This window comes from Pseudophryne corroboree, chromosome 2 (assembly GCF_028390025.1).
Source record: "Pseudophryne corroboree isolate aPseCor3 chromosome 2, aPseCor3.hap2, whole genome shotgun sequence".
Classification (NCBI taxonomy): Eukaryota; Metazoa; Chordata; class Amphibia; order Anura; family Myobatrachidae; genus Pseudophryne; species Pseudophryne corroboree.
In genome coordinates, this window is record NC_086445.1 from 185,590,436 (window position 1) to 185,714,003 (window position 123,568).

At 47.7% G+C, this 123,568-nt stretch overlaps 1 protein-coding gene across 1 annotated transcript; it reads left to right on the forward strand.

Annotated features, from left to right (window-relative positions):
* The first annotated feature begins 60,987 nt into the window (after positions 1 to 60,987).
* SP1 (Sp1 transcription factor) lies at positions 60,988 to 121,305 on the forward strand. The gene is made up of 6 exons (XM_063952117.1): positions 60,988 to 61,202; positions 61,680 to 61,762; positions 85,250 to 86,666; positions 97,680 to 97,848; positions 98,355 to 98,554; positions 116,018 to 121,305. The coding sequence occupies exons 1-6, from the start codon at positions 61,196 to 61,198 to the stop codon at positions 116,332 to 116,334; spliced, it is 2,193 nt and encodes a 730-aa protein (XP_063808187.1). The 5' UTR covers positions 60,988 to 61,195; the 3' UTR covers positions 116,335 to 121,305.
* The last annotated feature ends 2,263 nt before the right edge of the window (positions 121,306 to 123,568 follow it).

Sequence of the window (123,568 nt, forward strand, 5' to 3'; positions counted from 1 at the left end):
GCCCGCCGGTAATTAGTATGTATTCCACATTGTCTATAGCAGGATGGTATCAAATATGGAGGAGGCTACATACAACATATCTCCCAACTTCTATAGAGGGGAACTTGGGATACCCAAGCACGGCGAAGCTGTGCCCGGATGAAAAGGGGCGCGGTTTATGGAAAATGGGATGTGACTTCACTGGAGTACTGCGATCGCGAGCCATGCACCCACATTTCGTCACTGTAAGGGCATGGCCAGCACTCTGTGAGCTGCTGGCATGCCCCCAGTCCCTCTCATCTCCGTGAATAGACACTATGCGCACAGGGACTATTTACAGCTGCTCTGCTATGCAGGGCAGCGAGTGACAGGAGCCTCCCAATGCCCCCCACCGCGGAACACTGCTGCGCGTGGTTAGGACAGCGAAAAATCGGGAGTTGGGAGGTATGCATACAGTACATGTGTGAACCTGCCTGCATGCAGCAGCAGATGCTGCATTCTCTGCCTGAGCAGGGAAATGAGGACTGGCAGCCATGGATTTTGTCCTCAGTCAGCCCCCAGACAGGGACGTTAATATGTTGCAGGACAACCCCCCTTGGGTGAGTGGTGGGCAGGAGAAGGGGGGAAGATGGCACCAGGAGAGTGCTGTGTTTCTACTACTCCCTTCCCCCCCACACAATAACACACACACTACACAAACAGTCACACACACACAAACACCCTGTTTCCCCCCTCTCCTGCTTACAGTTACCTCAAAAGCAGCAGAGTACTTAATTCTGTCCCGTCCATCTCAAGTTGGAGCCCTGTTCTGTGTAGCTCCTACCCCTCATCGCTGTAAAGCTCCACCCCTTTTCTGACAAACACAGCGGTTGTCAAGCGAGGGAGGAGGACTGGAGGTCAGATTGAAGCTGCCAGCACCTGTCACACAGGCGCAGAAGCCGGCAGCAGCAGCAGGAGGCCCAGGTGCAGCAGCGGGGATGCAGGGCAGGGAGAGCGTCTCTCTAGCCCTGGCGCCTCCCTGCACTGCATCCCTTTGCTGAGCGGTAAGCGCCGGGCCTGAGTGCACCCATTCTCCTCTGGGCACAGAATCTAACTGAGGTCTGGAGGATGGGCATAGAGGGAGGAGCCAGTGCACACCCATACTAAAAGTTCCTTATAGTGCCCATGTCTCCTGCGGAGCCCGTCTATACCCCATGGTCCTTACGGAGTCCCCAGCATCCTCTACGGACTAGGAGAAAAAGATTTACCGGTAGGTTTAAAATCTTATTTTCTGGTGCTATATTTGTGGTTATAGTGTGGCAAACTGTGGCTGGAGTTCATAGCAAACTGAAGACTGAAGAAAAACAACAAGGAAACCACTGCAAACAGGAACCAAGAGAACTTGTACACCGAATGTGACTCGTAGGAAAGCTGGAGTGGATGCTGGTACTTGTAGTTCCACAGAAACACTGGAACAGGGAAACAACTTGGAGATGCCAGAAATAGGAGATCGCTGGAAACGGGATTGCAGACTGGAACTGGAAACGGAACTAGAATGGAAACAGGGGATTGCAGACTGGAACTGGAAACGGAACTAGCTGGAAACAGGGGATTGCAGACTGGAACTGGAAACGGAACTAGCTGGAAACAGGGGATTGCAGACTGGAACTGGAAACGGAACTAGAATGGAACTGCTGGAACCTGTAGTTCCACAGGTCCAATACACTGGGGAATCTCTGCAGACAGAGGACTGAAGACAGGAGACGCCTGTTCAAAGGATGTGACGCGTTGTCCAAGGCCATGAGACTGAGCCAGGAACTGGAGTTTATACCCCTTGGTCTGTGATGATTGGATGTTGCATCTCTATGAGAACACACCCTGCTGGATTGGGTGTTCAGATCAGCTGTGAGTTAGCTGAAGCTAATGATTCATCAGTAGAGTGATTCTGCAATGCACTGCCGATTGCTGGCTGGGCTCAGCAGTGCACCGGGAGTAAATGCTGTTAATTAGAAGCACTGTGTACTCGAGGCTGCAGTAGACTGAAAACTGGAACTGAACTGCTGGAACCTGTAGTTCCACAGTAAGTGATGCGATGGAGAATGCAGATTCCTGACAACCCCACAGTCTTTTGAGCTCCCATCAGCGCTAATCCCCAGTATAGGGAAAAGTTGATAATGCGGCTGCAGTGGGATAGCTCGTAAGCACCAGAATAAGGAAGTTGAGGTGTGTACACACGGTGAGATAAAGCTGTAAGATTTTACCTATATAGTCAAAATTTTAAGGAAAGTTAGTGCACATCTCAAGGTGTTAGGCAGCTTGCGATACCAATTCGATCCCGATGTGCGCTCCTGTGGGGTCGGTAGCGCAAGGCTAGATAGACTATGCAGGCAAGTCAATCTAGACTATCTAGTATACGATCTAGTACAAAGTATATTCAAAATCATACATAGACAAAATTACAGATAGTCAAATCTGTGCTATCTGGGCTCTGTGGGAGTTCAAGGGAAATCGCATAGTCAAAATCGGGCATAGCAAGGATCTCACCATGGGGGTAATTCCAAGTTGATCGCAGCAGGAAATTTTTTAGCAGTTGGGCAAACCATGTGCACTGCAAGGGGGGCAGATATAACATTTGCAGAGAGAGTTAGATTTGGGTGGGTTATAGTGTTTCTGTGCAGGGTAAATACTGGCTGCTTTATTGTTACACTGCAAATTAGATTGCAGATTGAACACACCACACCCAAATCTAACTCTCTCTGCACATGTTAAATCTGCCTCCCCTGCAGTGCACATAGGGGGTCATTCCGAGTTGTTCGCTCGGTAAAAATCTTCGCATCGCAGCGATTTTCCGCTTAATGCGCATGCGCAATGTCCGCACTGCGACTGCGCCAAGTAAATTTGCTATGCAGTTAGGATTTTTACTCACGGCTTTTTCATCGTTCTGGCGATCGTAATGTGATTGACAGGAAATGGGTGTTACTGGGCGGAAACAGGCCGTTTTATGGGAGTGTGTGAAAAAACGCTACCGTTTCCGGAAAAAACGCAGGAGTGGCCGGAGAAACGGGGGAGTGTCTGGGCGAACGCTGGGTGTGTTTGTGACGTCAAACCAGGAACGACAAGCACTGAAATGATCGCAGATGCCGAGTAAGGTTGAAGCTACTCAGAAACTGCTACGAGGTGTGTAATCGCAATATTGCGAATACATCGTTCGCAATTTTAAGATGCTAAGATTCACTCCCAGTAGGCGGCGGCTTAGCATGAGCAAATCTGCTAAAATCTGCTTGCGAGCGAACAACTCGGAATGACCCCCATGGTTTTGCCCAACTGCTAAAAAATTTCCTGCTGCGATCAACTTGGAATTACCCCCCATGTATACACACCTTAACACTCACAGACCTGCGTACTCTTACCAACAATATATTTAGTTATAAGTGGACTTTTCACTGAGCTGATGATCTTTAGTTTGATGACGCTTAATCTGAAAAAGAAAAAAAAACAGTAACGGCGGTCCGACCTCCAGTCTACTGTTCAAATTGGACAAAGGTAACTCCGCCATCTTTGCATAGGATAGGTGATGTATTTGACTGAACTCACACTCAAGCATCATCAATGATTAAATCTTCAGTGAACCATGCATAGAACAGTCTAGCTTTTTTATGTTTCTGCATGTTTAGTAAACAAACAGCTTGATCTGTAGGTGTAGTATTTATTTCAATATGGTTCCTGCTTCTCTTACATGTTTCACCACAGCCCCAAGCCTTTGAAACATGCAAATAAACTTACAAAGGGAGTGAGTGAGTGGGGGGGGGGGGGGAAGGGGGTTAATCCTCCTTTTATTTTGTACTTATTTATTGGACACAGATTGGTTGGATGAAAAATACTTAAAAAATAAGAATTTACTCACCGGTAATTCTATTTCTCGTAGTCCGTAGTGGATGCTGGGAACTCCGTAAGGACCATGGGGAATAGACGGGCTCCGCAGGAGACTGGGCACTCTAAAGAAAAGATTAGGTACTATCTGGTGTGCACTGGCTCCTCCCTCTATGCCCCTCCTCCAGACCTCAGTTAGGGAAACTGTGCCCGGAAGAGCTGACATTACAAGGAAAGGATTTTTGGAATCCAGGGTAAGACTCATACCAGCCACACCAATCACACCGTACAACTTGTGATAACCTTACCCAGTTAACAGTATGAACAACAACTGAGCCTCACTCAACGGATGGCTCATAACAATAACCCTTATTTAAGCAATAACTATATACACGTATTGCAGAAAGTCCGCACTTGGGACGGGCGCCCAGCATCCACTACGGACTACGAGAAATAGAATTACCGGTGAGTAAATTCTTATTTTCTCTGACGTCCTAGTGGATGCTGGGAACTCCGTAAGGACCATGGGGATTATACCAAAGCTCCCAAACGGGCGGGAGAGTGCGGATGACTCTGCAGCACCGAATGAGCAAACACAAGGTCCTCCTCAGCCAGGGTATCAAACTTGTAGAACTTTGCAAAGGTGTTTGAACCCGACAAGTAGCCGCTCGGCAAAGCTGTAAAGCCGAGACCCCTCGGGCAGCCGCCCAAGAAGAGCCCACCTTCCTTGTGGAATGGGCTTTTACTGATTTTGGATGCGGCAATCCAGCCGCAGAATGAGCCAGCTGAATCGTGCTACAGATCCAGCGAGCAATAGTTTGCTTTGAAGCAGGAGCACCCAGCTTGTTGGGTGCATGCAGGATAAACAGCGAGTCAGTCTTCCTGACTCCAGCCGTTCTGGAAACATATATTTTCAAAGCCCTGACTACGTCCAGCAACTTGGAGTCCTCCAAGTCCCGAGTAGCCGCAGGCACCACAATAGGTTGGTTCAAATGAAACGATGATACCACCTTTGGGAGAAATTGGGGACGAGTCCTCAATTCTGCCCTGTCCATATGGAAGATTAGATATGGGCTTTTACATGACAAAGCCGCCAATTCCGACACACGCCTAGCCGATGCTAAGGCCAACAGCATGACCACTTTCCACGTGAGATACTTTAGTTCAACGGTCCTAAGTGGCTCAAACCAGTGGGATTTCAGGAAATTCAACACAACGTTAAGATCCCAGGGTGCCACTGGTGGCACAAAAGGGGGCTGAATATGCAGCACTCCCTTAACAAACGTCTGAACCTCAGGCAGTGAAGCCAGTTCTTTTTGAAAGAAAATGGATAGGGCCGAAATCTGGACCTTTATGGACCCCAATTTTAGGCCCATAGTCACCCCTGACTGTAGGAAGTGCAGGAATCGACCCTGCTGGAATTCCTCTGTAGGGGCCGTCCTGGCCTCACATCAAGCAACATATTTTCGCCATATACGGTGATAATGCTTTGCTGTCACGTCCTTCCTAGCCTTTATCAGCGTAGGAATAACTTCATCCGGAATGCCTTTTTCCGCTAGGATCCGGCGTTCAACCGCCATGCCGTCAAACGCAGCCGCGGTAAGTCTTGGAACAGACAGGGCCCTTGTTGCAGCAGGTCCTGTCTGAGAGGCAGAGGCCATGGGTCCTCTGTGCGCATTTCTTGCAGTTCCCGGTACCAAGTCCTCCTTGGCCAATCCGGAACAATGAGTATTGTTCTTATTCCTCTCTTTCTTACTATTCTTAGTACCTTGGGTATGAGAGGAAGAGGAGGAAACACATATACCGACTGGTACACCCACGGTGTCACTAGGGCGTCCACAGCTATCGCCTGAAGGTCCCGTGACCTGGCGCAATATCTTTTTAGCTTTTTGTTGAGGCGGGACGCCATCATGTCCACCTGTGGCAGTTCCCATCGCTTTGCAATCTGTGTGAAGACTTCTTGATGAAGTCCCCACTCTCCCGGGTGGAGGTCGTGTCTGCTGAGTAAGTCTGCTTCCCAGTTGTCCACTCCCGGAATGAACACTGCTGACAGTGCTTGCACGTGATTCTCCGCCCACCGAAGAATCTTTGTGGCTACCGCCATTGCCATCCTGCTTCTTGTGCCGCCCTGGCGGTTTACATGGGCGACCGCCGTGATGTTGTCTGACTGAATCAGCACTGGCCGGTTTCGAAGCAGGGGCTCTGCTTGACTCAGGGCGTTGTAAATGGCCCTTAGTTCCAGTATATTTATGTGTAGAGAAGTCTCCAGACTTGACCACAGCCCTTGGAAGTTTCTTCCCTGAGTGACTGCCCCCCATCCTCGGAGGCTTGCATCCGTGGTCACCAGGACCCAGTCCTGTATGCCGAACCTGCGGCCCTCGAGAAGGTGAGCACTCTGCAGCCACCACAGAAGAGATACCCTGGCCCTTGGGGACAGGGTGATCAGCCGATGCATCTGGAGATGCGATCTGGACCACTTGTCCAACAGATCCCACTGAAAGATCCTTGCATGGAACCTGCCGAAGGGAATGGCTTCGTATGAAGCCACCATCTTTCCCAGGACTCGCGTGCAGTGATGCACCGATACCTGTTTTGGTTTCAGGAGGTCCCTGACCAGAGATGCTAATTCCTGGGCCTTCTCCACCGGGAGAAACACCTTCTGTTCTGTGTCCAGAATCATGCCCAAGAAAAGCAGATGCGTCGTAGGAATCAGCTGCGACTTTGGAACATTCAGAATCCAGCCGTGCTGTTGCAACACTTCCTGAGAGAGTGCTACGCTGATCAACAACTGCTCTCTGGACCTCGCCTTTATGAGGAGATCGTCCAAGTACGGGATAACTATAACTCCCTTCTTCCGAAGGAGTATCATCATTTCGGCCATTACCTTGGTAAATATCCTCGGTGTCGTGGACAGGCCAAACGGCAACGTCTGGAACTGGTAATGACAGTCCTGTACCACAAACCTGAGGTACTCCTGGTGAAGTGGGTAAATGGGGACATGCAAGTAAGCATCCTTGATGTCCAGCGACACCATAAAATCCCCCTCTTCCAGGCTTGCAATAACCGCTCTGAGCGATTCCATTTTGAACTTGAATTTCTTTATATAAGTGTTCAAGGATTTTAAATTCAGAATGGGTCTCACCGAACCGTCCGGTTTCGGTACCACAAACATTGTGGAATAGTAACCCCTTCCCTGTTGAAGGAGGGGGACCCTGATAATCACTTGCTGGAGGTACAGCTTGTGAATTGCCGCCAGTACTACCTCCCTTTCCATGGGGGAAGCTGGCAAGGCTGATTTGAGGTAACGGCGGGGGGATACAATTTGTACAGCCCAGAGATCCACCTGTGAGCGAACCCACTGGTTGCTGAAGTTTCGGAGACGCGCCCCCACCGCACCTGGCTCCGCGGTGGACTTAGTGGAAGCAGGGGAGGACTTAGTGGAAGCAGGGGTGGACTTAGTGGAAGCAGGGGAGGACTTTTGTTCCTGGGAACTGGCTGCATGGTGCAGCTTCTTACCTCTACCCCTGCCTCTGGCAAGAAAGGATGCGCCCCTGACCCTCTTGCCTTTCTGAGAACGAAAGGACTGCATTTGATAATACGGTGCTTTCTTAGGCTGTGAGGAAACCTGAGGCAAGAAAGTCGACTTTCCAGCTGTCGATGTGGACACGAGGTCCGATAGACCTTCCCCAAACAATTCCTCACCCTTATAAGGAAAAACCTCCATGTGTTTTTTAGAATCAGCATCTCCTGTCCATTGCCGAGTCCATAAGACCCTCCTGGCAGAAATGGACATAGCATTAATTCTAGAGCCCAGCAGGCAAATGTCCCTCTGAGAATCCCGCATATATAAGACGACGTCTTTTATATGGCCCAGGGTTAGAAAAACAGTATCCCTGTCGAGGGAATCTATGTCGTCTGACAGAGTATCTGTCCATGCTGCTACAGCACTACACATCCAGGCTGAACCAATAGCAGGTCTCAGTAGAGTACCAGAGTGTGTATACACTGACTTCAGGATAGCTTCCTGCTTTCTATCCGCAGGCTCCTTTAGGGCGGCCGTATCCTGAGACGGCAGGGCCACCTTTTTAGAAAAGCGTGTCAGCGCCTTGTCCACCCTAGGGGATGTTTCCCAACGTAACCTGTCCGTTGGCGGGAAAGGGTACGCCATCAGTAACCTCTTAGAAATCACTAGTTTCTTATCAGGGGAACTCCACGCTTCTTCACATAATTCATTTAATTCATCAGATGGGGGAAAAGTCACTGGCTGCTTTTTCTCCCCAAACATATAAACCCTTTTGGTATTAACAGGGTTAATCTCAGAAATGTGTAATACATCTTTCAATGCAATAATCATGTATCGGATGGCCTTGGTCATTTTAGACTGTAAATGTGCCTCATCATCGTCGACACTTGAGTCGGACTCCGTGTCGACATCTGTGTCAACCATCTGAGATAGAGGGCGTTTATGAGCCCCTGACGGTTTCTGAGTCGCCTGGGCAGGCGCGGGCTGAGACCCCGGCTGTCCCAAGGCTGCAGCGTCATCAAACCTTTTATGTAAGGAGCTTACATTGTCGTTTAAGACCTTCCACATATCCATCCAATCAGGTGTCGGCCCCGACGGGGGCGACACCACACTTATCTGCCCTTGCTCCGCCTCCACGTAACCCTCATCAAACATGTCGACACAGCCGTACCGACACACCGCACACACACAGGGAATGCTCAGACTGAGGACAGGACCCCACAAAGTCCTTTGGGGAGACAGAGAGAGAGTATGTCAGCACACACCACAGCGCTATATAACACAGGGATTTTCACTTATAATAAGTGATTACCCAATAGCTGCCTTATATGTTTTATTTGCGCCTAAATTTATGTGCCCCCCCTCTCTTTTTTACACTTCTTGTACCTGGATACTGCAGGGGAGAGCCTGGGGAGCTGCTTCCAGCGGATCTGTGAAGAGAAAATGGCGCTGGTGTGCTGAGGAAGAAGGCCCCGCCCCCTCAGTGGCAGGCTTCTGTCCCGCTTTCTGTGTAAAAAAATGGTGGGGGTTTTTACATATATACAGTGCCAGACTGTATATATGTATTTTTATTGCCAAAAGGTACTTCAATTACTGCCCAGGGCGCCCCCCCCCCCAGCGCCCTGCACCCTACAGTGACCGGAGTGTGTAAGTGTGCTGGGAGCAATGGCGCACAGCTGCGGTGCTGTGCGCTACCTTATATGAAGACAGGAGTCTTCTGCCGCCGATTTCGTCGTCTTCCAGCTTCTGTTCTTCTGGCTCTGCGAGGGGGACGGCGGCGCAGCTCCGGGAACGGACGATCGAGGACAGGTGCCTGTGTTCGAACCCTCTGGAGCTAATGGTGTCCAGTAGCCTAAGAAGCACAAGCTAGCTGCAAGCAGGTAGGTTTGCTTCTCTCCCCTTAGTCCCACGTAGCAGTGAGTCTGTTGCCAGCAGAAGCTCACTGAAAATAAAAAACCTAATAAATACTTTCTTTACTAGTAAGCTCAGGAGAGCCCACTAGGAGCACCCAGCTCTGGCTGGGCACAGATTCTAACTGAGGTCTGGAGGAGGGGCATAGAGGGAGGAGCCAGTGCACACCAGATAGTACCTAATCTTTTCTTTAGAGTGCCCAGTCTCCTGTGGAGCCCGTCTATTCCCCATGGTCCTTACGGAGTTCCCAGCATCCACTAGGACGTCAGAGAAAATAAGAATTTACTTACCGATAATTCTATTTCTCGTAGTCCGTAGTGGATGCTGGGGACTCCGTAAGGACCATGGGGAATAGCGGCTCCGCAGGAGACAGGGCACAAAAGTAAAAGCTTTAGGATCAGGTGGTGTGCACTGGCTCCTCCCCCTATGACCCTCCTCCAAGCCTCAGTTAGGATACTGTGCCCGGACGAGCGTACACAATAAGGAAGGATTTTGAATCCCGGGTAAGACTCATACCAGCCACACCAATCACACTGTACAACCTGTGATCTGAACCCAGTTAACAGCATGATAACAGCGGAGCCTCTGAAAAGATGGCTCACAACAATAATAACCCGATTTTTGTAACAATAACTATGTACAAGTATTGCAGACAATCCGCACTTGGGATGGGCGCCCAGCATCCACTACGGACTACGAGAAATAGAATTATCGGTTAGTAAATTCTTATTTTCTCTGACGTCCTAAGTGGATGCTGGGGACTCCGTAAGGACCATGGGGATTATACCAAAGCTCCCAAACGGGCGGGAGAGTGCGGATGACTCTGCAGCACCGAATGAGAGAACTCCAGGTCCTCCTCAGCCAGGGTATCAAATTTGTAGAATTTTGCAAACGTGTTTGCCCCTGACCAAGTAGCAGCCCGGCAAAGTTGTAAAGCCGAGACCCCTCGGGCAGCCGCCCAAGATGAGCCCACCTTCCTTGTGGAATGGGCATTTACATATTTTGGCTGTGGCAGGCCTGTCACAGAATGTGCAAGCTGAATTGTACTACACATCCAACTAGCAATCGTCTGCTTAGAAGCAAGAGCACCCAGTTTGTTGGGTGCATACAGGATAACAGCAAGTCAGTTTTCCTGACTCCAGCCGTCCTGGAAACCTATATTTTCAGGGCCCTGACAACATCTAGCAACTTGGAGTCCTCCAAGTCCCTAGTAGCCGCAGGTACCACAATAAGCTGGTTCAGTTGAAACGCTGACACCACCTTAGGGAGAAACTGGGGACGAGTCCGCAGCTCTGCCCTGTCCGAATGGACAATCAGATATGGGCTTTTGTGAGACAAAGCCGCCAATTCTGACACTCGCCTGGCCGAGGCCAGGGCCAACAGCATGGTCACTTTCCATGTGAGATATTTCAAATCCACAGATTTGAGCGGTTTAAACCAATGTGATTTGAGGAATCCCAGAACTACGTTGAGATCCCACAGTGCCACTGGAGGCACAAAAGGGGGTTGTATATGCAGTACTCCCTTGACAAACTTCTGGACTTCAGGAACTGAAGCCAATTCTTTCTGGAAGAAAATCGACAGGGCCGAAATTTGAACCTTAATGGACCCCAATTTGAGGCCCATAGACACTCCTGTTTGTAGGAAATGCAGGAATCGACCGAGTTGAAATTCCTCCGTGGGGGCCTTCTTGGCCTCACACCATGCAACATATTTTCGCCAAATGCGGTGATAATGTTGTGCGGTCACCTCCTTCCTGGCTCTGACCAGGGTAGGGATGACCTCTTCCGGAATGCCTTTTTCCCTTAGGATCCGGCGTTCAACCGCCATGCCGTCAAACGCAGCCGCGGTAAGTCTTGGAACAGACATGATCCTTGCTGAAGCAAGTCCCTTCTTAGTATCTCTTGAAGTTCCGGGTACCACGTCCTTCTTGGTCAATCCGGAGCCACGAGTATAGTTCTTACTCCTCTCCGTCTTATAATTCTCAGTACCTTGGGTATGAGAGGCAGAGGAGGGAACACATACACCGACTGGTACACCCACGGTGTTACCAGAGCGTCCCAGCTATTGCCTGAGGTTCTCTTGACCTGGCGCAATACCTGTCCAGTTTTTTGTTCAGACGGGACGCCATCATGTCCACCTTTGGTCTTTCCCAACGGTTCACAATCATGTGGAAGACTTCCAGATGAAGTCCCCACTCTCCCGGGTGGAGGTCGTGCCTGCTGAGGAAGTCTGCTTCCCAGTTGTCCACTGTTTACGTGGGCGACTGCCGTGATGTTGTCCGACTGGATCAGCACCGGTTGACTTTGAAGCAGAGGTCTTCCTAGGCTCAGAGCATTGTAAATTGCCCTTAGCTCCAGTATATTTATGTGGAGAGAAGTCTCCAGACTTGACCACACTCCTTGGAAATTTCTTCCCTGTGTGACTGCTCCCCAGCCTCTCAGGCTGGCATCCGTGGTCACCAGGACCCAGTCCTGAATGCCGAATCTGCTGCCCTCTAGTAGATGAGCACTCTGCAGCCACCACAGAAGAGACACCCTTGTCCTTGGAGACAGGATTATCCGCTGATGCATCTGAAGATGCGATCCGGACCATTCGTCCAGCAGATCCCACTGAAAAATTCTTGCGTGAAATCTGCCGAATGGAATCGCTTCGTAAGAAGCCACCATTTTTCCCAGGACTCTTGTGCATTGATGCACTGACACTTGGCCTGGTTTTAGGAGGTTTCTGACTAGCTCGGATAACTCCCTGGCTTTCTCCTCCGGGAGAAACACCTTTTTCTGGACTGTGTCCAGAATCATCCCTAGGAACAGCAGACGTGTCGTCGGAATCAGCTGCGATTTTGGAATATTTAGAATCCACCCGTGCTGTCGTAGAACTACTTGAGATAGTGCTACTCCGACCTCCAACTGTTCTCTGGACCTTGCCCTTATCAGGAGATCGTCCAAGTAAGGGATAATTAAGACGCCTTTTCTTTGAAGAAGAATCATCATTTCGGCCATTACCTTGGTAAAGACCCGGGGTGCCGTGGACAATCCAAACGGCAGCGTCTGAAACTGATAGTGACAGTTCTGTACCACGAACCTGAGGTACCCTTGGTGAGAAGGGCAAATTGGGACATGGAGGTAAACATCCTTGATGTCCAGGGACACCATATAGTCCCCTTCTTCCTGGTTCGCTATCACTGCTCTGAGTGACTCCATCTTGATTTGAACCTTTGTATGTAAGTGTTCAAAGATTTCAGATTTAGAATAGGTCTCACCGAGCCGTCTGGCTTCAGTACCACAAATAGTGTGGAATAATACCCCTTTCCTTGTTGTAGGAGGGGTACTTTGATTATCACCTGCTGGGAATACAGCTTGTGAATTGTTTCCAATACTGCCTCCCTGTCGGAGGGAGACGTTGGTAAAGCAGACTTCAGGAATCTGCGAGGGGGAGACGTCTCGAATTTCCAATCTGTACCCCTGGGATACTACTTGTAGGATCCAGGGGTCCACTTGCGAGTGAGCCCACTGCGTGCTGAAACTCTTGAGACGACCCCCCACCGCACCTGAGTCCGCTTGTACGGCCCCAGCGTCATGCTGAGGACTTGGCAGAAGCGGTGGAGGGCTTCTGTTCCTGGGAAGGGGCTGCCTGCTGCAGTCTTCTTCCCTTTCCTCTACCCCTGGGCAGATATGACTGGCCTTTGCCCGCTTGCCCTTATGGGGACGAAAGGACTGAGGCTGAAAAGACGGTGTCTTTTTCTGCTGAGATGTGACTTGGGGTAAAAAAGGTGGATTTTCCAGCTGTTGCCGTGGCCACCAGGTCCGATGGACCGACCCCAAATAACTCCTCCCCTTTATACGGCAATACTTCCATGTGCCGTTTGGAATCTGCATCACCTGACCACTGTCGTGTCCATAAACATCTTCTGGCAGACATGGACATCGCACTTACTCTTGATGCCAGAGTGCAAATATCCCTCTGTGCATCTCGCATATATAGAAATGCATCCTTTAAATGCTCTATAGTCAATAAAATACTGTCCCTGTCAAGGGTATCAATATTTTCAGTCAGGGAATCCGACCAAGCCACCCCAGCGCTGCACATCCAGGCTGAGGCGATCGCTGGTCGCAGTATAACACCAGTATGTGTGTATATACTTTTTAGGATATTTTCCAGCCTCCTATCAGCTGGCTCCTTGAGGGCGGCCGTATCTGGAGACGGTAACGCCACTTGTTTTGATAAGCGTGTGAGCGCCTTATCCACCCTAGGGGGTGTTTCCCAACGCGCCCTAACTTCTGGCGGGAAAGGGTATAACGCCAATAATTTTCTATCGGGGGAAACCCACGCATCATCACACACTTCATTTAATTTATCTGATTCAGGAAAAACTACAGGTAGTTTTTTCACACCCCACATAATACCCTTTTTTGTGGTACTTGTAGTATCAGAAATATGTAACACCTCCTTCATTGCCCTTAACATGTAACGTGTGGCCCTAATGGAAAATACGTTTGTTTCTTCACCGTCGACACTGGAGTCAGTGTCCGTGTCTGTGTCTTTGTCGACCGACTGAGGTAATGAGCGTTTTAAAGCCCCTGACGGTGTTTGAGACGCCTGGACAGGTACTAATTGGTTTGCCGGCCGTCTCATGTCGTCAACCGACCTTGCAGCGTGTTGACATTATCACGTAATTCCCTAAATAAGCCATCCATTCCGGTGTCGACTCCCTAGAGAGTGACATCACCATTATAGGCAATTGCTCCGCCTCCTCACCAACATCGTCCTCATACATGTCGACACACACGTACCGACACACAGCACACACACAGGGAATGCTCTGATAGAGGACAGGACCCCACTAGCCCTTTGGGGAGACAGAGGGAGAGTTTGCCAGCACACACCAAAACGCTATAATCATACAGGGACAACCTTATATAAGTGTTTTCCCTTATAGCATCTTAATATATAATAATATCGCCACATAAAATGCCCCCCCCCCCTCTCTGTTTTAACCCTGTTTCTGTAGTGCAGTGCAGGGGAGAGCCTGGGAGCCTTCCTAGCAGCGGAGCTGTGTAGGAAAATGGCGCTGTGTGCTGAGGAGAATAGGCCCCGCCCCCTTTTCGGCGGGCTTCTTCTCCCGTTTTTCTGACAACCTGGCAGGGGTTAAATACATCCATATAGCCCCAGAGGCTATATGTGATGTATTTTTAGCCAGCATAGGTACTTTCATTGCTGCCCAGGGCGCCCCCCCCCAGCGCCCTGCACCCTCAGTGACCGTTGGTGTGAAGTGTGCTGAGAGCAATGGCGCACAGCTGCAGTGCTGTGCGCTACCTCATGAAGACTGAGAAGTCTTCAGCCGCCGGTTTCTGGACCTCTTCTCTCTTCGGCATCTGCAAGGGGGTCGGCGGCGCGGCTCCGGTGACCCATCCAGGCTGTACCTGTGATCGTCCCTCTGGAGCTAGTGTCCAGTAGCCTAAGAAGCCAATCCATCCTGCACGCAGGTGAGTTCACTTCTTCTCCCCTAAGTCCCTCGTTGCAGTGAGCCTGTTGCCAGCAGGACTCACTGAAAATAAAAAACCTAACAAAACTTTTACTCTAAGCAGCTCTTTAGGAGAGCCACCTAGATTGCACCCTTCTCGGCCGGGCACAAAAACCTAACTGAGGCTTGGAGGAGGGTCATAGGGGGAGGAGCCAGTGCACACCACCTGATCCTAAAGCTTTTACTTTTGTGCCCTGTCTCCTGCGGAGCCGCTATTCCCCATGGTCCTTACGGAGTCCCCAGCATCCACTTAGGACGTCAGAGAAATGATGGTTATGGAAGGGTTCTGCTTCTAGCTTTTGTACATCTTTGCTGGGTTTTCACAATTTATTCAGCTTCAGTTGCAGTTTTGCTATTTTAGCAAAGCTGCAACTGCATACAATTGCATGTTGGGAGCCGCCCAGCATGCTAAGTGCCGCCCAGCGCTGCGATCACAATCTACTTGTGATCGCATAGCAATGTGATCACAGCAACTAGGGCCGACCCCTGCCTGCGCAGCCTGGATGTGAAGGCAGGCACATCACCACCATGTTTTGCAGCGACCGCGTGTGATGTTATGCAGCTGCCTGGAAAAAAACAGCCCAGACCCGCCTGCGTATTTGTCACCATGGGGGTCATTCAGAGTTGTTAGCTCGTTGCCGATTTTCGCTATGGAGCGATTAAGGCAAAAATGCGCATGCGCATGGTTCGCAGTGCGCATGCGGTTAGTATTTTTACTCAAAACTTAGTAGATTTACTCACGGCCGAACGAAGAATTTTCATCGTTGAAGTGATCGGAGTGTGATTGAAAGGAAGTGGGTGTTTCTGGGCGGAAACTGGCCATTTTCAGGGAAAAACGCGGGAGTGTCTGGAGAAACGGGGGAGTGGCTGGGCGTGTGTGTGACGTCAAACCAGGAACGAAACTGACTGAACTGATCGCTATTTGTGAGTAAGTCTCGAGCTACTCAGAAACCGCTAAGAAATTTCTATTCGCTATTCTGCTAATCTTTCGTTCGCTATTCTGCTAAACTAAGATACACTCCCAAAGGGCGGCGGCCTAGCGTGTGCAATGCTGCTAAAATCTGCTAGCGAGCGAACAACTCGGAATGAGGGCCCATACTCCCTTCCCACTGAACTTGGTTGTACAGCCGCAAGGAAGTGGTTGTGCAATACTGTGCAGCAAATATTCTAATCTGTAGGCGGTGTCTGTAGGAAATAAGATTCCTCCTACCAGTATCTGCAATCCGAGTGCTGCATCTGTAGACCAGCTTGATCAGTGACCAGAAGAACACCTCTACCAGGTATAGCCAGTCTGTGCCTGAAGACACAGCCCGAGCTCAGTATGCCTACAAAATGGGGGCAGCAACACCTCAACTCCCCCGTCAGTACGCCTACAAAATAGGGGCAGCAACACCTTCCCATCCCCCCTCAGTACGCCTACAAAATGGGGGCAGCAACACCTCCCCTCCCCCCTCAGTACGCCTACAAAATGGGGGCAACACCCCCCCCCCCTCAGTATGCCTACAAAATGGGGGCAGCAACCCCCCCCCCCCCCCCCACACCGTTTTATAGAACGGTGACGGTCGTTTCCACTCAAGCACTGCAGTATATCGGTCATGTAGTGGCTAAAGGGGGACTGCAAGCAATCATGTAGGTCTCGTTCTGCGCATGCGCAGACCCCCAAATGGGAGGTGAGAGATGGGACGAAGAGGTAGCTGAGGGGGAAGAGGGGAGGAACATATGAAGTGGGAGGTGTGAGCAGGGATGGTCCAGACTGTAGGGGCTGGAGCTGGATACAGGGGGAGGGAGTAGGACCCTGGAGGTGGGCAGAGAAGGGCTGTGGGGAGGGAGGAAGTGGGGCAGCCAGAAAGGGTCATATTTTCATCCTGGCACTGTTTGTGGTAAGCCTAGATGGTGGGTACACTGCACCCTGTAACACAGTACATTGACTGACGCAGGGGTTAACGTGAGCCGGAATGGGGCGGAACTGCGTTCTGTCAGTTCCACTTGGAGACAGAACGCAGTTCCGCCTTCTCCGGCTCACATAACCCGATGTGTCCCCAGCGCCGCACAGGGAGATGACGGGCACCCGCTGTGATTGTGTTACCAGCAGCGCCCGTCTCCCTCTCTACACCGAAAGCCAGAGGCAGCCCGGCTTCTGGCGCTGTCACTGTGTGGCGTGCGCTATGGTAGAGACGTCAGTCATGACATCTCTCCCATAGTGCTGAGGAGCGGACGCCAAAAGAGGAGGACTGCAGCGGTCTGGAAGCGGGAGCGGGGCTCGGTGAGTATGGTGTGTTTTTTGTTTTCTTCCTTAGTGCAGCGGCGCATCTACTGGGGAGACATTACTACTGGGGGAGCATCTACAAGTGGCATTACTACTGGGGGGGGGGGGCATTACTACTGGGGGCAAACTACTGGGGGACATCTACTGGGGGACATTATTACTGGGGGCCAACTACAGAGGGGCAAGCTACTGTGGGCAAACTACAAAGGGGCTAACTACAGGAGGGCATTACTACTGGTGGTGTAACTACAGGGGCATTACTACTTGGGGGCTAAACTACAAGGGGGGCATAACTACAGGGGCTAAACTACTGGAGGCATAACTACAGGGGCTAAACTACAAGGGGGCAAACTACAGGGGGGCATTACTACTGGTGGCTAAACTACAAGCAGGCAAACTACTGGGGGCATTACCACTGGGAGGCTAAACTAAAGGGGGGGTAAACTACTGGGGTCATAACTGCAGGGGCATTACCAGTGGGGGCATAACTACTAGGGCTAAACGACTGGGGGCATTACTAAAGGCAACATTACTACTGGGGGCAATACTACACACGGGTATTACTACTGGGGGCCCTACTAATGAGGGCATTGTAATGGGGGCACTTCATAAGGGGCATCACTCCTAGGGACATAAGGGGCACTACTATTGCGGGCATTGCATAAGGGGCACCACTACTATGGGGTCTACATAAGGGGCGCTACCACTGTGGGCACTCACTACGAGTACAGTGGACAGTGCATAAAGAGCACTACTAGGGGCGCCACTACTATTGTATAAGAAGCGCTACTATGGTGGGCATTATGTGTATTACGGGGTGCTACTACTGTGGGCATTATTACTATTGTGACCACGCCCCTTTATTTTGGAGACTACGCCCTTTTTTGCGGCAATACCTTTATTACTTGGGCGCCGTGGGGAGGGGGGGTGAGTTCCACCACCTCTCTAGGACCACTTTAAACACAGGACTGACGCCTCTCACATGCCCTCCAACTGTACCTTTTTAACAGGTACAGTACCTTTTTTATGTGGTCTGTACCGAATTTTGGCTCTCCAAACTTCCATTGAAAGTATAGGAAAAGGTGTGTGGCCACGCCCCTTTACCCATGGCCACGCCCCTTTTCGAATTTGTACCGATTTTTATGTGTAAAATGTTGGAGGGTATGCTCTCAGATATTTGGGGAGATGAACCGCCCATATGACCATCACCATTCTGACACCTATGCCACACGGGTAGTTAAGATTTTGGATGCAAGCCAACAAAAATAGAGGGTCATCGCAAAGTAACGAGCTTGGATACGTGGCTTTTGCCTCCACCAAACCATGTTTAAAGGTGTCCCAGATTAATGGGATGTTATGGCAAGATAGGCTCAAGTTCAGAACATGGGACCCCTGCGCTAGCATAACCAAACTGCCTCAGAGCAGTATCCACATGGATATCTATTGGGAATAGTAACCTGTGGCGAGCAAGCTTGTGACGGTACAAGTCTAAAGTGCTGAACGAAATAACAGAATTTAAATACCTACCGGTAAATCCTTTTCTCCTAGTCCGTAGAGGATGCTGGGGTCAACTTCAGTACCATGGGGTGTAGACGGTTCCGCAGGAGCCATGGGCACTTTAAGACTTTTCCAGAGTGTGAACTGGCTCCTCCCCCTATGCCCCTCCTCCAGACCTCAGTATAGGAAATGTGCCCAGGGAGACGGACATTTCGAGAAAAGGATTTACTTTTAAGTTAACGGTGAGATTCATACCAGCTCACACTCAACCATGCCGCACACATGGCATTCAACAAAACACATGCCAACGGGCATGAACATTACAGCAACCGTGCTGAACACATTTTTAACAAAATAACAACTGCAGGTAAAGTACGCACTGGGTCGGGTGCCCAGCATCGTCTACGGACTAGGAGAAAAGGATTTACCGGTAGGTATTAAAATCCTATTTTCTCATACGTCCTAGAGGATGCTGGGGTCCACTTCAGTACCATGGGGTTATACCAAAGCTCCAGTACGGGCGTGAGAATGCGGATGACCCTGCAGCACCGATTCACCAAACTGTAGGTCCTCATCGGCCAAGGTGTCAAACTTGTAAAACTTAGCAACCCCTAACCAAGTAGCTGCTCGGCAAAGCTGCAATGCCGAGACCCCCCCCCCCCCCCGGGCAGCCGCCCAGGATGAGCCCACCTTCCTAATAGAATGGGCAGTCACCGAATTTGGTACCGGCAATCCTGCCGTAGAATGAGCGTGCTGAATCGTACCTCTGATCCAGCAGGACACCCAATCTTGTTGGGAGCATACAAGACAAACAGAGCCTCTGTTTTCCGTATCCAAGCTGTTCTTGCGACATAGATTCTCAAAGCCCTGACCATATCCAGAGACTTTGAAGCAGCGAAGGTGTCAGTAGCCACTGGCACCACAATAGGTTGGTTTATACAGAAAGAAGAAACCACCTTTGGAAAAAATTGCTGACGAGTTCTTAATGCCCTATCTTCATGGAAAACCAAGTAAGGGGCCTTGTGCGACAAGGCCCTCAACTCAGACACCCGCCTTGCGGATACCAAGGCCAACAGCATGACCACTTTCCAAGTGAGAAACTTCAACTCTATCTCCTGTAGATGTTCAAACCAATCCGATTGAAGGAACTGCAACACCACGTTAAGATCCCATGGTGCCACAGGAGGCACAAATAGAGGTTGGATGTGCAGAACCCCTTTCACGAATTTCTGAACTTCTGGAAGGGAGGCCAATTGTTTCTGAAAGAAAATGGACAAGGCCGAAATCTGGACCTTGATTGAACCCAATCGTAGGCCCGCATCCACACCCGCCTGGAGAAAATGGAGAAAATGTCCTAACTGAAACTCTTCCTTTGGAGCCTTCTTGGTTTCACACCAAGATACATATTTTCTCCAAATACGGTGGCAATGTTTAGACGTTACTCCCTTCCTGGCCTGAATAAGAGTGGGAATGACATCTTTGGGAATACCCTTTCGAGCTAGGATCCGGCACTCAACAGCCATGCCGTCAAACGTAGCCGCGGTAAGTCTTGATACACGCACAGCCCCTGCTGCAACAGGTCCTCGCGAACAGGAAGAGGCCGAGGATCTTCTATGAGTAACTCCTGAAGATCTGGATACCAAGCCCTCCTTGGCCAGTCTGGGACAATGAGGATCGCTCGAACGCCTGTTCTTCTTATGAGCTTGAGAACTTTCGGAATGAGTGGAAGTGGAGGGAAGACATATACCGACCGAAACACCCACTGGGTCACTAGTGCATCCACTGCTATTGCTTGAGGCTCTCTCGACCTGGAACAATATCTCTGAAGCTTCTTGTTGAGACGAAATGCCATCATGTCTACTTGAGTAACTCCCCCAAAGACCTGTCACCTCTGCAAAGACTTCTTGGTGGAGACCCCATTCTCCTGGATGGAGATCGTGTCTGCTGAGGAAGTCTGCTTCCCAGTTGTCCACTCCCGGAATGAAAATTGCCGACAGAGCTCTCTGCCCAGAGGAGGATCTTTGACACCTCTGCCATTGCCGCTCTGCTTTTCGTTCCGCCCTGACGGTTTATGTACGCGACTGCTGTTACATTGTCCGACTGGATCTGTATGGGTTGATCTTGAAGAAGATGGACCGCTTGTAGGCCGTTGTAATTGGCTCTCAATTCCAGAACGTTTATGTGGAGACAAGCTTCTTGACTTGACCACCTTCCTTGGAAGCTTTCCCCTGTGTGACTGCTCCCCAGCCTCGGAGACTTGCATCCGTGGTCACCAGGATCCAGTCTTGAATCCCGAACCTGCGTCCCTCTAGGAGGTGAGAACTGTGTAGCCAACACAGGAGCGAAATTCTGCCTTTGGATGACAGGATTATCCTCTGATGCATGTGTAGATGGGATCCGAACCACTTGTCCAATAGGTCCCACTGGAATACTCTGGCATGGAATCGGCCAAACTGTATGGCCTCGTAGGCCGCAACCATCTTTCCCAACAACCGAATGCATTGATGAATCGACACTCTTGTTGGTTTCAGAATTTGTTTGACCATTCTCTGGATTTCCAGAGCCTTTTCTACTGGAAGAAATACCCTCTGTACTTCTGTGTCCAGTATCATCCCCAGAAAGGACAATCTTGTCGTCGGTTCCAATTGTGACTTTGGAAAATGTATGATCCAACCGTGATGTTGAAGTACTGTCAGGGAGAGTGCAATGTTCTGCACCAATCTTTCCCTGGACCTTGCCTTTATCAGGAGATCGTCCAGGTAAGGAATTATATTGACTCCTTGCTGTTGAAGGAGGACCATCATCTCCGCCATCACCTTGGTGAACACCCTCGGTGCCGTGGAGAGTCCGAACGGCAACGTCTGAAATTGGTAATGACAATCCTGTACTGCGAATCCCAGATAAGCTTGATGCGGAGGATAAATGGGAACATGTAAGTAGGCATCTTTTATGTCCACTGACACCATGAATTCCCCCTCCTCCAGACTGGAAATCACTGCCCTCAGAGATTCCATCTTGAAGTTGAACCTTTGCAGGTAGAGATTCAGATTTTTCAGGTTTAGAATCGGTCTGACCGAGCCGTCCGGCTTCGGAACTACAAATAGGCTTGAATAAAACCCTTCTCCTTGTTGTAACAAGGGAACCAGGACAATGACTTGATCCTGACACAATTTATGCATTGCTGCTGCAACCACTTCCCTGTCCGAGATAGAAGCTGGTATGGACGATTTGAAAAATCGGCATGGGGGAATGTCTTGAAACTCCAGTTTGTACCCTTGGGACACTATTTGTACGACCCACGGGTCCAGGCCAGATTGAACCCAGAAGTGACTGAAGAGTTTCAGACGTGCCCCACCTGAGCGGACTCCCGCAAGGGAGCCCCAGCGTCATGTTGAAGCTTTGGCAGGAACAGAGGTTGATTTCTGCTCCTGTGATCCTGGAGACACTGTGGATTTTTTTCCTTTTCCCCTTCCTCTACCCGCAAAGAAAGGGGAACCTTTACCCTTTTTGTATTTATTGGGCCGAAAGGACTGCATCTGAGAGTGATGTGTCTTTTTTCGCTGGTGCAGGAGCATAAGGCAAGAATGTCGACTTACCTGCGGTAGCCGCAGAAACTAAAGCATCCAACCCATCTCCAAACAAGGCCTCACCTTTGTACGGGAGAGCCTCCATATTCCTTTTGGAATCTGCGTCAGCATTCCATTGGTGAATCCACAACGCCCTCCGTGCTGAGATTGCCATGGTAGTGGCTTTTGATCCCAAGAGACCAATCTCTCTCATGGCTTCTAGCATATACGCAGCAGCGTCTTTGATATGACCTAATGATAGGAGTATCTCGTCTCTATCTATTATGTCAATGTCTGATGACAAGTTTTCTGACAACTTTTCAATAGCACTACTCACCCACGCACAGGCAATGGTAGGTCTGAGTAGTGTCCCATTGGCCACATAAATAGATTTCAACGTAGTCTCCAACTTGCGGTCTGCCGGCTCCTTAAGTGAAGCCGTCCCAGGCGCAGGGAGAATCACCTTATTTGTTAAACGTGACAGGGCATTGTCCAAAACGGGGGGTGACTCCCACCTTTTCCTGTCCTCTGCAGGGAAAGGATAAGCTACCTGAATTCTTTTGGGAATCTGGAATTTCTTTTCGGGATTTTCCCAGACACCCTCAAAGAGACTGTTCAGCTCAAGAGAAGGAGGAAAAGTTATATGAATCTTCTTTTCTTTATAAAAGTAAGCCTTCTCCTGTGGTAAAGGAGGGGGCTCTGTAACTTCTAACACCTCCTTTATAGCAATAATCATGTATTGTATGTTTTTTGCTAACTTTGGATCTATTCCCCTGGAATCACTAGTGTCGACACAGGAGTCAGAGTCCGTGTCGGTATCAGTTTGTACTACTTGTGCAAATTACCTTTTATGTGACCCAGAGGGGTCCCCTGTGGATGAAAAAGCAGAACTCTGAAAAAATTACATCTTCGACAGACTTTCTCCAACTTTCTGCATGAGACTCAGACTTATCCAATTTCTTACTGATATGATTCACACTATCACGTAATTCTTTCACCCATTCAGGCTCCTGGTGTGCCGGCAACGCCACCACATTACAACTCTGTGTCCCTAAAATGGCTCCCTCAGGGGAAGAGCTCCCTGCCTCAGACATGTCACACACGTGTACAATCACACCACAGACACTCTAGGGCTTATAGGGGACAGACTGAATAACCCCTTGCGCTATTTAATTTAGAGGCAACATGACATGAATCCACACAAGAAGATAATGATAAGATATTTTTAATGTCTATAAAATCAATCATGTATAGGTTAACTAGACATAATCATAAAACATTAATTAATTAGTATGCGCATACACATAAAAAAGCTAAATGCTAAACCTACTAACTGAGCATAAGAGGTGGATCATATAACTACCTGTGACCACATGTGGTTGATTCAATAATCATAGGTTGACAGTGTCCTTATTTTTGTTCTTAGAATAAGACAGTCCCATTAGATGTGCTCATAAAAATGTATTTAGGTATTGTGACAGGACGGTACCGTACGAAAGCACTCGCCGCTTTCGCGTCCCGTTGACTGCGCACAGACTGGAAGGTCACGCCGCACGAGGCCTGACCACATAGGGGATTCCCGCTTACCGTCAGTAACCGCCTGTTACTGACTCCACCCACTGCGCTGTGGGCGGGTTCTCGCTGCCACCACCAAACTCCAAACCTGCCGTGGCGTTTGGAACCACGGTTCTGCTCTGTATGTGCCGACGCACTGCCTTACCACAGCTGTGTGGTGTTGACGAATCCCCACTAGCCACTTGCTAGGCCTCTACCGGTAGCTGGCGGAAGGCGGAGCTTGGAGACGCTAGGTACTTCCCTGGACAGCCGGAGGACGGGGCTAGGTTTGGCCTAACCCTGTTGGTCACAAGATGAAGCAGTCTTCTTGAGGCAAGGATGTTTATTGCTCAATAACCTTTAAAAAGGCTCCTCCCTATTGCTAGGGGCAACAGCATACAATCAGATGTTTTCAGCAGAATAAGATGTTACAACTACTCTGGAGGCACGCAGGTCTCCTTTTTATGTCAATTTTCCACACAGTATCACAGGGGGGTAAGCCCTCCCTGTCTTCTCCAACCAATCAGGTTATCTTACAAAATACCAATAAATCACATTTTACAAGGATATAAGTGCAATAAAACAATATCCTCCATCCTGTCACCCAGACAACGTTTGGTATCAGATTAACATTCACTATTGATAAATTTATCACATAGCTTCAAAATACAATGTTTCTGTCTCAGTCACATCTCCAGGCAAACCCAGTGTGTGAGATTACAACAGGAAGGCTACAATACAAACAAACAGTCTTCCTTCCTGCATAGGTCGTTCGTATGTCAATTAAATCAGGTACATGAAACAAGTTCCAAGCCCATAGATCCAGTGATTAGCATCTCTCTCTAAGGAACTTACACATCAAAAGGTATTGTCCTTCACACCTCTCTGATAGGAAGTGGCATGATAAGGGCCCTGTCCTATTCCCAGAGGATAAGATTCAGACATCTATAAGAGTAAGTGCATTTTCCTCTTTAAATATACAGATGACCACATCTTGAATATAAAATAAATACAGTTAAACATGCATTCCTGCAATTGTGCATAGAGCACTACATATGACATGTTAAATCACATCATTAAACAAACTTTTAAACAGTCCGTGCCCAGCGCCGTAAGTACGTTTAACAGTGACGCCCAGCGCCCATTGTCTCTTAATATGGCGCCGGGCACGAGGGTGAACACCTTCAGTGCCGCAGCCGCCATTACACGTGTGGCTGGTTGGTCTCTCCGGCCACACTCCTCCCCCCCCATTCAAGCGGGTCAACCAGGGACCCATGTCCCAACGATTTGGGTCCTGGTCCCGCAGTCCGTTGGGGTGAAGGGGACGCTACCTAGGATGTGTAGGCTCTGGCCTAGACAGTTCATCCATAGTGTAGTGGGCCTCTCTTCGTGGGTGCACAATGTTCAAATAGGCCACCTGAAGTCCAAGTTCAAGGCTCCACCACAAAAGTCTGTCAAATTTCCCCAAGGTAGGTTGCAGCCACCTAACAGGTGGGTGGTAAGTCACCACGGCGGGGGGCTGGTTACAAACAAGTGCCACCCAAGGTGTCCCAATTGTGGCATACCCCACCTCCCACCATAGCAGTTTCCTGCTCAAACAGGCCACAGGGTGCTCCTGCCCATATGGCTCTTTCCGTCTCGGTACTGCTCCCAGTCCGTGCAGTGGCGCAATAGTTTGTAACACACAGTCCTGGTCAAGAATGTGCGCCATCAGCACTGGAGCGGGTACCCGAGTCTTCTTCAATGACTGGAATGCCAACTCGCAAGCGGGTGCAAAGTCCACTGACTTGGGAATGCCCTTCCTAGCCATCTCTGTCAAGGGGTTCACTACAGGACTAGTCAATGACAACATGTCCGTAGGGCCTTACAGGTTCTAAGGTCAGTACCTGTCTGGGTGATGTGGGTCGGGGACAGCCTCTGGTTGCCTCCACCCCCTCTGGGTTGGGCCTACCCCTGTCTCCTCCCACATTGTGCCCCAGGCACTGCACCTCCGTCATACCTATCTGGCAACTGTCTGCCCTAACTGTCAGACCTGCCCTCCAATCCTCCTCCGTCGACCTATGACTCGGGAAACCTACCCTGTCACCTAGGCCTACTCCTTCCTCCTCGTCCGCTACCTGTGCCACAGTGATGGCGGCCAGACCACCAGCCTCTGGATCCTGTGTGGCATCCACTACAGGGAGGCTGCATGTCTTCACCGATCTACTGTGCACAGGCAGGGGACCTGCTATGTCCACAGCAACTTGCTGCAAGGGTTCTCCTATGGGCAGAGGCCCAGAGACAACACAACCGCTGGAGTGCCCCGGCTGCCAATGCATGGCACCAGCCTTACATTTGGTCTGGGCGTCATCCGACATTCCAGACCAGGGTAAGCTCTGTGTCAGGCACTTCAGGGTACGGTCTGTCTCCGGGTTGCTGTCCAAAGGGGTTTCGCTGGCAACCGACACCGGTTGCGCAGGAACGTTCCCTGAGGGGACCAGTTGGACATATTCCCTATCTGGTCTATCCCCTCCCACTTTCCTGGCTACCCTGTACCTTAACCCTTCCCGCCAGGTCAAACTTCCTGCCCCAACCCTGTCAAGGCCGCTGCCAGAGTGGCGCCTCATGCCTTTCGGGGATGGGTCAGAGAGTTGAACCTCCCTAAACTCCTGCCTGTGGCCCTCAATCTCTCCTAAATTGAGACACTCTACAGGGGGATCTAGGTGGGGACTACTAGGGTCAGTCTGGTAGGGGTCAGTCATGGAAAAGTCAGTGTGGTTTCTCATACTCACCGCCGGAGTTGGCAAACCACTTGGGTCAGGAGCATCATTGGGCACCCCCACAGGATCAAACGAGCCGGAACCAACATCCTCTGCGTTGCTAGTGGACGTGGGCATACCAGAGGCAAAAGGCATGCGGGGTCGATGTGCTGATCTAGCCGCTCTAATCTTTTCCTCTGGGCGGGTTGATGCTGTGGTTGGCTGTGCTGGCAGTTGTCTAGCAGCTGTAGTCTTTTCCTCTGGGCTGGGCTGTGCTGGAGTAGCTGATGTCAACGGTGGGTTTGGAACTTGACTCCGGGGAATGGCGCCAACAAACGTAGTGACGATCCCACCACCCAGGTCATTTCCTAGGACCACATCAGTTGGGAGACCATCCATGACGGCAACTTCTCGCAACTCTGGTCCAGCTCCCCAGTCCAGGTAGACTCTTGCCATGGGAACCGCTTTTTCTGTTCCTTCTGCCAGGGTGACCGTGGCAGTGCGACCCTGCAATACTGCAGCAGGATCTATAAGGTGGGGGCTCACCACAGTGATTGAGGCCCCAGAGTCTCTTAGGCCTTCTCCCTGCAGGGGTCCCACGTGGACTGGCTGCAGGTGCCTCCACATGTTTTGTAGGGGCTGTTTGGCCATGCAGGTGACTCTCTCCGCAGAGTGCACCTGTCTCTCGCCACACTCCATCGGACTGACTGGAGGGGGAACAGTCTCTGTAGGCTCATCTCCTCTCGTCAAACAAGCGATCCGGGCTCCAGCACTCGGATTTGGGGCACGAGTCTGGGGTGCTTGGGATGCAGGACAGTTCATCCTCAGATGTCCGATTTTCCCACAGCCGTAGCACTTCTTCTCCAGTCGTGGCACCGATGATCTCTGATCAGTTGCAGGGACTCTGCGGTGCGGTTGCTGGCTAAGAGCACCCGGGTTGGAAGATGCTTGTCTTTGGGGGTGATGAGCTGAAGAGGGGGGTCCCCTTGGTGGTACAGTCTGTTGGAGCTGGCTGCTGGCGGGGCGCTTCTGCCCCCGTGGCCGAATTGCCACATATTTGTCGGCTAATTGGGCAGCCATTTTTAAGCTGGGTGGCTCCCGATCTAGCACCCACTCCTTCACTTCTTGGGCGCACCTGCGGTAGAACTGCTCCCTGCAGATCAGGTCGATCAGTGCGTCCCATGTAGTGGCTTCCGAATCCTTCACCCACTTCACCACGTACTGCCGCAGCTGGTTGGCGAACTGCTCATGGGTGCTGCTAGGATTCTTGGGCAAGTCTCTGAACTTCTTCCTGTAAGACTCTGGAGTGATGAAGAATCGCTGGAGGAGGGCCTTCGTCGTAGTTCCCACAGTCCTCCATCGCCACTCCTCGATAGGCCTCCAAGGCCTCTCCATGCAGAGTGGGCACAAGGTGTCTCACCCACTCTGACTTGGGTAGATCATGTAATTTGCAAGTCCTTTCAAAAACTTGTAAATGTCCATCAATGTCCCCATCACTGTCTGCAAACTTGGCAAACTGAATACGTCCTGAACTGTGTACAACAGCTGACAACGGCTCCCGGGGTACCACGGCCTGTGATGCCCGCTCCGCATGCCACATCCGAATGACAAGCATGCGTTCTTGCTCCGTTGCCCTTTCCCCCAATTCCGCTAGCCGATCTGCTAGGGTATCCGGGCCGCCCCCCTGGGACGTTGGGATCCTGGCCATGCTAGGGATTGCTGGGAAACATTGCTGCGGTGAGAGAGGGCGGGGCTTGTGGTTCTCACCGGTTCCTTACGAAGGTCCACTGTTGGGCCGTCCTCTGCGATGCTGACGCCGTCAGTGCTTTCCACCTCCGCCCGATGAGACTCCTCCACGCTCCTGAGCGCCGCCTTCATGACGCTTCTGGACGCGTTGGAAGGGATATCCACACCCTTCCCCTGGCATACGATCTCCAGATCCTCCTTGGACATTCCGCTGAATTCCGCCATCTTGTGCGTTCTCCTGCGCTGCAGTTACTCCTCTCCTGAGTAACTCGGCTTCTCCAATCGGGTGATGAAAAGCCGCCTGGGAATATCCCACCGCTGCCACCAATTTCTGTGACAGGACGGTACCGTACGAAAGCACTCGCCGCTTTCGCGTCCCGTTGACTGCGCACAGACTGGAAGGTCACGCCGCACGAGGCCTGACCACATAGGGGATTCCCGCTTACCGTCAGTAACCGCCTGTTACTGACTCCACCCACTGCGCTGTGGGCGGGTTCTCGCTGCCACCACCAAACTCCTAACCTGCCGTGGCGTTTGGAACCACGGTTCTGCTCTGTATGTGCCGACGCACTGCCTTACCACAGCTGTGTGGTGTTGACGAATCCCCACTAGCCACTTGCTAGGCCTCTACCGGTAGCTGGCGGAAGGCGGAGCATGGAGACGCTAGGTACTTCCCTGGACAGCCGGAGGACGGGGCTAGGTTTGGCCTAACCCTGTTGGTCACAAGATGAAGCAGTCTTCTTGAGGCAAGGATGTTTATTGCTCAATAACCTTTAAAAAGGCTCCTCCCTATTGCTAGGGCCAACAGCATACAATCAGATGTTTTCAGCAGAATAAGATGTTACAACTACTCTGGAGGCACGCAGGTCTCCTTTTTATGTCAATTTTCCACACAGTATCACAGGGGGGTAAGCCCTCCCTGTCTTCTCCAACCAATCAGGTTATCTTACAAAATACCAATAAATCACATTTTACAAGGATATAAGTGCAATAAAACAATATCCTCCTTCCTGTCACCCAGACAACGTTTGGTATCAGATTAACATTCACTATTGATAAATTTATCACATAGCTTTAAAATACAATGTTTCTGTCTCAGTCACATCTCCAGGCAAACCCAGTGTGTGAGAGTACAACAGGAAGGCTACAATACAAACAAACAGTCTTCCTTCCTGCATAGGTCGTTCGTATGTCAATTAAATCAGGTACATGAAACAAGTTCCAAGCCCATAGATCCAGTGATTAGCATCTCTCTCTAAGGAACTTACACATCAAAAGGTATTGCCCTTCACACCTCTCTGATAGGAAGTGGCATGATAAGGGCCCTGTCCTATTCCCAGAGGATAAGATTCAGACATCTATAAGAGTAAGTGCATTTTCCTCTTTAAATATACAGATGACCACATCTTGAATATAAAATAAATACAGTTAAACATGCATTCCTGCAATTGTGCATAGAGCACTACATATGACATGTTAAATCACATCATTAAACAAACTTTTAAACAGTCCGTGCCCAGCGCCGTAAGTACGTTTAACAGTGACGCCCAGCGCCCATTGTCCCTTAATATGGCGCCGGGCACGAGGGTTAACACCTTCAGTGCCGCAGCCGCCATTACACGTGTGGCTGGTTGGTCTCTCCGGCCACAGGTATATACCAAAAAAAAGGGTTAATTGAACCGATTAATCATAAATATGAATGGTTCTTTCACATGTGGAAAAGTTATCCAGATAACATGGAGGAAATTTGTATATCACCCGGGGCTTGGTGCACAGCAAGCACCTGTAGAAGAAAGCTCCCGTCTGCCACAGTCCGTAAGTGGCGTACTACGTCTCCCACTGTATCTGGCTCTCGTGCACACACCTTGGATCGCTTGGAGAGAGAGAGGTTGGTCCGGCTCCCGGAGCTCTGCGTGCTGCCGGCGATGATAGATTGGTTTTGCTCCCGTCTTCAAGCCGCCGCATATAGCGTCCTCCCGTCTCCCATTTGTCAATCTCGAGCAGCGTTGCACATCAATGTGGAACTGAATGTAATGTCCACTGGGTCACATAGGGCACCTTCTCTGACGCGTTTCGCTTCTAATAGAAGCTTCCTCATAGAGTCTATGAGGAAGCTTCAATTAGAAGCGAAACGCGTCAGAGAAGGTGCCCTATGTGACCCAGTGGACATTACATTCAGTTCCACATTGATGTGCAACGCTGCTCGAGATTGACAAATGGGAGACGGGAGGACGCTATATGCGGCGGCTTGAAGACGGGAGCAAAACCAATCTATCATCGCCGGCAGCACGCAGAGCTCCGGGAGCCGGACCAACCTCTCTCTCTCCAAGCGATCCAAGGTGTGTGCACGAGAGCCAGATACAGTGGGAGACGTAGTACGCCACTTACGGACTGTGGCAGACGGGAGCTTTCTTCTACAGGTGCTTGCTGTGCACCAAGCCCCGGGTGATATACAAATTTCCTCCATGTTATCTGGATAACTTTTCCACATGTGAAAGAACCATTCATATTTATGATTAACCGGTTCAATTAACCCTTTTTTTTGGTATATACCTAAATACATTTTTATGAGCACATCTAATGGGACTGTCTTATTCTAAGAACAAAAATAAGGACACTGTCAACCTATGATTACTGAATCAACCACATGTGGTCACAGGTAGTTATATGATCCACCTCTTATGCTCAGTTAGTAGGTTTAGCATTTAGCTTTTTTATGTGTATGCGCATACTAATTAATTCATGTTTTATGATTATGTCTAGTTAACCTATACATGATTGATTTTATAGACATTAAAAATATCTTATCATTATCTTCTTGTGTGGATTCATGTCATGTTGCCTCTAAATTAAATAGCGCAAGGGGTTATTCAGTTTGTTTTTGGTACACCTGGTTTTAATCAGGTGAGATTGTGTTGGTCATATCCACAGGCCAATATACCCTGTTTGTGGCTATCTAGATTATTTAAATTACGAGATTAAGTTCAGATATCTGTGTGGATTGGGTGTGAGTATAGATATAGACATCCATCCGCAATCGTTGTAATTTAACTATTATTAGTAGCGCCTGACACTAGTAATTAGTACTTATAGGGGACAGACCCACAGTTAAATCTGTCAGAAGGACACAGAAGGGACTTGCCAGTTCACAACTCAGCGCCAGTGTAAAAAATCGCTGTGTATCTACAGACCTTTAGCGCTTTTATATGCCAATTTAAGCACCACTTTTCACTCTGCCCCCCTTAATATACACCCTGATACTTGATTCAGATGTGGAGGAGGGCCAGCGTGTCTTCCCCTGCAGCTTGCCTGGAGAAAATGGCACTGAGCAGCGCTGGCTGACTGAGGAGGAAGCCCCGCCCCCTGCAATGGCGCGTTTCCCCTCAGAAAACATGAGGTAATATTTATACTGGCGGGGGTGTAGGATTGAGCCACGGCCCAATATGCTACCTTTTTGCCAGTAAGAGTAGGTTTTCACGCTGCATAGCCTTCCCCCTCCCTGGGCCCTGTGCGCTGTGTATGGATAGCATGTCCGCGCAGCGTTCCCGCTCGCTGCGCGATACCTTGAGCCGTCACGATGACCGGAGGCAGGGCCGGCCTTAGGCATAGGCAAACTAGGCAATTGCCTAGGGCATCTGATATGCCTATGGGTACATGCAGTTTCTGCTGATTAAAATGATATGCAGCATGCCTATATTCTGTGTGTAGCATTTCATATGCGGATACAGCCACAATCGCACACAGTATATAGGCATGCTGCATATCATTTTAATCAGCATAAGCTGCTTGTGCATCCTAGCCACATAGCAATGCAAATAAGATGCATTTTCATAAAAAAATAGGCACCCGACGTTAGCAGAGCTGCCAGTTGACTCACGTCAGGAACTATATGTGTCATTATTTGTATAGGGGCATTAATAATGTGTAACATATGTGTAAGGGGCACTATGTGTGTCATGTGTATAAGGGCACTAATAATGTGCGGCATATGTGTAAGGGACATTATGTGTATAAGGGCATTAATAAGGGTTGGCATAATGTGGAAGGCGCATTATGTTTATAAGGACATTAAAAATGTGTGTAATATGTGTAAGGGGCATTACTGTGTGGTATTATGTGTATAAATGCATTACCAATGTGTGGCATTATGTGTATAAGGTGCTCTACTATAATAATACTATAACTGTAATAATAATAATAATACTGTGTGGCGTAACGTATAGAAAGGGCACTACTGTGAATAAAGAGCAATATGGTGTGGTGTAATGTGAATAAGGAGCAATATGGTGTGGTGTAATGTGAATAAGGAGCAATTCAGTATGATGTTATGTGAATGAGGGGCACTACTGTGAGAAGTAACATATATAAGGTAAATTGGTACTACTGTGTGATATAATGTGAATAAGGGACATTATCGTATGATAAATTGTGACTAAAGTTGCACTACTGTGAGGCATAATTTGAATTGGGGGTACTATTGTGTGGGCTGTGCGCCGAATGTGCACACTGTTCTTATGTAAATTACAGGGGGTAGGAAAACAAAAAAAAAGGACTGCTATGGGTGGGGGGTGATGGTGCTGGGAAAGGGGTGCAGGGTCAGAGGCGGAACTAGAGGTGGTGCTAGGGGGCATCAGCCAAAATCTTGCCTAGGGCATCATATTGGTTAGGGCCAGCTCTGACCGAAGGTCCCTCTTGCAGATCTCCGGTAATAATACTCACGCGTCTTCCGACTTCTGGCTCTGTTAGGGTGGTGACGGCGTGCTGTGGGAGTGAGCGCATAGCCGCAGCTAGTGTTCAGTACCCTTCAGGAGCTAATGGTGTCCTGTCAGCAAGAAGCAGAGCCATGAAACTATTTAGGAAGTTGGTTCCTACTTCTTCCCCCTAAGTCCCACGAAGCAGGGAGACTGTTGCCAGCAGTCTCCCTGAAAATAAAAAACCTAACATAAAGTCTTTTAGTGAAACTCAGTAGAGCTCCACTAGAGTGCGACCAGTCTGCCTGGGCACATTTTCTAAACTGAGGTCTGGAGGAGGGGCATAGAGGGAGGAGCCAGTTCACACTCTGGAAAAGTCTTAAAGTGCCCATGACTCCTGCGGATCTATACCCCATGGTACCGAAGTGGACCCCAGCATCCTCCAGGAAGTATGAGAAATAATATTCTGAAACAGTTTAGTTACACTAACCCAGGGGCTTCCATGTTGTGAACTTAAACTTTATATATATATATATATATATATATATATATATATATATATAATATAATAAGATTTTACTCACCGGTAAATCTATTTCTCGTAGTCCGTAGTGGATGCTGGGGACTCCGTAAGGACCATGGGGAATAGACGAGCTCCGCAGGAGACTGGGCACTCTAAGAAAGATTTAGTACTACTGGTGTGCACTGGCTCCTCCCTCTATGCCCCTCCTCCAGACCTCAGTTAAGGAAACTGTGCCCGGAAGAGCTGACATTACAAGGAAAGGATTTTGGAATCCAGGGTAAGACTCATACCAGCCACACCAATCACACCGTATAACTTGTGATAAACTTACCCAGTCAACAGTATGAACAACAACAGAGCATCCAACAATGGATGCCAACATAACATAACCCTTTATTAAGCAATAACTATATACACGTATTGCAGAAAGTCCGCACTTGGGACGGGCGCCCAGCATCCACTACGGACTACGAGAAATAGATTTACCGGTGAGTAAAATCTTATTTTCTCTAATGTCCTAGTGGATGCTGGGGACTCCGTAAGGACCATGGGGATTATACCAAAGCTCCCAAACGGGCGGGAGAGTGCGGAAGACTCTGCAGCACCGAATGGGCAAACACAAGGTCCTCCTCAGCCAGGGTATCAAACTTGTAGAACTTAGCAAATGTGTTTGAACCCGACCAAGTAGCTGCTCGGCAAAGCTGTAATGCCGAGACCCCTCGGGCAGCCGCCCAAGAAGAGCCCACTTTCCTTGTGGAATGGGCTTTCACAGATTTTGGATGCGGCAATCCAGCCGCAGAATGAGCCTGCTGAATCGTGCTACAGATCCAGCGAGCAATGGTTTGCTTTGAAGCAGGAGCACCCAGCTTGTTGGATGCATACAGGATAAACAGCGAGTCAGTCTTCCTGACTCCAGCCGTCCTGGCTACATAGATCTTCAAAGCCCTGACTACATCAAGCAACTTGGAAACCTCCAAGTCACGAGTAGCCGCAGGCACCACAATAGGTTGGTTCAAATGAAAAGATGACACCACCTTCGGCAGAAATTGCGGACGAGTCCGTAATTCTGCCCTGTCCATATGGAAAACCAGATAGGGGCTTTTACATGACAAAGCTGCTAATTCTGACACACGCCTAGCCGAAGCTAAGGCCAATAGCATGACCACCTTCCACGTGAGATACTTTAGCTCCACGGTCTTAAGTGGCTCAAACCAGTGGGATTTCAGGAAATCCAACACCACGTTGAGATCCCAAGGTGCCACTGGTGGCACAAAAGGGGGCTGAATATGCAGCACTCCCTTAACAAACGTCTGAACTGCAGGAAGAGAAGCCAGTTCCTTTTGAAAGAAAATGGATAGGGCCGAAATCTGGACCTTTATGGACCCCAACTTCAAGCCCATAGTCACTCCAGACTGTAGGAAGTGCAGGAACCGGCCCAGCTGGAATTCCTCTGTAGGGGCCTTCCTGGCCTCACACCAGGCAACATATTTTCGCCATATACGGTGATAGTGTTTTGCTGTCACGTCCTTCCTAGCCTTTATCAGCGTAGGAATAACTTCATCCGGAATGTCTTTTTCCGCTAGGATCCTGCGTTCAACCGCCATGCCGTCAAACGCAGCCGCGGTAAGTCTTGGAACAGACAGGGCCCCTGTTGCAACAGGTCCTGTCTGAGAGGCAGAGGCCATGGGTCCTCTGTGAGCATTTCTTGCAGTTCCGGGTACCAAGTCCTTCTTGGCCAATCCGGAACAATGAGTATTGTTCTCACTCCTCTTTTTCTTACGATTCTCAGCACCTTGGGTATGAGAGGAAGAGGAGGAAACACATAGACCGACTGGAACACCCACGGTGTTACTAGTGCGTCCACAGCTATCGCCTGAGGGTCTCTTGACCTGGCGCAATACCTTTGTAGATTTTTGTTGAGACGGGACGCCATCATGTCCACCTGTGGCAGTTCCCATCGATTTGTAATCTGAGTGAAGACTTCGTGATGAAGTCCCCACTCTCCCGGGTGGAGGTCGTGGCTGCTGAGGAAGTCTGCTTCCCAGTTGTCCACTCCCGGAATGAACACTGCTGACAGTGCTTGCACGTGATTCTCCGCCCAACGAAGAATCCTGGTGGCTTCCGCCATCGCCACTCTGCTTCTTGTGCCGCCCTGGCGGTTTACATGAGCCACTGCGGTGATGTTGTCTGACTGAATCAGCACCGGTTGGTTGCGAAGCAGAGGCTCCGCTTGACTCAGGGCATTGTATATGGCCCTTAGTTCCAGGATATTTATGTGCAGACAAGCCTCCTGACTTGACCACAACCCTTGGAAGTTTCTTCCCTGAGTGACTGCCCCCCATCCTCAGAGGCTCGCATCCGTGGTCACCAGGACCCAGTCCTGTATGCCGAACCTGCGGCCCTCGAGAAGGTGAGCACTCTGCAGCCACCACAGAAGAGACACCCTGGCCCTCGGGGACAGGGTGATCAGCCGATACATCTGAAGATGCGATCTGGACCACTTGTCCAACAGATCCCACTGAAAGATCCTTGCATGGAACCTGCCGAAAGGGAATGGCTTCGTACGATGCCACCATCTTTCCCAGGACTTGCGTGCAGTGATGCACCGACACCTGTTTCGGTTTTATGAGGTCTCTGACTAGAGTCACGAGCTCCTGAGCCTTCTCCGCCGGGAGAAACACCTTCTTCTGGTCTGTGTCCAGAATCATGCCCAGAAAGGGCAGATGCGTCGTAGGAATCAGCTGCGACTTTGGGATATTCAGAATCCGGCCATGCTGCTGCAACACTTCCTGAGAGTGTGCTACGCTGATCAGCAACTGCTCTCTGGACCTCGCCTTTATGAGGAGATCGTCCAAGTATGGGATAACTGTGACTCCTTGCTTTCTCAGGATCACCATCATTTCCGCCATTACCTTGGTAAATATTCTCGGTGCCGTGGAGAGCCCAAACGGCAACGTCTGGAATTGGTAATGACAGTCCTGTACCACAAATCTGAGGTACTCCTGATGAGGTGGATAAATGGGGACATGCAAGTAAGCATCCTTGATGTCCAGAGACCCCATAAAATCCCCCTCTTCCAGGCTTGCAATGACCGCTCTGAGCGATTCCATTTTGAACTTGAATCTTTTCAGATAAATGTTCAAGGACTTTAAATTCAATATGGGACTGACCGAACCGTCCGGTTTCGGTACCACAAACATTGTGGAATAGTATCCCCTTCCCTGTTGAAGGAGGGGAACCTTTACCACCACTTGCTGGAGATATAACTTGTGAATTGCTGCTAACACTACTTCCCGTTCCATGGGGGAAGCTGGCAGGGCCGATTTGAGGTAACGGTGAGGGGGCATCACTTCGAATTCCAGCTTGTATCCCTGAGACACAATTGTATAGCCCAGGGATCCACCTGTGAGCGAAGCCACTGGTGGCTGAAATTTCGGAGACGTGCCCCCACCGCTCCTGGCTCCACCTGTGGAGCCCCAGCGTCATGCGGTGGATTTAGTGGAAGCCGGGGAGGACTTCTGTTCCTGGGAACTAGCTGTATGATGCAGCTTCTTTCCTCTACCCCTGCCTCTGGCAAGAAAGGACGCACCTCTGACCTTCTTGCTTCTTTGTGATTGAAAGGACTGCATTTGGTAATACGGTGCTTTCTTAGGCTGTGAGGGAATATATGGCAAAAAATTTTACTTCCCAGCCGTAGCTGTGGAAACTAGGTCCGAGAGACCGTCCCCAAACAATTCCTCACCCTTGTAAGGTAAAACCTCCATGTGCTTTTTGGAGTCGGCATCACCTGTCCATTGCCGAGTCCACAGGACCCTTCTGGCAGAAATTGACATTGCATTTATTCTAGAGCCCAGTAGGCAAATGTCCCTCTGGGCATCCCTCATATATAGGACAGCGTCTTTTATATGCCCCAGGGTCAGTAAAATGGTATCCTTGTCTAAGGTATCCAGTTCCTCAGACAAATTATCTGTCCATGGTGCTACAGCACTACACATCCAGGCCGACGCAAATGCCGGCCTCAGTAGAGTACCTGAATGTGTATAAACAGACTTCAGGATACTTTTCTGCTTCCTATCGGCAGGATCCTTTAGGGCGGCCGTATCCTGTGACGGCAGGGCCACTGTCACGATCCGGGTATCTGGACGCCATTTCTTACCCATCAGATGCCTCCTAAGGCTGGCTCAGCGCTCCAGGACCGGATCCCATCTGTTATCCTGATGTGTACATTCCTGTATCCTCTCCTGTCACTCTGGGACGCTGTCACAGTAAACGCCATATTACACCTGGCATGGCGTCTCCCGCGGCCTCCGCCGCCGTCCCTGAACTTCTGCATGCAGAGTGTCTGAGTGGCGATTACGTCAGCCGCGGCCTCCGCTGTGTCCGCGTGGTTGGATGTGCATTTGTCAGCCTGGCGCCTCCTGTCTCCGGTGGCCGGCGCCGCCATTACTGTTTTCATTACCACATGGATTACAAACCAAACTTCCCTCCAAGTGTCTGCATGGGCGCAGCCATCTTGGATTCTGTCAGCTGATCATTTCCACCAATCTGTTCTCAGTATTGATAATCTGCATAATTGCCTAGCCAATCCCTTCCTTGCTGCAGGTATAAATACACTGTGCCTGAGCAAGGAAGGCGTCAGTGCTTTGGTTGTCAAACCTAGTTCCTGTTTGTTTCTCTCCTGTGATTGTCTTCCAGGTTCCAGCTCCTGTCTCAAGACTTCCACCATAGAGACCCGCACCAGCATTCTACCTGCGGTGTAGCCGGACTCTCCAATCCATTGTGGATTCATCTGTTTCCAGCTACAACTTTACCTGCTTCCAGCTCAGCTTCCAGCAGAGTACAGCTTCCCTTAAAGGGCCGGTGTCCTTTCTACACTTTACCACTCTCCACCGGTATTATTATTTCTCCGCTCTCAAGTTCTACATTTCAGTTCATATTTCATCGCTCCCAAGTTCATTTATTATTTAACTGGTTCCAGCCAGTATCCACTCCGTGCTAACAACAGTCTGGTTCCAGCCAGTATCCACAGCAGCTGTTTTATCTTCAGCAACCCAGCTTTTCCTGGAACACCAGCTGGCACAATCCTGGGTTATCTCCATTGCTACAGTCGGGCCTGGTAAGGACTTTCCATCTAGAAGATCATAAGAACTATCTCACACTACCAGTGCCCTGTGGCTCCTGCCATCCTGTAGTACCCAGGAACTGTATTTATTCTTTGCTGACTTTTACGTTTTCTTTTACTGCTGCTGTGTTGCGGAGTTGTCATAATAAACATCATTGACTTTTATCCAAGTTGTCGTGGTCACGCCTTCGGGCAGTTATTATTCATGTTACTTACATGTCCAGGGGTCTGATACAACCTCCCAGGTTCCGGTACATCTCAGCCCCTACAACTGAGGCTGCCTCCCGTCAGCTCAGGCCCTCAGTTGTGACAGCCACCTTCTTAGATAAGCATGTCAGAGCTTAGTCTACCCTAGGGGAGGATTCCCAGCGCATCCTGTCCGTTGGCGGGAAAGGGTACGCCTGAGTTAACTCATGTGAAGGGGGAAAAGTCACCTCTTGCTTTTTCTCCCCATACATATAAACCCTCTTGTCAGGGACAGGGTTTACCTCTGATATGTGCAATACATCCTTCATTGCTATAATCATGTAGCGGATGGCTTTAGCCATTTTAGGCTGCAATTTTGCATCATCGTCATCGACACTGGAGTCAGAATCCGTGTCGATATCTGTGTCAATAATTTTAGATAGTGGGCGCTTCCGAGACCCTGACGGCCTCTGCGCTGTAGGATCAGGCATGGGCTGAGACCCCGACTGTCCCAAGGCATCAGCTTTATCCAACCTTTTATGCAAGGAGTTTACATTATCATTTAACACCTTCCACATATCCATCCAATCAGGTGTCAGCGCCGTCGGCGGAGACACGTCATGCATCTGCACTTGCTCTGCCTCCACATAGCCCTCCTCGTCAAACATGTCGACACACGCGTACCGACACACCACACACACAGGGGATGCTCTATATGAGGACAGGACCCCCACAAGGCCTTTTGGAGAGACAGAGAGAGAGTATGCCAGCACACACCCCAGCGCTATATGACCCAGGAATCACACAGTAACTTAGTGTTTACCCAGTAGCTGCTGTATATATGATTAATGCGCTAAATTTATGTGCCCCCCAGAGCCGGCCATAGGCATAGGCAAACTAGGCAATTGCCTAGGGCATTTGATATGCCTAGGGGCATCAGCAGCTTCTGCTGATTAAAATGATATGTGGCATGCCTATATTCTGTATGTAGCATTTCATATGCAGATACAGCCACAGTCTCACACAGTATATAGGCATGCTGCATATCAATTTAATCAGCAGAAGCTGCTTGTGCATCCTAGCCACATAGCAATGCAAATAAGATGCATTTTCATTAAAAAAAAGTGCCCGACATTCGCATTGATGCAAGATTTGTGAGGACACATCTGTATCCAAGCAGAGGCAGAGGTCACAGTGTTAGTGGAAGTGTGAGTGCTGTGTGCATGTGAGTGGGTTGGTTGTGCAGTAGTGTTCGGAATATGTGTAAGGAGCATTATGTGTGTCATGTAAAAATGCATTAATAATGTGCAACATATGTGTAAAGGGCCACTATGTGTGTCATTATGTGTATAAGGGGATTAATAATGTGCGGCATATGTGTAACAGGGTACTACTGTATGTGTGTCATTATGTGTATAGGGGCACTAATAATGTGCAGCAAATGTGTAGGGGGCACTATGTGTGTCATTATGTGTATAAGGGCATTATTAATGTGCGGCATATGTGTAAGGGACATTATGTGTAAAAGGGCATTAATAAAGATTGTCATAATGTGTAAGGTGCATTGTGTTTATAAAGACATTAATGTGTCTCATATGTGTAAGGGGCATTACTGTGTGGAATTGTGTATAAATGCATTACTAATGTGTGGCATTATGTGTATAAGGTGCTCTACTATTGTGGCGTTGCATATAGAAAGGACAATACTGTGTTGTCTAATGTGAATAAAGAGCAATAAGGTGTGGTGTAATGTGAATAAGGAGTAATTCAGTGTGATGTAATGTGAATAAGGGGCTCTACTGTGAGGAGTAACGTTTATAAGGTAAAGTGATACTACTGTGGGATGTAATATGAATTATGGACACTATTGCAAGGTAAAATGTGAATAAAGTTGCAGTACTGTGTGGCGTAATTGGAATTGGGCTTACTATTGTGTGGCCATACCCCTTCCCAGCAAGAAGATGCCCCTTTTTGGGCTGTGCGTCAAATGTGCGAACTGTTCCTATTTAACATATAGGGGATTCGAGGACTGCTATGGGTGAGGGATGATGGTGCTGGGAAAGAGGTGCAAGGTCAGAGGCAGAACCAGCGGTGGTGCTAGGGGGCACCAGCCAAAATCTTGCCTAGGGCATCATATTGGTTAGGGCCAGCTCTGGTGCCCCCCCTCTCTTTTTACCCTCTTTCTACCGTGAGTCTGCAGGGGAGAGCCTGGGGAGCTTCCTCTCAGCGGAGCTGTGGAGAGAAAATGGCGCTGGTGAGTGCTGAGGAAGAAGGCCCCACCGCCTTAGCGGCAGCCTTCTGTCCCGCGATTTTGTGTAAAATTAATGGCGGGGGCTCATGCATATTACAGTGCCCAGCTGTATATATGCTGCTTTTGCCAGGAGGTAATCAATTGCTGCCCAGGCCCCCCCCCCCCTGCGCCCTGCACCCTACAGTGACCGGAGTGTGTGGGTTAGTGTGGACGCAATGGCGCACAGCTGCAGTGCTGTGCGCTACCTCATATGAAGACAGGAGTCTTCTGCCGCCGATTTTGACGTCTTCTTACTTCAACCCGCCGGCTTCTGTCTTCTGGCTCTGCGAGGGGGACGGCGGCGCGGCTCCGGGAACGGACGACCAAGGTTAGGTTCCTGTGTTCGATCCCTCTGGAGCTAATGGTGTCCAGTAGCCTAAGAAGCGCAACCTAGCCGCAGTTAGTAGGTTTGCTTCTCTCCCCTCAGTCCCACGTAGCAGAGAGTCTGTTGCCAGCAGAAGCTCTCTGAAAATAAAAAACCTAACTAAAATACTTTCCTATTAGCAAGCTCAGGAGAGCTCACTAAAATGCACCCAGCTCTGTCCGGGCACAGATTCTAATACCCCTTTCACATCGCACTAAAAACCTGGTATCGACTAGTGATGTGCACCGGAAATTTTTCGGGTTTTGTGTTTTGGTTTTGGGTTCGGTTCCGCGGCCGTGTTTTGGGTTCGAACGCGTTTTGGCAAAACCTCACCAAATTTTTTTTGTCGGATTCGGTTGTGTTTTGGATTCGGGTGTTTTTTTCAAAAAAAACTAAAAAACAGCTTAAATCATAGAATTTGGGGGTCATTTTGATCCCATAGTATTATTAACCTCAATAACCATAATTTACACTCATTTCCAGTCTATTCTGAACACCTCACAATATTATTTTTAGTCCTAAAATTTGCACCGAGGTCGCTGGATGGCTAAGCTAAGCGACACTAGTGGCCGACACAAACACCTGGCCCATCTAGGAGTGGCACTGCAGTGTCACGCAGGATGGCCCTTCAAAAAAATACTCCCCAAACAGCACATGACGCAAAGAAAAAAAGAGGCGCAATGAGGTAGCTGTGTGACTAAGCTAAGCGACCCTAGTGGCCGACACAAACACCTGGCCCATCTAGGAGTGGCACTGCAGTGTCACGCAGGATGGCCCTTCAAAAAAATACTCCTCAAACAGCACATGACGCAAAGAAAAAAAGAGGCGCAATGAGGTAGCTGTGTGACTAAGCTAAGCGACCCTAGTGGCTGACACAAACACCTGGCCCATCTAGGAGTGGCACTGCAGTGTCACGCAGGATGGCCCTTCAAAAAAATACTCCCCAAACAGCACATGACGCAAAGAAAAAAAGAGGCGCAATGAGGTAGCTGTGTGACTAAGCTAAGCGACCCAAGTGGCCGACACAAACACCTGGCCCATCTAGGAGTGGCACTGCAGTGTCACGCAGGATGGCCCTTCAAAAAAATACACCCCAAACAGCACATGACGCAAAGAAAAAAAAGAGGCGCAATGAGGTAGCTGTGTGACTAAGCTCAGCGACCCAAGTGGCCGACACAAACACCTGGCCCATCTAGGAGTGTCACTGCAGTGTCACGCAGGATGGCCCTTCAAAAAAATACTCCCCAAACAGCACATGACGCAAAGAAAAAAAGAGGTGCAATGAGGTAGCTGTGTGACTAAGCTAAGCGACCCTAGTGGCCGACACAAACACCTGGCCCATCTAGGAGTGGCACTGCAGTGTCACGCAGGATGGCCCTTCAAAAAAATACTCCCCAAACAGCACATGACGCAAAGAAAAAAAGAGGCGCAATGAGGTAGCTGTGTGACTAAGCTAAGCGACCCAAGTGGCCGACACAAACACCTGGCCCATCTAGGAGTGGCACTGCAGTGTCACGCAGGATGGCCCTTCAAAAAAATACTCCCCAAACAGCACATGACGCAAAGAAAAAAAGAGGCGCAATGAGGTAGCTGTGTGACTAAGCTAAGCGACCCTAGTGGCCGACACAAACACCTGGCCCATCTAGGAGTGTCACTGCAGTGTCACGCAGGATGGCCCTTCAAAAAAATACTCCCCAAACAGCACATGACGCAAAGAAAAATGAAAGAAAAAAGAGGTGCAAGATGGAATTGTCCTTGGGCCCTCCCACCCACCCTTATGTTGTAAAAACAGGACATGCACACTTTAACGAACCCATCATTTCAGCGACAGGGTCTGCCACACGACTGTGACTGAAATGACTGGTTGGTTTGGGCCCCCACCAAAAAAGAAGCAATCAATCTCTCCTTGCACAAACTGGCTCTACGGAGGCAAGATGTCCACCTCATCATCATCGTCCGATTCATCACCCCTTTCACTGTGTACATCCCCCTCCTCACAGATTATTAATTCGTCCCCACTGGAATCCACCATCTCAGGTCCCCGTGTACTTTCTGGAGGCAATTGCTGCTGGTGAATGTCTCCATGGAGGAATTGATTATAATTAATTTTAATGAACATCATCTTCTCCACATTTTCTGGAAGTAACCTCGTACGCCGATTGCTGACAAGGTGAGCGGCGGCACTAAACACTCTTTCGGAGTACACACTGGAGGGAGGGCAACTTAGGTAGAATAAAGCCAGTTTGTGCAAGGGCCTCCAAATTGCCTCTTTTTCCTGCCAGTATACGTACGGACTGTCTGACGTGCCTACTTGGATGCGGTCACTCATATAATCCTCCACCATTCTTTCAATGGTGAGAGAATCATATGCAGTGACAGTAGACGACATGTCAGTAATCGTTGGCAGGTCCTTCAGTCCGGACCAGATGTCAGCATCAGCAGTCGCTCCAGACTGCCCTGCATTACCGCCAGCGGGTGGGCTCGGAATTCGTAGCCTTTTCCTCGCACCCCCAGTTGCGGGAGAATGTGAAGGAGATGTTGACGGGTCGCGTTCCGCTTGACTTGACAATTTTCTCACCAGCAGGTCTTTGAACCTCTGCAGACTTGTGTCTGCCGGAAAGAGAGATCCAACGTAGGTTTTAAATCTAGGATCGAGCACCAAAATGTAGTGCTCTGATTTCAACAGATTGACCACACGTGAATCCTGGTTAAGCGAATGAAGGGCTCCATCCACAAGTCCCACATGCCTAGCGGAATCGCTCTGTTTTAGCTCCTCCTTCAATGCCTCCAGCTTCTTCTGCAAAAGCCTGATGAGGGGAATGACCTGACTCAGGCTGTCAGTGTCTGAACTGACTTCACGTGTGGCAAGTTCAAAAGGTTGCAGAACCTTGCACAACGTTGAAATCATTCTCCACTGCGCTTGAGACAGGTGCATTCCACCTCCTTTGCCTATATCGTGGTCAGATGTATAGGCTTGAATGGCCTTTTGCTGCTCCTCCTTCCTCTGAAGCATATAGAGGGTTGAATTCCACCTCGTTACCACCTCTTGCTTCAGATGATGGCAGGGCAGGTTCAGGCGTTTTTGGTGGTGCTCCAGTCTTCTGTACGCGGTGCCTGTACGCCGAAAGTGGCCCGCAATTCTTCTGGCCACCGACAGCATCTCTTGCACGCCCCTGTCGTTTTTTAAATAATTCTGCACCACCAAATTCAAGGTATGTGCAAAACATGGGACGTGCTGGAATTTGCCCAGATGTAATGCACGCACAATATTGCTGGCGTTGTCCGATGCCACAAATCCCCAGGAGAGTCCAATTGGGGTAAGCCATTCTGCGATGATCTTCCTCAGTTGCCGTAAGAGGTTTTCAGCTGTGTGCATATTCTGGAAAGCGGTGATACAAAGCGTAGCCTGCCTAGGAACGAGTTGGCGTTTGCGAGATGCTGCTACTGGTGCCGCCGCTGCTGTTCTTGCTGCGGGAGGCAATACATCTACCCAGTGGGCTGTCACAGTCATGTAGTCCTGAGTCTGCCCTGCTCCACTTGTCCACATGTCCGTGGTTAAGTGGACATTGGGTACAACTGCATTTTTTAGGACACTGGTGAGTCTTTTTCTGACGTCCGTGTACATTCTCGGTATCGCCTGCCTAGAGAAGTGGAACCTAGATGGTATTTGGTAACGGGGGCACACTACCTGAAGCAATTGTCTAGTTCCCCGTGAACTAACGGCGGATACCGGACGCACATCTAACACCAACATAGTTGTCAAGGCCTCAGTTATCCGCTTTGCAACAGGATGACTGCTGTGATATTTCATCTACCTCGCAAAGGACTGTTGGACAGTCAATTGCTTACTGGAAGTAGTACAAATGGTTTTCCGACTTCCCCTCTGGGATGCCGATCGACTCCCAGCAGCAACAACAGCAGCGCCAGCAGCAGTAGGCGTTACACTCAAGGATGCATCGGAGGAATCCCAGGCAGGAGAGGACTCGTCAGACTTGCCAGTGACATCGCCTGCAGGACTATTGGCTTTCCTGGGTAAGGAGGAAATTGACACTGAGGGAGTTGGTGGTGTGGTTTGCGCGAGCTTGGTTACAAGAGGAAGGGATTTACTGGTCAGTGGACTGCTTCCGCTGTCGCCCAAAGTTTTTGAACTTGTCACTGACTTATTATGAATGCGCTGCAGGTGACGTATAAGGGAGGATGTTCCGAGGTGGTTAACGTCCTTACCCCTACTTATTACAGCTTGACAAAGGCAACACACGGGTTGACACCAGTTGTCCGCATTTCTGTTGAAATAATTCCACACTGAAGAGCTGATTTTTTTGGTATTTTGACCAGGCATGTCAATGGCCATATTCCTCCCACGGACAACAGGTGTCTCCCCGGGTGCCTGACTTAAACAAACCACCTCACCATCAGAATCCTCCTTGTCAATTTCCTCCCCAGCGCCAGCAACACCCATATCCTCATCCTGGTGTACTTCAACACTGACATCTTCAATTTGACTATCAGGAACTGGACTGCGGGTGCTCCTTCCAGCACTTGCAGGGGGCGTGCAAATGGTAGAAGGCGCAAGCTCTTCCCGTCCAGTGTTGGGAAGGTCAGGCATCGCAACCGACACAATTGGACTCTCCTTTGGGATTTGTGATTTCGAAGAACGCACAGTTCTTTGCTGTGCTTTTGCCAGCCTAAGTCTTTTTTTTTTTCTAGCGAGAGGATGAGTGCTTCCATCCTCATGTGAAGCTGAACCACTAGCCATGAACATAGGCCAGGGCCTCAGCCGTTCCTTGCCACTCCGTGTCGTAAATGGCATATTGGCAAGTTTACGCTTCTCCTCAGACGCTTTTAATTTTGATTTTTGGGTCATTTTACTGATCTTTTGTGTTTTGGATTTTACATGCTCTGTACTATGACATTGGGCATCGGCCTTGGCAGACGACGTTGATGGCATTTCATCGTCTCGGCCATGACTAGTGGCAGCAGCTTCAGCACGAGGTGGAAGTGGATCTTGATCTTTCCCTATTTTTTTAACCTCCACATTTTTGTTCTCCATATTTTAATGCGCACAACTAAAAGCCACCACAGGTATACAATGTAGATGGATGGATACTATAGATTTATATTACTTATGGACGACGAGTGCACTGACGACACAGAGGTAGGTACAGCCGTGGCCTACCGTACTGCTTATATATATAATATACTGTATAACGGACCTGGTGGACACTGTCAGCAGACTGCTAAACTAGTATGAAGAAAAAAAAAGCCACCACAGGTATACAATGTAGATGGATGGATAGTATAGTATTACTTATGGACGACGAGTGCACTGACGACACAGAGGTAGGTACAGCCGTGGCCTACCGTACTGCTTATATATATATATAATATACTGTATATAACGGACCTGGTGGACACTGTCAGCAGACTGCTAAACTAGTATGAAGAAGAAAAAAGCCACCACAGGTATACAATGTAGATGGATGGATAGTATAGTATTATATTACTTATGGACGACGAGTGCACTGACGACACAGAGGTAGGTACAGCCGTGGCCTACCGTACTGCTTATATATATAATATACTGTATAACGGACCTGGTGGACACTGTCAGCAGACTGCTAAACTAGTATGAAGAAAAAAAAACCCACCACAGGTATACAATGTAGATGGATGGATAGTATAGTATTATATTACTTATGGACGACGAGTGCACTGACGACACAGAGGTAGGTACAGCCGTGGCCTACCGTACTGCTTATATATATAATATACTGTATATAACGGACCTGGTGGACACTGTCAGCAGACTGCTAAACTAGTATGAAGGAAAAAAAAGCCACCACAGGTATACAATGTAGATGGATGGATAGTATAGTATTATATTACTTATGGACGACGAGTGCACTGACGACACAGAGGAAGGTACAGCCGTGGCCTACCGTACTGCTTATATATATAATATACTGTATAACGGACCTGGTGGACACTGTCAGCAGACTGCTAAACTAGTATGAAGAAAAAAAAAACCACCACAGGTATACAATGTAGATGGATGGATAGTATAGTATTATATTACTTATGGACGACTAGTGCACTGACGACACAGAGGTAGGTACAGCCGTGGCCTACCGTACTGCTTATATATATAATATACTGTATATAACGGACCTGGTGGACACTGTCAGCAGACTGCTAAACTAGTATGAAGAAAAAAAAAACCACCACAGGTATACAATGTAGATGGATGGATAGTATAGTATTATATTACTTATGGACGACGAGTGCACTGACGACACAGAGGTAGGTACAGCCGTGGCCTACCGTACTGCTTATATATATAATATACTGTATATAACGGACCTGGTGGACACTGTCAGCAGACTGCTAAACTAGTATGAAGAAAAAAAAAACCACCACAGGTATACAATGTAGATGGATGGATAGTATAGTATTATATTACTTATGGACGACGAGTGCACTGACGACACAGAGGTAGGTACAGCCGTGGCCTACCATACTGCTATATATATATATATATATATATATATATATATATAAAATATACTGTATAATAATAACGGACCTGGTGGACACTGTCAGCAGACTGCTAAACTAGTATGAAGAAAATAAGAATTTACTTACCGATAATTCTATTTCTCGGAGTCCGTAGTGGATGCTGGGGTTCCTGAAAGGACCATGGGGAATAGCGGCTCCGCAGGAGACAGGGCACAAAAAAGTAAAGCTTTACTAGGTCAGGTGGTGTGCACTGGCTCCTCCCCCTATGACCCTCCTCCAGACTCCAGTTAGGTACTGTGCCCGGACGAGCATACACAATAAGGGAGGCATTTTGAATCCCGGGTAAGACTCATACCAGCCACACCAATCACACCGTACAACTTGTGATCTAAACCCAGTTAACAGTATGATAACAGAAAGGGCCTCTTAAAGATGGCTCCTTAACAATAACCCGAATTAGTTAACAATAACTATGTACAAGTATTGCAGATAATCCGCACTTGGGATGGGCGCCCAGCATCCACTACGGACTCCGAGAAATAGAATTATCGGTAAGTAAATTCTTATTTTCTCTATCGTCCTAAGTGGATGCTGGGGTTCCTGAAAGGACCATGGGGATTATACCAAAGCTCCCAAACGGGCGGGAGAGTGCGGATGACTCTGCAGCACCGAATGAGAGAACTCCAGGTCCTCCTTTGCCAGGGTATCAAATTTGTAAAATTTTACAAACGTGTTCTCCCCCGACCACGTAGCTGCTCGGCAGAGTTGTAATGCCGAGACCCCTCGGGCAGCCGCCCAAGATGAGCCCACCTTCCTTGTGGAGTGGGCTTTTACAGTTTTAGGCTGTGGCAGGCCTGCCACAGAATGTGCAAGTTGAATTGTGTTACAAATCCAACGAGCAATCGACTGCTTAGAAGCAGGTACGCCCAACTTGTTGGGTGCATACAATATAAACAGCGAGTCAGATTTTCTGACTCCAGCCGTCCTTGAAATGTATATTTTTAAGGCTCTGACAACGTCCAACAACTTGGAGTCCTCCAAGTCGCTAGTGGCCGCAGGCACCACAATAGGTTGGTTCAGATGAAATGCTGATACCACTTTAGGGAGAAAATGCGGACGAGTCCGCAGTTCTGCCCTATCCGAATGGAAGATTAGATAAGGACTTTTATAAGATAAAGCCGCCAATTCAGATACTCTCCTGGCAGAGGCCAGGGCTAGTAACATAGTCACTTTCAATGTGAGATATTTCAAATCCACCTTTTTCAATGGTTCAAACCAATGGGATTTGAGGAAATCTAAAACTACATTTAGATCCCACGGTGCCACCGGAGGCACCACAGGAGGCTGTATATGCAGTACTCCCTTGACAAAAGTCTGGACCTCAGGGACAGAGGCCAATTCTTTTTGGAAGAATATTGACAGGGCCGAAATTTGAACCTTAATGGATCCCAATTTGAGACCCATAGATAATCCTGATTGCAGGAAATGTAGGAAACGACCCAGTTGGAATTCCTCCGTCGGAACCCTCCGATCCTCGCACCACGCTACATATTTTCGCCAAATGCGGTGATAATGTTTCACGGTGACTTCCTTCCGTGCCTTAATCAAGGTAGGAATGACTTCTTCTGGAATGCCTTTCCCTTTTAGGATCTGGCGTTCAACCGCCATGCCGTCAAACGCAGCCGCGGTAAGTCTTGAAAAAGACAGGGACCCTGCTGTAGCAGGTCCCTTCTCAGAGGTAGAGGCCACGGTTCGTCCGTGAGCATCTCTTGAAGTTCCGGATACCAAGTCCTTCTCGGCCAATCCGGAACCACTAGTATTGTTCTTACTCTTCTTTGCCGTATGATCTTCAATACCTTTGGTATGAGCGGCAGAGGAGGAAACACATACACTGACTGGTACACCCAAGGAGTTACCAGTGCGTCCACAGCTATCGCCTGTGGATCTCTTGACCTGGCGCAATATTTGTCCAGTTTCTTGTTGAGGCGAGACGCCATCATGTCTACAATTTGTCTTTCCCAACGGTCTATTAACATGTTGAAGACTTCTGGATGTAGACCCCACTCTCCCGGATGAAGATCGTGTCTGCTGAGGAAGTCTGCTTCCCAGTTGTCCACGCCCGGGATGAACACTGCTGACAGTGCTATCACGTGATTCTCCGCCCAGCGAAGAATCTTGGCAGCTTCTGCCATTGCACTCCTGCTTCTTGTGCCGCCCTGCCTGTTTACATGGGCGACCGCCGTGATGTTGTCCGACTGAATCAACACCGGCTTTCCTTGCAGGAGAAGTTCCGCCTGGCTTAGAGCATTGTAGATTGCTCTTAGTTCCAGAATGTTTATGTGAAGAGACTTTTCCAGACTCGTCCATACTCCCTGGAAGTTTCTTCCTTGTGTGACTGCTCCCCAGCCTCTCAGGCTGGCGTCCGTGGTCACCAGGATCCAATCCTGAATGCCGAATCTGCGGCCTTCTAATAGGTGAGCCTTCTGCAACCACCACAGAAGTGACACCCTTGTCTTTGGTGACAGGGTTATTCGCAGGTGCATCTGCAGATGCGACCCTGACCATTTGTCCAACAGATCCCTTTGGAATATTCTTGCATGGAATCTGCCGAATGGAATTGCTTCGTAAGAAGCCACCATTTTTCCCAGGACTCTTGTGCATTGATGTACTGACACTTTTCCTGGTTTTAGGAGGTTCCTGACCAGATCGGATAACTCCTTGGCCTTTTCCTCTGGAAGGAAAACCTTTTTCTGAACCGTGTCCAGAATCATTCCTAGGAACAGCAGACGAGTTGTCGGGATTAAATGGGATTTTGGAATATTCAGAATCCACCCGTGTTGTCTTAGCACCTCTTGAGATAGTGCTAAAGCTGTCTCCAGCTGTTCTCTGGACCTTGCCCTTATTAGGAGATCGTCCAAGTATGGGATAACTAATACGCCTTTTCTTCGAAGAAGAATCATCATCTCGGCCATTACCTTGGTAAAGACCCGAGGCGCCGTGGACAATCCGAACGGCAGCGTCTGAAACTGATAGTGACAGTTTTGAACAATGAACCTGAGGTACCCCTGGTGTGCGGGGTAAATCGGAACGTGTAGATACGCATCCTTGATGTCCAAGGATACCATAAAGTCCCCTTCTTCCAGGTTCGCTATCACTGCTCTGAGTGACTCCATCTTGAACTTGAACTTTTTTATGTAGAGGTTCAAGGACTTCAGATTTAGAATAGGCCTTACCGAGCCATCCGGCTTCGGTACCACAAATAGAGTGGAATAATACCCCTTTCCTTGTTGTAATAGGGGTACTTTGACTATCACCTGCTGAGCGTACAGCTTGTGAATGGCTTCCAACACCCTCTCCCTTTCGGAAGAGACGGTTGGTAAGGCAGACTTCAGGAAACGATGAGGAGGATCCGTCTCTAATTCCAACCTGTACCCCTGAGATATTATCTGCAGGATCCAGGGGTCTACCTGCGAGTGAGCCCACTGCGCGCTGTAATTTTTGAGACGGCCCCCCACTGTCCCCGAGTCCGCTTGAGAGGCCCCAGCGTCATGCTGAGGTTTTTGCAGGAGCCGGGGAGGGCTTCTGTTCCTGGGAAGGAGCTGCCTGTTGGTGTCTCTTCCCTCTTCCTCTGCCTCGTGGCAGGTACGACAAGCCCTTTGCTCTCTTATTTTTGTAGGAGCGAAAAGGCTGCGGTTGAAAGGTCGGTGCCTTTCTCTGTTGGGGAGTGACTTGAGGTAAAAAAGTGGATTTCCCGGCAGTAGCCGTGGCCACCAAGTCTGATAGACCAACTCCAAATAACTCCTCCCCTTTATACGGCAAAACCTCCATGTGACGTTTTGAATCCTCATCGCCTGTCCACTGTCGTGTCCATAAGGCTCTTATGGCTGAAATGGACATAGCACTCACCCGAGATGCCAGTGTGCAAATATCCCTCTGTGCATCACGCATATAGATAAATGCATCCTTTATTTGTTCTAACGACAGTAAAACATTGTCCCTATCTAGGGTATCAATATTTTCAATCAGGGATTCTGACCAAACTACTCCAGCACTGCACATCCAGGCAGTTGCTATAGCTGGTCGTAGTATAACACCTGCATGTGTGTATATATTCTTTTGAATAACTTCCATCTTTCTATCTGATGGATCCTTAAGTGCGGCCGTCTCAGGAGAGGGTAACGCCACTTGTTTGGATAAGCGTGTGAGCGCCTTGTCCACCTTAGGGGGTGTTTCCCAGCGCGCCCTAACCTCTGGCGGGAAAGGGTATAATGCCAATAACTTTTTTGAAATTATCAACTTTTTATCAGGAGCAACCCACGCTTCATCACACACGTCATTTAATTCTTCTGATTCAGGAAAAACTGTTTGTAGTTTTTTCACACCATACATAATACCCTGTTTTACGGTATCTGTAGTATCAGCTAAATGTAACGTCTCCTTCATTGCCAAAATCATATAACGTGTGGCCCTACTGGAAAATACGTTTGAATTTCTACCGTCGTCACTGGAATCAGTGCCCGTGTCTGGGTCTGTGTCGACCGACTGAGGCAAAGGGCGTTTTACAGCCCCTGACGGTGTTTGAGGCGCCTGGACAGGCATTAATTGATTGTCCGGCCGCCTCATGTCCTCAACTGACTGTTTAAGGGAAGATAAACCATCACGTAATTCCACAAATAAAGGCATCCATTCTGGTGTCGACCCCCTGGGGGGTGACATCTGCATATTTGGCAATTGCTCCGCCTCCACACCAATATCGTCCTCATACATGTCGACACCACGTACCGACACACACCGCAAACTCACAGGGAATGCTCTAATGAAGACAGGACCCACTAGCCCTTTTGGGGAGACAGAGGGAGAGTCTGCCAGCACACACCACAAAGGGCTATATATACAAGGGATATCCTTATATTAAGTGCTCCCTTATAGCTGCTTTAATATATATATATATAGCCATTAATGTGCCCCCCCTCTCTGTTTTACCCTGTTTCTGTAGTGCAGTGCAGGGGAGAGACCTGGGAGCCGTTCTGACCAGCGAAGCTGTGACAGAAAATGGCGCCGTGTGCTGAGGAGATAGGCCCCGCCCCTTTTTCGGCGGGTTCTTCTCCCGCTATTTTTCCAGTCAGGCAGGGGTTAAATATCTCCATATAGCCCCTATGGGCTATATGTGAGGTATTTTTAGCCTTGTATAAGGTTTATATTTGCCTCTCAGAGCGCCCCCCCCCAGCGCTCTGCACCCTCAGTGACTGCCCAGTGAAGTGTGCTGAGAGGAAAATGGCGCACAGCTGCAGTGCTGTGCGCTACCTTATGAAGACTGAGGAGTCTTCAGCCGCCGGTTTCCGGACCTCTTCACGCTTCAGCATCTGCAAGGGGGTCGGCGGCGCGGCTCCGGGACCGGACTCCACGGCTGGGCCTGTGTTCGATCCCTCTGGAGCTAATGGTGTCCAGTAGCCAAGCAGCAAATCCACTCTGCATGCAGGTGAGTTTACTACTTTCCCCCTAAGTCCCACGTTGCAGTGATCCTGTTGCCAGCAGGACTCACTGTAAAGAAAAAAACCTAAACTAAACTTTCTCTAAGCAGCTCTTTAGGAGAGCCACCTAGATTGCACCCTTCTCGTTCGGGCACAAAATCTAACTGGAGTCTGGAGGAGGGTCATAGGGGGAGGAGCCAGTGCACACCACCTGACCTAGTAAAGCTTTACTTTTTTGTGCCCTGTCTCCTGCGGAGCCGCTATTCCCCATGGTCCTTTCAGGAACCCCAGCATCCACTTAGGACGATAGAGAAAAAAAAAGCCACCACAGGAGTGTTTTTCAGGCAGACAAACGTATACTGGACTGGTGGTCACTGTCAGCAAAACTGTGCACTGTACTCCTGCTATAACTGCTCCCCAGTCCCCACAATTAGGCAGTGTGAGCAGTGCACTCAGCACAGATATATCATGCAGCAGTGCAGCACACTGAGCACAGATATGGTGGAGCGTTTTTTTCAGGCAGAGAAACAAAGGATTAAACTCACTGGTGGTAAACCCTGCACTGTACTCCCTAACAGCTGCTCCCCGTCCCCAATCCTCCCAACAATTATAAGTCACTCAGTTTACTCTTTTCTTTTCTAATATAACGGAGAGGACGCCAGCCACGTCCTCTCCCTATCAATCTCAATGCACGTGTGAAAATGGCGGCGACGCGCGGCTCCATATATAGAATCCGAATCTCGCGAGAATCCGACAGCGGGATGATGACGTTCGGGCGCGCTCGGGTTAACCGAGCAAGGCGGGAGGATCCGAGTCGCTCGGACCCGTGTAAAAAATAGGTGAAGTTCGGGCGGGTTCGGATCCCGAGGATCCGAACCCGCTCATCACTAGTATCGACACGGCATATTGCCGTGTCGAAACGGGTCCGTGTGCGATGTGAAAGGTCCTTTGGTGAATTAGCGGGTCGCCTGACCCGGTAATTCAACCCGGTAAAAAAGAAGGGTTATTACCGGGTCAGCTGCAGTGTGAATAGGAGCCGTTCCGACGCGGCACGGCTCCCATTCACAGCATAGGCAGAGGCGGCGCAGGAGATGAGCTCATCTCCCGGCGCCGCCTCTGCTGCTGCTGCGACCCCGCTGCTATGGCAACTGACCCAGTATATTGCCGGGTCGGAAAGCCAGCAACGGAGCGCAAATGCCGGATCCCAAGTAAGTACACGTTTCTCTTACCGGGTATGATCCGGCATTTGCGATCTGAATGCAGCATCACTGAGGTCTGGAGAAGGGGCATAGAGGGAGGAGCCAGTGCACACCAGTAGTACTAAATCTTTGAGTGCCCAGTCTCCTGCGGAGCCCGTCTATTCCCGATGGTCCTTACGGAGTCCCCAGCATCCACTAGGACGTTAAACACAGATAATATTTACATATACTGTCATCAACTATAAGTTGCTGTTTTACTGTTTGGCCATATAAATAAAGGATAATAAATAAGAATTTACTCACCGGTAATTCTATTTCTCGTAGTCCGTAGTGGATGCTGGGAACTCCGTAAGGACCATGGGGAATAGCGGGCTCCGAAGGAGGCTGGGCACTCTAGAAAGATCTTAGACTACCTGGTGTGCACTGGCTCCTCCCACTATGACCCTCCTCCAAGCCTCAGTTAGGTACTGTGCCCGGACGAGCGTACACAATAAGGAAGGATTTTGAATCCCGGGTAAGACTCATACCAGCCACACCAATCACACCGTACAACTCGTGATATGAAACACAGTTAACAGTATGAAACAATAGAGCCTCTCAACAGATGGCTCAACAATAACCCGATTTAGTTAACAATAACTATGTACAAGTAATGCAGATAAACCGCACTTGGGATGGGCGCCCAGCATCCACTACGGACTACGAGAAATAGAATTACCGGTGAGTAAATTCTTATTTTCTCTAACGTCCTAGTGGATGCTGGGAACTCCGTAAGGACCATGGGGATTATACCAAAGCTCCCAAACGGGCGGGAGAGTGCGGATGACTCTGCAGCACCGAATGAGAGAACTCCAGGTCCTCCTCAGCCAGGGTATCAAATTTGTAGAATTTTGCAAACGTGTTTGCCCCTGACCAAGTAGCTGCTCGGCAAAGTTGTAAAGCCGAGACCCCTCGGGCAGCCGCCCAAGATGAGCCCACCTTCCTTGTGGAATGGGCATTGACAGATTTTGGCTGTGGCAGGCCTGCCACAGTATGTGCAAGCTGAATTGTACTACAAATCCAACGAGCAATAGTCTGCTTAGAAGCAGGAGCACCCAGCTTGTTGGGTGCATATAGGATAAACAGCGAGTCAGATTTTCTGACTCCAGCCGTCCTGGAAACATATATTTTCAGGGCCCTGACAACGTCTAGCAACTTGGAGTCCTCCAAATCCTTAGTAGCCGCAGGCACCACAATAGACTGGTTCAGGTGAAACGCTGACACCACCTTAGGGAGAAACTGGGGACGAGTCCTCAATTCTGCCCTATCCATATGGAAAATCAAATAAGGGCTTTTACAAGACAAAGCCGCCAATTCTGATACTCGCCTGGCAGAAGCCAAGGCCAATAACATAACCACCTTCCATGTGAGATATTTCAGATCCACGGTTTTTAGTGGTTCAAACCAAAGTGATTTTAAGAAAACTCAACACCACGTTGAGATCCCAAGGTGCCACAGGAGGCACAAACGGGGGCTGACTATGCAGCACTCCTTTTATAAATGTCTGAACTTCAGGTACTGAAGCTAGTTCTTTTTTGAAAGAAAATCGACAGAGCCGAGATCTGTACCTTAATGGAACCCAATTTAAGGCCCATAGTCACTCCTGCTTGCAGGAAATGCAGAAATCGACCTAGTTGAAATTCCTCTGTTGGGGCCCTTTCGGCCTCACACCATGCAACATATTTTCGCCATATGCGGTGATAATGAGTTGCTGTAACCTCTTTCCTGGCTTTAGTAAGCGTAGGAATTACTTCCTCCGGAATACCCTTTTCCTTCAGGATCCGGCGTTCAACCGCCATGCCGTCAAACGCAGCCGCGGTAAGTCTTGGAACAGACAGGGCCCCTGCTGCCGCAGGTCCTGACTGAGTGGCAGAGGCCATGGGTCCTCTGATATAAATTCTTGAAGTTCTGGGTACCAAGCTCTTCTTGGCCATCCACGAGTATCGTTCTTACTCCTCGCCTTCTTATTATTCTCAGTACCTTTGGTATGAGAGGCAGAGGGGAGAACACCTAAACCGACTGGTACACCCACGGTGTTACCAGAGCGTCCATAGCTATCGCCTGAGGGTCCCTTGACCTGGAGCAATATCTTTTATAGCTTTTTGTTAAGGCGGGACGCCATCATGTCCACCTGTGGCCTTTCCCAATGGTGTACAATCCTATTGGAAGACTTCTGGAGGAAGTCCCCATTTTCCCGGGTGGAGGTCGTGTCTGTTGAGAAGATCTGCTTCCCAGTTGTCCACTCCGGGAATGAACACTGCTGACAGTGCTAACACATGATTTTCCGCCTATCGGAGAATCCTTGTGGCTTCTGCCATCGCCATCCTGCTTCTTGTGCCGCCCCGTTGATTACATGGGCGACTGCCGTGATGTTGTCTGATTGGATCAGTACCGGCTGGTTTTGAAGCAGAGGCCTTGCTGGCCTCAGGGCATTGTAAATGGCCCTCAGATCCAGAATATTTATGTGTAGGGAAATAACCTGACTTGACCAAAGTCCCTGGAAGTTTCTTCCCTATGTGACTGCCCCCCAGCCTCAAAGGCTGGAATCCATGGTCACTAGGACCTAGTCCTGTATGCCGAACCTGCGGCCCTCTTGAAGATGGGCACTCTGCAGCCACCACAGTAGAGATACCCTGGTCCTTGGAGACAGGGTTATCAGCCTATGCATCGGAAGATGCGATCCGGACCACTTGTCCAACAGGTCCCTCTGAAAAGTTCTTGTATGGAACCTGCCTAATGGGATTGCTTCGTAAGAAGCTACCATTTTTCCCAGGACTCGCGTGCAATGATGCACCGCTACCTATTTTGGTTTCAGGAGGTCTCTGACTAGAGATGACAACTCCTTGGCTTTCTCCTCCGGGAGAAACACTATTTCTGGTTTATGTCCAGAACCATCCCCAGGAACAGTAGACGTGTCATAGGAACCAGCTGTGACTTTGGACTGTTTAGAATCCACCTATGCTGTTGTAGCACTTTCCAAAATAGTGCTACCCCGACTACCAACTGCTCCTTGGACCTCGCCCTTATAACGAGATTGTCCAATTACGGGATAATTACAACTCCCTTTTTTTTTTTTGAAGGAGTATCATCATTTCGGCCATTACCTTGATAAAACACCCTCGGTGCCATGTACATTCCAAACGGCAGTGTCTGGACTTGGTAATGGTAATCCTGTACCACAAATCTGAGGTACTCCTGGCGAGGATGGTAAATGGGGACATGCAGGAAAGCATCCTTGATGTCCCGGGATACCATGTAATCCCCCTCGTCCAGGCTTGCAATAACCGCCCTGAGCGATTCCATCTTGAACTTGAATTTTTTTATGTTCAAGGATTTTAAATATAAAATGGGTCACACCGAACCATGCGGTTTCGGTACCCCAACCCGTGTGGAATAGTAACCCCGTCCTTGTTGAAGTAGGGGCACCTTGAGTATTACCTGCTGGGAATACCGCTTATTAATTGCCTCTAGCACAGCCTCCCTGCTTGAGGGAGTTGTCAGCAAGGCATATTTTAGGAAACGGCTGGGGGGAGACTTCTCTAATTCCAGCTTGTACCCCTGAAATTACTACTTGGAAGAAACAGGGATCCACCTGTGAGCGAGCCCACTAATTGCTGAAATTTTTGAGGCGGCCCCCCACCGTACCTGGCTACACCTGTGGAGCACCCGCGTCATGGTGTGTACTCACAGGAGGCGGGGGAAGAATCTTGATTCTGGGAACAGGCTGACTGGTGCAGCTTTTTCCCTCTACCCTTGTCTCTGTACAGAAAGGAAGCGCCATTTGACCCGCTTGCTTTTCTGAAGCCGAAAGGACTGTACCTTTTTCTGTGAGGAAACCTGAGGTAAAATTATTTCTTCCCAGCAGTTGCTGTGGATACGAGGTCCCAGAGACCATCCCCAAATAATTCCTCACTCTTATAAGGCTCTCTATGCGCTTTTTAAGTCCGCATCACCTGTCCAGTGACAGGTCTCTAATACCCTCCTGACAGAATGGACATTACATTTATTTTGGATGCCAGCCGGCAAAATATCCCTCTGTGCATCTCCCATATATAAGACAACGTCTTTAATATGTTTTTATGTTTGCCAACTATTATCCCTGTTTGACAGGGTCACCAACCACGCTGCAGCAGCACTATCTGCAGGTCTCAGTCTAGTACCTGAGTGTGTAAATACAGACTTCAGGATAGCCTCCTGTTTTATCAACAGGTACCTATTAAAGTGGCCGTATCCTAAGACGGCAGTGCCACCTTTTTTGACAAACGTGTGAGCGCCTTATCCACCCTAGGGGATATCTCCCAGCGTAACTTATCCTCCTGGCGGGAAAGGGTACGCCATCAGTAACTTTTTATAATTACCAGTTTCTTAACGGGGGAACCCACGCTTTTCACACACTTCATTTATTCATCTGATGGGGGAACAAAACACTGCCTGTTTTTTCTCCCCAAACCTAAAACCCATTTATAGAGGTTAAAGTCAGAAATGTATAACACATTTTTTATTGCCGGGATCAAGTCACGGATTGGATTGTGTATATGTCTCCACCTTGTCGACACTGGAGTCAGACTCCGTGTCGACATCTGTGTCTGCCATCTGAGAGAGCGGGCGTTTTTGAGCCCCTGATGGCCTTTGAGACGCCTGGGCAGGCGCGGGCTGCGAAGCCGGCTGTCCCACAGCTGTTACGTCATCCACCCTTTTATGTAAGGAGTTGACACTGTCGGTTAATACCTTTTACCTCTCTATCCACTCTGGTGTCGGCCCCACAGGGGGCGACATCACATATATCGGCCTCTGTTCCGTCACCATATAAGCCTCCTCATTCAACATGTCGACACAGCCGTACCGACACACCGCAGACACACAGGGAATGCTCTAAACGAGGACAGGACCCACAAAAGCCCTTTTGGGGGGACAGAGTGAGAGTATGCCAGCACACACCAGAGCGCTATATACTGCAGGGACTAACTGAGTTATGTCCCCTATAGCTTTATATCTATATATATAATGTATACTGCGCCTAAATTTAGTGCCCCCTCTCTCTTTTTTTAACCCTTGTAGACTGCAGGGGAGAGCCAGGGAGCTTCCCTCCAACGGAGCTGTGAGGGAAAATGGCGCCAGTGTGCTGAGGAGATAGGCTCCGCCCCTTTTTCGCGGCCTATTCTCCCGTTTTTTATGGACTTCTGGCAGGGGTATTTACCTCATATATAGCCCCTGGGGCTATATATTGAGGTATTTTTGCCAGCCAAGGTGTTTTTATTGCTGCCTCAGGGCGCCCCCCCCCAGCGCCCTGCACCCTCAGTGACCGGAGTATGAAGTGTGTGAGAGGAGCAATGGCGCACAGCTGCAGTGCTGTGCGCTACCTTGGTGAAGACTGATGTCTTCATGCCGCCGATTTTCCGGACCATCTTCTTGCTTCTGGCTCTGTAAGGGGGACGGCGGCGCGGCTCCGGGACCGAACATCAAGGCTGGGCCTGCGGTCGATCCCTCTGGAGCTAATGGTGTCCAGTAGCCTAAGAAGCCCAATCCGGCTGCAAGCAGGCGAGTTCGCTTCTTCTCCCCTTAGTCCCTCGCTGCAGTGAGCCTGTTGCCAGCAGGTCTCACTGAAAAGAACAAATTCTAAGACTATAACTTTCTAAGAGCTCAGGAGAGCCCCTAGTGTGCATCCAACCTCGGCCGGGCACGAAATCTAACTGAGGCTTGGAGGAGGGTCATAGTGGGAGGAGCCAGTGCACACCAGGTAGTCTAAGATCTTTCTAGAGTGCCCAGCCTCCTTCGGAGCCCGCTATTCCCCATGGTCCTTACGGAGTTCCCAGCATCCACTAGGACGTTAGAGAAATAATAGTAACTCCTCATACACAGTGTACCTGGGAGTAAGCGCCCTGACAGCTACTTGTTACTAAGGTGACTCAAGTATCATTTAGACCAGGGCTGGCCAAACCGGTCCTCGAGATCTACGAACAGTTCATGTTTTCCAATCCTCGTGGAGATCTGTAGAATTGTCAGTTAGGAATGAATGCAGCACATCTTAATTAGTAATGAGTCTAATGACTACACCTGAGCACCAGCTAGGTGGTCTGGAAAATATGAACTGTTAGTAGATCTTGAGGACTGGTTTGGCCAGCCCTGGTTTAGACAAATAACACATTAACTTGTAATTCCGGAAATGGCGCCTGGCTTCGCCGTACACCCGGCCTCAGCCTCCTTTACCGCCCAGCCATTCCTTCAGCCTCAGTCATTGGCTGCCCAAAGGGCGGACCCCGGCGTGTACACACCGCTATTAGCCCATCCTCACGTCAGTTCTGTGTAGCAGCCAGTGCAAGCAGAGAGGAGTGAGAGACCCGCCCCACGCCCCTCCCCTGCCACATTCCTTCCCTCCCTTCCCCCAACCTTCCTCCTCCGTGGCGAGGCAGCGCCGCTCGTCATTGCTGCACGCCCCACGTCAGTCCGCCGCCTCGTCCCGCCCACCGCGCCACCCCATTGGGCGGGTGGAGCCGCCTCTCGGCGGGAGTGGTCAGGCAAGCTGTCGATCTCCGCCTGTAACCACGCCCGCCATCCGTCTCCGCCGCGCGGCAGCAGACAGGTTAGGTTGTTTCTCGTCATCCGAGGCTTGTGTGAAGTGCCTACGGCCGCCCCCGGACACGATGAGCGGTAAGAGGTGGTGGATGAACTGGGGCGGAGGGGGGGGATGGCTCGAGCGTCGCCCACCGATCACCGGGGAGGAGGTGTCCATGTAGATCGGTGCGATCGGTAGGCCGATCCCGGTGGGGTGGGGGCTGGTGTTACCGGGGGACACCGGGGGGGGGGGTTAGACAGTGATATCCGCCCTCACTCCTCCTTGCCCCCTGCCCCGCAGCAGCCGGAGGTGGTGGTGGCGGGGATCCCCTCCCTCCTGTCTCTCCTCCTCTCCCGCCCTTTTCGTCTCTCTCGCTCCCCTCTGTGGGTGGGGTGGGAGCTGTAGTTGCCCCCTTCCCCGTATACCCCCCTCCCCATCAGCCCGGCTTGTGAGCGGGGCCTCTCCCACGGGGTGCCCCCGAGCGGCCTCCCCTCCCGGAAGTGCCACTTCCCGTCCCCGCCATGTTGTGTGCCAGCCGCGCAGCAGTAACCATGTCTCTGTGTGTCCCGCAGATCAGGAGCACACGTCCGAGGACGCATCGACAGCCAAGTCGGAGAGCCGGGCGGGAGGAGGCGGATTCCTGCAGAAGGGGCAGGTATGTGCGCACCCACCACACACACACACACAGGTCCCGGCTGCCCGCACAGGGAGGGACGAGGGGGTTGCTGTCCTCTATGTGGCTGGCCGCCGCTGCCAGCCCACCCACCCCCTCTCTCTGACTGCCCACTGAAGGCAGGCTCCACAAAGCCATCCTCCCTGCCCTGGGACTCCCCTGACACGCTGCTTTGTTTACAAGTTGGCACCCTCCAATAGCCCTGTACACTGTCAGCCTGCTGCCACTACAGGGGTGCACGCGTGTGCCCCTCCTCTCACAGGCTGCCTATGGTGTGGGCACAGTGCAGGCTGCTCATTGCAAGGGTGTCAGGGCAACATGAGCTCCCAATTATTGCTTATTTGTTTCTTGTAGCCCGATGTCATCTGTTACATTGCTGTATAATGTTTTATATTAGGACACTGTGAACAAATCTGTACTCAGAAGATTACCAGTATATGTTTTTACTCTTGCTTTGACATGATTACATATTGTTCATGAATGGAATAAGATTGTTTAGTGGTTTATGTAGAACATGTATGGTGTATATTATATATTAAGTTTCTTATATAGCGCAGCAAATTCTGTTGCGCTTTACAACTGGACACAATTAGATTACAAAACTGTGTAAAAACAAACCGTCATAGAGGGAGGAGGGCCCTGCTCGCAAGCTTACAATCTATGGATTTTGCATTATACTTCCATGCTGAGCCCTTATTAAAGGATCAAAAGTGTGTGTATATATATATATATATATATATATATATATATATATATATATATATATATATATATATATATGCGCCTACCTGACCCTCTCCATGAGGGAGAAAATGCTCTGTTCCTGGACTTTCCTGGTAATGTATGATTGCCATCACCTGTGGTGAAACACCTTTCTTATCAATTAACTAGCTCACCACAGGTGATGGCAATCATACATTACCAGGAAAGTCCAGGAACAGAGCATTTTCTTCCTCATGGAGAGGGTCAGGTAGGCAAGTATCACCCCCCCCCCCCCCCTCCTACCTTTGCCTCCTTAGGATTAATATATACACACACTCGTTCGACTTTTGCCTGCTTAGGATTTTGACATGGTTCTTGCTGGCAGTGCGAAAGCACATTATACAGGTGTCTTACCATATTTATTTTTCTGTAAAATGCTGCGCTGCTTTTTGCAGCAGATGTAACAGTCTGTTTATTTATTTTGATGGTTTCACAGAGGTAGACTCCTAAATATTGTTCTCTCCATGTCTTGCACAAACTGGCAGTTAAAATTTGAAACAAAATACATAGGCAAGCAAATAAGATGGTTGATTGTCAATGGAGGCTGGTTATACAATGTAATGTGGTTCTATATGATATAAAAATGCAAATATGTGTAATCTACTTCAATTCAAATAAAAATCCCAGAAGCAGAAAATACAGTATGTGTTATGTACAAGGGCAGCCAGTCGCATTCCCGAGTACATATGTAACGATCGGTACTATAAATATTTTTCCTGATTTATGTGTGTATTCCTATGCACGCTAGATTTTAAGTCTATAAATATAGATGTACAAAAGGAATATTGTCAGTTTTTGGTCTGGTGGATAAGGAGGCCAATGATGTATCATAATAGCCATGTGTTGATTGGGAATTAATTATGAATTTGTATGTCCAGTCTTTCAATGGCGTTCAGTAATAGGACATTGCATGGGAGGGTACAGAGAAGGGCTGCACGATTAGTTAACATATATATATCAATATGGTACCCCGCAACCCCCCCCCCCCCCCCACACACACACACACACACACACACACACACACCTTTTATTGCCCATATCAGTAATGATTTGCTTATAAACAGAAACACTTTGTGCCTTTTGTGTGACAAGGGCTTTGCCCTGGATGGTAAGGACATAAATGAGTAAAGGTGACGTCCTGTCCAAGTTTTTGAAGTTACCAGTATTTAAAAGAAGGAAGTAGCTATACAAGGGGTGATTGATAAGTACCCGTGTTTGAAGACAGATGGCGCCACTGACGTCAAACCTGTATATCATTGTTTAGTCTCATCTGTCAAACAAGGACTGGCAGAATTTCAGATAAATTCATTGTATACTTTTGTTTTGGTAGCTGTTGGAAGTGAACAAGTTTGAGGTTTTTTTGTAACTATGGAAAGTGCAGTACCGATCGGTGATTAGATTCTTGTTTTTGGATGGGAAGACGTGTGAGGAAATCAAAGAAAAGTTGGAAGCCGTTTATGGGGACTTTTCACCTTCGATGACAACTATCAGATATTGGTTCAATGAATTCAATGGTCGTACATCCATCCTCGATGAAGAGCGCCCAGGTCGCCCCAATTGAGGTGACTACGGATGAAATTGTCAACAAAATCCACATCATCGTATTGGCAGACTGGCGAGTGAATATCAGAGAGATTGTTGATATCGTAGGCATCTCATTTGAACGTGTGTAGAATATCCTACATGAACATTTGGGCATGACAAAGCTATCGGCAAGATTGGTTCCGCGTTTGTTCACTGTGGACAACAAGCGGAATCGAATGACCACTTCGAAGCAGTGTTTGGACCTGTTTAAGCGCAATCCGAAGGAGTTTCTGCGCCGTTTCGTGGCTGTTGATGAAACATGGATCCATCACTACACGCCAGAAATGAAGGAACAGTCAAAACTGGACTTTGCCCGGCGAACGTGCACAAAGAAAGCGAAGACCGTTCCAATGGCCGGAAAGGTCATGGCCACTGTTTTCTGGGATTCGAAAGGCATAATCTTCGACTATTTGGAAAAGGGAAGAACGATCACAGGGCAGTATTATGCTCAATTATTGGTCAGATTCGACGACGCATTGAAGAGAAAACTGCCTCACTTGGCGAAGAAAAAGGTGCTGTTCCACCACGACAATGCGCCGGCACACTCGTTCCATGTCGCCACAGTGGAATTGGGCTGCCGCATCCGCCGTATTCTCCGGATTTGGCCCCCTGCGACTTCTTCCTATTTCCAAACATGAAAAAATGGCTCGGCGGAAAGAGATTCACATCGAACGAGGAGGTCATCGCCGAAACTGAAGCCTATTTCGCATTTCGACACATCCTATTTTTTTGGAGGGCTTGAAAAAGTTGGAATATCGTTGGGCCAAGTGTCTCGAACTAAAAGGGGACTATATTGAAAAATAAAAATTTTCCCAGTAATAATTTTTATTCTTGCCTAACACTGGTACTTATCTATCACCCCTCGTAGTGACTGTCCAAAACGGACAAATGGACAGAAAAGAAACTAACGAAAAAGAGAGAATTTAATCAAAGCACACAGACTAATTAGAGTTGCTATTTTTCCCTGCCATAGAGTGCTGAAATGTTTGTCCTGTGCATGTAATTAAGTTTCAGAAATGCAAAATGTGATATATGTTCACAAATTTGCGGTGGATGTGCATTGACTTTTTTAATTCCTGTTTGTCTTTAAGATATAGCAGTCAGAGAGAACACTGGGGCAGGTGTATTAAGCCTGGAGAAGGTATAAAGCGGAAGGTGATTACGCACCAGCCAATCAGCTCCTTACTATCAAGTTACAGGCTGGGTTTGAATAATGACAGGAGCTGACTAGCTGGGGTGTTATCATCTTCCACTGTGTGACTTCTTCAGGCTTACTACGTCTGCCCCACTGTTCCCTGTTACTTCATCTCCATGTTCACGTAATAGTGCATGGAAATTCCTGTTCTTTTTTTCAGCACATTGCTGTGTGTTAGAATGTGAACTGCTATTTTTGCCTTCTGTTTTAGTGTCAAATGCACATCTAGCACCAATATGTGAAGAGACTTCTCTTATCTAGTTGGAGGCAGTAATAGAGCCTCCAGCAGTGTGTTGTCTTGTGTTTGCCAAGAGGTGATTACCGGCTATTGCACTTGGTGTCCACAGTACTGACTTCAAAGATAGACTGACAAAAAAAAAAAAAATGCATCCTGATGCACCAGTAGGCCATTGAGGGGCATATTTATTGAGCCTGGTGAAGTGATAAAGTGGAAGGTGATAAGGCACCAGCCAATCAGCTCCTAACTCGTTTTTCAAACCCAGCCTGTAACATGGAAGTTAGGAGCTGATTGGCTGGTGTTTTATCACCTTCCACTTTATCACTTCACCAGGCTTAATAAATCTGCCCCCTAGTCTCTCTGTTTGGTTCCATGCAGATTTATTAAGCCTAGAGAAGTGATAAAGCAGTGATAAGTAGAAGGTGATGACGCATAAGCCAAATAGCTCCAATATGTAAATTAGCAGTAAGGGGCTGATTGGCTGATGCGTTATCGCCTTCCACTTATCATTGCTTTATCACTTCTCCAGGCTTAATACGTCTGCCCCATGAGTTCTAACGGTGCAGCCACCCATAGTGATTTATGGATTACATTTTTGAGGATTGCTCTTGTTGAAGGCAATGATGGGAAAAGTACCACATGTAGCCATATAGCCACTTTTCAACAATTGCCATAAGAGTAAAAGTTCTCTGATTTTATCATCATTAAAACACTGACAGATCACTGATGGAGAACTTGTACACATTGTATGTGCGTTGTTCTGAAACGCCACTTATTACTGAGCAAAAACACATGAGAGAGGTAAGACGGGGTTGAATTAGTGTTTAGTTACTTGCCTAACTGCTCTGATAGTTGCAGCTATCTATCGCCCTCCTGGGCAACCTAAACAACAATTTCTAGAAGATTTTTCTGCTTGGCTCCCACACTTCTTATCCTCTGACATCTCCACCATCATTATGGGCGATTTCAATATAGCTCTTGACAGTCCACAATCTGTTCATGCATCCAAACTCCTCTCTCTAACCTCCTCTCTTGGCCTAACCCAATGGTCCGACTCCTGTACTCGCCAGGAGGGCCACTGCCTTGATCTTGTGTTCACCAGGCTCTGCTCAGTTTCCCAACTCATTAACACTCCTTTCCCTCTCTCTGATCACAACCTGATCACCTTCACAATCTCTTCTATTACTTTAAATTCTAGGACACTAAAACCAAGCAAGCCTCCTCTAACACGCAGAAATACTAACAATATAAATTTTCAACAACTTTCCACTTCTCTGCAACAACGTCTCTCACCAATCTCTACATTCACCACACCTGACACTGCTGTATCCCACCTGCACCAGACCCTAGAGAGTGCCCTTGATGAAGTTGCTCCAGCTACCCATCACACTCCACGTAGGCTTAGATGCCAACCATGGCACTCTAAATCAACAAGACACCTACAAAAACTGTCACGTAAGGTAGAACGTCAGTGGCGGAAATCTCAGAATCCAAGTGACTTTCTCACATATAAGACTACCTACCACTCCTATCGTCAGGCCCTGGACACTGCCAAACAAACATATTTCCAATCTCTCATCTCTTATCATGCCACCAACCCCAAACGACTTTTTAATACATTTAAATCACTTCTTTACCCTCCCTCACCTCCCCCACTAGCTACTATCAGTGCACAAGAACTTGCTTCCTACTTCAAGGATAAGATTGATAAAATCCGAGATGAAATGGTATGCTGTAACTCAGCCAGTGACCTGCTCAAATCCCTATCTGAACCCTCTGGCACTTTCTCTTCATTTGATCCCACAAGTGAAGATGAAGTATCAACACACTTTTCATCCTCCTACTCCACTACCTCTCCTCTTGATCCTATACCCTCACAGGTCAGCAAAAGTTTGTCTCCTGTGCTTATCCCAACCTTAACTAAAACCTGTAATCTCTCTCTCTACTGGCATCTTTCCATCTCTGTTTAAACATGCAGTGATTACTCCCATTCTGAAAAAAACACAACTCTGACGCAAACACACTCTCTAACTACCGTCCCATTTCTCAGCTACCCAGTCCCTCCAAGCTACTTGAGAGACTTGCCTACACTCGACTTACACACTTTCTTAACTCCCACAACTTACTGGACCCACTTCAGTCAGGCTTTCGTGCCCAACACTCCACGGAGACAGCACTGACCAAAGTAGTGAATGATCTGGTCACTGCTAGATCAAAAGGCCATTACACACTACTTATTCTTCTAGATCTCTGCTGCTTTTGACACTGTTGACCACTCTCTTCTCATACAAACACTAGAGTCCCTAGGTCTTCAGGACACAGCCCTTACTTGGTTCTCATCCTACCTATCTAATCGATCTTTCAGTGTTCGCTTCTCTGATTCTACCTCTTCTTCTCTACCTCTATCAGTTGGAGTACCGCAAGGCTCAGTCTTAGGTCCTCTGCTTTTCTCAATCTATACCTCCTCTCTTGGTAAACTAATCAGCTCCTTCGGATTTCAGTATCATTTGTACGCTGATGATACTCAAATCTACCTTTCCTCCCCAGATTTATCACCATCTGTATTGGCTCGTGTCACTGGATGCCTGTCTGCCATTTCATCTTGGATGTCATCTCGCCATCTCAAACTCAACATTTCCAAAACAGAATTAATTATTTCCCCACCAGCTAAGGGTAGTTACCAACCTGATATTGCCATAACTGTTGACAATGCAACTATCCACCCCACCCCACAAGCTCGTTGCCTAGGTGTCACCCTTGACTCTGAACTGTCGTTTGTTCCACACATTCAATCTGTCTCTAAATCATGTTACATGCACCTTAAAAACATATCCAAAATACGCCCTTATCTTACACAAGACACTGCAAAAACTCTGATCCATGCACTCATCAATCTCCCGCATTGATTATTGTAATAGTCTCCTTACTGGTCTTCCCAGACATAGGCTCTCACCACTTCAATCCATTTTAAATGCAGCTGCGAGGCTAATCTTCCTCGCCAGACGTTCTTCGTCTGCTGATCCGCTCTGTCAGTCCCTCCATTGGTTACCGGTATTCTACCGTGTCAAATATAAAATACTTTTACTTACATACAAGGCTATTACCCAAACTGCACCATCATACATCTCCTCACTCATCTCAAAATATCTCTCTACCAGACCCCTCCGCTCTGCACAAGATCTGCGTCTCTCATCCAGATGTATTACCTGTTCCCACTCAAAATTACAGGACTTTACCCGGGCTTCACCCACTCTGTGGAATGCCCTCCCACAATAAGACTCTCCACTAGTCTCCAAACCTTTAAACGTTCCCTGAAAACTCATCTCTTCAGACAAGCCTACCAAATTCCTGACCCACACACATAACCTTCAATGCTTCCCTATCCAGTTACATTCCCTCTGCACAGTCCCCATAACCTCACATTTTGTCTTCCAACATTGCTGGGTGATCATATCATACAACCCACTAAGAACCTAGCAATCTGGGGAAACATTATGTAACAGGTTGCATCTAGCCTTGTGTATCAATACCTATTTCCCTATAGATTGTAAGCTTGCGAGCAGGGCCTTCCTATCGCTATGTCTATCTGTGCCCTGTTTTGTTCTATAACTGTTGTTCTAATTGTAAAGCGCAACGGAATATGCTGCGCTATATAAGAAACTGCTAATAAATAATAAATAAATAAAGCTAACAAAGTTTGTTCCTTTTGTGGAACATGGAATTTGTAACCAAGGTTTGTATCAGTCTCTGATCAAACTGTTCAGTTTGGATTGGAGGATCTTTAACTTGAAATAATTCTAATGGCCACAAATAATAATAAACTGGCATATGTTTTACAAAGAAACCTTTGCAAAGGCTGATGGGTAACATGCACACCACATTCACTATGGCAACACTGTAATACCGTGCTACAGCAAATATGTCAGGCAGATTTTATCACTTACTAGCTGGAGTACCCGGCGTTGCCCGGGATTTTAAGAATGTTTGTTCACAAAAATAAATTTAAATAATAAACACACAGTATAAATAACATAGTATAAAAAAAGCATGAAAAATGTTATACACAGCCATAAAATGAAAACCCAATGTGCTGATGGGGGACCATGCTACTTCCATTATATAACTCTTAGTGTGTGGGTTCGTGCTACCTCCATCCCTCTCCTCACATCATGTCACTGCCCCTGTCCCATGCAGCCCTGTCATCACTGACATATTGTGCATGTCCTGATATACTCTGTGCTGCTGGCCCACCCCTAGGGGTGCTAGTGGTGTGTTAGCCCCACAGTGTTTGTTCCCAGAGTGTAAGTAATATGTGCAGCAAGTATGGGGTAAATTGGTCCAGGCATTCCAGAGTTATGCTGTCTGCTGAAAAACTCTGCTGCTGCCTCAACCCTAGGGGTGTCTTACCCCCACAGTGTTTGTTCCTAGCTTGTAAGTCATATGTGTAGCAGTTTGTTGTAAATTGGTCTAGGCATTCTGGAATTATGCGGTCTCCTGAAATTATCTGTGCTGCTGTCCCACCCCTAGGGGTGGTAGGGGTGTATAACCCCCACGGAGTTTGTTCCCAGACTGTAAATCAGATGTGTACAAAGTTTGGTGTAAATTGCTGCAGGCCTTCTACAGTAATGCTGTCTGCTGACGTACTCTGTGCTGCTGTCCCACCCCTAGGGGTGTCTGACCCCCACATTGTTTGTTTTCCGAGTGTTAGTCATATGTGTACCCAGTTTGTTGTAAATTGTTCTAGCCATTCGGGACTTATGCTGTCTCCTTAAATACTCTGTGCCGCTGTCCCACCCCCTAGGGGTGGTAGGGGTGTTTTCGAGATGGTAAGTCGAATGTGTACCAAGTTTGGTGTAAATTGCTCCAGGCCTTCCACAGTTATGCTGTCTGCTGACATACTCTGTGCTGCTGTCCCAGCCCTAGGGGTGCTAACGGTCTTTGAGCCCCACATTGTTTTTTCCCTAGTGTAAGTCATATGTGTACCCAGTTTGTTGTAAATTGGTCTAGCCATTCGGGATTTATGCTGTCTCCTGAAATACTCTGTGCCGCCCCTAGGGGTGCTAGGGTTGTCTAACCCCCACAGAGTTTGTTCCCAGATTGTAAGTGAGATGTGTACCAAGTTTGGTGTAAATTGCTCCAGGCCTTCCATAGTTTTGCTGTCTCAAACACTCTGTGCTGCTGTCCCACCCCTAGGGGGTGCTCGGGGTGTCTGACCTCCATAGTGTTTGTTTCCAGAGTGTAAGTCATATGTGTACCAAGTTTGTTGTAAATTTATGCTGTCTGCTGAAATACTCAGTGCTGCTGCCTCACCCCTAAGGGTGCTAGGGGTGTCTTCCTCCCACAGTGTTTGTTGGCAGATTGGAAGGCATATGTGTACCAATTTGAGTACGTGGGTCCAGCCATTCCGGAGTTATGCTGTCTCCTGATATACTATGTGCTGCTCTCTGCCCCCCTTAGGGGTGCTAGGAATTTCAAATTGTTTTAGTTGCGTCGGGCATGTTTTAATACGCTTGTATGTGAAATTTCACGATCTTCGCTTGTAATCTGTGGATTTGTATAGAAAGACAGACAGAAGGACAGAATTACAGATTTTCATTTTTATATAGTAGATAGCTGAATGAATTGTTTCAGTTTAGTCCCTGTAATATGGCAGTTTAGTCCTGGCAGTCAGATGCAGTCATCCATTGTTTATTGGTAAACATTTGTTGAGAGAGATTTATTTAACATTTACTCATCACTTTAGTATCACTACTACACTGCGTACTTCTCGTGTATGAGACCCAAAGCTGTTCTTCACCTTGCTGCGGTTTTTTTGTGTGTGTGTGTGTGTGTGTGTGTGTGTATATATATATATATATATATATATATATATATATATATATATATATATATATATATATATATATATATAATTATACATTTTATCTAACGTCCTAGTGGATGCTGGGGACTCCGTAAGGACCATGGGGAATAGACTGGCTCCTCAGGAGACGGGGCACTTTAAAAAAGAATTTGGATACTGGTGTGCTCTGGCTCCTCCCTCTATGTCCCTCCTCCAGACCTCAGTTAAAGAATCTGTGCCCGGACGAGCTGGGTGCTACTTAGTGAGCTCTCCTGAGTTTGCTAAAAAGAAAGTATTTTGTTAGGTTTTTTTATTTTCAGAGAGATCTGCTGGAAACAGGCTCTCTGCTACGTGGGACTGAGGGGAGAGAAGCAGCCCTACTCTCTGAAGATAGGTCCTGCTTCTTAGGCTACTGGACACCATTAGCTCCAGAGGGATCGTACACAGGATCGCACCCTTGGTCGTCCGATCCAGGAGCCGCGCCGCCGTCCCCCTCGCAGAGCCAGAAGACACAAGCCGGTGTCAGAAGCAAGAAGACTTCGAAATCGGCGGCAGAAGACTCCAGTCTTCATATGAGGTAGCGCACAGCACTGCAGCTGTGCGCCATTGCTCCCACACTAAACCCACACACTCCGGTCACTGTAGGGTGCAGGGGGGGGGCGCCCTGGGCAGCAATCAGAGACCTCTTGGCAAAAGTGGGCATATATTCTGTTGGGCACTGTATATATGCATGAGCCCCCGCCATATTTTTACACAGAAACGCGGGACAGAAGCCCGCCGCTGAGGGGGCGGGGCTACTTCCTCAGCACTCACCAGTGCCATTTTCTCTCCACAGCTCCGCTGAGAGGAAGCTCCCCAGGCTCTCCCCTGCAGTATCACGGTAGAAGAGGGTAAAAAGAGAGGGGGGGGGGCACATAAATTTGGCGCAAAAACAATATATACAGCAGCTACTGGGTTAACACTAAGTTACTGTGTGATTCCTGGGACATATAGCGCTGGGGTGTGTGCCGGCATACTCTCTCTCTGTCTCTCCAAAGGGCCTTGTGGGGGAACTGTCTTCAAAAAGAGCATCCCCTGTGTGTGTGGTGTGTCGGTACGCTTGTGTCGGCATGTTTAACGAGGAAGGCTATATGGAAGCAGAGCGGGAGCAAATGAATGTGGGGTCGCCGCCGACACCCGATTGGATGGATATGTGGAAGGTTTTAAATGATAATGTTACTTCCTTGCATAAAAGGTTGGATAAAGCTGAAGCCTTGGGACAGCCGGGGTCTCAGCCCATGCCTGATCCTATGTCGCAGAGGCCGTCGGGGTCTCAGAAGCGCCCACTATCCCAAATTGTTGACACAGATGTCGACACGGATTCTGACTCCAGTGTCGATGGCGATGATGCAAAGTTACAGCCTAAAATGGCTAAAGCCATCCGTTACATGATTATAGCAATGAAGGATGTGTTGCACATCACAGAGGAAACCCCAGTCCCTGACAAGAGGGTTTATATGTATGGGGAAAAAAGGCAAGAGGTGACCTTTCCCCCTTCACATGAGTTAAATGAGTTATGTGAAAAGGCTTGGGAATCTCCAGATAGGAAACTGCAGATTTCCAAACGGATGCTTATGGTGTATCCTTTCCCGCCAACGGACAGGTTATGCTGGGAATCCTCCCCTAGGGTAGACAAAGCTTTAACACGCTTATCCAAGAGGGTAGCCCTGCCGTCACAGGATATGGCCACCCTAAAAGATGCTGCGGATAGAAAGCAGGAGGGTATCCTGAAGTCCATTTATTACCCTACTAAGGCCGGCAATTGTGTCTGCCTGGATGTGTAGTGCTGTAGCAGCATGGACAGATACCTTATCTGAGGAACTTGATACCTTGGACAAGGATACTATAGTACTGACCCTGGGGCATATAAAAGACGCTGTCCTATATATGAGAGATGCCCAAAGAGACATTAGCCTACTGGGCTCTAGAATAAATGCAATGTCGATTTCTGCCAGAAGGGTCCTGTGGACTCGGCAATGGACAGGCGATGCCGACTCAAAAAGGCACATGGAGGTTTTACCTTACAAGGGTGAGGAATTGTTTGGGGACGGTCTCTCGGACCTGGTCTCCACAGCTACGGCTGGAAAGTCAAATTTTTTGCCATATATTCCCTCACAACCTAAGAAAGCACCGTATTACCAAATGCAGTCCTTTCGATCACAGAGGCAAGAAAGTGCGAGGTGCGTCCTTTCTTGCCAGAGGCAGGGGTAGAGGAAAAAAGCTGCACAATACAGCTAGTTCCCAGGAACAGAAGTCCTCCCCGGCTTCCACTAAATCCACGCATGACGCTGGGGCTCCACAGGCGGAGCTAGGCCTGGTGGGGGCGCGTCTCCAAAATTTCAGCCACAAGTGGGTTCAGTCCCAGGTGGATCCCTGAGCTGTAGAGATTGTGTCTCAGGGATACAAGCTGGAATTCGAAGAGATGCCCCCTCACCGTTTCCTCAAATCGGCCCTGCCAGCTTCCCCCTTAGAGAGGGAAGTAGTGTTAGCTGCAATTCACAAATTGTATCTTCAGCAGGTGGTGGTAAAGGTTCCCCTCCTTCAACAGGGAAGGGGTTACTATTCGACCATGTTTGTGGTACCGAAACCGGACGGTTCGGTCAGACCCATATTGAATTTAAAATCCCTGAACATATACCTGAAAAGGTTCAAGTTCAAGATGGAATCGCTCAGAGCGGTCATCGCAAGCCTGGAGAAGGGTGATTTTATGGTGTCTCTGGACATAAAGGATGCTTACTTTCATGTCCCCATTTATCCACCTCATCAAGAGTACCTCAGATTTGTGGTACAGGATTGTCATTACCAATTCCAGACGTTGCCGTTTGGTCTCTCCACGGCACCGAGAATATTTACCAAGGTAATGGCGGAAATGATGGTGCTCCTGCGACGGCAAGGAGTCACAATTATCCCATACTTGGGCGATCTCATGAAGGCGAGGTCCAGAGAGCAGTTGCTGATCAGCGTGGCACGCTCTCGGGAAGTGTTACAACAGCACGGCTGGATTCTGAATATTCCAAAGTCGCAGTTGATTCCTATGACTCGTCTGCCCTTCCTGGGCATGATTCTGGACACAGACCAGAAGAGGGTTTATCTCCCGATGGAGAAGGCTCAGGAGCTCATGACGCTGGTCAGAGACCTATTAAAACCAAAACAGGTGTCTGTGCATCACTGCACGCGAGTCCTGGGGAAGTTGGTGGCATCATACGAGGCCATTCCCTTCGGCAGGTTCCATGTGAGGAGTTTTCAGTGGGATCTGTTGGACAAGTGGTCCGGATCACATCTACTGATGCATCGGCTGATCACCCTGTCCCCCAGGGCCAGGTTGTCTCTCCTGTGGTGGCTGCAGAGTGCTCACCTTCTCGAGGGCCGCAGATTCGGCATTCAGGACTGGGTCCTGGTGACCACGGACGCAAGCCTCCGAGGGTGGGGAGCAGTCACACAGGGAAGACATTTCCAAGGTCTGTGGTCAAGTCAGGAGACTTGTCTTCACATCAACATCCTGGAACTAAGGGCAATATACAACGCCCTACGACAAGCGGAAACCCTGCTTCGCGACCGACCGGTGCTGATTCAGTCAGACAACATCACCGCAGTGGCTCATGTAAACCGCCAAGGCGGCACAAGGAGCAGGGTGGCGATGGCGGAAGCCACCAGAATTCTTCGCTGGGTGGAGAATCACGTAAGTGCACTGTCAGCAGTGTTCATTCCGGGAGTGGACAACTGGGAAGCAGACTTCCTCAGCAGGCACGAACTCCACCCGGGAGCGTGGGGACTTCATCAAGAAGTCTTCACGCAGATTGTAAGTCGGTGGGAACTGCCACAAGTAGACATGATGGCATCTCGCCTCAACAAAAAGCTACAGAGGTATTGCGCCAGGTCAAGAGACCCTCAGGTGATAGCTGTAGACGCACTAGTGACACCGTGGGTGTTCCAGTCGGTCTATGTATTTCCTCCTCTTCCTCTCATACCCAAGGTGCTGAGAATCATAAGAAGACGAGTGAGAACAATACTCATTGTTCCGGATTGGCCAAGAAGGACTTGGTATCCAGAGCTGCAAGAAATGCTCACAGAGGACCCATGGCCTCTACCTCTAAGACAGGACTTGTTGCATCAGGGGCCCTGTCTGTTCCAAGACTTACCGCGGCTGCGTTTGACGGCATGGCGGTTGAACGCCGGATCCTAGCAGAAAAAGGCATTCCGGCTGAGGTTATTCCTACGCTGATAAAGGCTAGGAAGGACGTGACGGCTAAACATGATCACCGTATATGGCGAAAATATGTTGCTTGGTGTGAGGCCAGGAATGCCCCTACGGAGGAATTCCAGCTGGGCCGTTTCCTTCACTTCCTACAGTCGGGAGTGACTTTGGGCCTAAAATTGGGTTCCATTAAGGTCCAGATTTCGGCCCTATCCATTTTCTTTCAAAAAGAACTGGCTTCTCTTCCTGAAGTTCAGACGTTTGTAAAGGGAGTGCTGCATATTTAGCCCCCTTTTGTGCCCCCAGTGGCACCTTGGGATCTTAACGTGGTGTTGAGTTTCCTGAAGTCACACTGGTTTGAGCCACTTAAAACCGTGGAGTTAAAATTTCTCACGTGGAATGTGGTCATGCTGTTAGCCTTGGCTTCAGCTAGGCGTGTGTCAGAATTAGCGGCTTTGTCACATAAAAGCCCCTATCTGGTTTTCCATATGGACAGGGCGGAATTGCGGACCCGTTCGCAATTTCTGCCAAAAGTGGTGTCATCTTTTCATATGAACCAACCTATAGTGGTGCCTGTGGCTACTCGTGACTTGGAGGATTTCGAGTTACTAGATGTGGTCAGGGCTTTGAAGGTTTATATAGCCAGAACGGCTAGAGTCAGGAAAACTGAGTCACTGTTTATCCTGTATGCACCCAACAAGCTGGGTGCTCCTGCTTCAAAGCAAACTATTGCTCGCTGGATCTGTAACACGATTCAGCAGGCTCATTCTGCGGCTGGATTTGCCGCTGCCAAAATCAGTAAAAGCCCATTCCACAAGGAAGGTGGGCTCTTCTTGGGCGGCTGCCCGAGGGGTCTCGGCATTACAGCTTTGCCGAGCAGCTACTTGGTCGGGTTCAAACACTTTTGCAAAGTTCTACAAGTTTGATACCCTGGCTGAGGAGGACCTTGTGTTTGCTCATTCGGTGCTGCAGAGTCATCCGCACTCTCCCGCCCGTTTGGGAGCTTTGGTATAATCCCCATGGTCCTTACAGAGTCCCCAGCATCCACTAGGACGTTAGAGAAAATAAGATTTTACTTACCGGTAAATCTATTTTTCGTAGTCCGTAGTGGATGCTGGGCGCCCGTCCTAAGTGCGGACTTCTTCTGCAATGCTTGTATATAGTTATTGCTTACATAAGGGTTATGTTATAGTTGCATCATGGTTGATCTGATGCTCTATTGTTGTTCATACTGTTAACTGGGTAAGTTTATCACAAGTTATACGGTGTGATTGGTGTGGCTGGTATGAGTCTTGCCCTGGATTCCAAAATCCTTTCCTTGTACTGTCAGCTCTTCCGGGCACAGTTTCTTTAACTGAGGTCTGGAGGAGGGACATAGAGGGAGGAGCCAGAGCACACCAGTATCCAAATTCTTTCTTAAAGTGCCCTGTCTCCTGTGGAGCCCGTCTATTCCCCATGGTCCTTACGGAGTCCCCAGCATCCACTACGGACTACAAGAAATAGATTTACCGGTAAGTATTATCTTGTTTTTTATGGTCTGGCATCCATACATATTTTCCTGCTTGTCCACAGACAGTCCTTATACATTCACTGGTCATGCAGAGAGGCATAGGAGACAAGAACCTCTCTTTAATACATATTACTATATCTAGGAAACAAACGGTTTGGGGGCCCTAATCTGCAATATAGATAAAGCCAGCTTTCAAAGGAGTCTTTGGTCGTCTGTGGAGGCACCTGTACGAGGGAATCGGGGAGGGGAGAGACGCCAGTCTATAAATAATATGGGGAGATGTATGAACAAACATGGAAGCACAGGCTGCATGGTGTCACAGGGGTCAGCATTGCTACGTCACATCACTTTGGTAATGAGGATCCCATATAGAGTTTGTGTGTTCTCCCCACACTCCAAACATGCTGTGTGTGTTGGAAATGTAGGCGTCGATTCAATTCGGCAAGTTATGAATAGCGCCGGGAATTAGCTCCCGCTGCTATTCATTTCAGCTCCAGTTAAGTCGGCGATGGCCCGTTCTCGCCGACTAAACAGGTTGAATTGTCGGGAGAACGGGCATTCTCCGACTTAACTCCCCGGTGCGAGGCTGATTCCCGACAGAATCAGCCTCGCACCGGCCGCGAGGCAGCACTTTTGTCGGGTTTCTTCTCTCATCCCCCGGGGATGAGAGAAGAATTCCCGACAATTGCGGGTCACTAGCAGCTGAATTGAATAGCGTCGGGAGCTAATTCCCGGCGCTATTCATAAGTTGCCGAACTGAATCGACCCCTTAGACTGTAAGCTCCAATGGGACAGGGACTGATGTGAATGACATATCTCTGTACAGCTTTGCATAATTGGTGGTGCTATGTAAATAAACAATGGTAATAAAATAATAAGCAATTATAAATATAAATATGACCTGCCCGGTACTAATGCTTAACTCCCTTTTCTCTGACGTCCTAAGTGGATGCTGGGACTCCGTAAGGACCAGGGGGATAGCGGCTCCGCAGGAGACTGGGCACAACTAAAGAAAGCTTTAGGACTACCTGGTGTGCACTGGCTCCTCCCACTATGACCCTCCTCCAGACCCCAGTTAGAATCTTGTGCCCGGCTGAGCTGGATGCACACTAGGGGCTCTCCTGATCTCCTAGAAAGAAAGTATATTTTAGGTTTTTTATTTTACAGTGAGATCTGCTGGCAACAGACTCACTGCAGCGAGGGACTAAGGGGAGAAGAAGCGAACCTACCTAACTGGTGGTAGCTTGGGCTTCTTAGGCTACTGGACACCATTAGCTCCAGAGGGATCGACCACAGGACCCGACCTCGATGTTCGGTCCTGGAGCCGCTCCGCCGGCCCCCTTACAGAGCCAGAAGCAAGAAGTGTTCCGGAAAATCGGCGGCAGAAGACTTCTGTCTCCAACAAGGTAGCGCACTGCACTGCAGCTGTGCGCCATTGCTCCTCATGCACACCTCACACTCCGGTCACTGATGGGTGCAGGGCGCTGGGGAGGGGCGCCCTGAGGGCAATATAAACACCTTGGCTGGCAAATCATCACAATATATAGTCCCAGGGCTATATATGTGATAAATTACCCCTGCCAGAATCCATGAAAAAAAGCGGGAGAAAAGTCAGCCGAAAAAGGGGCGGGGCTATCTCCCTCAGCACACTGGCGCCATTTTTTCTTCACAGTGCAGCTGGAAGACAGCTCCCCAGGCTCTCCCCTGTAGTTTTCAGGCTCAAAGGGTTAAAAAGAGAGAGGGGGCACTAAATTTAGGCGCAATATGTGTATACAAGCAGCTATTGGGGGAAAAATCACTCAGTTATAGTGTTAATCCCTGCATTATATAGCGCTCTGGTGTGTGCTGGCATACTCTCTCTCTGTCTCCCCAAAGGACTTTGTGGGGTCCTGTCCCCAGTCAGAGCATTCCCTGTGTGTGTGCGGTGTGTCGGTACGGCTGTGTCGACATGTTGGATGAGGAAGGTTACGTGGAGGCGGAGCAGAGGCCGATAAATGGGATGTCGCCCCCTGTGGGGCCGACACCAGAGTGGATGGATAGGTGGAAGGTATTAACCGACAATGTCAACTCCTTACATAAAAGGCTGGATGACGTAACAGCTGTGGGACAGCCGGTTTCTCAGCCCGCGCCTGCCCAGGCGTCTCAAAGGCCATCAGGTGCTCAAAAAACGCCCGTTACCTCAGATGGCAGACACAGATGTCGACACGGAGTCTGACTCCAGTGTCGACGAGGTTGAGACATATACACAATCCACTAGGAACATCCGTTGCATGATCTCGGCAATGAAAAATGTGTTACACATTTCTGACATTAACCCAAGTACCACGTAAAAGGGGTTTTATGTTTGGGGAGAAAAAGCAGCCAGTGTTTTGTTCCCCCATCAGATGAGTGAATGAAGTGTGTAAAGAAGCGTGGGTTCCCCCGATTAGAAACTGGTAATTTCTAAAAAGTTACTGCTGGCGTACCCTTTCCCGCCAGAGGATAGGTCATGTTGGGAGATATCCCTTAGGGTGGATAAGGCGCTCACACGTTTGTCAAAAAAGGTGGCACTGCCGTCTTAGGATATGGCCACTTTGAAGGAGCCTGCTGATAAAAAGCAGGAGGCTATCCTGAAGTCTGTATATACACACTCAGGTACTATACTGAGACCTGCAATTGCCTCAGCATGAATAGTGCTGCTGCAGCGGTCTGACAGTGGTCTGATACCCTGTCAGATAATATTAATACCCTAGACAGGGATAATATGTTGCTAACATAGAGCATATTAAAGACGTCGTCTTATATATGAGGGATGCACAGAGGGATATTTGCCGGCTGGCATCCAGAATTAATGCAATGTCCATTCTGCCAGGAGGGTATTAGAGACCCGGCAGTGGACAGGTGATGCTGACTTTAAAAGGCACATGGAGATTCTGCCTTATAAGGGTGAGGAATTGTTTGGGGATGGTCTCTGGGACCTCGTATACACAGCAACAGCTGGGAAGAATTTTTACCTCAGGTTTCCTCACAGCCTAAGAAAGCACCGTATTTTCAGGTACAGTCCTTTCGGCTTCAGAAAAGCAAGCGGGTCAAAGGCGCTTCCTTTCTGCACAGAGACAAGGGAAGAAGGAAAAAGCTGCACCAGACAGCCAGTTCCCAGGATCAAAAATCTTCCCCCGCTTCCTCTGAGTCCACCGCATGACGCTGGGGCTCCACAGGTGGAGACAGGTGCGGTGGGGGGCGCGTCTCGGGAACTTCAGGGACCAGTGGGCTTGCCCACAGGTGGATCCCTAGGTTCTGCAAGTAGTATCACAGGGATACAAGCTGGAGTTCGAGGCGACTCCCCCTCGCCGTTACCTCACATCAGCCTTGCCTGCTGCCCTCGGAGAAAGGGAGGTAGTACTGGCGGCAATTCACAAGCTGTACTTCCAGCAGGTGAAATCAAGGTACCCCTCCTTCAACAAGGCCGGGGTTACTATTCCAAAATGTTTGTGGTACCGAAACCAGACGGTTCGGTGAGACCCATTCTAAAATTGAAATCCTTGAACACTTATATACGAGGTTCAAGTTCAAAATGGAATCGCTCAGGGCGATTATTGCAAGCCTGGAGAATTTCATGGTATCACTGGACATCAAGGATGCTTACCTGCATGTCCCTATTTACCCTCCTCACCAGGTGTACCTCAAAATTGTGGTACAGGATTGTCATTACCAATTCCAGACGTTGCCGTTGGTCTGTCCCCGGCACCGAGGGTATTTACCAAGGTAATGGCCGAAATAATTATCCCGTACTTGGACGATCTCCTTTTATAAAGGCGAGGTCCAGGGAGCAGTTGTTAGTCGGAGTAGCACTATCTCGGGAAGTGCTACAACAGCACGGCTGGATACTGAATATTCCAAAGTCGCAGCTGGTACCTACGACGCGTCTACTGTTCCTGGGTATGGTTCTGGACACAGAACAAGAAAAAAAGGGTTTCTCCCGGAGGAGAAGTTCAAGGAGTTGTCGTCTCTAGACAGAGACCTCCTAATACAAATACAGGTGTCGGTGCATCAATGCACGCGAGCCCTGGGAAAGATGGTAGCTTCTTACGAAGAAATTCCATTCGCCAGGTCCCATGCAAGGATCTTCCAGTGGGATCTGTTGGACAAGTGGTCCGGGTTGCATCTTCAGATGCATCGGCAGATAACCCTGTCTCCAAGGGCCAGGGTGTCGCTGTTGTGGTGGCTGCAGAGTGCTCATCTTCTAGAGGGCCGCAGATTCGGCATACAGGACTGGGTCCTGGTGACCACGGATGCCTGCCTTCGAGGCTGGGGGGCAGTCACACAGGGAAGAAACTTCCAAGGACTATGGACAAGTCAGGAGACTTCCCTACAGAAAAATATTCTGGAATTAAGGGCCATTTACAATGCCCTAAGTCAGGCTAGACCCCTGCTTCAACACCGGCCGGTGCTGATCCAGTCAGACAACATCACGGCGGTCGCTCATGTAAACCGACAGGGCGGCACAAGAAGCAGGATGGCGATGGCAGAAGCCACAAGGATTCTCCGATGGGCGGAAAATCATGTGTTAGCACTGTCAGCAGTGTTCATTCCCGGAGTGGACAACTGGGAAGCAGACTTTCTCAGCAGACACGACCTCCACCCGGGAGAGTGGGGACTTCATCCAGAAGTCCTCCAAATGATTGTACACCGTTGGGAAAGGCCACAGGTGGACATGATGGCGTCCCGCCTCAACAAAAAGCTAAAAAGATATTGCGCCAGGTCAAGGGACCCTCAGGCGATAGCTGTGGACGCTCAGGTAACACCGTGGGTGTACCAGTCGGTGTGTGTTCCCTTCTCTGCATCTCATACCCAGGGTAATGAGAATAATAAGAAGGAGAGGAGTAAGAACTATACTCATTGTTCCGGATTGGCCAAGAAGAGATTGGTACCCAGAACTCATTTCGGATTGGCCAAGAAGAGATTGGTACCCAGAACTCCAAGAAATGATCTCAGAGGATCCATGGCCTCTGCCGCTCAGACAGGACCTGCTGCAGCAGGGGGCCTGTCTGTTCCAAGACGTACCGCGGCTGCGTTTGACGGCATGGCGGTTGAACGCCGGATCCTGATTGAAAAGGGCATTCCGGAGGAAGTTATCCCTACGCTAATTAAAGCTAGGAAAGAAGTGAACGCAAACCATTATCACCGCATATGGCGGAAATATGTTGCGTGCTGTGAGGCCAGGAAGGCCCCAACGGAGGAATTTCAGCTAGGTCGATTTCTGCACTTCCTACAGTCAGGGGTGACTATGGGCCTAAAATTGGGTTCCATTAAGGTCCAGATTTCGGCTCTATCGATTTTCTTCCAAAATAGAACTGACTTCACTGCCTGAAGTTCAGACTTTTGTTAAGGGAGTGCTGCATAGTCAGCCCCCGTTTGTGCCTCCAGTGGCACCGTGGGATCTCAACGTGGTGTTGGATTTCCTGAAGTCGCATTGGGTTGAGCCACTTAAATCCGTGGAGCTAAAATACCTCACGTGGAAAGTGGTCATGCTGTTGGCCTTGGCGTCGGCCAGGCGTGTATCAGAATTAGCGGCTTTATCATGCAAAAGCCTTTATCTAATTTTTTTATATGGATAGGGCGGAATTGAGGACTCGTTCCCAATTCCTTCCTAAGGTGGTATTAGTTTTTCAGGTGAACCAACCTATTGTGGTGCCTGCGGCTACTTGGGACTTGGAGGATTCCAAGTTACTGGACGCAGTCAGGGCCCTGAAAAATATGTTTCCAGGACGGCTGGAGTCAGGAAATCTGACTCGCTATTTATCCTGTATGCACCCAACAAGCTGGGTGCTCCTGCTTCTAAGCAGACTATTGCTCGCTGGATCTATAGCACGATTCAACTTGCACATTCTGCGGCTGGACTGCCGCACCCTAAATCTGTAAAAGCCCATTCCACGAGGAAAGTGGGCTCTTCTTGGGCGGCTGCCCGAGGGGTCTCGGCTTTACAAATTTTGCCGAGCTGTTACTTGGTCGGGTTCAAACACTTTTGCAAGAGTCTACAAGTTTGATACCCTGGCTGAGGAGGACCTAGAGTTTGCTCATTCGGTGCTGCAGAGTCATCTGCACTCTCCCGCCCGTTTGGGAGCTTTGGTATAATCCCCATGGTTCTTACGGAGTCCCAGCATCCACTTAGGACGTCAGAGAAAATAAGATTTTACTCATCGGTAAATCTATTTTCTCGTAGTCCATAGTGGATGCTGGGCGCCCATCCCAAGTGCGTATTGTCTGCAATACTTGTATATAGTTATTGCCTAAAGGGTTATTGTTGAGCCATCTGTTGAGAGGCTCAGTTATATTTCATACTGTTAACTGAGTATAGTATCACGAGTTATACGGTGTGATTGGTGTGGCTGGTATGAGTCTTACCCGGGATTCAAAATCCTTCCTTATTGTGTCAGCTCTTCCGGGCACAGTATCCTAACTGAGGTCTGGAGGAGGGTCATAGTGGGAGGAGCCAGTGCACACCAGGTAGTCCTAAAGCTTTCTTTAGTTGTGCCCAGTCTCCTGCGGAGCCGCTATCCCCCTGGTCCTTACGGAGTCCCAGCATCCACTACGGACTACGAGAAATAGATTTACCGGTGAGTAAAATCTTATTTTTTGTGTATGTTACTTTGAAAAGTGCTTTTGCATTTTCCATTTTGTATTGCTATTCAGATTTTTTTTTAATTATAAGTAAGACTAATGTTTATCATTAACTTGTTGATCGTATTCTTAATTTAAACTATCTATGAGTGTACTTTGTATGTATTAATATGTTTAGTCTATCTACATACAGTATATTCAGGTGTAATAGGAATAATAAACTAAAAAAAAATGTTTTTATTGAAATATGTAAAAACAATCAAAGCCTAATAACATTATTAGGGCAGTACGGATGGTGTAATGGTTAGCATTACTGACTCACAGCTGAGGTCATGTGTTCCATTCCCACCATGGCCCTAACTGTGTGGAGTTTGTATATTCTCACTGTACTTGCGTGGGGTTCCTCCGTGTACTCTGGTTTCCTCCCATAATCCAAAAATATACTGGTAGGTTAATTGGCTCCCAACAAAATTAACCCTAGCATGAATGTGTGTGTGTGTACATGTGATAGGGAATATAGATTGTAAGCTCCACTGGGGCAGGGACTGATGTGAATGGCCAAATATTCTCTGTAAAGCGCTGCGGAATATGTGTGCGCTATATAAATAACTGGTAATAAATAAATGATTAATGTTAGAAAGCATTAAAACATGGTTGACCGAGTTTTCTAATACAGAATTAATTAATTTTTTATTTTATTTTTTCATTACAACATTAATTAAAAAAAAAAAATGGTTTAAACCCCAAAAAAGCATGTTGTGTGGTTTGTTTGTTTTTTTCCAAAATCCGATTTTACGTACAACCTGGAATCTGTTTCTGGGGTCCCTGAATTATAGCAACTTTAATACTTGGTATCAAGTAGACCAGGCTTTTTCAACCAGTGTGCCGTGGCACACTAGTGTGCTGCGACCAGTTGCAAGGTGTGCCGCAGAGCCAGAGCAGCTTCCTGCACCTTCAGAGTGAACTGTTGGCCCGGGCTCTTCTTACAGGATCAGTCGTGCTCTGGCCGTGACCTATGCCTTGATGATATCATAGGTCACGGCCGCAGCATCTCACCAGCCAGCCAGCCCACCCGCCTATATACACATCTTCCAGTTCCCACCTGCATCCACAGCTTTATTTATGGGGAGAACAATGTGAATAATTCATGTGGAGAGCAATAGGATTTATGTGGGGAGCAATGTGATTGTTTTTTCTATGTAGGCCAATGTATGTGTGGATTTTTTATTACTGTGAGTGCCAATGTGTGTTTTTTTCTGTGGGGAACTGATGGTGTGACTTGGCAATTTTTAAATATTGTTCGGTGTGCCGCGAGTAAAAAAAAAGGTTGAAAATCACTGAAGTAGACATTTGAAAACATTACCAGCTGACTTGTTAATATTAACATTTGCTAAGTATTGTGACATGCCCCTAATTTATATTTGTGTGTGTATGTTTATATGTATTGCAATCTGTGTAATATAAACACACGTTTTTACTTAAACATTTTTATTTATTTTTACAGGATTCACAGCCCTCTCCTTTGGCTTTATTGGCTGCCACATGTAGTAGAATTGAGCCTCCAGAAAATGGAGGTGGCGGTGGCCAGCAGCATGGTGCAACGGAACTGGATTTGAGTACTGCTCAAATTGCACAGACCGCCAATGGCTGGCAGATCATATCGACATCTGTCCCTACGTCCAAGGACCAATCTGGAGGAGATGCCTCTTCAAAGAACCGTCACATAGCCCCTGGACAGCAGTATGTTGTCACAACTGCCCCAAATATGCAAAATCAGCAGTTGCTGGCCAGTCTTCAGGGTGTAATGCCTAATATTCAATATCAAGTTATACCACAATTCCAAACGATGGATGGGCAGCAGCTGCAATTTACCACCGCACCTACTCAGGTTAATGTCCAGCAGGACGCCTCGGGACAGCTGCAAATCATCCCAGCTACCAACCAGCAAATCATTACCACTAATCGCGCTGGTGCTCAAAACATACTTGCTGCCATGCCCAACCTTCTTCAGCAGGGTGTCCCGATTCAGGGAATGGGTCTAGCCAACAATGTTCTTTCTGGGCAGACCCAATACTTGACCAATGTCCCTGTTGCTCTTAATGGTAATATCACACTTCTCCCTATGAATGCAGCTTCTCTGACTCCTACATCTCAGTCGGTGACTCTGAGCAGTGGTTCTCAAGAGAATAACTCTCAGCCTGTTACTACAGGGGTTACTATTAGTTCCTCACATCTGGCAACTTCGCATGCTAACACTGGCACCTATTTTACAAATGCCAACAGTCTCTCCAACAGCACTACTGTTAGTAGTGTGAATCTCTTGAATTGCAGCAGTGGGAGTAATACACCTGGAACCAATGTCCAAGTTCAGACTTCTCAGAGATCTAGCGGCCAGCTGACTTTGGTTGACAGCATGCAGCAAGGCCAGCAGAAGGAAAATGACCAAACCCAACAGCAACAGATTCTCATTCAGCCTCAGATTGTTCAAGGTGGCCAGCATATCCAGACTCTGCAAGCCGCTCAGCTATCTGGCCAAACCTTCAGCACACAAGCCATCTCTCAAGATGCCCTACAAAATCTCCAGTTTCAAACTTTGCCCAACACTGGCCCAATCATAATCCGTACACCCACAATGGGACCTAATGGGCAGGTCACTTGGCAAACTATCCAGTTGCAGAATCTGCAGGTTCAGAATCCTCAAACTCAGACATTCACCCTTGCACCCATGCAAGGGGTGTCTCTGGGGCAGTCGGGCAGCACTACCACCCTCACCTCCATGCCAGCTGGCACAGTAACAGTCAATGCTGCTCAACTTTCATCCATGCAAGGCCTCCAAACTATTAACCTAGGTTCCTTGGGAGCATCTGGTATACAAGTGCACCAGCTTCAAGGAGTTCCTCTAACAATAACTAATGCAAGTGGTAAGTCTGTAACTTACATTGTTCTGTTAAAATGTAATGATATTGTAAGATCACAATTTGTGTGCAGGCCACTATGAGTAAAGTATGCTTAATGTGGACCTGCCCCTAAGGATCCTGGGCTTTAGCCACAAGGCCCAGGGACCATGTGGCTAAGCCACGGCAAGCATTGGTTTTTCAAAACTTGCATCTAATTCAGTGCTACAAACTACAACACTGCATTGCTAGCATACACTGACCACTGGGGATTGTGGTACTTGTAGATCTGTGTGTGACAAAGTTGCAAATCTTTGTAAAAAGGGAACTTATAAGAGCGGCTGTGGCTATTTCTCCTGAATCTGTGACATTGTACAAAGGTTGTACAATCATGCCAAACAAATCTTATTGACTTTTTTGACTCTGTGACGAAAATAATAGATCAAGGGGGAGCTGTAGATGTAGCATATCTAGACTTTTGTAAGGCATTTGACACTGTCCCACATTGCAGACTGCTAAATAAACTTGAAGGTGTGGGGGTGGATTATAAAGCAGTTAAATGGATAAGAACCTGGTTGCAGGATAGGAAACAGACATTTGTAGTAAATGGAGTGCAATCTATGGAGGGAAATGTTACCAGTGGAGTACCCCAGGGATCTGTACTTGGTCCAATTCTCTTTAATATCTTTGTTGGTGACATTGCAGATGGTATTGAAGGGAAGGTATGCCTTTTTGCAGACGATACAAAGATATGCAACAGGGTAGACACACCGGGAGGGGTAAAACAAATGATTGATTGACCTAGGTAGGCTTGAGAAATGGTCAAGAACGTGGCAACTACAGTTTAATGCTAAAAAATGCAAAATCATGCACTTGGGTCTCAAAAACCCAAAAGCTAAATATAGTATCAAGGGTACTATAATGGAAACTACTGAGGAGGAAAGGGATTTAGGAGTCACTATTTCAAGTGACTTGAAGGCAGGAAAGCAATGCAACAAAGCAATGAGAAAGGCAAGTTAGAGTCTTGGTTGCATAGGGAGAGGAATCAGTAGTAGGAAAAAAGAAGTGATAATGCCGTTGTATAGGTCATTGGTGCGGCCCCATCTGGAATACTGTGTCCAGTTCTGGAGACCAAATCTCCAGAAGGATATAAATACATTAGAGAGTGTACAAAGAAGGGCAACTAAAATGGTGCATGGCCTACATCACAAAACGTACCCAGAAAGGCTAAAAGATCTTAACGTATAGTTTGGAGGAGAGAAGGGATAAGGGGGGACATGATAGAAACTTTCAAATATATCAAAGGTCTTAACAAAGTTCAGGAGGGAAACCTTCTTCAACGGAAGAGAAATATTAGAACTCGGGGACATACACTGAGACTGGAGGGGGGGAGGTTCAGGGGAAATTTAAGGAAAAATTACTTCATAGATAGGGTAGTGGATAAGTGGAATAGTCTCCCATCAGAGGTGGTAGAGGCTAAGACTGTAGAGCAATTTAAACATGCTTGGGATAGGCATATGAATATCCTTACAAAGAATTAAGGTTCAAAAAGGGTTGAGATTGCCTAAAGCAGGCATGTCCAAACTGCGGCCCTCCAGCTGTTGTGAAACTACATATCCCAGCATGCCCTGACACAGTTTTGCTGTCAGAGAATGCTAAAGCTGTGTCAGGGCATGCTGGGATGTGTAGTTTCTCAACAGCTGGAGGGCCACAGTTTGGACATGCCTGGCCTAAAGGATACAAAAAAAAGGGGCAGACTAGATGGGACAAGTGGTTCTTATCTGCCGTCAAATTCTATTTCTCTTACGTCCTAGAGGATGCTAGGGACTCCGTAAGGACCATGGGGTTAGACGGGCTCCGCAGGAGACATGGGCACTTTAAGAAAGACTTTAGATCTGGTGTGCACTGGCTCCTCCCTCTATGCTCCTCCTCCAGACCTCAGTTTGATACTATGCCCAGTGGAGACTGGGTGCTTTTCAGAGAGCTCTCCTGAGCTTTCTGACAAAGTATTTGTTAGGTTTTTTATTTTCAGGGAGCCTGCTGGCAACAGACTCTCTGCATCGAGGGACTGAGGAGAGAGAAGCAGACCTACTTCTGTGAGTTTCAAGGCTCTGCTTCTTAGGCTACTGGACACCATTGGCTCCAGAGGGAGTCAGAACACAAGTCTCACCCTGGAGTTCGTCCCAGAGCCGCACCGCCGTCGTCCTCACAGAGCCGGAAGATAGAAGCCGGGTGAGTATGAGAAGAAAAGAAGACTTCAGAGGCGGCAGAAGACTTCATGATCTTCACTGAGGTAACGCACAACAGTGCAGCTGTGCACCATTGCACCCACACACCTCACACAAGGCAGTCACTGTAAGGGTGCCCCTGCGCCCTGGGCAGCAATATAAACCTCATTTCTGGCAAAAGAGATATATATACAGCTAGGCACTGTATATATAAAGAGCCCCCGCCAGTTTTTATTATATTTAAGCGGGACATAAGTCTGCCGCCGATGGGGCGGGGCTTCTCCCTCAACACTCACCAGCGCCATTTTCTCCACAGCACAGCTGAGAGGAAGCTCCTCGGACTCTCCCCTGCTTATCCACGGTGAAAGGGGGTTTCAGAGAAGAGGGGGGGGGGGGGGGGGAGTGGTGGGCACATAATTGGCAGCAAATAGTATTGCACCGCTACTGGGTAAACACATTGTGTGTTTTTCCTGGGGTATTAGCGCTGGGTGTGCGCTGGCATACTCTCTCTCTGTCTCTCCAAAGGGCCTTGTGGGGGAACTGTCTTCAGATAAGAGGATTCCCTGAGTGTGTGGTGTGTTGGTACGTGTGTGTCGACATGTCTGGTAAAAGGCTCTTCTAAGGAGGAGATGGAGCAAATGTGTGTGTGTGTGGTGTCTCCGTCGACAACGCAGACACCTGACTGGATATGTGGAATTAAGTGCTGAGGTAAATTTATTGCACAAAAGATTAGAGAACAGACAGGGAATCTACCCATGTCTGTCCCTATGTCGCAGGGACCTTCAGAGTCTCAAAACGCCCACTATCCAAAATAATACACTGATACCGATACGGAGTCTGACTCCAGTGTCGACTACGATGATGCAAAGTTACAGCCAAAACTGGCAGAAAAGTATTCAATATATGATTATTGTAATAAAAGATGTTTTGCATATCACTGATGACCCATCTGTCCCTGACACGAGGGTGCACATGTTTAAGGGGAAGAAAGCTGAGAACATTTCCCCCCTCTCATGAACCAAATGAATTGTGTGCAAAAGAGCGGGAATCTCCAGATAAGAAACTGCAGTTTCCCAAAAGAATTCTCATGGCGTATCCTTTCCCTGCTAGTGCTAGGATACGATGGGAATCCTGCCCTAGGGTGGACAAGGCGTTGACACGTTTACCCAAAAGGTAGCGCTGACATACCAAGATACAGCTACCCTCAGGGATCCTGCAGATAGCATGCAGAAAAGTACTTTGAAGTCCATTTACACACATTCTGGTACACTACTCAGACCGGCGATTGTGTCTGCAGGGGTTTATAGCGCTGTAGCAGCGTGGACAGATACCTTATCAGCAGAGATTGAAACCCTAGATAAGGAATACCATGTTATTGACCCTAGGATATATAAAAGATGCTGTCTTATGTATAAGACATGCTCAAAGAGACATTGGTCTACTGGGTTCTAGAGTCAACGCTATGTTGATTTCTGCTAGATGTGTCCTGTGGAACATGCAATGGACAGGTGATGCCGACTAAAAGAGGCATATGGAGGTTTTACCTTACAAGGGTGAGGAATTGTGTGGAGGAGGGCTCTCGGACCTGGTCTCCACAGCTATAGCTGGTAAATCTGATCTTTTGCCTTATATTCCCTCACAGCCTAAGAAAGCACGACATTATCAAATGCAGTCCTTTCGGTCGCAGAAAAACAAGAAAGTATGAGAAGCGTCCTTTCTTACCAGAGGTAAGGGCGCAGGGCACAGCTAGTTCCCAGGAACAGAAGTCCTCCCCGGCCTCTACTAAATCCACCGCATGACGCTGGGGCTCCGCTAAGGGAGTCCGCCCCAGTGGGAGCACGTCTTCGACTCTTCAGCCACATCTGAGTTCACTCACAGGTGGATCCCTGGGCAATAGAAATTGTTTCTCAGGGTTACAAGCTGGAATTCGAAAGGTGCCTCCTCGCCGGTTTTCCTTATCGGCCCTACCGGCTTCTCCGCCAGAAAGGGAGATAATATTAAATACAATTCGCACATTGTATCTCCAACAGGTGGTGCTCAAGATTCCCCTCCTTCAACAAGGAAGGGGATATTACTCAACCTTGGCTGTAGTCCCGAATCCGGACGGTTCGGTCAGACCTATTTTAAAATTAAAATCTCTGAACCTATACTTGAAAAGGTTCAAAGGCAAGGTGGAATCGCTCAGAGCGATCGCCAGCCTAGAGGGGGGGGGGGGTGGGGGTATTTTATGGTGTATCTAGACATAAAGGCTACATACCTTCATGTTCCCATTTATCCACCCCATCAGGCGTACCTGAGAATTACGGTACAGTATTGTCATTACCAATTTCAGGGTAATTGGCGGAAATGATGGTGCTCCTACGCAAGCAAGGAGTCACAATTATCCCATACTTGGACGATCTCCTAATAAGGGCGAGATCTAAAGAGCAGTTGTTGAACAGCGTGTCACTTCCTCTGAAGGTGTCACAGCAACTCTGCTGGATTCTCAATATCCCGAAACAGGTGTCAATTCATCACTGCACTCTGGTCCTTGGAAAGATGGTGGCATCTTACGGGGCCATTCCCTCCGGCAGGTTCCATGCGAGGACTTTCCAATGGGATCTACGGGACAAGTGGTCCGTATCACATCTACAGATGCATCAGTTAATCACCCTGTCCCCTAGGGCCAGGGTGTCTCTCCTATGGTGGCTGCAGAGTGCTCACCGTCTGCAGGGTCGCAGGTTCGCCATCCAGGACTGGATTCTGGTAGCCACGGACGCGAGCCGCCGAGGTGGGGGAGCAGTCACTCGGGGAAGAAACTTCCAAGGTCTTTGGGTCAAGTCAAAAAACTTGTAATCAAATCAACATCCTGGAGCTGAGGGCCATATACAACGCCCTTCGGCAAGCGGAAACATTGCTTCGCGACCTACCGGTTCTGATCCAGTCAGACAACATCACCGCAGTGGCTCATGTAAACCGCCAAGGCGGCACAAAGAGCAGAGTGGAAATGGCAGAAGCCACCAGGATTCTCCGCTGGGCGGAAAATCATGTAAGCGCATTTTCAGCAGTTCATTCCGGGAGTGGACAACTGAGAAGCAGACTTCCTCAGCAAACACGACCTGCATCCAAGAGAGGACTTCTTTAGGAAGCCTTCGCACAGATTGCAAGTCAGTGGGAACTGCCACAGATAGACATGATGGCGTCCCGCCTCAACAATAAGCTACAGAGGTATTGCACCAGGTCAAGAGACCCTCAGGCAGTAGCTGTAGATGCCCTAGTGACACCGTGGGTGTTCCAGTCATTTCCCAGTTATTTCCCCCTCTTCCTCTCATACCCAAGGTGTTGAGAATGTTAGGAGGGAGAGGAGTGAGAACAATCCTCATTGTTCTAGATTGGCCACTGATAGTTATCTACCTTTTAACATAAGCTATTTACTAATACCGTGTAGCCGTAATGGCCGCTAAACCACGTGCACGTGCTACGCACTTCGTACGCTATTTGCGTACAAAGACTTCACACGTGGTACGCAAGTTACGTACACACGCTGCGCTGGGTGTACGGAATACACACAGCGAGCGTACACACAGACAGTAACCTTTATAAACTTTAAACACAGAATATGCTTACACTGTAAACCTTAATACCGTGGTACTATAATGGTGTAACACTGAACCTTTGTGAGTATGCAAGCTGTTTGAGCAATTGAGATGCCCTGAAACCCTTAGCACTTACATGGTGAATCACACAAACACTTGTTAAGGTTCCAACACCTTACCAGATGATTTTTAGTAAGTAAAAGGGTAAAGAATACAGATTACAGCTTATACACTACAAACCTAACATTAATAACTAAACATAATAACTAAATAGAAATATACACAATAGCGAACGATCGTAACACAGATACATATAATAAACACAAAGAGAATAAAATGGCAAACACTTAAAGGATAACAAGATGAGAACGAATTGCATACACACAGAGTAATGAAATGGCCACAGAGAAAACTTACACACTTGGGAATGAATCGCATGCGCTATCTGGGAACCAGCTCAGTCATCACGGGGAAAACCTTGTGGAGAGAAGTGAGAGCTGGTCTGGCTATGGGGATCTTTATATACACAGCATACTGTACACTACAAAGGGCCCTACAATCTCATTGTTTATTGGACACAGGAATTTGTCTCTGCATTATAACAAAAGGTCATAGGTGGGTTCGTACGGGGGGGTGGGGGGGGGGGGGTGTCCAACTGCTCAGGTGGGAGGCATCCTCAGGACTCCCACCACATGTGTAATAAAACGGCAAATACTGTAAATGTCCATAAACTTCTTTTAAACATAACTATACGCAGGAGCGACTAATCTCTTCCTAACCAACACCGGAATGTTTCTAATAAAATACTCTTCAGTTAGGTACTAGACACCACCGTTCAACCTTTGTCAGACCCTTCGTATCATGCAAAGAGGAATCCCTATGTCCACGAACCATTTACACTAAACATACTTGCAGACATTATTAAGGGGATTAATATCTACAAGACACACTATAAAGGTTAACTATGCTATATACGAGTCGCCCGCTACAAGCTCATAAACTCTACCGTAAATACGCATATACCGCGCGTAATCGCCGGAGCGAGTGTACGCAATTTGCGGACGTGCACGTACGGCAGACTGAATGCACGAGCAGCGGGCATGTGCATGGGGTTAGTATATGGCAATGTGAAGCATGATATTTTTCGACTTTGACACCACGAAGGACCTGGTATCCGGATCTGCAGGAAATGCTCACAGAAGATCCTTGGCCTCTTCCTCTAAGACAGGACCTGTTGCAACAGGGGCCATGTCTATTCCAAGACTTACCGCGGCTGCGTTGGACGGCATGGCGGTTGAACGCCGGAACCTAGCGGATAGGGGTATTCCGGATGAGGTCATTCCTACGCTAATAAAGGCTAGGAAGGACATGACATCTAAACATTATCACCGTATATGGCGAAAATATGTTTCTTGGTGTGAGGCCAGGAATGCTCCTACGGAAGAATTCCATCTGGGCCGTTTCCTTCACTTCCTGCAAACTGGAGTGAATTTCGGCCTAAAATTAGGATCTATTAAGGTTCAGATTTCGGCCTTATCCATTTTCTTTCAAAAGGAATTGGCCTCTCTCCCTGAAGTACAAACTTTTGTGAAGGGAGTACTGCATATTCAGCCTCCTTTTGTACCTCCGGTGACGCCTTGGGACCTTAACGTGGTGTTAAGTTTCATTAAGTCACACTGGTTTGAACCATTTAAAACGGTGGAGTTGAAAAATCTCACTTGGAAGGTGGTCATGTTATTAGCCTTGGCTTCGGCTAGGCGAATGTCGGAATTAGCTGCTTTATCACATAAAAGCCCCTATCTGGTTTTCCATATGGATAGAGCGGAATTGCGGACCCGTCCTCAATTCCTGCCAAAAGTGGTTTCATCTTTTCATATGAACTATTGTGGTGCCTGTTGCTACGCGTGACTTGGAGGATCCCGAGTCCCTTGATGTGGTCAGGGCTTTGAAAATTTACGTGGCCAGATCGGCTACAGTCAGAAAAACAGAAGCACTGTTTGTCATGTATGCAACCAACAAGATTGGCGCATCTGCTTCAAAGTAGACTATTGCTCGCTGGATCTGTAACACGATTCAGCAGGCGCATTCTACGGCGGGATTGCCGTTACCTAAATCGGTCAAGGCCCATTCCACTAGGAAGGTGGGCTCTTCTTGGGCGGCTGCCAGAGGGGTCTCGGCGCTACAGCTGTGCCAAGCTACTACTTGGTCGGGTTCAAACTCCTTTGCAAGGTTCTATAAGTTTGATACCCTGGCTGAGGAGGACCTCCTGTTTGCTCAATCGGTGCTGCAGAGTCATCCGCACTCTCCCGTCCGTTTGGGAGCTTTGGTATAATCCCCATGGTTCTTACGGAGTCCCCAGCATCCTCTAGGACGTAAGAGAAAATAAGATTTTAAACCTACCGGTAAATATTTTTCTCGTAGTCCGTAGAGGATGCTGGGGCCCGTCCCAAGTGCGGACTACTTCTGCAAAACTTGTATATAGTTATTGCTTAAATAAGGGTTATGTTATACTTGTATATAGTTATTGCTTAAATAAGGGTTATGTTATAGTCTCATCGGTCTTGGACTGATGCTATGTCGTTTTCATACTGTTAACTGGATAGTATATCACAAGTTATACGGTGTGATTGGTGTGGCTGGTATGAATCTTGCCCTTGGATTAACAAAGATCCTTTCCTCTACTGTCCGTCTCCTCTGGGCACAGTTTCTCTAACTGAGGTCTGGAGGAGGGGCATAGAGGGAGGAGCCAGTGCACACAAGATCTAAAGTCTTTCTTAAAGTGCCCATGTCTCCTGCGGAGCCCGTCTATCCCCATGGTCCTTACGGAGTCCCCAGCATCCTCTACGGACTACGAGAAAAAGATTTACCGGTAGGTTTAAAATCTTATTGTTTCTATGTACCAATTCTTTTATGACCGATGTCTCAGCCTACGCCTCTGGTACTCTGAGCGGCTTTGTATGTTGCTACAATGCGACTAAGATGCAATATTTAGTGATAAAGTGCGCTACTTCTGTCTGAGTTTCAGTCGCACCAAGCCTCTCGGGCCGTTGGGTGTATGAGGTCACATCTATAGATCTTGATCTGAATTATCCATATAAAAATCATGACTTTGTTCCTTGGTCACATCTATGTATTCATTTCAGATGAAGTAAAGTTGAGTGAAGCGTTTTCTTTAGTCTCCTAATACTTTTGTAAAGGGAATCATTCAAAACTCATGTAAATGTATGTTGCTGTCCCAGAACAGATCTTAATATCCTAACTTAAAAATCATACAACAGGCAATTATTTTTCTTTCAAGAAATACAAATTTTATAGCTCTATTTCATCCTAAAAGGCGCAAATAAAAATATAAGTCGCAGACTGCAAAATCCTCCAAAAATGATTAAATGGATACCAGAAATTTCTTTCCGTATTGGATTATCTTACCTTTTAAGTGTAATAACACTTTACAGTGCTTTCAGCTGCCCCGCTGTAGTCACCCCATAGATTTTCCTTGTTGTGTTCTAGCAGCAGCAGCACTGGTTTTACTGGTTCTGTATACTGAAGGGACGCCATTGCACAATGTTTATCTTCATAGTGCTTACAGTTAGCCGACTTTAATATACTACTAAACTATGCCATTAGCTTCTAAAAAGTAATTAAGACTTACAAAGTAATAGTTTCCACAAATAACATAAAATACTGTTAAATTGGGGACATATTTAAGATTGAGAGAGCTTATTAATAACGCTATGTGAGACGTTATGTAGCCTATTTATGTACACCACAGATAAATTGTATTTTATTATATGACCCTGAATTAGAAATGTCACCGGACTAGTACTATAAAGACATTAAAATCTGTAAAAACTCACAAATTTCAAACGTCAAAGCTACTTTGCTGCTGGTGCTTGTTTTGCCTCATTGTATTGAGAAAATCCACCATTGTGTAATAGTGTTACACATACTTTACTTACTATTTTAATTCAGCAAATATTTGGATTTTATTCCATATGCAAAAACTGTATGCTAGATTTAATAATAATGTGTTTTTAGCATTCGGTTTCATGGTTCTTCCCAGAACAGTTGTGTTCTGCAGTTTATTTTCAGACTGGTTTTGCAGTCCTCTGTACCTAGGTGTGGTAATTTTGAACAAATTACATTGATAGGCTATAGAAATGTTTAATAAAATGTATTAATAGAACATTTGATCATTCTAATCTGCCCACCTCTGGGTTCGGTATGGATGACCGGTGGACAGGATGCTGGCTGTCATTATCCTGACAGGGGCATCCCGCCCGCCAGAATGCCAGCAGCGGTACCAGCGCTCACTGCACTCGCCACAGGGTCTATTCCCACACTATGGCTGTCGTGGACACCCACGAGTGGGAATAGCCCTGTTGCGATGGGTTTCTGGCTGACTGCATTGTCGGCTGTCTGGATTCCAGCATCTATATCCTGACCACTGGGATCCCAACAGCCGGTAATTGAAAAGCATCCCCCCACCACTACCTTATACCCCTTTCAGACCCCCAGCTTCTAACACAGGTTATTGCACATGAGCGCGCATAACCCGTGTTGCTGTGCGGTCTGAAAGGGCCCAGTTGGAAGAATCCTGGTCAAGCGAGCAGGGTTGAACACGTGTTGTGCTGGGTGAACGGGAGCCAGGTCGATGCGACCCGTTTCCTGTTCTCTCTGTGCAGACGGGCGGCACTTGGAGATCATGTGATCTCCAAGCGACGTCACCAACCCGACAAAGGGAACTGAGACGGGTCGCACCTGGAAGCACCCACGTCAGGTTCCCGGGTACGACCTGCCTCAGGCGGTCTGAATGAGGTATTATTCATACAGAATGACAGGTGTTTACGTGATGATCACTTGATTGCTGGCCTTTTAGTTTAGTTCAGCCCTGCTTGTTGTTTCTTCTCTTGCTACATATGTGGAAACGTTATGTGCTGTACTTTCTGTGTAGCTCAAGTATTTTGCCTCCAGACACTTTTTTGTATTGCTCTTGACTAAAAGCGTAATTGTTTCTGCTACAATTTAAATAAACTAAAGGTTAAGTCAAAACAAAAGTCTACTTTTGACCAGTGTTGTCTGCTGTGATTGTTAGTTTCATAGAGATTAAAGTTGATAGGAATAATTTGTTTTCTCAAATTTGAACACTGGTTGCTAAAATACAATGTGCACCAACAGTATATATAGAAAAAGTGACTTCAAGATAACTTGATTGCAAAATGTGTTTCCTCTTAATACAGGAGATGGAAGTGGTCATTTGAGTATTCATGCAACTGGCGCAGATGGCCTACATGAGGATCATACAGCCATGGAGGAGGGCGAAACCAGCCCAGACCCACAGCCGCAACCTGGACGGAGAATGCGCAGGGAGGCCTGCACATGCCCATATTGTAAAGATAGCGAAGGAAGGTATGTATTCAGCCGTTGTTTAACTGTGTTGTCATAATTGGTGATGGTTTCTGAATCCATATGCAGAAATCCCAATCTGCAGTGCCATTGTGCTAAGTTTCAGTGTTGCGTTCGTTGTTTTGATCTAACATTAGGCATGTTAGCAGTAACTCAGTGAGTGGATAGAAACTAGCTGATAAGTGTGTGTAATTGTGTAGGCATTGACAGAGGTCTTATGTTAGTCTATCGTTTAACTAATTTCATTTAGTGGTTTAATTTCAGAAAAGCAAGTTTCCAGCCCACTTTCCTGCACAAGGTATATAGAGCTAGAATTTATGCTGTCACTTTTATCTTCAGAGTTTATAAATATCGACACAAAATAATCACTTCTAAGCTGGTGAAAATAGAGAGTTTTCAGTCAGATGTTGATGTATAATAAATAATAGTGGTTTATTCACTGAGGAGTGGCTGACATCTTGTACTATTATTGCATATTGTCAGTGTTTAACCCTTTATTTCCCCCTCAGGAGTACAGGGGACCCAGGGAAGAAGAAGCAACATATTTGTCACATCCCTGGCTGTGGCAAAGTATATGGGAAAACGTCACACCTGCGAGCTCACTTACGCTGGCACACAGGAGAAAGGCCCTTTATCTGTACCTGGGTGTTCTGTGGAAAGCGTTTTACACGGAGCGACGAGCTGCAGAGGCACAAACGTACCCACACTGGTGAGTTCATGGCAATTCATTCATTCTTTGGGGGGAATTCAATTGAATTGCTCTGATGCGCACCGATGATGTTCTGGCGCTCACAAAACAGTTGAATTTTCGTACCTGTTTTATGTCTGTTCTTCACTCAATTTGGTAGAAAAGGCTAAATTAAAGGAATAGTAACTACAGAACGTCTTTACATGTATTAGTTGTGCACAATTCACGTTTTGATAGCATTTTGTCAGTGTTTTTGTAGGTGGTGCAGTTTCTACTTTGATCAATTTTCTACAATGTTTCTAATCCCTTTTTTTGTTGTTAGTGATGGGATCCCCCTCATTAACTGTATTTAGCAGGACCCTGGCACAACAAAGTTTCTGTGTCATAGCTGCAGATTTTAACAACCGGCACCCAGAAAGACCAGTAGCATTTTTTTGGACGACCACTCCATGATTTGTCAGCCAGTCTCACTTTCTTGGAATTTGGAAATTAGGCCCCTGACAGTGTTATGTGAAATTGGAGGTCTTTCTGGGTGCCGGTTGCAGCTACGACACGGAAACTTAGTTCTCCAGACATCAAAATAACCTAGATTCTCTCCTCTTTCTTTTTCATCCACTAGGGGTCACTGGAGTACTCTTGGGGATATGGACGGGCTTCCGTAGGAACAGCACTGAATATTTAAATTTAGTAACACTCCACCCCTCCATATCCCTGAGCACTTACCCAGTGTTTTTTCTGTGCTGAACGTGGCAACACCTGAATAGCTGAAGTCACGGTTATGTGAAGAAATTTTTCTTTTATTTTTATTTTTATTTTTTCTACTACTTGGTATCCCTTTCCCCCTTCCAAAAGGCAGGGTCAGGGATAGTGCAGCTGCTGATAGCAGCACGGGCGTGTCGGGCCTCTCTGAAAGAGCTCCCTCACAGCCCACACATCCTGCTGAACTGGCTGGCCGGCGCTTGTTGAAGAAGCCCCGTCGGAGCCTCATTACGGAACTGCAGGTATGTGAGGAGAACGGGGCGGTCAGCTTCCGCTGCCGTCCCGAGGAGGGGAGAAGGCGCTGGTGTTATTGCTAGTTGCGGCGGTAGCAGCGCCGCCCGCCGAGCGAACAGCTGCTGCCGCCGGGTAAAACTGCTCTCCGGATCTCCGCGCCAGCACGGCCGCCGCTACAGGGCATCTACTTCCCGCGTCAGGCCGCCGTTTCTCCCGAGGCTCCGGCCGCCGCTTGTATCGCTGGGGGCCGTAATCAGTATAAGCCTACTCTAACAGGTACCCGATGTCCCGCACTGCACACTACGGAGCAGCTGCGAGGAATGGTAGAGGACAGCAGCAGGCTGTTCAATGCTTATAGTAAAGAAATAATAATGTTTAAGCACATTTTATATATATAATATATAATGAGGCTTTTGCTGCCAGGGAGACTGTGTATAGAGATATATGTTTAAGCACATTTTATATATATAATATATAATGAGGCTTTTGCTGCCAGGGAGACTGGGTATAGAGATATATGTTTAAGCACATTTTATATATATAATATATAATGAGGCTTTTGCTGGCAGGGAGACTGTGTATAATATCAGTATGAAACTGTGATTATATGTTTAACCATGGCAGCCATTAACCATGCTTCGTGTGGCAGCCATTAATCATGCTTCCTGTGTCTTCCTGCTGTGATTCCAGAAGGTTCCTGTCTTACATCTCTACACCACCGGAGGCACAGGGGTGTTAGTGGGAATTTCGGATCACATTTCATAGTACTGGCCACGTGTACTGCACTTGGCCAGATATATATACAGAGACACCTTACTGCTATTTTACCGAGTCGTGCAGGTGTCTGTTTTTTGTGTATTGTATTGTCTGTCGCCATAATGAGTAAGGCACCAGCAAAAACAAAAAAGCATATTTGCAAAGTATGTGGCAGTGTGTTACCGGATGCATCTACCACATGTACAGTATGTTTTGTGGATTCCGTTAATAATACCATTTCTGCTCCGGTTTTACAACCAATGTCCTCACCGGACCCTCCGTGGGGTATGTTAGTAAATGTACTGGAGAGATTTCAGACAGAAATGACCGCTGCTCGTCTGGAGCGAGAAACGTTAAGATCTGAGTCTAGGGTGAGGCCGCCAGAACTACCGGAGGCGTCTCAGCCTTGCGTAAGGTCCAAATCCATTTTGGGCAAACGGGATAATTTTCATATGTCTTATGATTTTCCAGTGTCTGCTATGTTGCATTCTGACGATTCCATCCCAGACCTCACGGAACACGATGAGGGTGAGGAGGGCGAAGTGGAGTCAGATGGCGAGGATGTTAACAGTTCCGGCATTGATGATCTCATCAGAGCGGTACGGCAGTCTCTAAGGTTTCCTGAAGCTGAGCAGCCTCTCACCAATGATCAGGTCGTATTTACTAAACGACGGAAGACGCCAGTAAGTTTTCCTGTCGGATTCTCTAAATCAGATGTTAGTAGAAACAAGACAGAATCCAGATAAGCGGTTTTCTATACCTCGCAGATTTAAGTCTAGTTATCCTTTTCCAGACTCGGTAACGTGTACATGGGAGAATCCACCAATAGTTGATTCTTCAGTGTCAAAGCTTACCAAGAAATTAACCATACCAGTGCCAGCAGCTACTACGCTTAAAGATCCTTCAGATCGCAAGATAGAAACTATGCTAAAAACCATGTATGTAGCAGCAGGTGTGATGCTAAGACCTGGATTGGTTGGCATTTGGGTAACTAAGGCGCTCATAATATGGCTTACAGAACTAAAATCTGCTTTACATGACGAAAACCTGATAATTCTGGTAAATCAAATGATTGAGTCTGTAGAGTATCTCTGTACAGCGTCTACTGACGTCTGTCGGCTCACTTCTCGTATTTCATCTTCGCTAGTTACGGCACGAAGAGCACTCTACCTGCGTACTTATCAAGCGGAGGCAGAGGTCAAACGAAGTATAGAGGCGTTGCCTTACGATGGCAAGAAGTTGTTTGGTCCAGAATTGGACGCATGGATTAAGGAGGCTACGGGAGGTAAGTCTGTGTTCTTACCATTGCCTCCACCTGCGCCAAGAAGAAGGTACGCTGGACCTTCGTTCAAATCCTTTAGACCTCAGCCCTTTCGAGGACGTGGCAGAGGATCAGCCACGCCTGCTAGACGTGGTCGAGGACGTGGTTTCCATCAAACCAACACAACTCGCCAAGACGCTAAGGTTACCGACAAGCCAGTGGCATGACGGGTTACCAGCCCATCTCGGTTCTCCAATTGTGGGAGCACGCCTTCAGACGTTCCATGGGGCGTGGTTCCACACATCCGCGGAGGGCTGGATTCGCAATTTAGTGTTAAAAGGTTACAAAATAGAGTTCGACTGTCTGCCGCCTCTGCGGTTTTTCAAGACAGGCTTGCCTCTGTCGGACGACAAGAGGACAGTTTTGCAAATTGCCATTCAGTCCTTGCTGGATTCGGCAGTGTTGATTCCGGTCCCTGTACACCAACAGGGTCAGGGTTATTATTCAAGTCTATTTGTGGTCCCGAAGCCGGATGGCTCAGTCAGACCAATATTGAACTTAAAGGGCCTCAATCAGTACGTAACTTACTACAGATTCAAAATGGAGTCTCTACGTTCGGTGATTGCGGGGTTAGAGACCAAGGAATTTATGATTGCGCTAGACCTCAAGGATGCGTACTTACACATTCCAATTTGGCAGCCTCATCAGAAATTCTTACGATTTGCAATACGCCAGAACCATTACCAGTTTCAGGCTCTGCCGTTTGGCCTGTCATCAGCGCCTCGGGTATTCACCAAAGTAATGTCTGTGATGATAGCTCACCTCAGATCCCTGGGAGTGACAATAGTTCCGTATTTAGACGATCTGCTCATCAAAGCTCCGTCTCAACAGATACTTACCCAACATGCGCTGCTAACTTACAATGTACTGGTTCACCACGGTTGGATTGTAAATTTCAAGAAATCACATCTGATTCCGTCTCAACGCCTTCAGTTCCTAGGTATGATTCTCGATACGGTCAATCAAAGGATTTACCTACCACAACAAAAAGTACAAATGCTACGCCATCTAGTACAATTAGTACTCAAACCACGCACAGTGTCGGTACACTTGTGCATTCGCCTGTTAGGCACAATGGTGGCAGCTTTCGAGGCGCTTCAGTTCGGGAGATTTCACTCTCGTCCATTTCAGCTGAACGTGCTTGCCCAGTGGTCGGGCTCGCATCTGCAGATTCACCACAGAGTGAGGTTGTCACCAATAGCAAGAGTTTCTCTGCTATGGTGGCTCAAGGAACACAATTTAACCGCAGGAAGACGGTTCGGAGTTTGCAATTGGATAATTCTAACTACGGACGCCAGTCTCAGAGGTTGGGGAGCGGTAATTCAAAATTGTCAGCTCCAGGGTCTCTGGGCGGATCACGAGAAATTGCTGTCGATAAATGTTCTAGAACTCCGCGCAATTTTCAATGCGCTACGACAAGCAGTGCACATGATTCGCTCTCAGCCTGTCCAAGTGCAATCGGACAATGCGACGGCGGTCGCATACATCAACAAACAAGGAGGAACGAGAAGCCGCATGGCAATGCGGGAAGTAGCTCGAATCCTCAATTGGGCGGAATGCCACCAGGTGATATTGTCGGCCGTGTTCATTCCGGGAGTGGACAACTGGGAAGCGGATTATCTCAGTCGTCGGGATTTTCACCCAGGCGAATGGTCATTAAATCCAGAAGTGTTTCACATGTTGGTTCAGCGATGGGGATATCCTCAGGTGGACCTGATGGCATCTCGACACAATCATCAAACGCCCCAGTATGTGTCCAGAACAAGAGATCCAAAGGCAGTCGCGGTGGATGCTCTCACTGTCGCGTGGCCGTACAGTCTTGTGTATCTGTTTCCACCGTTTCCGCTGCTCCCTCTGGTGCTAAAACGGATCAAAAGAGAGTCGCTCACAGTCATACTAGTGGCGCCTCATTGGCCTCGGAGAGCTTGGTTCTCGGATCTTCGAGGATTACTCGCAGACGATCCGTGGCCGCTCCCGATACGTCCAGACCTGTTACAACAGGGTCCGTTTCTTTACCCCGATTTAGCGCGGCTGCGTTTGACGGGGTGGCTGTTGAGACCGCCCTCTTAAGAAGAGAGGGCATTCCAGATTCAGTTATACCAACCATGTTACGAGCTAGGAAGCCGGTTACGGCAGCTCATTATTACAGAATATGGCGTGCATATATAGGTTGGTGTGAAGCTCGGCAATTTCCGACATCAGCTTTCAAGGTATGCCGCCTGTTGTTGTTTCTACAAACAGGGTTAGATGGAGGATTGCGCTTATCTACACTAAAGGTTCAGGTATCTGCTTTGTCAGTTTACTTTCAAAGACGATTGGCTCTATTGCCGTCTATACGCACTTTTCTCCAAGGTGTACTCAGGGTACAGCCTCCATTCATTCCACCTACAGCGCCATGGGACTTGAATCTGGTTTTGGAGTTCTTACAGTCTTCATATTTTGAACCCTTACAACAAGTGGATATAAAGTTTCTCACTTGGAAAACAATTTTTCTCTTAGCCTTAGCTTCGGCAAGGCGTGTTTCGGATTTGGGTGCCTTGTCATGCAAGCCACCGTATTTGGTGTTTCATGATGACAGAGCGGAACTTCGGACGAATCCCGCCTTCTTACCAAAGGTAGTGTCATCTTTTCACATCAATCAACCAATAGTAGTTCCTGTGTTGACAGAACATTCTGGAACTCTGGATGTGGTTCGCGCATTACGCGTTTATGTATCCCGAACGTCTTCAGTTCGTAAGACGGATACGTTATTTGTTCTCTATGATGCTGCCAAGATGGGTTGGCCAGCATCTAAACAAACTTTATCCAGATGGATAAAACTGACCATACGCCAGGCTTACCTTCATGCTAGGTTACAACCGCCTACGTCAGTAACCGCTCATTCCACACGTTCTGTGGGAACTTCATGGGCAGCTGGTCGTGGGGCTTCTGCGACGCAGCTTTGCCGGGCGGCTACATGGTCTTCAGTGCACACGTTTGTGCGCTTTTACAAGTTTGATACTTTTGCGGCATCAGCATCTAGCTTTGGCCGCCTAGTGTTACAAGTGCCAAACAGCTCTCCCGCCCACGGGGGAAGCTTTGGTACGTCCCAAGAGTACTCCAGTGACCCCTAGTGGATGAAAAAGAAAATAGGATTTTGGTACTTACCAGGTAAATCCTTTTCTTTGAATCCATAGGGGGCACTGGACGCCCACCCAGAGCAGTTTTACCTACTTGTGGTTAGTTCTGAGGATCTTATGGTAACACACTTTCACCGACTGGTTCAAGTTACAAGTGCTGGTTAGGGTGTCAACTGTTAGTTGTCAGTAACGTTATGTGTTAACTTCGTTATTGTCAGTTATGTTATATGTAATACTCCATTATTAACCTCTCTTAATTCCTGTTCGGCTCAGTAAAAAACACTGAGTAAGTGCTCAGGGATATGGAGGGGTGGAGTGTTACTAAATTTAAATATTCAGTGCTGTTCCTACGGAAGCCCGTCCATATCCCCAAGAGTACTCCAGTGCCCCCTATGGATTCAAAGAAAAGGATTTACCTGGTAAGTACCAAAATCCTATTTTTGTCAAAGCCATCTTCAGTTACCTGCAACAAAAAGTGTTGTTACTTTTGAACCGTCACTGCTATTTCAAATCTGTCTGCAGCAATAAACTTTTCAGCAAATTCTGATGTTGTGTGACGTGTTACACGACCCCCTTTCCATTCAAAAACTGACTTAGATTCAAGATGGACGATTTGAAGATGGCGCCCACGTTCGGTACATTCCCTAAAAGATAGCCCACCTCACCCATACCTTACTAAAGTATTCAGTTTTCCCATTTCTTACAGTTTGTGAAACAAAAGGGTGCACTGCGACTTTTGAATCGCCCTGTAGAAACTTAGAATTTGATGGTAGACAAGAATCACGTGGCCCATCTAGTGTTACTTTTTTATTTATTTATTTTTTACCTCTAGGCAACCTCAACCCTATTTGATCCTTAGTTTTTGTAAGAATATTCATATGCCTATCCCAAGCATGTTTAAATTGCTCTACTATCTTAGCCTCTACCACCTCTTATTGTAGGCTATTCCACGTATCCACTACCCTTTCTGTGAAGTAATTTTTCCTTACATTTCCCCTGAACCTACCTCCCTCCAGTTTCAGCACATGTCCTTGTGTTCTAACACCTCTCTTCCTTGGAAGAATGTCTCCCTCCTGTACCTTGGTAAAACCCTTGATGTTTGAAAGTTTCTATCATGTCTCCCCTTTCCCTTCTCTGCTCCAACCTATCCATGCTAAAATAACATGTTATGATCCAACTGAAACGTTTATACAGTACTTATTAATCTATTTATGTAGACCATTGACTACACCAGTGTAAATATAAAGATGTAAGACCAAAACATTTATGAGGCTTCTGAAAGAAAAATACACTTCTCAAAAAAATAAAGGGAACACTTAAACAACACAATGTAACTCCAAGTCAATCACACGTCTGTGAAATCAAACTGTCCACTTAGGAAGCAACACTGATTGACAAACAATTTCACATGCTGTTGTGCAAATGGAATAGACAACAGGTGGAAATTATAGGCAATTGGCAAGACACCCCCAATAAAGGAGGAGTTCTGCAGGTGGTGACCACAGACCACTTCTCAGCTCCTATGCTTTCTGGCTGATGTTTTGGTCACTTTTGAAAGCTGGCGGTGCTTTCACTCTAGTGGTAGCATGAGACGGAGTCTACAACCCACACAAGTGGCTCAGGTAGTGCGCTCATCCAGGATGGCACATCAATGCGAGCTGTGGCAAGAAGGTTTGCTGTGTCTGTCAGCGTAGTGTCCAGAGCATGGAGGCGCTACCAGGAGACAGGCCAGTACATCAGGAGACGTGGAGGAGGCTGTAGGAGGGCAACAATCCAGCAGCAGGACCGCTACCTCCGCCTTTGTGCAATGACGAACAGGAGGAGCACTGCCAGATCCCTGCAAAATGACCTCCAGCAAGCCACAAATGTGCATGTGTCTACTCAAACGATCAGAAACAGACTCCATGAGGGTGGTATGAGGGCCCGACGTCCACAGGTGGGGGGTTGTGCTTACAGCTCAACACTGTGCAGGACGTTTGGCATTTACCAGAGAACACCAAGATTGGCAAATTCGCCACTGGCGCCCTGTGCTCTTCACAGATGAAAGCCTGAGCACGTGACAGAGTCTGGAGATGCCAAGGAGAACGTTCTGCTGCCTGCAACATCCTCCAGCATGACCGGTTTGGCAGTGGGTCAGTAATGGTGTGGGGTGGCATTTCTTTGGGGTGCCATTAGGTACAGAGATGAGATCCTCAGACCCCTTGTGAGACCATATGCTGGTGCGGTTGGCTCTGCGTTCCTTCTAATGCAAGACAATGCTAGACCTCATGTGGCTGGAGTGTGTCAGCAGTTCCTGCGAGACGAAGGCATTGATGCTATGGACTGGCCCGCCCGTTCCCCAGACCTGAATCCAATTGAGCACATCTGGGACATCATGTCTCGCTCCATCCACCAACGCCACGTTGCACCACAGACAGTCCAGGAGTTGGCAGATGCTTTAGTCCAGGTCTGGGAGGAGATCCCTCAGGAGAACATCCGCCACCTCATCAGGAGCATGCCCAGGCGTTGTAGGGAGGTCATACAGGCACGTGGAGGCCACACACACTACTGAGCCTCATTTTGACTTGTTTTAAGGACATTACATCAAAGTTGGATCAGCCTGTAGTGTGTTTTTCCACTTTAATTTTGAGTGAGACTCCAAATCCAGACCTCCATGGGTTAATAAATTTGATTTCCATTGATTTTTGTGTGATTTTGTTGTCAGCACATTCAACTATGTAAAGAACAAAGGGGTATATGCAATTCCGGGCGAATTGCGGCACACTTTCGCCCGTTTTTAAATTCGACCGTCGAATTCCGGCAGGTGGGTGCCGGAATTCGACATATTCAATAAAAAACGAATTCGACCGTCCCGCTGTCGAAAAATGGCCGATTTGACGGATTTTGATTAGATTTTTAAAAATGTTTAAAAAACCTGTAAAAAGCCCCGGAAAAAAATAGCGTGGGGTCCCCCCTCCTAAGCATAACCAGCCTCTGGCTCTTTGAGCCGGTCCTGGTTGCCAAAATACGGGGGGGATAATGACAGGGGATCCCCGTATTTTAACAACCAGCACCGGGCTCTGCGCCTGGTCCTGGTGCAAAAAATACGGGGGACAAAGAGTATGGGTCCCCCGTATTTTTTGTACCAGCACCGGGCTTCACTAGCTGGACAGATAATGCCACAGCCGGGGTCACTTTTATACAGGGCCCTGCGGCCGTGACATTAAATACCCGACTAGTAACCCCTGGCCGGGGTACCCTGGAAGGTGGGGAACCGGGTCCCCCCCCCCCCCCAGCCACCCAAGGGCCAGGGGTGAAGCCCGAGGCTGTCTCTTCCCCCCCCCCCCCCCCATTCAAGGGCTGCGTATGGTGGGCTGATAGCCATGTGTAAAAATGAAAGATTATTGTTTTTGCAGAAGAACTACAAGTCCCAGCAAGCCTCCACCGCAAGCCGGTACTTGGAGAACCACAAGTACCAGCATGCGGGGGTGTAACGGGCCCGCTGGTACCTGTAGTTCTTCTGCAAAAAAAATACCCAAATAAAAACAGGACACGCACACCGTGAAAATACAACTTTATTACATACATGCAGACACATTCATACTTACCTATGTTGACACGCCGACTCTGGCCACGTCTCCAATGTCGACAAATCCGGGGTACCTGAAAATAAAATTTATACTCACCTGATCCAGTGTCCGGTTCTTTTATTGTAATCCACGTACTTGGCAAAACAAAAAAACGCATTTACCCGAACCAGACGGACTGAAAGGGGTCCCATGTTTACACATGGGACCCCTTTCCCCGAAAGCAGAGACCCCCCGTGACTCCTGTCACAGAAGGTCCCTTCAGCCAATCAGGAAGCGCCACGTCGTGGCACTCTCCTGATTGGCTGTATGCGCGTCGGAGCTGTCAGACGCGCATCGCACAGCCCCCTCCATTATCTTCAATGGTGGGAACTTTGCGGTCAGCGGTGGTCACCCGCGGTCAGCGGCTGACCGCGGGTAACCCCACCGCTGACCGCAAAGTTCCCACCATTGAAATTAATGGAGGGAGCTGTACGATGCGCTGTCTGCCGGCTCAGACGCGCAAAGCCAATCAGGAGAGTGCCACGAAGTGGCGCTTCCTGATTGGCTGAAGGCACCTTCTGTGACAGGAGTCATGGGGGATCTCTGCATTCGGGGAAAGGGGTCCCATGTGTAAACATGGGAACCCTTTCAGTCCGTCTGGTTCGGGTAAATGCGTTTCTCTTATGTCCTAGAGGATGCTGGGGACTCCGTAAGGACCATGGGGTATAGACGGGCTCCGCAGGAGATAGGGCACCTAAAAGAACTTTGACTATGGGTGTGCACTGGCTCCTCCCTCTATGCCCCTCCTCCAGACCTCAGTTAGATTCTGTGCCCAGAGGAGAAAGGGTACAAAGCAGTGAGCTCTCAAGAGTTTGCTGTTTTAAAGAATTTTGTTAGGTATTTTATTTTCAGGGAGTCCTGTTGGCAACAGGCTCCCTGCATCGTGGGACTGAGGAGAGAGAAGCAGAGCTGGCTTGTAAGGTTGGGCACTGCTTCTAGGCTACTGGACACCATTAGCTCCAAAGGGAGTCGGAACACGGGTCTTACCTGGGGTTCGTCCCGGAGCCGCGCCGCCGTCCTCCTCACAGATGCCGAAGATAGAAGCCGGGTGAGTATTGAGGAAAAGATTTCAGGCGACAGAAGACATCAGATCTTCATGAGGTAAGCGCGCAGCGGTAAACTGCGCGCCATTGCTCCCAGACACACACACACACACGAGGCACTGTAGGGTGCAGGGCGCAGGGGGGGGCGCCCTGGGCAGCAATAAACCTCTATTTGGGCATAAATATGTTGGATTAGGCTGTGGGACAGTAAATCCACGGACCCCCGCTATTTTCTTACAATATCATGAGGGGACCGAAGCCCGCCGTTGGGTGGGCGGGGCTTGATCCTCGGCATTAACCAGCGCCATTTTCTCCACAGAGGCTGCACGAGAAAACGCTGGCTCCCTGTTCTCTCCCCTGCTGAGCTTCACAGGCTGGAAAACAAGAGGAGGGGGGCACATTGGCGACGCAGTGAATGGAGATTAACATTATAAATATGTAAAAGCACTATCTGGTCATATATTCCAGTGTTTGGGCGCTGGGTGTGTGCTGGCATTCTCTCTCTCTGTCTCCCCTAAGGGCCTGGTTGGGGTTTTGTCCCCTTATAGATAACCCCCTGTGTGTGTGGGGTGTCGGTAAGTGTGTGTCGACAGGTCTGAAGCGGAAGGCTTCTCCAAGGTGGAGGTGGAGCAAATGAGTAGTGTGTCCCCGTCGCTGGTGCCGACTCAGGATTGGATGGGCATGTGGCATAGGTTAAATGCAAGTGTTACATCTTTACATGAAAGGCTTGATAAGGCTCAATTAAGGGGAACATCAGGGGGTCAATCCTCGGATTGGACCGATTCACAGGGCCCGTCGGGGTCTCAAAAATGTCCCTTAACACAAGACACTACTACCGACACGGACTCTGATTCCAGTGTCGACTATGACGAAGTAAAATTGCACCCTAGGGTGACTAAAACCATTCAGTGTATGATTGTGGCTATTAGGGATCTCTTGCATATTGAGGATGAACCCTCGGTCCCCGACACAAGGGTACACATGTTTAAGGAAAAGAAACAGATTATTAATTTTCCCACATCTCATGAATTAAATGAATTCTTTATAAAAGCTTGGGAGACTCCGGAGAAGAGGCCGCAGATCCCCAAAAGAATTTATATGGCATACCCCTTCCCTAAACAGGACAGGGAGATTTGGGAATCACCTCCCACTGTGGACAAGGCACTGATGCGCTTGTCCAAGAAGGTGGCGCTACCGTCTCCTGACACAGCTGCCCTTAAGGACCCTGCAGATCGCAGGCAAGAAACTACCTTAAAGTGTATTTATTCTCATACGGGTGCTGTACTACGACCGACGATTGCGTCGGCATGGGTGTGTAGCGCAGTTGCAGCTTGGGCAGATGAGCTGACAGATAATTTTGAAAATATGGATAAGGATACTATATTCTTAACTCTAGCCCATATAAAAAACGCAGTCTTATTTATGAGCGATGCTCAAAGAGACATTGGATTGCTGGCTTCTAGGGCCAATGCCATGCGATCTCAGCGAGACGATCCTAATGGACTCGCCAATGGATGGGTGATGCGGATTCCAAAAAGCATATGGAGGTACTACCCAATAAGGGTGATGTATTGTTTGGGGATGGGCTGACTGACCTGGTTTCCACAGCTACAGCAGGTAAATCAAATTTTTTTACCATATATTCCCCAACAGCAAAAGAAAATGCCACCCTATCAGATGCAGTCCTTTCGGTCGCACAAGTCCAGAAGAGGTTGGGGATCCTCCTTCCTTGCCAGAGGTAAGGGCAGAGGCAAAAGAGCACCTGCTTCGGCAGGCGCCCAGGAACAAAAGTCCTCCACGGCTACTCCAAAACCCACAGCATGACGCCGGGACTCCCCTGAGGGAGTCCGCACCGGTGGGCGCAGGTCTTCGACTTTTCAGCCAGGTCTGGGTCAGCTCAGACCTGAATCCCTGGGTGTTAGAAATAGTTTCCCAGGGTTACAAACTGGAATTCGAAGAGGTGCCCCCGCGCCGATTTTTCAAGTCGGAACGGGATGTAGTGTTGGCTGCAATTCAAACGCTGTGTATACAGCAAGTGATAATCAGGGTTCCCATGAACCAGCAGGGAAGAGGTTACTACTCAACCCTCTTTGTGGTCCCGAAACCGGACGGTTCGGTCAGACCTATCTTGAATCTGAAATCCCTAAACCTGTACATAAAAAGATTCAAATTCAAAATGGAATCGCTCAGAGCGATAATAGCCAATATGGAGGAGGGGGAGTTCATGGTGTCTCTGGACATAAAGGATGCGTACCTTCATGTCCCCATATATCCCCCCCCATCAAGAATTCCTGAGATTCGCTGTACAGGATTGTCATTACCAATTTCAGACGTTGCCGTTTGGATTTTCCACGGCCCTGAGGATTTTCACCAAGATAATGGCGGAAATGATGATGGTCCTGCGCAAGCATGGAGTCACAATTATCCCATACTTGGACGATCTCCTGATAAAAGCGAGATCAAGGGAGAAATTGCTGAGCAGTGTGGCACTCTCTCTGAAAGTGCTCCAGCAACACAGTTGGATTCTAAATCTACCGAAGTCACAGTTGATTCCGACAACTCGACTACCGTTCCTAGGTATGATACTGGATACGGAACAAATGAAGGTCTTCCTTCCAATGGAGAAAGCCCAGCACATCCAGAACATGGTCTGAGACCTGCTGAAACCGAAAAGGGTGTCTGTTCACCAGTGCACTCGAGTTCTGGGAAAGATGGTGGCGGCCTACGAGGCCATTCCATTCGGAAGGTTCCATGGAAGAACTTTTCAATGGGACCTTCTGGACAAGTGGTCCGGGTCCCATCTACACTTACATCGAAAAATTACTCTGTCCCCAGGGGCCAGGGTGTCTCTTTTGTGGTGGTTGCAAAGTGCTCACCTACTGGAGGGTCGCAGATTCGGAATTCAGGATTGGATCCTGGTTTCCACGGACGCGAGCCTCCGAGGATGGGGAGCAGTCACACAAGGAAGAAATTTTCAGGGACTTTGGTCAGACCAGGAGTCATGTCTACACATCAATGTGTTGGAACTCAGGGCCATATACAACGGCCTTCGACAAGCGGAGAGTCTTCTTCGAAACCTACCGCTTCTGATTCAGTCAGACAATGTCACAGCAGTGGCTCATGTGAACCGCCAAGGCGGGACAAGAAGCAGAGTCGCGATGGCGGAAGCCACCAGGATTCTTCGCTGGGCGGAAAATCACGTGAGCGCTCTGTCGGCTGTCTTCATTTCGGGAGTGGACAACTGGGAAGCAGACTTCCTCAGCAAACACGATCTCCATCCAGGAGAGTGGGGACTTCATCAAGAAGTCTTTGCAGACATAATACATCTTTGGGTAACTCCTCAAATAGACATGATGGCGTCACGCCTCAACAAAAAACTTCGGAGGTATTGTGCCAGGTCTCGGGACCCTCAGGCAGTAGCAGTAGACGCTCTGGTAACACCGTGGGTGTTCAAATCGGTCTACGTGTTTCCTCCTCTTCCTCTCATCACAAAGGTGTTGAGGATCATAAGACGAAGAAGAGTACGAACGATACTCGTTGTCCCAGACTGGCCTCGAAGGGCCTGGTACTCGGATCTACAAGAGATGCTCACAGGAGATCCCTGGCCTCTTCCTCTGAGGGAAGACCTGTTGCAGCAGGGGCCCTGTGTATTTCAAGACTTACCGCGGTTACGTTTGACGGCATGGCGGTTGAACGCCGAATCCTAGCAAAAAAGGGAATTCCGGAAGAGGTCATCCCTACTTTAATAAAGGCTAGGAAGGAGGTGACGGTTAAGCATTATCACCGTATCTGGCGAAAGTATGTGTCTTGGTGTGAGACCAAGAATGCACCTACGGAAGATTTTCATCTGGGTCGTTTTCTCCACTTCCTACAAACAGGAGTGGATATGGGCCTGAAATTAGGCTCTGTTAAGGTTCAGATTTCGGCCCTCTCGATTTTCTTTCAGAAGGAATTGGCTTCTCTTCCAGAAGTCCAGACGTTTGTAAAGGGAGTGCTGCACATCCAGCCCCCTTTTGTGCCTCCAGTGGCACCATGGGACCTCAACGTGGTGTTGCAGTTCCTAAAATCACACTGGTTTGAACCGCTTAACAAGTTTGAGTTGAAATTTCTTACTTGGAAGGTGGTCATGTTGTTGGCCTTGGCATCGGCAAGGCGAGTATCAGAATTGGCGGCTTTGTCACACAAAAGCCCCTACTTGATTTTTCATGTGGATCGAGCTGAATTGAGGACACGTCCGCAATTTTTGCCTAAGGTGGTTTCTTCATTCCATGTGAATCAACCTATTGTGGTGCCTGTGGCTACAAGTGACCTGGAGGATTCCAGATCCCTGGACTTAGTCAGGGCCTTAAAGATTTATGTAGCCAGGACGGCTAGAATTGGGAAAACAGAGGCCCTGTTTGTCCTGTATGCGGCCAATAAGATTGGCGCACCTGCTTCGAAGCAGACTATTGCTCGCTGGATCTGTAATACGATTCAGCAGGCTCACTCTACGGCTGGATTGCCGGTACCAAATTCGGTTAAGGCCCATTCCACTAGGAAGGTGGGCTCTTCTTGGGCGGCTGCCCGAGGCGTCTCGGCATTACAACTTTGCCGAGCGGCGACTTGGTAGGGGTCAAACATTTTTGCTTAATTCTACAAGTTTGATACCCTGGCTGATGAGGACCTAGCGTTTGCTTAGTCGGTGCTGCAGAGTCATACGCACTCTCCTGCCCGATTGGATGCTTTGGTATAAACCCCATGGTCCTTACGGAGTCCCCAGCATCATCTAGGACGTAAGAGAAAATAAGATTTGAAACCTACCGGTAAATCTATTTCTCTTAGTCCGTAGAGGATGCTGGGCGCCCGTCCCAGTGTGGAAACTCTGCAAGACTTGTATATAGTTGTTGATTACATAAGGGTTATGTTAGTTTGAATCGGTCTTGGACCGTTGCTGTTTTTTGTTCATACGGTTAACTGGTTATGTATGATCCAGGTTACATGGTATGATTGGTGTGGGCTGGTATGAATCTTGCCCTTGGATTTCCAAATCCTGCCTTGTAGTGTCCATCTCCTCTGGGCACAGTTCTCTAACTGAGGTCTGGAGGAGGGGCATAGAGGGAGGAGCCAGTGCACACCCATTGTCAAAGTTCTTTTAGGTGCCCTATCTCCTGTGGAGCCCGTCTTATACCCCATGGTCCTTACGGAGTCCCCAGCATCCTCTACGGACTAGGAGAAATAGATTTACCGGTAGGTTTAAAATCTTATTTTTTTTTTGTTTTGCCAAGTACGTGGATTACAATAAAAGAACCGGACACTGGATCAGGTGAGTATAATTTTATTTTCAGGTACCCCGGACGTCGACATTGGAGATGTGGCCAGAGTCGGCGTGTCAACATAGGTAAGTATGTGTGTCGGCATGTATGTAATAAAGTTATACTTTCACGGTGTCTGTGTCCTGTTTTTATTTGGGTACCAGCGGGCCTGTTTCCCCCCCGCATGCTGGTACTTGTGGTTCTCCAAGTACCGGCTTGCGGGGGAGGCTTGCTGGGACTTGTAGTTCTTCTGCAAAAAAACAATATTCTTTCATTTTTACACATGGCTATCAGCCCCCCATCCGCAGCCCTTGGATGGAGGGGACAGCCTCGGGCTTCTCCCCTGGCCCTTGGGTGGCTGGGGGGGGGGGGACCCCTTGATTGAAGGGGTCCCCACTCCTCCAGGGTACCCCGGCCAGGGGTGACTAGTTGGGTATTTAATGCCACGGCCGCAGGGCGCTGTATAAAAGTGACCCCCGGCTGTGGCATTATCTGTCCAGCTAGTGGATCCCGGTGCTGGTACAAAAAATACGGGGGACCCCTACTCTTTTTGTCCCCCGTATTTTTTGCACCAGGACAAGGCGCAGAGCCCGGTGCTGGTGGTTAAAATACGGGGGATCCCCTGTCATCCCCCCCGTATTTTGACAACCAGGACCGGCTCAAAGAGCCCGAGGCTGGTTATGCTTAGGAGTGGGGACCCCACACATTTTTTTTCTGATTTTTACCCCATTCCATTTAAAAAAAAAAAAAATAAATATATATATATATATATATATAAATAATTTTTTTTTTTTTTATGTATAAATAATACTTGTGCCTCCTAAATAGACGAACCAAGTACCTAATCCCTTCTAAAATAAATAGATATGCTATTACCAATAAAAAAAAAACAATTGAATATACTTTTGTTGAAATGCCGCATTTGTACCATTGCAGAAATGTCGAATTTGACAAATGTCGAATTTCAAAAAGTCGAATTTGGAATGGACGTTTTTTTGACGAAAAGTACTGAATTGCATTGTCGATTTATTTTTTTGGGGCGAAAATGTCCCGTTTTTCGAAATTTTCGGGAATTCGACCGCAATTGCATATACCCCAAAGTATTTAATAAGAATATTTCATTCATTCAGATCTAGGATGTGTTATTTTAGTGTTCCCTTTATTTTTTTGAGCAGTGTATATTTTGGTTTGTATATCACACCTGTCTGTGTCATTAAGGATGACAATAATGGGTATCTTCATAGCGCATTGGACCTGAAAATGCTTCTTTAAAGGTCTCCTTTTGGGTTGCATTTAAAAATAAAATGTTCTGTTTAGTAAATGACTGGCATAACAAACCTCTCTTTGCTGTAGGTGAAAAGAAATTTATGTGTCCCGAATGTCCAAAGCGCTTTATGAGGAGTGATCACTTATCCAAACACATAAAGACCCACCAGAATAAGAAAGGTCAGCCTGGACCCATCACCATGACCACCGTACAAATGGAAGCTGGGACAGGCTCTGATGGCAGCACCGCGTCCACCCCTACACCCCAAGCACTCATCACCACCAACATGGTGACCATGGAAGCAATATCTCCTGAAGGCATCGCTCGGCTGGCAAGTAGCGGCATCAACGTCATGCAAGTGGCAGACCTGCAAGCCATCAATATCAGCGGCAACGGCTTCTGAGAGCCATTGCTTGGGCAGGACTGTAAATAGTTGGGGAAATGTGTTTGGGTATAGGGGATGCTAGTAAAGCTTAATAATGGGTCCAAAAAGATATACATGGAGTGTGTCAAACTGCTATTGTCATATGGAAGTTTGTGCCAATGTGTCTTCCCGGCCCTCACTGAGGGGAGTCTCGCGCTCTGTAGTCAATTCTTCTTCTTTTTTCTTTCCTTCCCTTTTTTTTTTTTTTTTTCAAACCTCTTTGATTAACCATATATTACAGCTATCTACTGGGCTTCCTCTCTGGGAGGATTCAATGTATTTGTTTAATGGAATACTTCCAATTATTTAAATCTTGACCTGTTTGTGTCAGGGTGGACTAAAATGCTTTACCCGTTTTATATAAAGCTTAATATCGTCCTCATGTCTCGGAGGATTTGTGGCCACTGTAAAACCTCAATCTTGGGGTGAAGGCTGTAAAGACGTTTTCCAGGACTTTTTTTTTTTTTTTAATATAAATATATATAATAAATATTTCTATTTTTCTTATTTTTTTCAAACGCAAAGGATAAAAACATATGGTACACCAGTAGCCATCAAGCCTTGATAGTTCTTATCATTACAAGACATTTTTAACAAGAGATACTATATATAGAGAGAATATTAAAAACATTAAGAAAAACGAAAATGCCAAAAAAAAAATGTGTAATGTAATAACAAGTGCTTAGACCAAAACTTACCCTGGTCCCTCTGCCTATAGCCTTATCTTACTTTACTTATGTTTTGCTTTTGTTCTCATCTGGATAGGTTGTGTTTTACGTTGAAGTCTGGCGTTTTGTGGTATTGTGTGTGTACATTTTGTATTTTTGTTTCCCCTCAAACTTATTTCACACACTTCTTCACATCCCTGTAGAGCAAGGAATAGCCTGGTCTGCTGGAAATCTTCACAGCCTGTTATTGCAGGTGCAGTTGCTTGTATTCGTTTGGCTGACACTTGCCACAGGCAGAGATCAGATCTATCCATATGTATCTATGGTAATTGCAATAAATAAATGTGGATAAAAATGTTCATTTTCTAAATTAACTCCGCTGTGACCTATCTGTGAGTCATTTGTGAAGGCCGGCGATATGTTGACTGCTTGATTTGCTAATGGATCCTGTTTTGCTACCCAATATTGGAGATCTAGTCTGAATGGAAAAAAAATGTTATTGCGCAGTGACATCTCCTACCTGTTTATGTGAGCGGGGAATGCCCGTGTCCTGCAGTCCAACACCAGTTCTCCTCTGTGCCTGCTCAAGTGCGATGTATCTGGCATAGCCCATGACCAGTTACTTCTAGGGCCTCCATCAGCTGCGGCCTCTAGAATCCAGGGAGTGGCTTTCCATTGGCTAATCGCTGCCTGGACTGCCAGTACCAGGGGGAGCAGGTACCTCCCCTTGGGATGGCTTGCCTGTCTGATTCATTAGCTCACTGGGGTGGGGATTGCAGCCCCTAGGTAAAATCCACCACTGTTATTGGGTGACAAAACCCTATTGATAGCTTTGCACGTCCTCAATAAGCTTGTGGAGTTCTTGGCTGCTGCAAGGAAATGGCTTAGATTACTCTCTGCTGCTGTTACTCCAGTGTAGTGGGGATATTATTACTGAATGGTCTGACATTGTGAACTATAGTTCCTGACATTGAATGTTTTAGCTTGGCATAGTGAGTAGAAAGTGTAAACGCCATGGTTTTTGTTGAGTGCATCTTCCCCCTTTCGTTCACACAATTGTATCAGAGTAGTTTTATCACCATTACTTCTGTAAATATACATATCTTATAATTTTGGAAATTGTACTTGGTGGGGTTTCCACCGCCATATTTTTATATATTCAAACATAGCCTACACATATGAAGAGAAATGTATTTTTATACAGTTGTCTACCATCCTGTGTTTTTCATTCTGTATTTTGGTTACAGAAAGCAGAGCAACTTACTGGTATAATTAGAGCATGCTGCAGGTATTAGATGAGTGTACCTTGCTGTCACTTCAGTAGTGGGTGTAGTGTCTGATATAAGGTTGTTTTGTTTTTTTTCCCTAGTATGTTCAGTCTGCTGAGAAGCTTTGGGGGGATCGAGTTCAGTAGTGAATTTTAAAAATATTCCAAGGTGGGGTTTTTTTTTCTGAATGACTGTGCCTTAAGCTACAGACATGTGGCTAAGCCATAAATGATTACTATTATCAGAGTTTGAGTACTGAACGGACTATAAAAGCTATGCATTAATGCATCCAAGTATTCACTTTAAAACTTGAATTTAATTGATTACTAGTGATTCCTCTGGGCATGAATATTCCCCCTGCTGTGAATTGTCTTCTGCCATCGTAGGGGCTTTCAGCATTGAACTTACAAGTAGATTTTTATTTTCCTTATTAAATTTTTGTGATTTAAAAAAAATATATAAAATAAGTCATCCATATAATTTAACAGCTGCTCTTGATATCTGACAGAAGCTTAACGATCGCTTCAACCTGCCCAGTGTTTAGAAAAAACAATTAAATGTATTCTGTAAATCCAGCTTCCCTTCAAAGTGTTTAGGAATTAAGGGGTTTTCGAAGTCATTGGGGTATTTTTGCTTCTTCTTTTGTCATGACGTCTAATTATCACGCAGTCTGATGAAATGTGGAAAAAAAATACTTGATAGATTTTTTTTTATAAGCTGTAATGTATTCCCTGCAGTTGGCTCTTTAATGTTTGTGTTACCTAGTCTAACGTCTATACCCTTTCCCAGGCATTTGTCGCTGTGGCCGAGATGAAAGTAGCCTGATAGCACACAATTGTATATTACAGACATTGTATATAGGAATCCTTTGTGTAGCTTGTACGCCTCCAGATAGGTGAAATTATTAATAGTGCCATGCAATCGGACCTGTTCTGTCACATTAAGGTGTCTGGGCAAGATATTAGTAGGTAGGCTTGCCATAATATCCCTTTGATCTGGAAAACCTATGATTTACACAGGTTTTCTGGTTGAAATGCATGCTTGAGTTTAGCCATGCACACAACCTGTGTAATAATAGGTGCCCAGATTGAAGGGCTAGTGTGGCAAGTCTACTTATAGGTGAGTTATCAGCGCAAAGGAAAGAGCAAACATTTCAGAGTGGACGGGGAGGATACATATCAGTGTTGCGGAGAATCCCTTTTGTCTCATTCGTTTCTTAAGACGCAACAGGCTGCATTCTCATGACCACAAAGACTGACTGGATGTGGCAGGGGGCTTCTTACTGAGAAGTCACTCCACCTTCCATTCTTTACTAGAAAGTAGGATGCCTACTGAAAATAAATTCTGTCATGAATTTTAAGCGTGTTGTTAATATAACACAGCCTTCATTTGTAAGTGTGTAGTTTGTTTGTTATGATAGTCCTATTTAATGTGTTTTGTACATTGTCATTGTGCCACTGTTTGGTCATGTTCATGAAGAACCTCCGACCCTGAAATATAATTAGGCCCCAACAAACTGTAGGGACACCGTAATGAAACCAGTGACTAATCGGAGCTATGCATTTTTAAATTAATGTTCAATGTTTATCGCAACAAAATGAGTTCTAGGTTTATGCCTAGTTTTCTGCTTATTAAGAACCAGGTTTTGTTTAAATGTGTTATTTGTAGTCTGGAGATAGCGATTGTTTCAATTGTATGTTGACCTCATGATATGGAGTTGAAGATAAATCTATTTTTCCAACCAGTGTTTTTCCTGGGAGATTAACTAATTAAATCTGTATTTAAGAAAATAAATAAATAATAATCTAGAAGTATACGGATACATGACATGGATCTAGAACTATAATAAGTGGAAAGAAATCTAGAAGTATACTGATAAATTGGTTTTCATTGGTTCCCTAACTAAAATGACCACCATCCCACGTTACGTTAATTTATTTTGTAGTCTAACTTGCAATTCTACCAATGATTGATCTAACTGCTCAGGTACTGCAGCTCACAGCTTGTATAGAAGATATTTGCTTCCCATGCAGGTCCCCCTGGCCTCCATTGTCCCCGGTAATACACTAGATAATGTTGTACATTATAGTGCGATCTATTACTGTAATGTCATGAGAAAAGGAGCACTTCAAAGAAACTTGGAGTTGTATGACGTTCCCTTCACTCAATTTTGACCGGTTTGCAGATCCATCTTCCCTGAAGTCCATTCAATGAAAATGAGATCAATCGAACATCACTATTCAATAACGACAGAGATTCCAAATTTCAAACTCCCATTAAAAAACAAATGTTGCCAAAGGTTACAGATTTCATGGGATTTGTTTAAATTTGTGTTGTACAATTTGGCTGCTGTGACTTATGCCACTACTGTAGGCAGACTGCATGTGTCCTATTTTAATTCCTCTCCCACTGCACATTTATTAATTATATAAAGGTAGCAAAAGAGACCCTGTAGAAAACCAGAACCATCTGTTTTCCATTTCTAAAATGAAGCGTTAAGACACATTTCTTGGTTAAGTGATTGGTCAAAATTTGCATTTAAGCGTTGATTGTAAACTTGGAATGTGGTGGCAGCATCTGATGCTGGAATTGTGGTGGTGTTTCGTTTTACAGAGCTGACACGTTACTACAATTTTATTTTCTTAACCAGGTTTTTTATATTTTGGAGTGATTGCTCCATGATTGTAAATTCTGACACCCACTCCCCCTATCAGTATATTATTCTGCTATGAATGAATGAGGGGGAATCTTAACACCATTCGCTCTTCTACAATCTCTGGGAACATTAAACAGTGCCTAAATCTCGATTACACTGGCAATAACTAAAACATTAAAAACAGCCTTTTACCTTGTAGCTTTCTTTTTGATTATTTTTTAATTCCTGATATAATAATGTTGGAAGCATTTTAAAACCATTCTTTTGTACAAAGATGACAATTACTGTAGTTTATTACTCATTTGTAAACCCAATTACACTTTTGTTTTTAATAAAGTCTCTAAGAGTTGTATCAAAATGTAAGTGTTGTTTTTCATTTAATATAATTAAATTTGAGACTGGGGCATAAAGGTTTTCAAAAGCTATGATGACCTCAAAACTTTGTTTTGATACATTATCCATTAATGGGGTTTATTTTTTATTTTTAAATTATAAATGCTTCCGAAACCTTTTAAAGGAAGACGCCATTATTCCAAAATCTGACCTGGTGGATGGAACACTTCCTGTTTGAAAGATATGATTATTAGTGGGCCGAAAGTGGAAATCTGATGTGAATGTTGTTTTTCCATCCTCTTCTCCTCCAAACCTTACATTCTCTTGCTTGTCATGTTACCTTTCTCTTACTGTTTCATCGTGGTCTCTGCTTCAAACTTTACAGTTGTGTCCACATACACCTATCCTCAAATCACACCAAATAGCTGTGTTTAGTGCGCCATAGACTTAGCCATGCCAGAGCATTAATCCTGAGTATCTAATACACTATAAGACAACTTAAAAGCATTTCAGTTTTTGATCACCCCCAAGGGGATGTTCAACGTATCCTTATGACCTGGTAAGAATATTCTGACACAATACTATTGCCTGTTCCTGTTTGTATCTCATCTGCCTAATAAACAAATATAAAAAAAAAAAAGACAACTTAAATGCAAAACTGAGGAAAAAGTAGCACAATTGAATAAAAAAAAAAAAAAAAATTAAGGAAAAAGTAACTATCTAGGGCAAAAGACCAGTCCGATATGATTGACCAGCACTATATATCATTATGCTATAACTGCAACTTTATACTAATTCCTTTGTGACCAAGAAAACAAATCGTAGTAGGTGCTATGTGAACTAATATGCAAAACATAGGAAAAAGTGTCTTGCTCCGTATGGCAAAAAAAAAAAGAGGAAAGTTATGAGGACACACGTTCCTCCACGTCTTCATTACCCTCTGCATGCAGGTACAGTATACAGAAATCTACTTCTCCGTTAACCTTTCCCCTTATTCTCTCCCAACTGTCTCCCTTACATCTCTTTCTGGATGTCTTGACACTTTCTTAAGCTGGGCACACACCAGAGCGATGTGTACCCAGCCAATATGTCGGGTCAACATATCGGAATCTGGGTACACATTGAGTGATGTTAATGAAGGGCGGAACAATCAATGGGGAAGATGTATTAAACCTGGAGAAGGGATAAAGCAGTGATAAGTGCAAGGTGATAACGCACCAGCCAGGCAGCTCCTAACTGTCATTTCTCCTTCATCCACTAGGGGCCACTGGAGCGTAGTTACAATGGGGAAATAGTAGGCAGTAATTGGGAGCTGGCACTTTAAAATTCTCACACTGTGGCTAGCTCCTCCCCTACTATCTTTCCTCCAAGCCAGTCTTAGTTTAGTGCCCCAGGGAGCTGGTTCACTTGGGTTTAGCTGAAGAAATTTTTCTTTTTTCTTTATTATTTTATTTTTCTTTCTTCCACACACAGGCTGGCAGCTCTGCCACTGCCAGTCTGCACCGCGGGAGCTGCCGGCGGGGTCCCATCGCAGCTGCGTGCGGCTCGGGATGGGCCCCGGCTGAGGGAGACACTGAGCTCTCCTGAGTTGGCCGGACACCGCTGCGTGCGGCGCGTGTCGGGGCCGCTCCACCAGCAGAAGATTCCGGCAGCACGGCAGCGGTGAGTATCAGCGGCCGGACACCGCTGCGTGCGGCGCGTGTCGGGGCCGCTCCACCAGCAGAAGATTCCGGCAGTGAGTATCAGTGGCCGGTCACCGCTGCGTGTCGGGGCCACTCCATCAGGAAATTCTGCTACAACGGTGAGTACAGACATGAAACTGTGATATGTGGGCTGTGTCTTTTATATTCACTCCCCGCTCCCATACATGTGGGCCACACTCGGGGTCCCTGGTCTAACCCCCCTCCACTCATATAGGGGCTGTGTATAGGATTGCATTAAAAAAAAAAAAGAGAGATTTTTATTTTGCAGTGCGTTACTGGTGCTGCGTGTAGAAATACCAGCTGAGCCTCTGCTCGGCCTGCCTCTCACTCTGTCCTCTTTACAGGGGCACCTTTATATTTAGGCGCCATTACCAGGGGGGGGCGGAGCTTAATCCCGCTCGACCCGGCGGGCAAAGCGCCCCCGGCCGTGGCTCACAGGAGAGGCGCTCCCCGCTAAGTTTGCGCGGGAGCTTCACACAGAGCACAGTTATAGAAAAGGGGGCGGAGCTTTCTCCCGCTCGGCGGGCTCAGCTCCCCGGCAGCGGCGCGTGTGATCAGCGGGGGAGGCAGAACGCTCCCCGCTGT

Coding starts and splice junctions, on each gene's coding strand:
- SP1 (XM_063952117.1), top strand. Junction 86,667..97,679: donor AACAATAACTAATGCAAGTG/GTAAGTCTGTAA, acceptor CTCTTAATACAG/GAGATGGAAGTGGTCATTTG. Junction 97,849..98,354: donor TGTAAAGATAGCGAAGGAAG/GTATGTATTCAG, acceptor TTTCCCCCTCAG/GAGTACAGGGGACCCAGGGA.